The 144179-nt window shown below is 41.8% G+C and overlaps 1 protein-coding gene and 1 non-coding gene across 12 annotated transcripts; both read right to left on the reverse strand.

Moving 5' to 3' along the window:
- Positions 1-5006: 5006 nt before the first annotated feature.
- On the reverse strand, positions 5007-120898 carry LOC148040099 (uncharacterized). Of its 11 annotated transcripts, none has more exons than XM_087696612.1 (8): positions 120375-120898; positions 86871-87089; positions 59008-59094; positions 31467-31524; positions 31231-31377; positions 31076-31102; positions 30728-30823; positions 5394-5529 (listed from the first exon to the last, which is right to left on the reverse strand). In XM_087696612.1, the coding sequence occupies exons 1-7, from the start codon at positions 120783-120785 to the stop codon at positions 30738-30740; spliced, it is 1035 nt and encodes a 344-aa protein (XP_087552738.1). In that variant the 5' UTR covers positions 120786-120898; the 3' UTR covers positions 5394-5529; positions 30728-30737. The 11 variants fall into 11 exon arrangements, with proteins under 11 accessions (XP_087552736.1, XP_087552735.1, XP_087552734.1 ...); XM_087696614.1 differs by lacking the exon at positions 5394-5529 and adding an exon at positions 6901-7560; XM_087696613.1 differs by lacking the exon at positions 5394-5529 and adding an exon at positions 8656-9299.
- On the reverse strand, positions 58686-58785 carry LOC148040100 (U6 spliceosomal RNA). The gene has a single exon (XR_015688736.1). It is a non-coding gene; the product is annotated as a U6 spliceosomal RNA (small nuclear RNA).
- Positions 120899-144179: the final 23281 nt, after the last annotated feature.

Consider the following 144179-nt stretch of genomic DNA (forward strand, 5'->3'; position numbering starts at 1 on the left):
AGAGGGAGAAAACAAAGAGAGAATAGAGAGCCCATCAATTATGCCACACTAGCTTTGTCCTCTAGGTATGGATAAATGCACGTAAGGGCCCACCACATGAACCAATTATTGGTGAGCCCAAAAGGTTCATCATTTTCCAAAGCAAAAAAGAATCCCTCCCTGGTGCATGGTCTCACTCCTTGGACTTGAACCCCTGCCATGTATTGTATGAGACTAAATGTGATCCATCACACTTTTGTGTACATAGTTGGAAAAATAGGATTTTTAAATTTCAATGTAATGCACTTTTTAAGAATGTTTAATATCCACATCTAACTAGATACTTTAGTCAAGATGATCAACACGTAAGAGCTTGCGGTAGGGCCCCTATGTAAACCTATCCACACCCATGTCATCTTCATTGCAAAACATGGTTGAGCTAGAGTGGAAGAGTAGATAATGGGGGAAAGAAGAAGAACAATAGTTGAACCATAGTGGCATGAAAGAGACCTGATTGATTTGGAGGTTGCAAGTACATTGTTCTATAGCTTTTTGGCATAGGTATACACCTCATACTTTGCTTATGGGATTCAATTTGTGCCTCTAGCATCAAATATTAACAAACCCCCCCCCCCCCCCCCCCCCCCTTGGTGCTAGCTTATCGTGGACATAACTACACCTAAGGAGGTAGGTTTTCTCCTTGAATACATGCAAGGCCTTTAGCTCATGCAATGTAAAACAAAGTGTAGGCAATTTTTACAAAATACCTTGAGAACATTCTTCATAAGATAGTCAAGATTCTTGTACAATGCTTGCCTTTTGGTTCCAGCAATCCTTTTTGGTGTGTCCAAACTTCTTGCAGTTTTTGCATCTTGGTTTTCCTTTGTTCCAAAGTCTTGCTCTTTGTATCCATTTCTCTAGTAGATATTGCAAATAATTTTTAAAGAACATTTGCTATAAAGTGTAGTTACTATGAGGCTCAGTGTAGAGTCTTGGGATTTCTCCTTAAGTTTACCTTCTTGCTCATATAAGGTGGCTTTGATTGCATTAAGTTTTCTATTTGGTACATGCCTTATTGTTGCTACCATCTACTTATAACCTTTGTTAGGTTTATCTACACATTTAAGTAGCATGGTAATGGCTTCATCTTCTTCAATATCTTTGCCAATAAAAGAGATTTGCACCTTTAGACATGTGAATTTATTGATGAGAGTGATGTTAGGGAGTCAAAGTTATTTAGGTGCAGTGTGAAAAATTCCATCAAAATTTTAATTTTTGAATTTCTCGCTTGTGAACCAAAGATTTTATCGAGCTCTTCCTATGCTTCTTTTGCCCCCTTTATGCTTGAAAGATGGTGGAGTACATTGTTTGAAAGGCCCCATGCAATAATTCTAAGTGCCTTATTATTTATTCTCCTCCATTGTGGGTCATTGTGATCTTCTGCTTCTTCAAATAATGACCATAAGTCCTTGTGCGTGAGATGATACATAGTTTTCATCTCCCATGTATGACAATAGTCACCATTGAATTTTGCTACTTCTATTTTCGACATTTTTGGAGACAACGAGGTCTTACTGGTGACTCACAAAGTAGTGTTTAATTCTGATTTACAAAAGAGAAACGAGGATATTTTCAGATATTACAAGAGAGTTGATAAATGAGGAAACTTACAAACAAACACCCCTTTATGCTTTTACAATATTTGATTTAACGTTTGTGTGTGAATATAGCCCTTTTACCAATGAAAGTGACTTACAATAAAAAACCAGTTCAGATTATGCAACGTGAACATATCTTAAATTTGAACTAGTATAGGTGTGAATAGGATTGAAGGCAAATCGGAGAGGAGAGGAGGTGTAAACATAGTTTGTTTTTGAACTAGTTCAAAAGAGGGAGTGTGAAAGGGGTTTTTTAGCCTTAAGTTTAGAGTTAAGGTTAAGAAGATAAGAAAAGAGGAGAAATCATGGATCGAGGTGACACATTTTAACAATCTTGTCAGTACTTGTGCGTCATGACTTGTAGAAAAGCCATCCAAAGTGATTGCTTCCTGGCCTCATATTTTCCTCCGAGCTCTAAGCCCTTCTTTTTCCTTATTTGCATGTTCCACATAAATCATGGTGATGTCCTCGGAGGACATCATGTCCTCTTCCCTTGCAACAACACCTCCATGTTGCCCTTCTCGCATCACCATGATGCCTTTTTCTCTCGACTTTGTAAACTTTTCTACCCTTTATATGTTTTCTAGAATATTGCATATCTCCAACTATTTAGAATGCATATGATCTCTAGGTTATATTTCCTCATGTCCTCCCAACTTCATTTCCATAAAATCTTTCTCCAACTCTCACAAGAAGTTTTAAACAAATTCCCACATTGTGAATTATAACATCATGAGCATTTGCAAGGGAGGGGTTACATACTTAGCTAGGTGTGGTTGGGACAAGGGGTCGTAGACCCCTAGCTAGATATGTGGCACCTCTTGAGCATAAGCTCATGATGTTAAACACTATAAGGAAAAGCAAGGGAAAATATCCCCTTTTTTGACATGGGAAACTCTTGAGAACTTGTGCCACGGCCATCCAAGACTATCTTAATGATTGACCACACTTCATGCTTTGTCCCTACCAAAAGCAAGGGTGACCATCTACAAATTACTTCTCTTAAAATGGGTAAGAACGAGAACAATTACCCATTACTTATGGACAAGGATTGGGAGCTCCAATAGAGGAACAAGACAAGATGTATCAAAGCTCTAGGGAAGAAGGTGAAGTATAAGGATTTATAGCATTTGGAGGAGAGAGGTCAAGGCAAGAGGGATGTTGGAGGTAGTTTTGTAGCCATGTACATTAACATGGAGGCCCCTTTTCGACAGTACAATTGCCTCTTTTTGGTACTAAGACAAGCTCTTGCTTAGCACTAGTATGATGGTAGCAGTTTGTAATCCATGGTCAACCTTGACTCATACCAATATATGAGATCATGGATGGCCCATATGATTGTCCTCCTAGTTGCGGGTGGAGGGAGGAGGATGAGATTTGACGCTAACACGCACATCCTAGCTCTATTTATTGTGTTTCTACATCTATCTTTGCATCTCACAATACCCTTTCTCCTTCATGTGCAAAAGATCTTTCAAATCTTTCTCATCATGTCTCCCCTACAATGCATACAAAGGTGGTACTCATGGACAATGAATAGAATTAACCTCTTCCTCTAATGATGAGATGTATCCGAAGTCTTTCTCAACAATTGTAACAACATCACCCAAGACAATTTGAGAATAGAGCCCATGGGCAAAGACCTACATCAACAAGTTTGCAGGTTAGAAGCAAATAATAAGCTTATAAAGAACTCGCTCACCAAAGTTTTTATGTTCTTAGCAAAGCTATATAAAAATTTGGCAAGTGAGGTAGCTAGAGCTAATAAGAAGATTGAAAATGAAGTTGCAAAGATGATATCCAAAATGTAAGAGGTATAGAAGGAAATTGACTAAGCACAAAAGAAAATAAACAATGTATGACACACTATGCTTTCAAGAATTATTAATGCTACACTACAAAAGAAGATTACATTCCATGCATGTATAGGATGCCTCCTTGATGGATGGGATGAAAAGACATAAGAGAAACTAGATTATGATGACCTCTAAACATGCTCAAAGTAACATAGTCTAGAGACTAAATTAAGGCAAATATTGAAAGAAAAAGGGTTTGATTAGATGGTACTAGGGTGTATTTTTAGGAAGGGAAGGATCAAGAAAACATTGGAGTTTGAAATTATAGATGAAGAGCTATTTCAAGGGAACGAAAATATGGATCATCAATGAGCTTACACCAACACAACTTAGAGCACAATCGAGTGAATTTACCAAGGTGAAAACTACTACAAAAAATGATAAATTGACAATTTATTGAGGCAACAAGGCCATCAAAGATAAGTCCAAAAAGGCTAAACTTCGAGTTACTTAAGGGTCATGGTGTACCTAGAGATATTTATAACTTTATTTCGTTTTCTTTCTCTACCACCAATGACACCTTGAAGTGGAGTGTAACTAATTAATATGTATCTCTTTAGGATTATCCTATATACATTTGACACTCCCCCCCTCCTCTCTCTCTATACACATAGATACATAGGCAAATGCACATACACATTATATACACACACAAAGCAACAAAAATTTAGGTGGTTGTCTTCCTATTTTAGATCGAAGATTTGAAGCACAATACAATGATGTATGGATCCTTGAAGGCAACACATAAAGCCCATTACACACTATCAATGCTTTAGTTCTAATTTCATCTTGGATATATTAACAAAAACTTTTTATTTTCTTCTTACACTAAAGTAAATAAGAATCACAATTCCTATGTTGCTTCCTTTCCATAGTGTATGAAGGTTTGAAGATAACATGGAAAGGCCCTCCTGGATCCACAACTTCAATTCTATTACGTAGAGACCTTAGATATGCCCAAGTATTTTATAGCAAATTTTCATGTTTTTCTTGCACCTTGAAAAGTCATTAAAAAAAGATTGATCAAATTGACTCTTGTAACAAGAGGATAAAATGCATTTAACACTTATGATAGATTGAAGCATTGAACTAATGATAAACCATTATAGCCTAACACAAACACATAAAGCTTGTCAAGGCCAATAATGCACACATGTAACTCAACTCAACAAGGTTTATCCACATATGCAATATGCAAGAAGTGTAAACAACACTAACCTACTTGCATCACAATCTTTATGATGAGAGCCTCCTACAAAATTGCATCATGCCTTACCCCTTGGGAGCTAGGTTTTCTTTTGAATGGTTCATAAAAGCACCAAGTATAGCACATGCAAAAATTGAACCCAAGATATGCATTTCGGCATCTCCAACTAAACAATAAGTCATAAACCAAACTTGAAAAAAGGAAAAATAGAACCCCAAAGTCGAATGCTCACATGCACTTGTACACTCTTGTTTCATTACAAAAGCTTCACTCACTATTAAATGGGATCCCTTGGTATGCTTTTCCATATAATCGTTCACATATAAGTGATTGTTTGGGGAGCATTCATGACTTTAATAGAGCATTGTGTGGCATGAAGTCATATTGATGAAATTTGTGCTATGTCACACATAACATGGATGTTGTGACATATTTGGCCACAAGTTTCTCACATATGCACAATGTTATTACATTATCTATATATAGAAAGCCATAGTTTGAGGACGAAAACGAGGTCCTTTGAAAAAATTCCGCACCAATATGTTGAGATAAAATCCACCTTTAATAACTCTTAAAATACAAGTATCTTGCAATTTGTTGCAATTCCAACAAAGTTGCACATAAATCATATTTCAAGTACATTGGCAAGTTCTGTTTCAATCAATTCAATACATTGCCCTATAGATTGATGAGCAATCATGGCCTTGGCAAGATTTGGAATGATTTTCATATGCCTACGTAGAATTGTGATTGTGTTTAAAACTGCCCAACGTACTTGAGAGTCAACTTTCTTTTGCGTGAAATTCAAACTCTTCAAAAGCTTGTCTAACTGCAATTGGAAAAAACCATCTAGTATGAGGCAAGGTAGGACACATACATTGATTGAGAACTTCTTGAGTCAATTTCAATTATTGTGTGAAGCATTTTGAAAGGATCAACTTGCAAAACCTTTAAAAAGTTTATATAATAAGATCCACAAAATAGATTTTCATCCCAACATATAAATTTGCAACACTTTCAAATACTAACCTTTGCATAAAAAATATATTTTGCTATCATTTGAAAGTAATTTCAATCCATTAAAGCCGACATGTAAATCTTTGTGGGATTTAAACAATGGCAGGTTTACATCTTCAAAATCTTTTAAGTAGAAAGGTTATTAAGCTTCTATTGCAAACAACTTTTGAAGCCAAGTTTGTAATGTCTATGGTCTTCCACATTTTGACTAAAATTTAGTTGCCTTTGACATTTCCCATTGAACACATCAATGCCGAAAGAAATATGAATATAATGAAATTCCATTTTGCACCGTTAATGATACATGAACTTTGATCCTGTGATAAATTATTAGTCCTTATTTCAACAAGAGCCAAAAGTTGGAAGTGGTCATTTGCCACATGCAAGTACACATGCACATTCTCATATTTAAACTTCTTGTTATAGACTTTGACAAGCTTGTTGAATTGCCATATTTATTTTTCCACATTTTAACATGCTTACACTAAGTATTGCTATTTGGTTACCCATTTAGCTTTTTGTAACCTTAGGTATGTCCTTTTGGACACCCTAACATTGGGGAATCGAAATTTGGGCAATTCTTATTATTAGGTCTTATTCACTCGATTAATTGGGTGCCCAACATGTGATTAGACAATCACACTTCAAGATCTCATACTTGGACATGCAAATTGTACTTGTACCATTGCACAAGTGAGACTAGCAATGTTCATGCTTATTTTTGCATGAGTCAAGGTATGAGATTACGTCCCAACATGATTTCTAAGAAGAGAGGAGAGCTATTTGAGAAGGCAATAAGGCTACATGCCTCATCTTCAACAATAGGGGAGATCACACCCTCCTCCGTTAGTTGACCCTATTGCAATTGGTACACCGTCAAGCTCTTAAGTATTGCATGCATAATCTATAAATTCAACTAGTCATGCATTCTTTGTTCTAGATGCATACATGATGTACCTATGATCCGATGAGGGAGCAACACACTCTTGAGGTTCTATGGAATCCACAAAAAAAGGAGGAAGTTAATGATGTTTCTGCCAAGTTTTTTTCATGGTCATGTTGTATTCAATGATACACTAATCGGAGCACTTTAAAGCAATGTGCAAACAAATTGGAGAGTCTGAACGACTTATATGTGAAAGTGCCCAACAGAATAGAAACATGAACACAGAGAGAAGCAGACAGAGAAAGAGAGGAAGCACAAGATGAACCCCCTCCCCATACATGATCCCGTAGAATCAAGTTCCTTGTAAATAACGAAGAGCGCACAAGACCACTTTCCAATGCTCCTGAGTGGGAGTTTTCATGAAAGAAGACAACAATGCCACAACAAAGGAAATATATGTGAAATAAGCTAGATGAGGGAGGCAATGAGACACCTATAATGGTTGGCATCAGTAAGCGGAGCTTTGACTACTAAAAGCTTGGACTCTGGGTCCATGGGGAAAGAAATAGGTTGACAATCGACCATATCAAACTCTGAGAGAAGCTTGAAAATGTACTTGTGCTGCGAAGTAAAAATGCCCTATGCTATTTGATGGATCTCCAAGCCAAGGAAGAAATGTAGGATTCCAAGATTTGTCACGTCAAAGTCTTGTCGCAAAATCTCTGGAGTACGATCAACCTCCTGAGTAGAGCTCCTTGTAATGTTCGGATCATCCACACATAAGATGAGCAAAACACACATATCACCCTCAACCTTGAAGTGTAGGTTGGGATCATGAGCTGATCCATGGAAGCCAATCTATAGAAAGAAGTGATCAACCCTCTGGTACCAAGCACGAGGAACTTGCTTTAGGCCATAGAGAGCCTTTCGTAATCTATAGACATGGTCCACCTTTCCCTGTACAAGAAAACCATGAGGTTGTGAAACATAAATCTCCTCCTCAAGGATACCATTCAAGAAGGCAAACTTTACGTCCATTTAATAAACAAGCTAGCAGTAGTGGGCTGCAAGAGCCAAAATAAGCCAAATAGTAGACATCCTAGATGTAGGTGCAAATGTCTAAAAATAGCCAAAACTTGCCCTTCAAAACCCTTGGCAACAAGCCTAGCTTTGTGCTTGTCCCAAGGACCCATCTGCAAGGTACTTGGTCTTATAGATCCACTTTACACCTGCCATCTTCCACTTTGAGGGACATGGAACCAAGTCCCAAGTCTAATTACGCTCGATAGGAATCAAGCGCTTCCTGCATGGCCTAACACCAAGTAACTTGAGCAAGGGCCTCCTCAATTGTAATAGATAGGCTCATAGGTATGAAGAATTTGTGACGTAAGAGTATAGTTCACACGAAGTGAACTATTCTGCTAGGCTTGTGAGTTGATCTGTGTAAACCTGTAGGAGAAGCAAAAATGTGAGAAACACGAGAATCTTGCATGAGCTTTCAATACCAACAAGAAATCCGAATAGGCTCATCTTGCTACAAGGGAGACTAAGTAGCTTCTAGTACCTGTAATGCACATGTTTACCACCAAGGAATCCGAATAGGCTCATCTTACTACAAGGGAGACTAAGTACCTTTAGGTACCTATGATGCCCATGTTTGGGATGAACTCCCCCTCACCAAGGGAATGTGAAACCAACCTTCCTTCCATGGATGGGTGATATATCCTTGATTACAACTTAATTACAACAGCAAACAATTAATGCAAATCTGAAAATACAAATTTACCTACTGATCTTGGACAATGCACACTCGATTGGCCTCAAAATTGGCGCCCCTTCCGATATTTTTTTAGCTTTATTGAAGAAGAAGTTGATTTACAATGGGATTCTCATGATCCCCTTCACAATCCAAACTCCCCTCTCAACTCATTTGGCAAAACCAAACCATAGTATAGTGAAAACCAAGCATAAACCATGGCTAAAACATCAATGGCATCATAAGACATGTTGCTATCCACAAAACCAACTAAATATAGTTGAATATTCATGATCATACGTGAAAATAAACATTCGATAATCAACCCCTGATGATCATTAACTAATGCTACACCAAGCATAACCAATGCCATACCAAGCATAACTCGCTTCAAATACAATCGCTATTTGCCCTTCGTCTTTTTCAGCCGTGCCTTTTCAAATCGCAGCAATACATAATCACCCTTTGCAAAGTGCAAAGCATGCCTATGACGATCAGCTGCTCTCTTAGTAAGTTGAGAGATGATTTTTCATTACTTGAAAATAGCAGAAGCAGATACAACAAGGACAAATTTCCCTTTCAACTTTACATCCAAAGTATGAACTTTGTCTCTATGGAAGAGCGTCACAATCATATCATGATTATCAATCACTGCATACACACGATGACACCAAGGCATACTAAGCAAGACATCACATCCTTCCAATGAAGCAATAAAGAACTCTTTGTTGTCCACAACTTTGAATGTGCAAACGAAGTTTTCCAATGATAGGAGTGACCAGCTCTGCATGTCCCTTGCATGCCATACCAATCTCACCCATGGGCCCCATCTTATCCTCTCCGATGCCTAAACGGGTTGCCATATCAAGAGATGAAATTTGATCATGCCCTTGGATCAAGAAAAATCAATACATGCTGATCTCTGATTTTGCCGCATGTCCTGCAAAGTTCAAAACTATCTTGATTAGGCTGATCTACCACTACATCAAGCACTAAACCGGCAATGGTTTTGCCTTTCTTTCCCTTATGATATCCTTTTTAGCTTGTTGTTTATTAGGACAGATGCATGTCATATGCCCTTCATCTTCACAAATATAGCATTTCTTTGCAACTATCAGCTTCCTATGTCGTGCATCACTTTTACCACTCTATATGATATGTTCCTCTTTCCAGTCCTATTTTCAGATCTGCCCTGATTCTCAACTTTATTTTCAGCTTTACCATTTTTCTCAACCTTTGCCTCTTTGACATGTGACTTGGCATCATCATCGTAGAATCATGCATCCTTTCCACACAGTAATGTATCGACTGTAGTAGCAATTTCTATAAGCTAAGACATGTTGGATGCAATGGACGTAATGCAAAAATTCCAAATACCCTTTGGCAAACCCAAATATACTTCTTCACCTGCTCATGGAGGGCTACTATGCAATAAGAAGTAATTGGCAACAATCCATCCCAAAACTTCTTATTATACTGATCCAAGTTCTTACAATCTTTGGAATTCAACTAATTCCAAGCTCTCATAATGTCTATGTAGAGAGTACTCTACTCATGGAAAAAATGAATCGGTAGAACAATGCATCCAGTAAGTCTTTCAGTGCTTTGCATACTAAAGGCAGATCACAACAGAAAGGCAAATCTGATAGCAAGGGACGCAGTAACTCATGTGGCAAGGATGTTGAATGTCATTATTGTGGCAAGAAGGGTTACTTTAAACGTGACTACTACAAATGGAAGAAAGAAAAAAAAAGGGCAATAAGACAGATCATAGCAAGTAAGAGAAGAAAGAGAGTCAACCTAAGAAGAGCAGAGTCAAAATTGAAGAGGTAAATGTAGTCACTCATGACAATGACAGTGGGAATGACGTACTCTTGGTATCTTCACACTTTAGTACACACACTTTAATTGCAAATACGGATGATGACATACATACCTGGATTCTAGATGCAGGTGCTTCTTTTCATGTCACCCCTCATCGTGAGTGCTTTTCTGACTATACAGAGGGTCCACATGGTGTTGTTCATCTTGGGAACAACTATTGCATGTGACATTGTAGATATTGGCAATCTGCAGTTACAATTTCAACAAGGTTATATCTTCACACTTCAGCATGTATGACATGTACCTTAGCTCAAGAAGAGCTTAATTAGCACAAGGCAGTTAGATGACGATGGATTTCATACCACCTTTGGTGATGGGAAATGAAAGATTTGTAGGGGATCCAGAGTGATTGCCAGAGGTTGTAAAAGTGATATCTTGTATTCTCTCCATGTATCTAGTGTGAGTGATCATGTTGTTGCCGTGACCGAGCAGCTAAGTGTTTCTTTGTGGCATGGCCAGTTAGGACATGTGTCAAATTTGAAAGGTATGGGTTTACCCTATTCGTAGCAAGGATGAAGTGCTTGACAAATTTAAAAAATTATTGGCATTGGTTGAAAATCAAAATTAATAAGACACTTAAGTGTCTTCGCTCTGACAATGGTGGGGAATATGTGTCCAAGGCCTTTCAGGCATTTTGTGACAGCAAAGGGATAAAGATGGAGCTCACTACCTCTCATAATCCACCCCAAAATGAAGTTGCAAAGCGTATGAATCGGACCATACAAGATAAGGTCCGTACAATGTTGTCTCATGCTTCATTATCCCATGGTTTTTGGGCAGAGGCTGTTATGACAGCCATACACTTGATTAATCGATCACCAAATAAGTCTTTAAGGAGGGGAGTTCCCCAAGAGGCGTGGTCGAGCAAGCCACCTTCGTATGCACACTTGAAAGTGTTTGGCTACGAAGCTTTTGTGCACATTCGTAAAGAAAAATGCAACAAACTTGAGCCAAAGTCTTGTAAATGCATTTTCCTAGGATATGGTGAGGAGGGTGAAATGGTGTATAGATTATGGGATCCCGAGAAAAGGAAAGTAGTACGCAACAATGATGTTATCTTCTGGAAAGATCGCATGCATAAACAACCCGAAAAGACTTAGGAGGTCTGTAGAGTTGTATTCCGGGAAGAAATAGCTTTTGTACAATAGCAAATGCCTATTGTAAATGAACCTGCAAATGCAGAAAATAATGCTAGAAATGATCAGTCAGCTATTGTCCATGATAATGAGCCACTACATGTGCAGGAACAGCTAGGACAACAAGCTATTAATGCTAATTTGCAGGCTGAAATGCCAAGATGAAAGCTAAAAATGTTCAACAGCCAGCAAACAATGATCATTGGGTTAGGAGATCGTCTAGGGCTACTAGACAACCTGATAGATTCATTCCTGGTGCAAATAATGTGGCTGACTACGTCATGTTGACACACTGTAGTGAACTGTCTTACTTCAAGGAAGCAATGGATAGGCAAGATGGCAAGAAATGGTATAAAGCCATATTGTCAGAAATGGAATCTCTTGAGAAAAATGGCACTTGTGACTTGGTGCAGTTGCCTAAAGGGCAGAAAACACTTCCATACAAACAGGTTTACAAGATGATGGTCGCTTCTGGTTCCTCACCGAAGTACAAAGCAAAATTGGTAGCGAAGGGATAGAAGCAAGAACATGGAGTTGACTTTAACGAGATCTTCTATCTTGTAGTCAAGATGACTACATTGAGAACCATTTTCGCTTGGTTGCAACTAAAGATATGGAGCTTATACAAATGGATGTAAAGACTGCATTCTTACATGGTGATCTGCATGAAGACATATATATGCAGCAGCCTGAAGGGTTTGTGGCAAAAGGAAAAGATAAGATGGTATGTAAACTTAAAAAGAGTTTGTATGGGCTGAAACAAGCACCAAGAGAATGGTATCATAAGTTTGATACATTTATCCAGTCTTAAGGTTTTTATAGAAGTCAAGTGGATCATTGCTTGTACACCAAGAAGGCAGCACATAACAGCTTGATTATCTTGGTTCTCTATGTAGATGACATGCTGATTGCTAGCAAGGATACTCATGCCTTGGACTCACTGAAGCAAAGTCTTCATGGCAGCTTTGATATGAAGGATCTTGGTGATACAAATCACATTCTTGGCATGCGAATACTCAAAGATAGGTCAAAAGGATTACTCTATCTTAATAGGAGTATATCTCCAAGGTTTTGCAGCGTTTTAATATGGACAGGGGAAAACAATTGGGGTTCCATTGACAGCCCTACATTTGATGATGAGAAGGTTGAAATGGCCAAGATACCATATGCCTCAATTATTGGCAGTTTGATGTATGCTATGGTTGCTACACGTCCTGACACTGCCTTTACAGGGGGAGTGGTTAGCAGATACATGGCAAACCCTAGTAAAAAGCATTGGGAAGCAGTGAAACGTATGAGATACCTCAAAGGCACAAAGAATTTGTGCATCTGCTTTGGAAAGGAGAAGGCATCTGTCATTGGCTTTACAGATGCAAACTATGCTGGTCATGCGGATTGCAGAAAGTCCACTTCTGGATATGTGTTTACCTTCATAGGAGGAGTGGTCTCTTGGATCTCCAGGCTACAAAAGTGTATTGCATTGTCTACTATAGAGGTAGAGTATGTGGCTGCCACTGAGGCTTTATGGCTTTCACATCTGCTGGGAGAGCTTGGCATTACAGAGTTACATATTCTCCATTGTGATAGTCAGAGTTCTATCATGCTAGCACGGAATCCCGTTTTTCATGCAAAGATGAAGCACATACAGGTGAAGTATCACTTCATTAGAGATGTACTTGATAGCAAGAGCATTGAGCTTGTCAAAGTGTATACAGATGATAATCTTACACACCTTCTTGCAAAGGGTCTTCTAGCAGAGCAGTTTGCCCATTGCTGACAGATGATGGGAGTTGGATAGATATATGTATTTCAACTTTGTACATACCTAGACTTAGCTAATTCTTTTCTCCTCTTAAGACACATTGCCTTTAGGTGGGAAGTTGTTGGGAATAAAGGGCTCTCATGCCTTTTATATGTGCTCGAGTGTGAACACACCCTTAGCACACTTGTACACACACACACACACACACACACACACATATATATATATATATATATATATATATATATATATATATATATATATATATATATATATATATAAACCTAAAGAGATACACTCGTCATTATACCCACAAGTAATGTTCACTCTCCTCACTACTCTGCTCTCTCTCTCTCTCTCTCTCTCTCTCTCTCTCTCTCTCTCTCTCTCTCTCTCTCTCTCTAAAAGGTAATTGTATTAATTACGGAAAAAAAGGTACAAGTTTACATGATTACAAGATACACGAGGGCTCTAAGCCAACGTGTGTAAAATCCCAATACTAAGCCACAAAAAAGTTACACAAGTCATGGCAAAGACCCAAAGAAAATTGCCATATGCCAGGGAAGCAAGTCCTCCCGAGGGAGCAAGTCCGAGTGCCGAATGAGATCTATATGCCAATGCAAGAGACCTTTAAGCCGGGCAATGTGTCTCGGTACATTAGAGGCCGAATCAAAAAGAAAGGCATTCTGAATGGTCCAATTGTGCCAGCATCCCCAGTATCTGAAAAAGTGGAATAAGATCTTCATATGCAACTGTGCTGGTGTGGGGTATTTTTACCGCACGTAAACCCAATCGAAAGGGGTTAGAGAGGACCCCACCATTGCATGCCAAACCTGTGACAAGAGTGACCAGATATTCTTGGCGAGCGGGCAAGAAATAAATCGATGTCGGTCTGATTCCACAATAGTGTTTCAGAAGAAACAATTCCCATTCGAGATTCGACGCTTGGAAAGGGCCGAGGCAAGAGGAAGACCACCAATCATCACCCGCCAAAGAAAGACCTTACATTTGAAAGGTGTCTTATTCAACCAGCCCTCCATCATAGTTGCCTTTCACCATGACTGAGATTTCCACAATCCCCATATAGTATTAGCTTTAATACCCAGCCATTGATGATCTTTAATCAAAAGATAATACACCTGATTAGCAAAGGCCTTTTCCAGACCCAATCTTGCCAAGGACGATCCATAGCAAGGGCAAGAAAGGGTTGCCTGCCCTGAAGCACTAACAAAAACTGTTCCCATAAATCATGGTATCCACGCGGGATTCTGAAAAGTCTCCTAGCATTACGAAACGATGCGAAGACATTGCGACTGGCAAGGGTGGCATCCACAACTGAAGTCACACCCAAACGGGCCATGCGGTTAAATTTTGGTCTGAGCTCATGTTTGTCTTCCCATGAAAGTAATCTCGAGACTGCCAACAATTCCAGTTGAAAGGAGTTAGTATGCAAGCGGTCCTCCACTGCATGCCAACGCACCTTTTGGAGCACCACTTTCTAAGAGCCGACCAAATGCAGTAATAGAGAGGAGGAGGGACTAGAAAACCGAGAGTCTGCATTAAGGACATGCCACCAGGAGCCCCGAAGTTGTGTATTACCATGCCGAAGCCCGCTATCCTCAAGAAAATAACGGGCTATAATGGTCCACAGGTGATGATCCACGCACATAGCGTGAAAAAGAGACCAACAAAAAGCCAGCATATGAGTTTCAGCATCCAAACTAGCTCCACCACCCAGGCATTTGGGGGTACATGTAGGTGACCACAAAATCCACGAAATACCTGCGTGCAATGAATCCTTCTTCCATAACATGAAACAAATGGGGTGAGTGAGAGCCTTCAAAGTAGTAGGAGTCCACGGCAGCAATGGCAAGAAACATGTGAGCATTGGCAGCATAATTATCTGAGCCACTTTGAGGCAGACATGGAAGGGCCACGCTTCCGACTTCCAATACATAAACTTAGCTGCCAGTTTCTGTGAAATCCACTCTAGTAGTTGCTTTGGCCGAACATCAACACCCAACGGGTATCCCAGATCCCTGACAATGGAGCCACGGGGAACAACCTAACCCTGCCAACCCAATGACTGTAAATCAAACTTCGTGCAGCTGAGAATGGCTGATTTGAAGACATTGATGCGAAGATCCGAAGCATGACCAAAGAGCGTCTAAACATCTAGTGCCTTGCGAATGTTGTCCTTATCTGCACGCAAAATCATAAAGCTATCATCAGCCAAAGATTGGCTGATGAAGTGTTGTCCCAAAGGAAGAGACAATCGGGCCAACTGAGCAGAAGCTGCCATTGAAGATAACATTGAAAGAACCGGGTGGGTCACCAGGGCAAAGAAGAGAGGACTCAAAGGGCAACCCTATCTCACCGAACGTACAAGGACAAATGGCTCTGTAACCCCACCATTGAGCATAACGCGCGAAGAAGCCACAGCACTAATGGTGTAGATCAATCAGGACATCCGAGTACCAAAACCCATAGCAGACATAAGTTTTGCAATGAAAGACCAGTCTAAATAGTTAAAAGCCTTTTCCAGATCCAATTGAATCAATACCACTTCCTGACTAGAGTGCCTTGCATAGTCAATGGCCATTTGCACATTTAAGATATTATGCAGAATGGTGCAGCCCTTAATGAAACCATATTGAAGAGGATGCACAATAGCTGGAAGGTGCTTGTGGAGCCGGTTCGCCAGCACTTTGGAAAAGATTTTATACATCGAGCCCATCAAAGAAATCGGTCTCCACTGTTGCAACATTGACAGCGAAGGAACATTTGGAAGCAGTTTGATAAGGCCTTCTTTCCATGAGGAAGGCATGACCCCTGTTTCCCAAACCTGCTGAAACATAGCCGCCAATGGCTTCACCAGTTGGGTAGCCGAGCTCTCAAAGAATTCATTGGTGAGACCATCCCTGCCAGGGCTCTTATCCTTAGGCAGGTGTAACAAAACATCCATAACCTCCTCCTCACAAATATCTGCCCCCAAAGTAGCTTGCATATCAAGTGGAACCTGATGGCGGACCAGATCATAGAAGACTGAACATGCATGCGTAACCTCGTCAGAAGGTGCAGAGAAGAACCAAGAAGATCCAGAAAATAATTCATGCACATATTAACAATGGTGTGCGGATCAGTGACCATGCGACCTTTTGAATCCTAGAGTCTGGTCATATTTTCTCGAGCAGGAGAAGCATGCAAGGCGCGAAAGAACTTATGAGTGTGACAAGCGCTATCTTGCAAATTGTCAGTCAAATTGTGCAATTTGGCCTGTTGATAGGATTTCAACTGAAATTCTTTAATAAGATCAGCCAAACGCTACACCAGGGACAGCAAAAATTCATCATCTTGGGTGTCCACCAGTAGCGAACGAACCAAAGCCAGTAAGTCCTCCGCTGCATGTCGACGCCGCCGACAAAGAGAGGCATGATGGATCCCATACTGGCGAGCAACCCGTTGCACATTAGAGAGCAGTCGCCCAAAAGAAACTGTGCCCTCAGAGGCAAAGTCCAATAAAAACCACTCAATCAATTGTTGCATATAGCCTTGAAAGATTGAATGCTTCAAATAAGATGAGTTGAAACGTAAAGGAAGTCTATCCAGCAACTGCATAAAAGGTGCAATGGATTGTGCCAGTATCTCAAGCTGGAGAGGGAAATGGTCTGACAAGGCATATTGCTGCAAGACTTTCATTTCCAGCATCTCAAGAAGAAAACCATCATTGTGCATGATGTACATTTGATCTAACCGCGACCATGTAGATGCATACTGTGCGGAATGGAAAGTAAACCCTGGAGATGAAGGTTGTAACCAAGACCATAGATCTTGCTTAAGTGCCGCAAGAGGAAAGGCATTCCACGCCCGACTTTCCGGAGCATCCATCACCGAATGCCCTGAAGTGGACTGTGAAGACTCAACACATATATTGAAATCCCCCATGAAGAAACCCCTTCTGCCAAGTGACATGGAGCTCTGCAAAGTCTTCAAAAGATCCCGGCGAGATAAAGGGTCATTCGGAGCATAGAGGCCCAACAACCATAAGATCTCTCCTTCAAATAAAATTTCAATTACCACAAAGCGGCCCTGTACATCATTTTTAATAAGAACATGCTAATATTTCTCATGGACAATCATAAGCACACCAGAATAATGCACAGCATGTGTCCCTACATAAAACAAGCGAAACCCATGGCAATCCACAACTTTTCCTGCTTCACCGTGACTCGTGCTCCACCGCACACAAGACATCCCACTGATTCTCATACAAGACAATCCACATGGCATGTTGCTTATGGCGAGAACAAATGCCTCGCACATTCCACGTGGCTATCTTCATATATCTGTAAAAAGAAAATCAGGAACAAGGCACCGCTTGCCTCGATTCAACCTTGTCTGCTAGAATGTCAAGGACACCATAATCCAGAAAATCAGCTAACACTGCAAAAGAATTCTGCCGGCCAGCTTTAGAGGTAGATGGGATATCCATTGTCTTGGGAATGGAACGGGGATACCAACGATCCCAGGGTGTAATCACATTGCCTCTAGAATCAAATGCCAACTTAGCAAGTGGGCCCTTGGGACTGTCTGTATATACTTTCCTCGTAGACTGATTACGGGGAGCAGAAGGAACCATAGTACGCGCAGCATGCTATGAAGAGAACATTTCTTTCCTACACATATACGTGCGCATGGAATACTGACATAGTAGGCCTAGAATCTTGCAGGCCAGCATCCAACTTTTTACCTTTTTTGAGACGTGCCTCTATCCAGTCATTGCTACGGGAATCCAAACCCAAAACCTGTTGTTTACCTTTATCCAAAACACTGGATGGCTGGGTTTCCTCCTGTGACGGAGCATCAAGCACCATGTCATCCATTGGCGGCACAACATGCACATTATCTGAAGACGATTGCCTCTCTAGGCATTCGGCCATAAAGTGCCCCAATTTACCATACGAAAAGTCGTGTTCTGCAAAGTTGCCCCATTTCAAGCGAAAATGCAAAGGATGCATGCCAGAGTAATTAAGGCGCAGCCACGCATGCCTCTTCCTGGCAGAGTCCCATAACATACACAAACGGTTTCTATTCATTGCCCTTAGGCTTGGGGGGACCAGCACCGTTCCCACAACGGCCATGGCATCCTTTAACAATGGCCAATAGACAGCCGAGCAATTTTCCACCTCAACCCACACCGGGTATTCACATTGAAGCATGCGCTGAAAGTCTGCCATAGGGCGCCATGGCACAACATGGACCAAGCTGCGATCAAAGAACAATGGTAGTTCGGATAGGAGCTCAGCCCAATGCTTCTCAGATTTCAACAGCACCTCATAGAAGCCTCGAGGCCCAACAAAAATCTTCTCAACACACTCCCCTTGTAGTAAATGGTGCAGCCGTTGGCGAATATGGAAAAGCACTGGGAGCCTGCCAGTGGAGAAGAGTATAACTGCACGGTCATAAAACACGGAAAAAGAGCGCAGGACAGTTTTCGGATCCACCGTTGCCTCTAGAACCTCTTCAGTTCCTGCATCAGAAAAATCTTCATGATTATGCTGGACATAGTCGCCAAGCAACGTATTGGCAAACTCCAGCAAATGCTCCCAGTCAATCTCCTGCGAATCCACCGAATCAGAGGCCACCTGAGCATAAGAACAATCCTGATGACCGATTGTCTCTTAGGGCGTATGCTTGGAGCGTTTGCCCGCAGGCTGAAAGTCAGGAGCAGGAGGCATCTCCTCTATGCAAGGAACCATATCCTCCGGTTCCTTTGTATCAAAATCTGGACCAAGGGTGGCCACCATTTGGTCAATAAAAGCCATATCCAGGCCAGCCATGCTCCTCTCTAAGCTGAGACAGGACTACGACAAACGTGAAGGGGCAGGTCTAGAATTGGGCTCTCTCTCTCTCTCTCTCTCTCTCTCTCTCTCTCTCTCTCTCTCTCTCTCTCTCTCTCTCTCTCTCTCTCTCTCTCTCTCTCTCTCTCTCTCTCTCTCTCTCTCTCTCTCTCTCTCTCTCTCTCTCTCTCTCTCTCTCTCTCTCTCTCTCTCTCTCTCTCTCTCTCTCTCTCTCTCTCTCTCTGTGCAAGTCCCGCAGACCTGCAAAATCAGGGAACCACCCGGTTGCAGCAACAGAACTGCAACGGGGCTCCTATGGACAACAGGACAAACACGCAGAGATGAACCCCTGACGAACAGGGTGTGTGAAGGCAGGCGAGTAGCTCAGGGCGCAGATCCCAGTGACTGTGCAACGTCCGAGAGGGGGCACAGTCGCACAGCAGAGGCCGAGCGGGTCGCGACCTGATGGCCACGGCAAACGACTCGACGGTAGCAAAAGACAGCAAGCGACCACAGGCGGATCAGGCAGCAGTCGTCAAGCGAGCAAGCAGGCACAGGCGGAACAGGCGGCCACAGGCGGATCTTCAGGCGTCGACGGTGCGAACTGACCGGGCACGCAGGTCTAGGTGACGGTAGGGCGGAACGAACCGGCGGCACCATCTCTCTCTCTCTCTCTCTCTCTCTCTCTCTCTCTCTCTCTCTCTCTCTCTCTCTCTCTCTCTCTCTCTCTCTCTCTCTCTCTCTCTCTCTCTCTCTCTCTGTATGCTGCTAGCAAGCACTGCATGTCTAGATCCGTCCCGCGTCCCGAGTCCCGCGTTCTATACACTTTAGGTTGGTTCTAAAAATCCACTTTATTCTGATGAGTGGATTGTGACTAGGACGATCCACCAATATCCAAGTCTTATTTTGATCAATACTATCCAATTCCTTCTCCATGGCCTCATGCCACAGTGATTCCTAGAGAGATGCTTGTCAATTGTCTCTCAGAATGTGCAATATAATCAGCTATAAACAACGATGCAATATGAAGCCTGAGGAGCGAGCCGAGCAGACCTAGAGCTCTCTAGAGAGAAATCAAGTGAAAGGCTCTTCAAATCTCGCATGGTTTGTTGATACCAACGGGGTAATGGGTCTTGTGGAGGAGGCATGGGAGCTGAAGTATTTGATGGAAGGGCAAGAGCAGTAGACTCAACTCAATAGGCACAATCTCAAATGATGTGAATGGAGGTGAGAACAAAGAGTTCGGTGCAGAAGACTGCACGATGTCTCTCTCATCAAAGACAACATTCCTCCTAATGATCACCTTGTTCATCTAAAGATCAAACAAACGATAGGCTTTCGCTTCAGAAGAACAGCCCACAAAGATCAAGAGATAAGCTCAAGGGGATAGCTTTTCTATGTTGTTATCAGAAGTGTGCGTATAAGCACAACTTCTGAAAGCTCTGAAGTGAGAAATAATAGGCCGAGAGCCAAAAAATGCCTTGTACAGACTCTTTTTAGGGACCGCCGCACTTGGACATTACTTGAGGATGTACACTAACGTGTTAATAGTCTCGACCCAAAGGCGCTCAAGGAGCTCTATTGCAAACAACATAAAGTGTACCATATTCAAGACAATCTGGTTCCTACACTCTATGACTCCATTTTGTACAAGGGAGTTGGTAGAGGTAAGCTGGCGTGCAATGCCTTGCTCCTTTAGAAACCTAGAAAACTCGTGGGAGGTAAACTCACCACCAGAAGCACTCATAGCATAGTTGTCTTTGTACTTTGTATACCGTACGATCCATACTGTACCGTATGGATTCATACGATTAAACAGGCTATTTCTGGCCACCGCGTCTACATGTCCTCCCCAATCTCGCATTCCATTGTCTTTAATCCGGTGTGTTCCGCCTACTTGCCGCGTGGCGAAATGTACTGCAGGAAGCACTATACAAGTGGTGCAACTCGGCTTCTCCAACATCTTTCTAAGACGGGGGGGCAAGTTGCTCCATACAAGGAGATCCCTCAAAACATCACGGAGGAGATTCTCGCCAAGATGAGAGGGGGATCCACAAGAGAAGGAGGAAGTGGCTTATTGGCATCAACTCCTATGCCTACTAACAAGAAACCATTGTTGGTGGAGGCTCCACATCCACATCCGGCTCTGATAAAAGACAAAAAGTGGAGGCTCATGCGGCGCTAGAGAGACAATCCTCTCTCTCTCTCAAGCTCCCAATCATGTGCATGGATCGGTTGCCTTTCTTAGAGAAAGGCAACAACTAGCAGACATTGAAATTGCACGCACAGTGATTGAGTGCAATCTTGCATTCAATGTCCTAAAGCAAGAGCAATGAAAGAAGACGGTAAAAGCCATTGCCAATGTGGGTCCATGTGAAGGATGGACCAGTGTCACATACAACAACATGAGAACGAAAAAGATTGATAAAGAGGAGAGGATTGATAGAGCCCTTGATCCTATTCGGGCCGCATGGATAAAATATGGTTGCTCCATTCTCACCGACAGATGGAATAATTGTAAGAAACAAGGCACCATCAACATACTCGTCTCATGTCCACTCGGCACTTACTTTTTGCGGCCCGTAGATACCAAAAAGAGAGGGAGAAAAATAACGGCCGCATTTATCTACCGCCACATTCGACAAACTATCATTGAGATATACATTGCCTTTTAAATTAGTTTCACTTTCTTTCATTATGATAACTGATTTATGTATAACTATCTATCTCCCTATTCTAATTTCTCTCTAATATTTATCTCAATTGTCTCTTTTGCCCCGAACCCATAGAAACAGGGAATGGTCGTTCCAGCCTAAGGGAACAATTCAACGCGTTCCAGATCCTTGGAGAAGGTGAAATGGCCAGGAATGTTCCCTGCCATTCCCTGGGCCGTTCCCTGTCGTTCCCCCTGCCATTCCCTGTTTGGCACGGCTGTTCTAGGCCTGTTGACCAAAAATTTACATTTTTCCACGTTTTTTCTTTTTGCTTGTATCGCACTCCTACCACATGTTCACCTATCTCCATTGCCTAATGTGCACACACTAATCTCTCTCTCTCTCTCTCACATTGAATATTCAAAGTGTCAAGACAACCCACAAGCCAATTAGAGGTCCATGCAAAGCTCAAATTTGATGCATTATGAACTCTTACAAATCACAATCAAATTTCAGTCTATTCTTAATTCCAAGGTAATCATCCATTTATATTGTCTAATTTCAAGGGAAACTAGAATACTTGGGGCAATTTGGAGTTGTGGGGGATAATCGAGTCAATTTTGGAACATTCAGGTCAATTTGGAGCATTGAGGGGTATTGGGGCAATTAGAGGGACGTTCTTTGGGGCAACTTGGTCATGCAAGGCATATTTGGGGCACTTAAGACATGTTTCGTTCCCCCATGTTCCCATTCCCCCACCTTGGACGTTCCCCCCATTCCAAGGGGTCCCGTTCTTGTTCTCGTTCCCATTCCCCGTTCCAAGTAACTATGCCCGGGCCCCAACCCCCCATCTCTCTTCATTCTTGAATCTTGAAAGTTGAAACTTGAAAGGCTCAACTCTCTTTCTCTCTCTAACCTCCAAGTATTGTTAGTATACTTGTAATTTGTAAATTGTGATTGTAGCTGGGCCCCGCAAATGTGGTGCAAGTTGTTACCAACAATGCATCGAATTGTCAGCACATGGGCCATTTGCTTGAGGCAGAGTTTCCCACAATTGTGTGGACTCCATGTTCAAGTCATTATTTGGATTTGCTCATGGAGGACATTGGGAAGCTTAAGTGGATAAGAGGGTGGTCCACAAAGCTACACCAATTGTCACCTTCTTTTAAGTAAAGGTAAAGGTGCTTGCGATGTATTGTGAGCATAGCACACTCGAGTTGAAGAAGCCTTCTTCAACTCCCTTTGCTTATATGTGGTTATTGCTGGAGCGCCTTCATGAGGTGGGGTCTGACAGTGGGGTCTACTCTATGGAATGAGTGGGATGAACATGAGACAGAGGAGGCCAAAGCCATGCAGCACTTGTGCCTTGATGACTAGTTTTGGCAAAAAGTCTGTCTTGTTGTCATTGTTGTGACTTCCTTTTATAGAGTGTTACGTATGAGTGATTGCGAGGGATCCACCATGGGCCTTCTCATTCACTTCTTTAGAGCGGTATTGATGGAGACAAGTGCTTGTACAGTGATCACAGAGACATAGCATGCACATGTTTTAGAGATAGTAGAGAGAAGATGGGTATGGATGCATAAGCCCATCCATGGTTTTCCTACATTGGTACATTCAGCCTACAAGTCGCTAGAGGTCATGGATGATAGAGAGTTCCATTCAAAATAGCTTGCTTATTTGACTCGTATGGTCCCTATGTGGATGACCATAATGCAATGCTGGAGAAGCTAGGATGCTATGCAGATCAGAGAGGGCATGTGGCTTTTGCTTCTCCCAATTGTTGGAGGAGAGAGTCACTTGTGAAGCCTTTATTTTGGTGGCAAAACTTTGGATACACATTGGAGACCCTTCAGCCCTTAGCCATGAGAGTCCTTGCCCAAGATTGCTCTTCGAGTGCATGTGAGAGAAACTGAAGTGCCTATTCTCTCATTCACACAAAGATTTACAATCAACTTAGCACATGACAATTAAAGCGGCTAGTCTATTGCTGCACTAACTTACACATGATGTGGGCTATGACAAGCATGGGTACTCCGAAGCACGTAAAGTTTAAACACTTAACCATAATATTTAAAATTTATTGTTTTACACTTTAAACTTCGAAGTTTATAGTTTGCAATTTAGACTTTAGCATTTACAATCTTACATGCATCATTGCATTGTGTAGGTGAATATTGATACATTCAAGTTAACGAGTGACACTCTTCCGAGTGTACATCAAGAGGTGGACGAGGAGGAGATGATTTTTGCAGAGCTCTATAGAGAGCTTATGGCAACAGATACTCATAACACTTGCAGTCAGTGTACTCATGGGCAAGGAGTTCCGAGTAGGTGGTAGCAAGGGCATGGTCATTCTACACCCTCCAACATTGAGAAGAGGTGGTTCGAGTGGCTTGCAAACATATGTAAGGCGGGGCTCTAGTAGCTCACATCCTGTGTCTCATGATGACATCCCCCGCTTGCCTACACAGCTCCCACCTAGGGAGCCATCATTTGATGATGATGGTAACCTCATCAATGAGGATGAGTATGAGTGTGTCTCGTCATCTGATGCCAAGGAGTCATCTTCAGACTCTCTTGATAAGCACTCAAATGATTCTCGTGATAATGATGATAGTGATACCTCATCATAGATTCATAGGTCTCTCTCTTTTTTGTATCAGATATCTACTATCATTGTATCCACATGCATGATGCCACTATGATACACTAGACTATAGTTCTATCGAATGTTTTACGCAACCCATGTGACTGCGATGGTCACCCTCATGTATTCATCTTATTTTATAATGAAATGGCTATTTCCACTTTTAAACATGTATTCTATCATTTAATGATTTATGGTTTTTGTTATTTAAACACTCATCTTAAATTTTTTTTCATACTAATATCATACCGTACCTTATAAAATCATAAGGTACCATTTTGTACCGTATATTATCGTACCGTAACATATCGTACCTGACAACTATGGTTTAAGAACCATTGGGACAAGGTGAGCAAGTCATCCTAATTGAGAAATTCACGAAGAACCGTTGGGACAAGGTGAGCAAGTCATCCTAATTGAGAAATTCACAAAGCTTGGGGATATTGCTCATTGTGTTCCACTCTAACTCAAATTGGTTCTTGATCTTAGGACTAAACAATCCCATCGAACCATTTATCCGAAGCATTTGATCAAGTAGAAAAACCACTTGAAGGCAGAGGCTACTTGGGAGTTAGTCCGCTCATTGAAAAGTCATTTTCCTCACTTCATTCTTGAGGATATTGTTGAGACAGCAATCATTCATAAGGGGGGAAGTGTTATGTCCCTAATCATTTGGATGGGTACTAGTAGCATTGGTCACAGTGGTTACAAATCGACTTAGTGCAATACACTAGGATACTTCAAGGTTAGAGCAACAAAGTCCTATAAATAGGACTCGAGGCTCTATTGTGCACATTCATTGTATGATCACCACTCTTGGAATCTTGGCCCATTGGCTAATGCATCCCTACACTGGGATGGTGTGGCTTGGTAGTATGGGATGCCAACCCTTGGGAGAGAGAGAGATACGTTGTTCCTGTTTCCTAACTTTGGGTGTTCCCCTCGTTCCAAGGGGTCTCATTTCCGTTCCCCGTTCCCAGTAACTATGCTCTAGCATATATATATATATATATATATATATATATATATATATATATATATATATATATATATATATATATATATATATATATATATATATATATATATAGAGAGAGAGAGAGAGAGAGAGAGAATCAACAATTAAGTCTTAGAATCTAGAGAGAGAGAGATCACATCAACCATAATTCGTAAAATTAGAGACATAATAATAATCAAGTTTCAACAATAATAAAGATTCAAAACATTGTAATCAACAATGGAACGGGAACGGAACACCCAAAGTTAGGGAATGGGAACGGTATATATATATATATATATATATATATATATATATAGAGAGAGAGAGAGAGAGAGAAAGAGAGAGAGAGAGGGAGAATCAACACTTAAGTCTTAGAATCTAGAGAGAGAGATCATATCAACCATAATTCATGAAATTAGAGACATAATAATCAAGTTTCATCAATAATAAAGATTCAAAACATTGTAATCAGCAATGGATTGTCGCATTCATGATTCAACATTGTAATCAACAATGTTGCGTAAGTCCAACAAGTGTGCATTGCAAAGACACAAAATATGCACTAAACTTTAAAGTCTAAAGATCCAAGTTATAAGAGCTCCAATTTCCAAGTCAAATCTCTAAAGTTCCAAAAGGCTAGCCGCTAAGTGCTTTGATTCATGGAAGATGGCTCCATTGTGCCTAAATGCTCATCCTGTTGAACAACATCCTACCCATCACCATCACCATCATCGTCATCTTTTTCCCAACGTATAAGAGAATCAGCCTTTGCAACTGATGTAAGAGCTAGCAAGCAAAGGTTGAAGCTCGCATAAACTAGGTCATTCGTCTTCATTATACCAAGACAATATCTCTTCTTTGAGTGAATGTGATTGAATGAGCGTCATAGTTGCTCTAAACAAGAAGAGCTAATTGTTTGGCTAAGAATACGAATAGCCAAACTCTGCAACTCCGTAGCTTCTGCCCCATAGTCCTCCCACCATAAAGCAGCCCCAATATTTGTCCTATCCTCTAGTGCATCCTTTGTACCCAACATACCTAATGTTTGCTGATAAAGAGAGAGCTGATTTTTAATTTTACGTTGCATTTAACGGCTAAGATAAAGCCATGCAAGCAATGTGTTCCAAGCCTTGACCACCTCAAGGTCTCTTTCTTGCATCTTTCCTTGAAACTCAAGATCAAGCACATGTGCTGCAGCATGCATAGGAGAGTCATACTCATTCCATCTACTGATACATGACTCCTTGATCTGCTAATACCTGTCTACATTTGGTTCTAAACTCTCCAACTTCTCAATCATGCAATCCATACCTTCATAGATCTTCCCAATGCCCATATCCATGCCATCTGCAAGCCTCAATATGTGCATAATAGGATCAACCATTTGGTTGGTGCAATTCACCTCATCCCAAAAATCTCTATCAAAGACATATGCATTACATAAAACAGCACTAGCAGTGGCAGCCCCAGTCCAATTTTCATACTCATAACTAGCAAATAGCTCCATAATTGCACCTTTGCAATAGTGCAATCGACCAAGCATAAAAAAGTTATATGCAAATCGTGTATCAGAGTATTTGAGAAGTTCTTTGTCACTTCTCTCTTGCAAAACTCAGCATGCAAGTACTGATAATTACATATAAATGTGATAATCTTGTTGCATTTCGCAACAAGAGATGCAATCCATGGCAAGTCCCCAATTCAACAAGTTATTCAAGCAATTGGCCATGCATGGACTAAAAGTGATATGTGGATACATTGCCATTAAAATGTTTCCTACTGCCCTGTTTGTAGGTTCACCATTTGCCACAAACTGCACTACATTTTCTGCCCCAACAGCCTGCATTACCTTGCACCACTCGGATGCCAATACATCTGCATTCTTTCCGGTCTCTGAAGCATCATGACTACCAATGAAATATACATCCCCACGAGAATATGCGACAACACCATGTATGGACCTATGGCGTGTGTCACTCCATCCATCTGCTATCAATGTCACTCCATTTCTTGCCCATTGATTGTAAATATTTGCTATTGCAATCTCTATGGCTGCTTTATCCTTCTGAAGCAATGTAGTCTTGATAGTTTCTGATAAAGGGGGCTTATATGTGGATCCATACTTTGCAATCTTTGTCACCATATTTAAAAAATAAAGTGACCTAGCTGATTTGAATGCAATATGGTCATGGTAAAAAAAGTGTGCCACTACAGCACCTGTTTCCTCTTTTTTCTTTGGTTTCCATGAAGTGTGCAATGAACTATGTCTAACATCATGACCTTCTGCCACTGATGGCCCACGAGCAAGCTGCGTAGCCACTAATCCTGGTGGTCTTCTGCATGAAGCACCATGCCCTATTGGCCTTGGAGTCCATGTTGTTGGATCCACTGTTATATTTGGCGTCCTCCTGGAATGTGAATTCCCCATAGAAGTGGCTATGCGGTCATGTAACTCGTGTCTTTTCTCAATTGATACATTGGTGCAAAAACGCACCTCTTTTACCTCCTCCTCATGTAGAAGACGGGCTCTTACTTTATCAGCCCCACTAGTGCGAGCATAAGAGCAAAGTTTGCATTTCCAAAGGCGAGCCCCTCCACCTCTCAATGGCACCCCTACATCTACCTCATCCCATCATGACCAAGTAGTGCTTCAACTTCGTCCAATTGTTGATGGAGTACCTACTAAGGATGATGAAGATCCCATAGATATCAATGCTACCATCTATATAAAAGTGACAAATAATCAGTAAACTTCAATGAAATTGCAGAAATTTGCAGCCAAAATTTCAACATCCATGTGTCAAAGTTTAATGAAATTGCAGAAATTTCAGCCAAATTTTCAACATGAGATTCCTGAATCCTCGGACCTCACCTAATCGCCGGCGGAAGCCAAGCTAGGCAGACAGGAGAGGCAGGCTGTAGGCCAAGCAGGCGGGAGAGGCAGGCGGGAGAGGCAGGCGGAAGCAGGCAGGGCCAAGTGAGGCAAGTGTGGCAGGCGGGAGAAGTGGGAGCAAGCAAGTGACATAGGCGGGCGGGTGGGCGGGCGACACAGGCGGGAGCAGGCAGGGCAGTCGCGTAAGATAGGCGGCAAAGGCAAGAGGCGCGGGAGAGGCAAGAGAGTCGGGCTAGTGACAAGGGATGTCGGGCCAGCGAATCACAACATCAATCAACCATTTCTTTTTTTTTTTAAGTCAATTGCTTGAACGGCCGTTCCAAACAAGGAACGCCAAGGAACGGGGAGGGAACGAGACAGGGAACGGGTTGGAACATTCCGCCAGCATTTCTTGGGCTCGAACCTCCTGGAACGCATTAATCCATCCCTATGTGCCGAAACAGGCGTTCCCTGTCTCTATGGCCTGGAGTGTTGCTAGTTCCCAGGCTAGGGGGTGAACCCATTTGGCTCTATGACTAGGAGGTGAGTCTGATGTCCAATCCCTTTTGTGTGAGTTTGGCTTGTGTTGTGTCTCATGTGTAGGTTGGTTTCATCTAGTTTATCCTTTGGGGTCAACATTATGCCTAAACAATTGCTTTTATGGATCTCTAATAAGGGGGAATCCAAAATTCTTTATTGGAAATCTCAAGCATAGCCTTTCCATGGATGCCCCAAAGTGACAACAATCATGATCCCCACGCTTGCTTATTATCTGCCTCTCTTGCCTTGTCCAAGAGTAGTTTGCGGGAGATTACTCAAGCTATCCGCTTTATACTTTGGGAAAAGAATTCCTTGCATGCTGGTATTTCTGAGGTTCCCTAGAGCCATGTTTACACTCCTTAAAACATGGGTGATGGTGCTATTTTGGATGTCAAGATTCATATGGTCGCCCTTTGTTGGTTGATTGGTGTTTCAAGCCATGTATGCTGGTCATCAACCTTGGGTCTCTATTGCCCGCTATTTTCTCAAGGACCAGGGTGTTGTGCATGGGAACACTAAAATCCACGCCTCCTAGCAGCATGTGCTGAACATTGATTAGCCGGTTACTATACCATTTTCTCTTCTCTTAACTCATTTGGCATGCTCATGGAAGATTCTACTTCAGAAGGTGGTGGAGGACCAATTGCATGCCAACTCTTGCAAGGTAAATCGTTGGCCATTTCTAGGCTGGTCTCATGGCATCTAGTGGAGGACCAATTGCATACCAACTCTTTGCAAGCTAAATTGTTGGGCCTTTCTAGGCTGGTCTCTTGGGAAGGAAAACTAGATGATCACCCTAGACTAAATCAGATAGCACGACTAGGATTGGTTTCTATTGCTGATGCAACACTATCGGCACAAGGTGTCCTAATGTCCTTTCATACTGTTCGACAGGTTTTTTAGATCCTTGCGAATACCCTGGTTTGTGGGATATGCTTTCCTTGCATTTGCAGGATTGTGGCAACCATTTCTAGCCTTACTCCAGATTATCCCTAGTAGGATTGGAGACTTCTGGGTAGGTTGTGTTTGGAGGATGCTTTTGTTAATTAGATCTATCACCTACTTGTTAGGGATTGGTAGATTAAGCTAATTCTGTCTAGGGCTTTCACAAAAGCAGCTCATGGTGGAAGTTGACTATTATGGAAGGATGGATTAATAAAATTCCATTCCAATGCAAGGTCTTTGTTTGGAGAATTCTAATTGGTGTCTTTCCCCTTGCTTCAGCCCTCTCTAGAAGACATATTTCTAATGGCACCTACTTCTTTTGCATTAAACAGTGTGGAGGTTTCCCAGCACAGGTTTATCTCCTATCCATTGGCTAAAAAGATCTGGTCTCTATTGTCTAAAATTTGGTGAAAAGTGGAAGGACCTCTTGTGCATCCCTTTCATTGGGCATTTGACAAGGTGAAATTTTCTACTCCTATGGAGCTACACATGAAGATAATGTTCCATTTTCTCCGATTCCAGGGTTGTTGGCATAATTGGGTCACCGAAAATACCTTCATTGTTTATTCTAGTTGTGGTATTCAAAGTCATGTTGCCAAATTGAAAGGTCTTCTCCATTGGCAGCTGGATCTTGTTCAGCACACAAATCTTCTCCCTCCAGAGGATTTAGTCTCCTAGCATACAACAGATTCTTCAGCCTTTTTATTGTGTCTTTAGTTCTTTGTGACTCTTTTACTCAAAGTCATGTTGCCAAATTGAAAGGTCTTCTCCACTAGCAGCTGGATCTTGTTCAGAGGATTTAGTCTCCTAGCATACAACAGATTCCTCAGCCTTTTTATTTTCTCTTTAGTTCTTTGTGACTCTTTTACTCAAAGTCATGTTGCCAAATTGAAAGGTCTTCTCCACTAGCAGCTGGATCTTGTTCAGCATGCAAATCTTCTCCCTCCAGAGGATTTAATCTCCTAGCATACAACAGATTCTGCAGCCTTTTTATTGTCTCTTTAGTTCTTTGTGACTCTTTTACTCTTGTACCTTTACAATAATTAATATTTGACTATTTACATGAGAGAGAGAGAGAGATAGACCTGTTGAATGTCAGAGAGACCTCCTTCTGCAAGACCAAAGAGAAGATACTCTGTTGTGACACCAGCCAAAGCAATGCAAGTGTACTTGTTTAGAGTCTGCAGTTTGCATGCACATGCCAAAATCCAAAAAAGAGTTATCATACAGAAATAGCATTGTGTCTAAAAATTATATTAAACCAAGTCATTACTGAAAGTGGAAGCACATGTGTTCCTACATCATGGAACTAATGTTGTGGAAATCTTATAAGTTAGAACAAAGATAAAGGACAATTTAACAATTATGATATAAACAAAAGTGTCTTTGCAAGCACAATAATCTTTAACACAAACATGTCAAGCTGGTCTTACCAATGAAGAAAGTTTCCCACTTTTCACCTATGTACAAATGAAAAAAAAAAAAAAACAGTTAAGACGGTGACCTTTTGAGACATCTGACAATTCCAATACAGACTCAAAAAGAGTCTAGACTATCACATGTCAATAGAACACGAATAATTTCACACCTCCTCCTGAAACTGCACATCCACAAATGCTGTCCCAGCTTGCACATTCCAAGAGCCTTCCTTCTTCAATGCCTCTAAGCTTGACAATGTGTAACCCTTTGGAAGAACTCCCAATAGATAAGCAATCAAGAAATGTCCTGCCTCGTGCTTCAAAGGACAAAAAAGAGGTTAGTATTTCCCTTCCCGTCCCCAAACCAAAAAGCCATCCTCTAAAAAAAAAAGAACCCCGTTTTCACCTATTAATAAGCCAAGGCCTTCACTGCATTCATCTAAGATGAGATGGTTTTTTGAAACCTTTAAAAGCAACGATAGGAGTTTAAAATGTGAGAGAATCACACACACACACGCACTCTCTCTCTCTCTCTCTCTCTCTCTCTCTCTCTCTCTCTCTCTCTTGCGCGCGCACGCAAAGATTGTGTATATTAGTCAAAACAGAAGTACAAAAGGCAAGGCAGGTCACTGAAGAGAGTGCCTGACGCCAAAGAACTAAATTGTCTTTGGTCAAGATATCAGCATGTTGAATAAGATCAAGCTGCCACTGAAGAAGTCCCTTCATCTTCACAACATGACGTTGGATGCCCAAGGCAGCATAAAAAATGAATGCATTACGAGTGACCCAAATATGCCAACAACCCCAGAATCTGAGAAAGCAAAACAAAATCTTCATATGAGGTTGCATTGGACCATGATATTTAGGCTTGCCAAAGACCTAATCAAAAGGACACATCCCAATCCCCACCACAATGTCTCCAAGCAAAAGGACATGAGATAAATTTGTGATGGTAAGACTCAGCCATGGTGGTACAAAAGAAACAATTCCCATTGGAAATACCCTTGTGGTAGAGAGCCAATACAAGGGGAAGACCACACACCGGCATTCTCCAAATGAATACCTTACATTTTCTTGTTGATCCATCCCTCCATCACCGTTAATTTCCACCACGCCTTAGATTTTTGCAATCCCCAAAGAGCATTGATCCATCCCTCCATCATTGTCAATTTCCACCACGCCTTAGATTTTTGCAATCCCCAAAGAGCATTGGCTTTGGTAGTCAACGACGAGCAACCTCTGATCGTGAGATGATAATCTGATTAATCAAAGAAGACTCAAGAGTCAAACACCCTACAAGGTCCCAATCTTGCCAAGTACAATCAAAATCTAGTATAGGAAAAGGTTTCCGGTTTTGCAAAAGCTTGAAGACCTTACCCCAAGGATCATAGTAGCCATGAGGGGTCTGAAAGATCCATCTACCAGTGCGAAAAGACGTCAGTGTCCCTTGAGGCAAGAGACTCACATCAGCCACCAAAACCAATCCAAGGCGAGCCATGCAATTGAACTTAATCTCTCCTCCAATTTGTCCTTCCAAGAAACCAAATGGGACACCACTACAATTTCCATTTGCAATGAATCGGCAGCATAGTTACTTGGAACGGGGAACGGGAACGGGACAGCCTGGAATGGGGGGAACGTCCAAGGTCGGGGAACGGGAACAGGGGGGGAACGGCACATGTCTTAAGTGCCCCAAATATGCCTTGCATGACCCAAATTGCCCCAAAGAATGTCCTTCTAATTGCCCCAATATCCATCAATGCATGAAATTGACCCAAATGTCCCAAAATTGACTCAATTACCCCCATTGCTCCAAATTACCTTGAATTGCCCCAATTATCCCAATTTCCCTTGAAATTAGACAATATAAATGGATGAATACCTTGGAATTGAGGATCGGCTGAAATTAGATTCTGATTTGCAAGAGTTGATAATGCATCAAATTTGAACTTTGCATGGACTTCTAATTAGCTTGTGGGTTGTCTTAACACTTTGAATCTTCAACCCGAGAGAGAGAGAGAGAGAGAGAGAGAGAGAGAGAGAGAGAGATTAGTGTGTGCATATTAGGCAATGGAGATGGGTGAATATATGGTAGAAGAACTGTGACCCAAGCAAAAAAAAAAAGGGAAAAAAACGTCAATTTTCAGTCAACAGGCCTGGAACGGCTGTTTCAAACAGGGAACGGCAGGGGGAATGGCAGGGAACGGCAAGGAACGGTAGGGAACGGCAGGGGGAACGACAGGGAACGTTCCCTAGCCATTTCACCTCCTTGGAGGGTTTGGAACGCGTTAGGCCGTTCCTATAGGCCGGAACGGCCGTTCCCTGTTTCTATGATCGGCAGCCACACTCACTCACTCTCTCTCTTTTTTTTTTTCATAAAAGGTAATTGTATTAATTACGAAAAAAGGTACAAGTTTACATGATTACAAGATACACGATGGCTTACACTATGATCGGCAGCCACACTCACTCTCTCTCTCTCTTTCTTTTTTTTGTAAAAGGTAATTGTATTAATTACGAAAAAAGGGACAAGTTTACATGATTACAAGATACACGATGGTTGTAAGCCATCGTGTGTAAAATCTCAGTACAAAACCACAGAAGAGTAACTCAAGTCATGGCAAAGACGCAGAGGAAATTGCCATATGCCAGGGAAGTAAGTCCTCCCGAGGGAACAAGTCAGAGTGCTGAATGAGATCTATCTGCCAATCAAAGAGACCTTTAAGCCTCGCAATGTGTCCCGGAACATTAGAGGCCGAATCTAAAAGAAAGGCATTCCGAGTGGTCCAATTGTGCCAGCATCCCCAGTATCTAAGAAAGTGGAACAAAATCTTCATATGCAACTATGCCGGTGTGGGGTATTTTGGCCGTACAAAAACCCAATCGAAAGGGCTTAGCGAGAAACCAACCACAGCTCGCCAAACCGCTGACAAAAGCGACCAGATATTCTTAGCGAGAGGGCAAGAAATAAATCGATGACGGGCCGATTCCACAGTAGTGGTGCAAAAGAAACAATTGTTGTTAGAGATTCGACACTTGGAAAGGGCCGAGGCAAGAGGAAGACCACCAATCATCACCCTCCAAAGAAAGACCTTGCATTTGAAAGGTGTCTTGTTCAACCAGCCCTCCATCACAGTTGCCTTCCACCATGACTGAGATTTCCGCAATCCCCATACAGTATTAGCTTTAGTAACCAGCCATTGATGATCTTTAATCAAAAGATGGTACACCTAATTAGCTGAAGCCTTTTCCAAATTCAACCGACCTGCAAGGTCCCATTTCTGCCAAGGACGATCCCAAGCAAGGACAGGAAAGGGTTGCCTGCTCTGGATCACCAACAAAAGTTGTTTCCATAAAGCACGGTATCCACGAGGGATTCTGAAACGCCTCCTGGCTGTACGAAACGATATCAAAACATTACGACTGGCAAGGGTGGCATCTGCAACTAAAGTCAAGCCTAAACGGGCCATGCGGTTAAATTTTAATCTAAGCTCATGTTTGCCTTCCCAAGAAAGTAATCTCGAGGCTGCCAACAATTCCAGTTGAAAAGAGTTAGTATGTAAGCGGTCCTCCGCTAGATGCCAACACGCCTTCTGGAGAACCAATTTCCATGAGCCGACCAAATGAACAAGCAGGGATGAGGAAGGACTAGAAAACCGAGAGTCTGCATTAAGAACATGCCACCAGGAGCTCCGAATTTGCGTATTACCATGCAGGAGCCCACGGTCCTCAAGAAAATAACGGGCTATAACAGCCCACCGGTGATGATCCACGCACATGGCACGAAAAAGAAACCAACGAAGTGCCAGCATATGAGTTTCGGCATCCAAAATAGCCCCACCACCCATGCGTTTCAGGGTACATATATGCGACCAAGAAATCCATGAAATGCCTACATGCAATGAATCCATCTTCCATAACATGAAACGAATGGGCCGAGTAAGAGCATTGAAAGCAGTATTAGTCCAAGGCAACAATGGCAAGAAATATGTGAGCATTGGTAGCATAATTGTCTGAGCCACTTTGAGGCGAACATGGAAGGGCCAAGCTTGCGACTTCCAATACAGAAACTTAGCTGCCAGTTTCTGTGAAATCCACTCTAGTAGTTGCTTCGGCCAAACATCAACACCCAAAGGGTAGCCAAGATGCCTGACAATGGAACCACGAGGAACAACATGTCCCTGCCAGCCCAATGACTGTAAATCGGACTCCGTGTAACTGAGAATGGCTGGTTTGAAAGCATTGATATGAAGACCAGAAGCATGACCAAAGAGCGTCCAAACATCTAATGCCTTGCAAATATTGTCCTTGTCCGCATGCAAAATCATAAGGCTGTCATCAGCCAAAGATTGACTAATGAAGTGCTATCCAAAAGGAAGAGACAATCCAGCCAACTGAGTGAAAGCTGCCATAAAAGATAGCATCGAAAGAACCGGATGAGTCACAAGGGCAAAGAAGAGAGGACTCAAAGGGCAACCCTGTCTCACAGAGCATGCAAGGACAAATGGCTCTATAACACCACCATTTAGCATAACTCGCGAAGAAGCCGCAACACTAATGGCGTAGATCAAGCAGGACATCCGAGTACCAAAGCCCATAGTAGACATAAGTTCTGCAATGAAAGACCAATCTAAATAATCAAAAGCCTTTTCCAACTCCAATTGAATCAATACCACTTCCTGACTAGAGTGCCTTGCATAGTCAATAGCAAGTTGCACATTTAAGATATTATGCAGAATCTTTCAGCCCTCAATAAAACCATATTGAAGGGGATGCACAATGGCCGGAAGATGCTTGTGGAGCCGATTCACCAGCACTTTGGAAATGATTTTATACATCGAACCCATCAAAGAAATTGGTCTCCAATGTTGCAACATTGACAGCGAAGGAACTTTTGGAAGCAATTTGATAAGACCTTTCCACGAGGAAGGCATGATCCCTGTTTCCCAAATCTGCTGAAACATAGTCGTCAATGGTTTCACCAGTTGGGTGGCAGAACTCTCAAAGAATTCATTGGTGAGACCATCCCAACCAGGACTTTTATCCTTAGGCAAGCATAACAAAAAATCCATAACCTCCTCCTCGCAAATATCTGCCTCCAAAGTAGTTTGCATATCAAGTGGAACCTGATGGCGGACTAGATCATAGAAGACTGAGCGTGCATGCGTAACCTAGCCAGAAGGTGAATGCGAAGAACCAAGAAGATCTAGAAAATAATTCTTGCACATATTGACAATAGTCTAAGAATCAGTGACCATTCGACCTTCAGAATCCTAGAGTCCAGTCATATTTTCTCGAGCAGGAGATGCACACAGAGCGAGGAAGAATTTATGAGACTGACAAGCACTATCTTGCAAATTCTCACTCAAATGTTGCAATTTGGCTTGCTGATAGGATTTCAACTGAAACTCTTTAATAAGATCAGCCAAACGCATTGCCAGTGACACCAGAAATACATCATCTGGAGTGTCCAGCAGCAGAGAACGGACCAAAGCCAGTAAGTCCTCCGCTGCTTTTCGACGCCGCCGACAAAGAGAGGCATGATGGATCCCATACTGCCAAGCGACCCGCTGCACATTAGAGAGCAATCGTTCAAAAGAAGGAGTGCCCTCAAAGGCGAAGTCCAATAAGAATCTATCAATCAATAGCTACATATAGCCCTGAAAGATTGAATGCTTCAAATAAGACGAGTTGAAACGCAAAGGAAGTCTATCCAGCAATTGCATAAAAGGTGCAATGGGTTATGCAAGTATCTCAAGCTGTAGAGGGAAATGGTCCAACAAGGCATATTGCTGCAATACCTGCATTTCCAGTAGCTTAGACAGGAAATCATCATCTTGCATCATGTACATGCGGTCCAACCGCGACCATGTAGTTGCATACTGCGCCGAATGGAAAGTAAACCCTGTAGAAGAAGGGTGTAGCCATGACCAGAGATCTTGTTTAAGTAAAGCAAGAGTAAACGCATTCCACAGGCAACTTTCCTGAGCGTCCATCAACGAATGCCCTGATATGGACTGTCAAAAATCAACACACATATTAAAATCCCCCATCAAAAAACCCCGTCTACCAAGTGACAAGGAGGACTGCAAAGTATTCCAAAGATCCCGGCGGGATAAAGGGTCATTCGGAGCATAGAGGCCCAGCAACCATAAGATCTCTCCTTCAAATAAAACTTCGATTACCACAAAGCGGCCATACACATCATTTTTAATAAAAACAGGCTGATATTTCTCATGTACAATCATGAGCACACCAGAATAATGCATGGCATGTGTCCCTGCATAAAACAAGCGAAACCCATGGCGATCCACAACTTTTCCTGCTTCCCCGTGACTCTTGTGCTCAACAGCACACAAGACATCCCACTGATTCTCATGCAATACCGTCCACATGACATGTTGCTTATGGTGAGAACAAATGCCTCCCACATTCCACGTGGCTATCTTCATATGTCTTCAAAAAAGAAAATCAGGAACGAGGCACCGCTTGCCTCGATTTAACCTTTTCCGCTAGAATGTCAAGAACACCCTCATTCAAAAAATCAGCTAACACGGCAAAAGAGTTCTGACGGCCAGCTTTAGAGGTAGACGGAGTATCCACGGTTTTGGGGATGGAACGGGGATAACGACGATCCCACGGTGTAATCACATTACCTCCAGTATCAAAAGCCAACTTAGCGGGTGGGCCCTTTGGACCGTCTGTATATACTTTCCTCGTAGACTGATTACGAGGAGCAGAAGAAACCATAGTACGCGCAGTGTGTGCTGCAGACAACATTTCTTTCTTGCGCATATACGTGCGCATGGAATCTTGAGAAGTATTAGGCCCAGTATCCGCCAAGCCAGCATCAAACTTTTTACCGTTTTTTGGACATGCCTTGACCCAGTCATTGCCACGGAAATCCAAACCCAAAACATGTTGCTTGCCTTTATCCAAAGCTTTAGGTGGCTAGGTTGCATCCTGTGACGGAGTATCAAGCACCATGTCTTCCATAGGAAGCACCACATGCTCATCATCTGAAGACGGTTGCTTTTCTGGGCATTCAGCCATAAAATGCCCCAATTTTCCACACGAAAAGCAGTGTCCTCTAAAGTTTCCCCGTTTCAGACGAAAGTGCAAAGGATGCATGCCAGAGCAATTAAGACGTAGCCACGCAAGCTTTTTCTGAGCAGTGTCCCATAACATACACAAACGGTTACGATTCATGGCCCTTAGGCTCGGGGGGACCAGAACGGTGCCCACAACGGCCATGGCATCCTTTAGCAGTGGCCAATAGACAGTCGGGCAATTTTCCACTTCAACCCACACCAGGCATTCGCGTTGAAGCAGGCGCTGAAAGTCTGCCATAGGGCGCCATGGCACAACATGGGCCAAACGGCGATCAAAGAACAATGGCAGTTTAGACACGAGATCGACACGATGCTTCTCAGATTTCAACAGCACCTCATAGAAGCCTCGGGGCCCCACAAAAATCTCCTCAACACACTCCCCTTGTAGCAAATTGTGCAGCCACTGGCGAATATGGGAAAGCATCGGGATCCTGCCAATGAAGAAGAGTATCACCGCACGGTCATAAAACAGCGAAAATGAGCGCAATACATTTTTCGGATCCACCGTGGCTTCCAGAACATCTTCAATGCCAGAGTTAGAAAAAGCTTCATGGTTATATTGGACATAATCGCCAGGCAAAGTGTTGGCAAACTCCAACAAATGCTCCCAATCAATATCCTGAGAATCCGCAGAATCAAGGGCAACCTGAGCATAAGAACGTTCCTGATGACCCATTGTCTCTTCTGAAGTAAGCTTGAAGCGTTTGCCCGTAGGCTAAAAGTCAGGACCAGGAGGCATCTCCTCCATGCAAGGAACCATATCCTCCGATTCCTCTATATCAGAATCTGGACCAAGGGCTGCCATTGATTGGTCGATAAAAGCCAGATCCAGACCAGCCATGCTTCTCTCTTCTCTCTCTCTCCCTCGCTCTCTCGCTCTCTCGCTCTCTCACACTCTCTCTCGCGCTCGCTGTACAGGGGCAAATTAGCTCTGTGAGATGTGCCTCTCTCTCTCTCTCTCTCTCACTCTCTCTCTCTCTCTCTCTCCCTCTCTCTCTCTCTCTGGGTGTGTGTGAGCGCGCACGGGGCAAATAGCCTGCCCTTCACGCTGCAGGAACAAGCGACAAGAGACCGAGATGCCTATTGGTGGCACACAGGTCCCAGCCCCACAGGAGCACAGGGGGCACAGGGCAAGCAGGAAGCGTTGGGGCACAAACGATTAGGGTTGGGCGCTTTCTCTGCCTCGCTTATGGTCCGTTTGAGTCCGGGTGACCCCTGCTTGCAGTAGGGGCAGAAAAGAGGGTGCACAGGGTAGCGGGTCACGCACAGGTGATGCGTCGACGCAGCTGCCTCAGCCCTGCATGCTGACGTAGAGCAAGCGACCACAAGCGAATCAAGAGTTCAATCGGCCAGGCGTCGACGGGGCAATTTGACAGGGCGTTGCACGTTGACGCACAGCAGGCGACCACAGGCAAATCAGGCGTTCAATCGTCAGGCGTCGACGGGGCAGTCTGACAGGGCGCGCAAGTCTAGGCGACGGCAGGGGCACCTCTCTCTCTCTCTCTCTCTCTCTCTCTCTCTCTCTCTCTCTCTCTCTCTCTCTCTCTCTCTCTCTCTCTCTCTCTCTCTCTCTCTCTCTCTCTCTCTCTCTCTCTCTCTCTCTCTCTCTCTCTCTCTCTCTCTCTCTCTCTCTCTCTCTCTCTCTCTCTCGCAGGGTAATTATATAAATTACCATAAGCAAAAAATTCAAATGTACAATAAGAGGGCAATTACAAACGGCCTATATGGCTGAGAAGAGACCAAAGAAGTTGCAATGTGCCAAGAAAGCAAATCGTGTCTAGGAAGAACATCTACTTATTGAATGATGTCAAGCTGCCAATGAAAAAGACCTCTCAAACAAGCAATATAACTATGCATTCTAGAAGTAAAATCAAAACTAATATAAATTACCATAAGCAAAAAATTCAAATGTATAATAAGAGGGCAATTACAAACGGCCTATATGGCTGAGAAGAGACCAAAGAAGCTGCAATGTGCCAAGAAAGCAAATCGTGTCTAGGAAGAACATCTACTTGTTGAATGATGTCAAGCTGCCAATGAAAAAGACCTCTCAAACAAGCAATATAACTATGCATTCTAGAAGTAAAATCAAAACTGAATGTGTTATGGCTAATTCATATATGCCAATATCTCGAATAGCATAAAAACTAGAAAACAACCTTCATATATGGTTGCATAGAATCTAGCAATTTGGGCTTTCCAAAGACCCAACAGTATGAGCACAAGTAGAGAGAGTATGCACGTTAATCGGGGTGCAGCACGAGTTTAGTGAACAGTGAGTCAATATAAGAGTGAGAGTCGACAGATAGATGTGTAGTAGTGTGGTACACACAAAGAATAAAAGAATGTATTTATACTTAGGGTACGGTACACTTACATCCACAAGGGTGAGTTCACATGTGTTAAGTAATATACACACAAGAGAGCGTAAGGGGCCTTTACACTCAACAACCTTCCACTTAAAGGTCCTAAGTGAACCTTTAACCAACTCTCACAAGTCTAATGCAATACTCATGTTGAGCCTTTGCAAGACTTTTAGTGAGAGCATCTACAGGGTTATCCTGTGATTCGATCTTAGACAATGTGACTAGACCATCATCCAAAACCTGTCTGATAAAATGATACCAACCATCAATATGTTTGGTACGTGCATGAAACATGGCATTCTTAGTCAGATATATAGCACTCTGGCTATCACATCCAAGTACAGGTGTTTTGGTGGGCAGCCCAAAATCCTTAACCAAACGACCAAGCCAAACAACTTCTTTTGAAGCTTCAGTGCCTGAAATATATTCAGCTTCAGTGGTAGAGAGTGCTACTATATTTTGCAATCTAGAGCACCAAGAAATTGCCCCACTAGTCAAGGTAAATATGTACCCACTAGTGGACTTGCGAGTATCCAAGTCACCTGCCATGTCTGCATCACAATACCCCTACAGATCTAACGTACCCTTTCCATAGCAAATACATTTTCTTTGTGTGCCCTTAAGGTATTGTAAGATGCATTTCACTGCTTCCCAATGTGCTTTGCCAGGATTTGACATAAACATATTCACAACTCCCACTGCATGAGCAATGTCAGGTCTAGTGGCAACCATAGCATACACGAGTGAACCACAAGCTGAAGCATAAGGAATACCCTTCATAGAGTTGGTTGCCTTATCCTCTTTTGGGCAATCTGCTTTGCTAAACTTAAGATATGGTGGTAAAGGAACACCAAGGGGCTTAGCATCTCCCATAGAAAAACGATCAAGTACTTTCCTGATGTACTTTTCTTGTGAGAGAAATAAGAGTTGCTGCTCTCTGTCTCTTGTCACATGCGTGCTCAAAATGTGTTCAGCTGCACCCAAATCCTTCATGGAAAAGGCTGAATTCAGCTATCTTTTCAATGCATTAATCTCGCTTTTATGCTTACCAACAATAAGCATATCATCCACATAAAGCACAAGTATAAGAAGGCTTCCATCATTATCCTTCTTAATATATAAGCAGTGATCTATACCATTGTCTAGAAGCCTGTTTCAAACCATACAAGCTTCTCTTAAGCTCCTTTCCTTGTATAACAAAATCTTTGGGCTGTTTCAAATACAGCTCTTCTTCCAGATCACCATGCAGAAATGCAGTTCTAATATCCATCTGATCAAGTTCAAGATCCATAGATGCTACAATGGCAAATAATACTCGAAGAGTGGTCATTTTGACAACATGAGAAAACACTTTCCGAAAATCAATGCCCTCTTTTTGTGTATAGCCCTTCGCCACAAGTCTGGCTTTGTATTTGGGTTTGCCATCCACAAATTTAATTTTATAGACCCATTTGTTAGGAATGGCTTTCCTATCCTTGGGTAATGTAACCAAATCCCAAGTATCATTTTGATACAATGACTTCATTTCTTCCTACATGGCTAGCTCCTACTTTTTCTTTAATTCACATGATAAAGCCTCTTTATATGTAAGAGGCTCACCTTCATCTGTAAGCAAAACACAATCCAAAGAGGGATCAAACCTTTGTATAGGCCTTCTAACGCGTGTAGACCTTCTTACCCAATGATCTAAGTTATCGGGTAATGGATCCACATCCAAAGGAATGTCAATGACCTCATTATTTGGCTACTAAACTACATGTTCAGGTTGCTGTAATACAATTTCAGGCTGCTGTAATTCATTTTCAGTGTGCTGATTTTGTTGCCCTAGCTAATTTACAGCATCCCCTTGCTGCACAATTTCATCTAGCTCAATAATGATACGCTGATTATCATAATCAGCATCAAAAGTAGCTGAATTTTCAATAGTTGGCTGATGACTGTTCAAGTGACTGATCATGCTAAAATTTCACTTTCTTTTTGTCTGATGCTAAAATCCCCACTGCATAGCACCTTTTTTATGCTTGGAACCCAAACTCTATGGCCCATTTCACCCTCATCTCCATAACCCATGAAGATGCCTTTATGAGATTTCATATCAAGTTTGGTTCTGCTATCAATAAGTACGTGTACATAGCATTCATAGCCAAAGACTCTTAAGTGGTTATATGAAGCAGATTTGCCAAACCAAACCTCTTCAAGAATGCCACTTTTAAGTGCACAATGTGGAGATCAGTTGCAGATATGCACCACGGTTTAAGTGCCTCTCCCAAAACAATTGCGGGAGATTAGCTATGGACAACATGCACCGAATCTTCTCACATAACATGTGATTCATTCACTTAGCCACACCATTAGATGACGGATTATAAGGAGTTGTAAGCTCCCTTTTAATCCCATTGGCATCACAAAATTTATTGAATTCTTTAGATACATACTCTCCCCCGTTATTTTGAGTACTAACAAATGCATAAAACCTTTTAAAAGCATCCAATGTCTCACTTTTCTAGTTTAAGTAAACCTATAGCTTTCTAAAATGGTCATCAATAAAAGACACAAAATAACGAAAACCACTATGAGTTTTTATTGACATGGTGCATACATCAGAATGGACTAAATCCAAGATACATGCCTTCCTAGAGGCTCCATGAGAGTATGGCCTCTTTACGTGTTTACCTAGCACATATTTACCCAGAACATAGTCATCATAGAAGTCAAGCTTTGAGTTTTTCACATCAACTCTTCCAAGTGAAGAAAGTGTCTCCAAACCCTTTTGGCTAATGTGTCCAAGACACTTGTGCCATAACTCCATGTGTGACTGCACTTTAGCAACTGCAACAAACTTTCCAGAAAGTGCCTGCAATAGAGATTATATAGTCCCCTTTATACCACCTCTAGTAACTAGCATAAACCCTTTCTATATCTTTCACATTCAACCACCAAAAGTAGTGAAGTAACCTTTGTTGTCTAGCTGCCAAATAGAAAGCAAGCTCTTCTTGATGCCAAGTACATACCTAACATCATGAAGGATCAATTCTTGACCATTTTCAAGAGCCATGTGTATGGCGTCCATTCCTTCAATATCACATGCATGATTGTTGTCAAGGTAGACTTTTCCAAGATTACCTTCTGCATAAGAAGAAAAACACTCCAAAGATGGAGTTACATGAAATGAAGCACCGCTCTCAACAATCCACGATTGTGACAAACCATCATGAGCTAACAACAAAGCATCTATCACATCCGTTTTTGTGATATACATGTCCTCCACTGTCATAACATGTGGATCTGAAAACGCAACCAACAAATCAACGTCTTTATCCTCTTCTATCTCCTCAATAACAACACTAGATGCCACATTTGCTTTTTTTGTCTCTTTAGGGATAGAGCTGCCATCCTTTTCATTCTTTTTGCATTTTGCATTAGCCTACTTCTTATGTTCTTGTTCCCTTTTAAAGTGCTTGCAATCGAGCTTTTTATGCCTTTTGCGACCACATTGATAACAAATTACATCTTCTTGTTTTTCCTTGCTTTTGCTGCATTTTTTGTTTTTATTTGCAATATTAGATCTTTTTTCAATTCTTCCTCTTACATTGTAAGCTAATCCAATGTTTTTCCCACTTGCATTACATCTAATCTCTTCGTTGAGAATAAAAACACCCACACCATCAAATGTCAAGTTGGGGCTATTGCTCAATGACACAACCAATGCTTCCCATCAATCGAGCAAAGTCATGAGCAATAAAATAGCCCTCAATTCAGGATCAAAAGCTGACAAGCCTGCACCATATAACTGACTCAAAATACCAATGAAAGCATTCAAATGCTCTAAGGCAGGCTTAGACTCATCAAGCTTCAAGTTTACCAACTTTCGCATGAGATGTACCTGATTGATAGAAGTTGTATTTTCATAAGTAGCCTTGAGTTTCTCCCAAAGTGCATAGGCAGTATCAAGCCCCTTTATATCCACCAAGTCATCATATGTGACTGCCATTTTAATGTAAGTAATGGCCTTTTTATTCATTTTAGCCCAATCCTCATCTAGCAAAGCAACAGGCTTATGTTCTGCCAAAGCATCATCACAATCCTTAAGGAAGAGTATACCTTGCATACGAACTTTCTAAAGATCAAAGCCATTGCCATCAAATTTATAGAGATTCTTTGTGTCAGATGTAGATGCACTGCTAGCCATCTTCAGCAATAAAAAATTGCACTGAAGTGTTGAATGCTTTCAGCCAATAGCAAGGTTGCTGAAAGTAATAGCAAGTACACACACTTATACTTCCAAGGTGTCCAAGAAGCAGGTGTTTTGCTGCAATTTCAGTCTCAAGTACTAATTATGGCATATATACAAATCAATCTGATACATTTGTATTAATGACAGCTCCCACTTCAATACTATATCACCATAATGCCCAAATGCAATAACCCGAATGTTGTATATACCACTATTTTACTGCATAATGAGCATTCAGCAATACAAACACCAAGAGAAGCTACTCTTTTACAACATTTGAAGCATCCAAAGTTAAAATTTCTCTCACTCAGCAGCGAATCTCCTGCAAATTTCATTGTCAAGCCTCAAATCAACTCAAAATGCATCACCAATGTGAAAGGCCCCAAAATTTTTACAATAAATCTGCCCCAATTGCGTCAATACATCTTTGCGAGCATCAAATGCAGGCAAATGTTGCAGAAATTTACGAATTCTGCAAAAACCCCAAATTTCGAGATCCAAGAGTGCACAAATTTCAAAGAAATTGGCTCAACCGAGCAAAGTTTTACTTACACATGAAAATCCCCCAAATTTTTGAGGCTTGTGCACCCAATGTCTACAATTTATGGGTCAAGAGTCACTGAAGTATGTGTCCGGCACCAAATCTGAAAAGAACCGAATTTTCAGGAGCAAATTTGCACAGATTTATGTTCTGTGCTTATGCGTGTGAACGCGCCCAATAGAGAAGGGATAGAAACAGAAAATTCCTCATTAAAAAAAAGGTCGTTGACCTGCCCGCTGGCCCCCATCAGCCTGACAAGTGATGCCCATCACTCGCCTGCCTGTTGGCCCCCATCAGCCTGACAAGTGATGCCCATCAGCTGCCTGGCCCCCATCAACCTATCGCATTGGTCTGCTGGTCGTGTGTTGGTTAGCCCGTCACACGTATGGCACGTGTCGCTGGCCCCGCCTACCGCTTGCATGTTGCCTATGAATCGCCTAGGCTTATGCTCTGCATGTGTGTCACCTGGGCCTATACACCGCCAGACAACTATTGATGCCCTGTCGACCTAGATCCTGTGGCTGTCGCCTGCAACTGGTGACTACTGCCTGTGGCTGTCGTTGCTGCAACTACCTGTGTGGACCATCATGCTCTGATACCAGTTTGATGAGTATGAGAGGAAGCAGAGAGAGAGTAAGCACATTAATTGAGGTGCAACATGAGTTTATTAAACAGTGAGTGAGTACGAGAGAGAGTCGACAGATAGATGTGTACCAGTGTGGTACACACAAAGAATAAAAGAATGTATTTATACTTAGGGTACGGTACACTTATACCCGCAAGGGTGAGTTCACATGTGTAAAGTAATATACACACAGGAGAGCGTAAGGGGCCTTTACACCCAACAAATAGATGAGGAGAGATTTCTTCACTTGTCACACAAAAGAAGTAACGACCATTTGAAATATGCCTCGCAGAGACAAGGGAAAGACCTCCCACCAACATTCTCCATATAAACACTTTATATTTAAATGGAGTTTTATTGAGCCAGCCCATCACTAAAAATTTCCACCAAGTCTCTATTAAAGTGCAACGAATGCGGAAGTGTATGGACAAGACTGAAAGAAAATGAACATGACAGAAAGGGAGAGAGAAAAGAGACAGAAGAACAAGAAATCTGCAGTCAATGAATGCTGAAATGAAGAGGGTAGATATACAAGGGCTGTAGACGTATTTCCTCAAGCCGAATCTCTCCCACTAACACTTGGAAAACAAGTGTGTGGGCATGCTGCCAAAGTGGGCGTAAATAGGAGAAAAGAATGCAATAAAATAATGCAATTGGCGAACAAAAAACTGGCCGACCTGATCAAAAACTGCGGACTACAACATAGGTGAATAAAATAATTAGTGATCAGTCCTCCAACTGTCACGTGGCGCCATCGCCTGCCTGACAAACTGCCCATACACTATGTCTGCTGAAAATGCCCACTGACTGACAAGAATAATGAATAATGCCCTCCGAGAGTACCTCCGAGAGAATTAACTACACCAATGGTAACCTGAGAAATGCTAGTCCAAGGGATGAATAATCTCTAGCACCCCCTCTCAAATCCTAGATGCGACATAAGGCTCAAGGATTTGGAGTGCTCTCAAAGAAGAAGCTAAGGAAGCACCTTCGTAAACAAATTTGCAGTATTATCCTCTGTCTTGCTTTAAACCACATCAATGGTCTCATCCAAGATGATCTCTTGAATGAAATGGTACCAAATCACAATGTGCTTCGACTGAGCATGAAACAATGGGTTCTGCGCCAAGGCAATGCAACTCTCATTGTCGCAGTGAAGTGTCGTAGGACCATGCTAAGGACAACCAAGCTCTCCTAGCAACCTTCGAAGCCATATCGTCTCACATGTGGCAGAAGACACTGCTCTATACTCTGCCTTTGTGGAGGAAGGGCAACAGTAGGCTACTTCTTGCTACCCCACAAGATAACACCTACACCCACAGTAAAACAATATCTTGTCGTTGACCTCTAATAGTCAACATCTTCAACCCAATTTGAATCCGTCCAGCATGTAAGAACCAAATAGCGATCTCGAGTACCTATTGAATAATGAATACCAAGATCGAGGGTTCTCCTTAGAAACCACAAAATCCGCATAGCAGCCTACCAGTGTACCATCTTGGGTTCACTCATGAACTTGACCAACAGACCTACAAGGAAGCACAAATCAACCCAAGTGTTAAGAAGCCAAATCAAGGACCCAATCAAATGCCTATAGTGGGTAGCATCCACTGCCAAAGGATCTGCACGGATTGTAGCCTTCTAGTTCCAATCCATAGAAGTAAAAATGGCCTTACATCCTTCCATCTCAAATGTGACCTACAAAGGAATAAAGAAGGCCCATGTCCATCATCTCAAACACTTCGTGCAGTGCCGCCTTAGTCTCCTTGACCTTTTGGGCATGGTCACCTATCAAAATAAGGTCATCCACATAAAGCACAAACAATGTGTGTCCTCCAGTTGAGATGTGGACATACAACTGGGGATAGGAAGAGGAACACCAATACCCTAGAACGAGTCTATCTTCTTGTTCCAAGCACGTGAAGCCTGCTTGAGGCCGTAAAGGGCTTTCTTCAACCTGTTCACCTATCCATCTCATGAGGAGAAGCCAGGAGGCTCCTCAACATAGATCCCATTGAGAAAGGCAAACTTCACATCAAGCCGATAAACCAGCAACCTCTTATGGTTGGCTAAGGCAAGAATATCCCTAATGGTAGCCATCCGAGCGGTAGGTGCAAAGGTGCCATGAAAATCCACCCCTAGCCGCTATGTGAAGCCCTTGGCAACAAAAAGCTGCACCTTGTGCTTATTTGGAGTACCATAATTGTGATATTTGGTTTTTAAGACCCATTTTACACCAATCACATTCCTATGAACAGACCAAGGCACAAGATCTCAAGTGCTATTCCGCTCAATAGCGTCCAATTCTTGCTCATAGCCTTCTTCCAATGCTATGACTACAAAGCCTCCTTCATGAAGCTGGGCTCACTATCCAATATGGCACAAGTCATCAAACAATACTTGGTACAAACAAGCTCGGTAGCTTGTGCTTGGTTCCTATGAGACCGTCGTGGTCCATCCTATGGTTGCCACTCTTCAAGGACTCCCTCAATCCCTGAATCATGGAGTGTGTCTCATGCACAACAAGGAGGAGCCTAGATCTCTTCTCTATATGCACCATCTGCTGAAGTCTCTGGTACATCCATCAACAGTGACACATACGGGGAAGGCGATGGGAAAGTAGTATCCTCATCGAAAGATACACCATCCCCACGAGGCTCAAGCTCCAAAGATACTATTGCTTGCACCCAAGTATCTCCTGGATCTCCAACTACAAGGTGCTCCTTACCCCCCTCTAAGGCTAGAACTTCCACGAACCGAATATCTCGACTCATGTAGACATCTTGCTTAACGGGATCATACAAATGGTAACCCTAGGACTATGAGCTATAGCCCACAAATGCCTATCTTCAGGAAGCTGCTTCAAATTTATCATGTTGTGTCTTCAAAATGTGGACATGGGCATCACACTCAAAAATCCCAAAATAAGAAACATCAGGCTTAGACCCAAAATACATCTCGTAGGGTGTTGTACCAACAAAGGCCAAAGTGGGAGATCGATTTAGGATGTGGACTGCAATGGCCATAGTCTCGGCCCAAAGATACTGAGGTGTCTATCTGTACTCCATCATGGTGCGAACCATCTCAATCAATATGCCATTCTCTTGAGATGTATTTGTGTCTGCAAACTCTTGGTGGATACCACAATCTGCACAAAACCTAGCAAGCACATTAGAAACAAATTCTCCACACTTATCCGGTCGTAATGTCCTTAGTTTCCAGCCTAATTGGTACTCCTCAAAGAGCAATCAATCCTTGAAGTGGGAAAACGTCTCTCACTTCAACTGCAAAAAATAAACCCATGTCATCTTGCTAAAATCATCCACAATCAACATGAAACACAAGCTCCCCTTAAGGGACTCTATCCTCAAAGATCCACATAGATCTGTAGATACAAGCTCCAAGGGTGCTCAAGACTGCCTCAAAGCCTTGCTGAGAATGACATCACCACGTTGTTTCTCACGAATGCAAGATACTTACTAGCTCACCACAACGTCCAACAGAACTCAAACAAGCTATCCCCTAGAAGCCTTCTCAAGATAATCATAATTCAGGTGGCCAAACTGAGCATGCCAAAGCTCGAATTGTGTTTAAGAGGTAAGAAGAAGAGAGGTCAAGGTAGAAGGAGACCTTAACTTGTGACTCCATTCTTGTCATAACCAGAAGTAAGCACCTGTCTCGATCCACAACCAAGAATTCGAAAGGAATCCTTGTTAAACTCAACCAAGAGGCCGAGCGTACAAATCTTGTGTACCAAAATCAAATGGTAACCCAAGCCTGGCACATAAAGCACATCTACAATATGAGCAAATCTTGGAGAAATCATGAGCTATAGGACAATCTATAGCCTCGATCACAAGCTCAGCCAAATCATAAGACTCCAAGATCGCAAGCATCATTACATGCTAGATGCGATAATTCTCCTGATCAAGCTTTTGATCTGTAGGAAGAGCCGACAACACACGGACCTTATGATCCATAATAGCATGAAACTCCGCATCAACATTGTAAATAGAATGACCTGCACGAAAACAACGCCAGTCCCCCTCTGACTCCATGCATGGTGCCGCTGGTTGCTAGGGCTTCCTCTCCTCGTCTTCATAGAATTTCACCCACCGGAGGCGATGAAAACTGAAAATCTGCAGCAAAAGGCTGAAAATGCAGCCTTTCCTCCACGAACAATAAGGACCTGCAAAAAATAGCAACTTCGCTTCTTCGCACACAACTTGTTCACCATAGCCTCCAAAAGTTGAAAACGCAAACTTTTGTTGCAAAGAATCCTCCCGATATCAGGTCTGCCCACAATCAATCAGCCCTTCTATGCTACTCTAATACCATGTTAGTGCAGCGAATGCGGAAGCGTATGGACAAGACTAAAAGAAAATGAATGCAAGAGAAAGGGAGAGACAAAAGAGACAAAAGAGCACAGAAATCTGCAGTCAATGAATGCTGAAATGAAGAGGGCAGATATACGAGGGCTGTATATGTATCTCCTCAAGCCGTATCTCTCCCACTAGCACCTAGAAAACAAGTGTGTGGAGCAGGCTGCCAAAGCGGGACTAAATAGGAGAAAAGAAGGCAATAAAATAATACAGTCAGCCTGCAAAAAACTAGTCGACCTCATCAAAACTGCCAACTACAACATAAATGAATAAAATAATCACCAATTAGTCTTCCAACTTCCATGTGGCACTATCACTTGCCTAACAAACTGCCTGTACACACTGTCTGCTGAAAATGCCCACTAACTGACAGGAATAATGAATAGTGCCCTCCCAAAGTACCTCCAAAAGAATTGATTGCACCAATGGTAACCTAAGAAATGCTAACCTAGGGGATGAATAATCTCTAATACTCTTGCCCTTACGGAAGCCCAGGCATGATTACCCTTCAAAGCCATTCAATCCTTGTCTTATATAAGCAAATGATTCACTAACATGCTGCCCAAGCATGACCTACCATTAATCATCCAATCTTACTAGGGGGTATCCAGATTCACTGGGGGGAAAGGGCTACGAGACATGCAAGCATAGTAATAGGGGATGGCCATCTTCTAGCTTCCCATCTCTAACGTGTCCAAGAAGACATGGCTAAGGTTATTAGAAGAAAGAACATGGGAGGTACAATTTTCTAAAGATTCCTAACATTAGAGAAACCCTTGTTGATAGAACATACCTATTCCAGCCTATCAATCTGATCCCCTCCTTCGTATATTTTGCAAGAGTTTGCCAATTTCCTAGACACCTCCTTCATCATCACCACCCACAACTACCTCCATCTCCTCATTAGACTACCGGCCCACTCCCATCCCCATGTTAGAGCCTCCTCTCATGGTAACAAGGGTTGGCTATTCATGCCCCCATTCCCGTTCCCAAAACCCAACCCATGTTACTATACATGCAATGAAGCTGAAATGGTTTCCCATATATAATGATAGCCTTTGGTAACACGAAAAAGTCATCAAAAGACATGAAAATAGGATGCATAGATAGAAGCGCATCAGCAACTGTAATCAGCCCCAACTGTGCCATTCTGTTCAACATGGGCCTCTCTTATTGTCTGCCGTCCCACGAAGGAAACCTTGAAACAGCAAGCAATTCAGCTTGCAAAGAATTATCCTGTTCACGGTCAGCAAGAGGATGTGAAGAAGACTTGGCAAGCACTGTCCTCCAAGATTGGACCAAATGATCCAAAAAACGGAAGATTGGACCAATTGATCACATCCCAACATGAAGATTGCATTCTAGTGTTTCCATGCAAGGTGCCTTGGTCTTCAGGGAAGAACCTGACAATTGAAACACAGGGCTGCTGTCCAACACATAAAGCTTGAAACAGAGATCAAACAAGGATAATCATGTGTGTCTCCACATCTAAAAGAAAACAACCACCCATTCTTTTCACAATACAAATATAATTCCAAGAGATCCAAGAGATGCCCAATCACGTAGAACCCTTCTTCCAAAGCAAGAACAGAAAAGATTTAGTGATCTCCCACAGACTAGACTTAACCAAGGGAGTAATCGCAAGTAATTTGTAACCATCAACATCATGATAGTTTGAGCCACTTTCAAGCATACATGGAAAAGCCATGCTTACGATTTGCAATATACAAACTTGTGTGCAATGCATGGGGACATCCACTCAAGCAACTACTTGGCTAAAACATTTACCCCCAACAGGTAGCCCAAATTCCTGAAAATGGTGCCCTTAGTTAGCACTTGTCCTTGCCAACCCAAGGCCTTGAGATCTCATTCTATGCAACTAATAAGAGCTGACTTGGAGGTATTAATGTGAAGCCTTGAAGGAAGAGCAAACAAGTCCCATCTCTCTCCCTCCATCCCTCTCTCTCTCTCCCCTCGAGATATGGCGATTGCTTTCGTTGTTTGTTTAGAGATGGGTTTGGTCTAGTATCGAGAATCATGGATTATGCAGATCAGTGATGTCTTGGCCTCTTCCTCCTTAAGACACGATCTTGCTCCTCGGGAGTACAGCCCCAAGACATGAAGGACCTACTGACAGGCAACTTACGGGCTTCTTTAGGAGGAAGATCCAAGAGACCTCATCCCAGTCCCAACCCACACATAGGAGGATCACCAAGGAGACCAACACTGCCACAGCCTACATCCATACAAGCGAAACTAATGGATCGAACCATCCAACTTGGCCAATCCCACTACCCCAAGCCCCAACGTAGAGAGCAACATTACATGCATGTACGAATACAAGAGATCATTGCTCAAAATAGAGCTAGGTCCCATGTACCTCCATGATATTCCTAGTAGTGGTTTTTGTACATCAGGAATGTAGTGGATTTTGTACACTGGGGTTTTATCACCTCATGGATTGTAGCAGCTAGGGTTTCTCATTTTACTGTACCTTATAGCCTTAACTATTAGTTGATTTTCTTTTACATTTACTATTCTTCCAAAGAATTCTATCATCACACAATAATTGCAACTTATGGTCTCATAGGTCATTTTGGCTTGCAATCGTTAACATATCATTTCATTTCTCTCTCTCGAACCATAGAGTGAAGCAAGGATGTCCACTCTCCCACTCTTTGGACTTAGGTACATTGATCTCCATTTTGCTTTATGTTGATGACCTTGCCTTAGCCTTCAAGTCACAAGAGGGTCTATAGCAGCATCTACCTATCCTTCGGGATGTCATCAAAGTAGAGTTTACTGGACTCCCCATTATGATAGAAGCTCTTTTTAAGACCATCAATTGTATCCATAGAGTGCATGCCATGCACCCAAATAGACTGCCTAAGAGAACATTTGAGGCTTCCCAGCAACTAGTCCAAGCAAAACATGAGACCTCATGGTATGCACATGTCGTGTAGTGGCTCCTCCCCCTCTTCCATACAACCCTAACTCCCCCTCTATACAACTCTCCCACACAAAGAGGAACTTGATCATGAGACAGGAACTCTATTAGCTCCACATACAACACACATGAATCTTACCTAGGAAGCCCCTTCCCACAAAGATGTCTTACTATAGAGACCACCTCATGAAGACCATAGCAGATGGTTTTATTGTGAGACCTCGATACTTAGATGTCTAAATGCCACATGAGATGCATGTAGCTATTGGCTAGCTCAGGGTTTCATCTCACCAGCTCAAGATCAAGACAAGGATAGCAGTTCATATTCCCCAAGCCAAGTGAATCTATAGACTATGTTGGGAGGAGATGGAGAGTGAGGAGCACTACGTATGCACATGTAGAGCCTATAGTATGGTCCAGACTAAATACCCCACACTCTTTAGGGAGGATGATTCTCTCAAATCAGTCATGGAGTTATCATACCAGCATTGCCTAGGTTAGTTATTGGTTGCAATTCAGAAGCTCCACAAAGGGAGAGAAGGCAATCACAATTCAATGACTTCTTCCACATAGTGACCACACACACAATACCGGCACAAAGAGGGGTGACAATCAAGAGAGCCGAGGAGATCAAAGTAGCATGCCAACCAAGGAAGCAAGGATACCAAACATAGAGGTTACACCAAAGATTGATGAGGGAGATTTGCTAGTGCCACGACCAGTACATCTAGCAAAGCTAGGAGGTTAGACCAAATACTACCCCTATACTATCTCCTCCTTGATGCCTCTCTGTGCAAGACCAGCCGGCATGAACCAACCTCAAACACACACTGTGTTGTTGACAGCTCCTGCATCTGGATGCAAGGTTCGAAGATGGCTCTGATGGATCAGCCCCTTGATGTTTTGGATCTCAACATGGACCAGCAAGAAGCTGAAGTGGAAGAAGAGATGGTGTCTACATGGACCACATGGCTCTGATCTCTCCTAAGGATCAATCATCAATCAAACGCAACAAGCATCTCCATGATCAATTTCCTGTTGTCCCTTGGGCTCTTGACCCGCTGATTCTCCACAACATTCCTATGCCCAAGTGGCTTCACCATTGCAGGATTCACAAGAACTGAATTGGGAGCAATTGCTTGAGTTTGCCAACTCCCTGTTGGAAGAGTATGTTGAGCACAATCATAGAGCAATCCCTACTTGCCGGCAAAGGAGATTTTGGATACTCAAGTGAATACCCAGGAGGTTCTTCAGTGTTTTTTCTACTTTCCATGAGGAGGCATCATTCTTTTCTTTACCTGCCGAATACTTGTCCTCGCTTGGATCCGTCAGTGACTGGCATCTCTTCTTCAGGCTCATCATGTGGAGGAAATTTTTGCTCGTCCATGTGGCTTCTATGAGGTTGTGCTCTGTCCCCCTTCTGCACGAGAATTTCTTCTCGCCCAGTAGCCGTTTTTCTTTGAGAAAAGGTTAGTGCACGTGGCGTCCCATGGGAGACTTTCAATGTTTGCTCAAGTAGGCATGTCCAATATGGGTGGAAGTTGGACATTGCCACGCAGTCCACTAGGCCCTTCCTAAGGATGCTACGGCTGCAGTGGGTCATGTACTGGTGCCCCTCACTCTGAATGCAGCCAATAGGAATCGTCTGTGCATGCTATGGGACAAAGCCAGAAAGAAGCCTAACTGATTGCACCTCAATTGCAATGGTATCAGGCCTCTTTGGTTGCGGCTCAAGTGGGTACTTTTGTTGGCTACTGCTTCTCTTACGGTCAATTAGGTCACTTTGCAACAAAAATCCCAGACCACAAAAGTACTATGGTAGACCAGCCCACAAATAAAGAGCAAAGTGCACCCCCTTGTTCTCTTGAGCAGCAGATTGCTTCACCTAACCAGTCTATGGTGGCCAAGCAACCGGCTCCTCCGTTTGCCTTGGAGACACAAGGATAGACAGGAGCTCGATGGAATAAAGGCAAAGCAAAGGAGGCCCCAATGCCCCCGGTGTCTCCTAATCCTTTCCCATCTCAAGACCCCCTTTGCACTTACTCATGTTGCCAAGATGAGTCTTTTAAGGCCCCTATCGTTTGACTCCCCACTACCCCCAAGGATCCACAACCCTCCAAAATGCAGCAACCACAGCAACATGCTTGCGATTCTCTAGCTCAGCTGGCTTTTGATGCTACTAGCCGAATAATCACACCTTGGGATTGCAAGTACCCAAACTCTACTTCCCACCTTGCAGATGGACCCTCCTCGTAGATAGAGTGGCCTCGATGTACTCTGTAATCTTGTTTTCCTATATTGTTTTTTGTAATTAATACAATTACCCATTATGAAAGAGAGAGAGAGAGAGAGAGGGAGAGAGAGACTTGTGCAACAAGGGAGAAGAGAGTGAGAGAGAGACAGAGGGAGAGATGTCGCCGCCTAAGCGCTCCGCCCTGCCGTTGGTCGTCTGACCTGCGGGTCTTCGTCGCCATCGTTGCCCGTCGGACCTGCCCGCCGTTGGCCGTCTGACCTGCGGGTCTTCGTCGCCGTCGGTGCCCGTCGGTCCTGCCCGCCATTAGACCTGCCCGTCGGACCTGCCCACCATCGCCTATCAGCCGCCTGTCCGCTCGCCCCAGGTAACAACTCGTCTGTGACGGTTTTTCACAGGGCACATAGATCTCTTCTTCGTCCCAGCGAGAGTCAGCATCAACCATTCGAACCTGCGCCCCTAGATTCTGCTACCTGCGTTCATGCCTCGCACCTGCAATCTAGTCCGGCACACGGAGACCGAGCAGCCCTGCCTTTGCACACAGAGAGAGAGAGAGAGAGAGAGAGAGAGAGAGAGGGGGGAGGGAGAGCGGTCTGCGTTCGTTTCTACCACCCATGAGCTCCTGGCTCTGCATCTGACCTGCACAAGTGGTGATTCAACATGGTTGGTCTGGATATGGCTTTTATCGACCAAACGGTGGCAGCCCTTGGTCCGGATTCTGATACAGAGGAACCAGAGGATATGGTTCCTCACACAAAGGAGATGCCCCCTGGTCCTGATTTCCAGCCTGCGGGCAAACATATCAAGCATACTTCGGAAGCGACAATGGATCATCAGGAATGTTCTTAAGCTCAGGTTGCCTCTGATTCTGTGGATTCTCAGGATGTTGACTAGGAGCATTTGCTAGAATTTGCCAACACTCTACTTGGCGATTATGTCCAACATAATCATGAAACTTTTTCTGACTCTGGAACTGAAGATGTGCTGGAAGCCACGGTGGACCCGAAAAATGTCTTGCGCTCATTTTCAGTGTTTTATGACCGTGCTGTTATACTCTTCTTCACTAGCAAGATCCCAATGCTTACCCATATTTGGCAGTGGCTGCACAATCTACTACAAGGGGGGTGTGTTGAGGAGACTTTTGTTGGGCCCCGAGGCTTCTATGAGATGATGTTGAAATCTGAGAAGCACCGTGCTAATCTCCTGTCCAAACTGCCATTGTTCTCTGATCGCCGTTTGGTCCATGTTGTGCCATGGCACCCAATGGCAGATTTTCAGCGCCTGCTTCAACGTGACTGCCCTGTGTGGGTTGAAGTGGAAAATTGTCCGGCTGTCTATTGCCCACTATTAAAGGATGCCATGGCCGTTGTGGGCACTGTTCTAGTCCCCCCAAGCCTAAGGGCCATGAATCGTAACCGTTCGTTATGTTATGGGACACTGCTAGGAAAAGGCCTGCTTGGTTACGTCTTAGTTGCTCTGGCATGCATCCTTTGCACTTTCGTTTGAAATGGGGCAACTTTGCAAGACATTGCTTTTCGTGTGGAAAATTGGGGCATTTTATGGCCAAATGCCCAGAGAAGCAACAGACTTCAGATGTTGAGCATGTTGCGCTGCCCATGGAAGATATGGTGTGTGATGCTCCGTCGCAAGATGCCACCCAACCACCTAAAGTTTTGGATAAAGGTAAACAACAAGTTTCGGGTTTGGATTCCCGTGGCAATGACCGGGTGGATGTACGTGCAAAAGGTTTGATGCTGGCCTAGCGGATACTGGGCCTAATGCTTCACAAGATTCCATGCGCACTTATATGCGCCGGAAAGAGATGTTGTCTTCAGAGCATCCTACTCATCCTATTGTTTCTTTTGCACCTCGTAATCAGTCTACTAGGAAAGTATACTCGGACGGTCCAAAGGGCCCACCTACTAAGTTGGCTTTTGATACTAGAGGTAATGTGATTACCCCATGGGATCGTCATTATCCCCGCTCCACCCCCAAGACAGTGGATATTCCGTCTACCTCTAAAGTCGGCCGTTAGAACTCTTTTACCATGTTAGCTGATTTTTTGGATGAGGGAGTCCTTGACATTCTAGCAGAAAATGTTAAATCGAGGCAAGTTGTGTCTCGTTCCTAATTTTCTTTTGAATACACATGAAGATAGCCACGTGAAATGTACGAGACATTTGTTCTTGCCATAAGAAACATGCCATGTGGATTGTATTGCATGAGAATCAGTGGGATATCTTGTGTGTTGTTGAGCACAAGAGTCACGGTGAAGCAGGAAAAGTTGTGGATTGTCATGGTTTTCGCTTGTTTTACGCAGGGACACATGCCATGCATTATTCTTGTGTGCTTATGATTGTACATGAGAAATATCAGCCTGTTCTTATTAAAAATGATGTACATGGCCGTTTTGTGGTGATTGAAGTTTTATTTGAAGGAGAGATCTTATGGTTGCTAGGCCTCTATGCTCCGAATGACCCGTTATCCTACCGGGAACTTTGAAATACTTTGCAAACCTCCTTGTCACTTGGCAAACGGGGTTTTTTTATGGGGAATTTTAATATGTGTGTTGATTCTTCACAATCCACATCGGAACATTCGGTGATGGACGCTCCGGAAAGTCGTGTGTGGAATGCTTTTGCTCTTGCTGTACTTAAGCAAGAACTCTGATCTTGGCTACACCCTTCTTCTACAGGGTTTACTTTCCATTCTGCGTAGTATGCAACTACATGGTCACGGTTGGACCGCATGTAGATCATGCAGAATGATGATTTTCTTCCTGAGATGTTGGAAATGAAAGTGTTGCAGCAATATGCCTTGTCGGACCATTTCCCTCTACAGCTTGAGATACTTGCACAACCCATTGCACCTTTTAAGCAAATGCCTTTTCAAGATCAAGTTGAAGCATAACAACCTCCTAGCTTGAGGCTTTGGCATAATCTATCCCCGATTGAACGTTCAAAATGTTATGCAATATATTTCGTCCCTTAATGAAACCATATTGCCGTGGATGAACCAACTGTGGGAATACTTTTTGCAATCTATTCGCAATAATTTTGGAGAAGATTTATACAAGGAACCCATAACAAAAATTGGTCTCCATTTTCTCTCTCTCTCTCTCTCTCTCTCTCTCTCTCTCTCTCTCTCTCTCTCTCTCTCTCTCTCTCTCTCTTTTGAACTATTTCTCGTTTGTGTGTGTCATCCTTGCACAGGGGCCATGCTAATCTTCTCTGTATGGTTCCAATTTTATTAGATGTCTCCGAAGACTCTGTGTGTGTGTGTGTGTGTGTGTGTGTGTGTGTGTGTGTGTGTGTGTGCACCAAATGGTCATCAAACAAACTTTGCACTAAAATAACTATGAGTTTTAGCAATCCTACAAGCTCATGACAATATGTATATATAAAGTTCTTGGAGAATTGTTAAGCAGACTACATATAGGTCAAGTTCTGTATAAAAGTAAGTCTAATTGAAATGATGCAAGATGGATACCTGTGCAACTCTACTTCTATATTTGTCGCTGAATACTTGACCAGCTGTATCAACTAGTAATGCCTCTACTCCCCCATTATTTGCCACCTTCAACAAGTAAATCTTAATATAAGCATTAAGATTTTATTTCTAACCCAGAAATTCAAGATTTCAAAAATGCATATTGACATAAATCCACCCTTTGACAATTGTACATGTATGACATTGATCTCTTTCCGTTCTATATAGAAATAAATTAATTTGTGTACTCCTAATTTATCTTAAAGCCATCATTCTTGAAACCTGGTGAAAAAGAACAAAGTATCATCATCAACTACATATGCCATACTAATGTGAATGACCTTTACCATGTAATAGGGCCTTAAAATGAACCACACTACTGGCACCTAAGTTTCATCTTAGACAGCATAAGCAGACACTAATGGCCTCCTTTTTGGACGAGCAGCTTGTGGAACCCATATTAAGAGCAAAAAAGGTGCATCTAACATGAGTCTAACATCTAACACGACACAAGTCTTCTAAGTGCTGACTTCCAACCACGACCCACTTGAAATGTGATATTGATTGAGATGCAATATCTGACTACCACATTGACCCAGAAACATATATTGAGCTAAAATAAGCATTACATGTTGAATTAGCCTCTTAAACAGCCCCAAAAATGCTTAATTAATGAAAACATTAAAATGGTGTGTTCGAGAGGATTTAAAACGGTGTGTGGTACAAGGTCCCAAAACTTTGTATAAATAGGTAGGCTGCCCTCCATTCAACCCAATCTCATTTTTGCAGGTTTCATGCCCTCTAGCTTAGGTGCCCATACCCCGTTCATGGAGGACATCTCAACTGATGGTACCCAACATTATCATTCATTCATTCAAATCTTCGTTGTGTTCATTGTCTCAAAGTTACCCTAAAGCCTAACTATGTTCTATTGAGTTTACTCTTTGTCATATGATTTCATTTATGTTTCTATGTTAAGATATTTCTTCACATGGTATCAAAGTAAGGTTCTCTTCCATGAAACCTCAGTCTTTGATCTAAAAGCCCTTCACAAGGAGCAAAAACAACAAGAGGGAAAGATGACTTTGAACACATCTTCACCACATCATCATGATACTCCCGAGCCTAGCACATCGAGACATGTCACAAAGTGGGCTTCATAGCTTGCTCCTTCTGACTTGGCCAGAGAGTCTTCGGACTACCATGGAGTCCATAGACCATACGAGATCTCATGAGCCGAAAATGATCCCATCCTCCTATATCGGGCACAACAACATATGGAAGGTAAATTTGAGTTTTCCCTTTTAGATACAATGAACCAGTCTAACGATTTTGCAAGGAGGTCAAAAGCTCCATGAAGAACTAGTCGCTTTGACGCGGAAACTAGCATGGAGTACAAAACATTTTCCTCTCTATCACAATCATCTCCATCTCTACCTCTTCCATCTTTTCCATATACTTCTCCACCTTCATTCACTCCTATGTCAGGTACACATACCAATACTTCTCAATCTTTTGAAGTTACTTTCTCTTTTCCATAAGATATTGGTGATGCTCAAGATAAAGAAACTCTACATATCAAGTATGGGTTCATAAGCCCCAAAGAGGATAGATTTTTCCATTTGAAGTCAAGAAAAGGTAAGCAAAAGTTGCAAGAAGCTTTGGTGAGTGCTCCTTCATCTTTTCCTTTAGCTTTTACATCTCATGGTCAATTAAAATTTAGTAAATCATTTTTTCATCATTTGCATTTAGTGGACAAAAGAAACCTAATTCATTTTCCACTACTATACAAATGACAAATCCATTTAGTCTCCCATCCATCCCACCCATTTTTTTCGCTATACCTTCCTTTCAGCCTCCATTAAGTACACTTTTCATGTCCTCACACATCACACCAGGGGATCCTTCACCCTTAGGCATGCCCTTTAGGACCTCATTTTCTCCCTAGCTAGGTGGTCTCCCTGATGGAGGTCCATCCTTCCATCCATGCACTTTTAGGTTTTTCACGGCTTAGGAATGCCACCCAGCCATCACCGAGTTTGGATCAGTTGGTACCACAATTTGTCTCCATCGCATTACCTAGCGGGCCTCCTAGTAATTTTGATGTGTCCTAGCCAACCATTGGACAGGGCTTACATATCCCAATGACTCCACCTCCATTGGTACATTATGGAAGCAACATGTTCCAGTGCCTCCGCATCAATCGAGATTCGATACACATTGGACATTTTCAGCCTATTTCTACCTACCCACCTCCACATTCTACTTTTTCCCATCCACCGCCTCCTTATCCATCTTATTCCACTTACCCGCCAATAAGTACCTTCACCTCTACCGTGAAGAATGTGACAACTTATGCAGCTTTGTGGACCACCCTTTTCACCCACTTGAGCTTCCCAATATCCTCCATAAGCAAGTCCAAACAATAACTTACACATGAAGTACGCACAATCGTGGAGAACTCTGCCTCAAGCAAATGGCCCATGCACTGGCAATTCGATGCATTGTTGCTACCAACTCGCACCACATTTGAGGAATACACCTACAACCACAAATTACAATACTTAGAGAGACAAAGAGAGAGTTGAACCTTGAAAGATTCACCTTTCAAGAATCGAGAGAGAGAGAGAGAGAGAGAGAGAGGAATCGCGATGGCGGGGAGAGGGATCGTAATGGCGCCGCCTGCTCATGCCGCCCTGACGACGGTCGTCTGACCTGTCGGCCCTGCCCATCACGCTTCGCCGTTTCGCCCTCCGCTTCTTCCTGCGCCCGTCTGGCCCGTGGGGCACCTGCTCGTCAGTTGTCGGACCCGTTTCGCTGTCGCCCGCTTACCCTGCGGCCTCTGCGCCTGGTTTGCGCCCGTCCGCCCTGTGCGTCAGGGTTTCTGCCCACGCCCGATTCCTGCCCTGCGCCACTGCTGCCTCTCCCGTCCTGCCGTTGGCCCTGGGCCCCGTTGAACGTCGCCTCCCCTGCCTTGGTTCGTCGCCTGTCCAGCCCTGCTGTCCTCTGCCCCCCCTGTGGTTCGCCCTCTTGCACGTGCACTGTCAGGGTTGTGCCCTGTCGCTCGCGATATTGGGACAGGCTACGACTGAAGCCGCTTCTCCAGTGCATGTCCTGTTTTGCCTGAGAGAGCGAGAGAGAGAGAGCGAGAGAGAGAGAGAGAGAGACGCTGCCCTCACCAGTCAGCCACCGTGGTGGTCGCCCCAGACTTTTAACGCCTGCAACCTGTCCGTGTGACGTCCTGAGGGTCGTCCTCCCCCATATGTGAAACCAGCTTACAGGGGTGCAGATTTCTAACTCAGTCGATAGTGATCTGCCCTGTGCGTCAGTCCTCCTTCGAGATCAGCTCGTCATACACGATGGCTAGTTTGGATCTGGATTTCATAGACCAAACGGTGGCAGCACTTGGCCCGGATTCTGATGCTGAGGAACCGGAGGATATGGTTCCGTGCACTGAAGAATTGCCCCCGGGTCTTGACATCCAGCCTGCGGGTAAACGTACCAAGCATACCTCGGAAGAGATAGGTGTTACTCAGGATCGTTCCTATGCGCAGGTTGCTTCGGATTCTGTGGACTCTCAGGAGGTGGACTAGGAGCATCTACTGGAATTTGCCAACACTCTGCTTGGCGAATATGTTCAACATAATCACGAAGCCTTCTCTGACTCTGCACCAGACGATGTTCTGGAAGCTACCGTCGACCCAAAAACTGTCCTACGCTCCTTTTCAGTATTTTATGATCGCGCTGTGATACTCTTCTTCACTGGTCGCATCCCGCTGCTTTCCCGTATTCGCCAATGGCTGCAGAGTCTGCTACAAGGGGAATGTGTTGAAGAGATTTTTGTTGGGTCCCAAGGTTTTTTTGAGGTCCTCTTGAAAACTGAGACGCACCGTGCTGCTCTTCTGTCTAAACTGCCTTTGTTTTTTGATCGTCGGTTGGTTCATGTGGTTCCATGGCGCCCGATGGCAGATTTTCAGCACCTCCTGCAACGTGAATGCCCTGTGTGGGTAGAAGTGGAAAATTGTTCGGCTGTTTATTGGCCGCTATTGAAGGATGCTATGGCCGCTGTGGGCACGGTTCTGGTCCCTCCCAGTCTCAGGGCTGTGAATCGCAACCGCTTGTGCATGTTATGGGATACTGCAAGGGAACGGCCTGCTTGGTTACGCCTCAATTGCTCTGGCATGCATCCGTTACACTTTCATTTGAAATGGGGCAATTTTGCAGGCCATTGCTTTTCCTGTGGACAGTTGGGGCACTTTATGGCTGAATGCCCAGAGCAACAACACGTTTCAGATGCGGGTCATGTTGCTCTGCCCATGGAAGATATGGTGTGTGATAATCCGTCGCTGGAAACTATCCACCCGCCCCAAGTTCTGGCCAAAGGTAAACAACAGGTTTCGGGTCTGGATTCCCGTGCCACTGATTGGGTTGAAGTACGTGCCAAAAAAGGCAACAGGATTGGTGCTGGCATCGAGAGTACTGTGCCTACTACCTCACAAGATTCCATGCGTAGGAAGGAAATGTTGTCTTCCGAGCGCTCTGCTCCTGCTATGGTTTCCTCAGCTCCCCGTCCTCAGCCCGCCAAGAAAATGTATTCGGATCGTCTAAAGGGTCCACCTGCACAGCTGGCTTTTGATACCAGAGGCAACGTCATTACCTCGTGGGACCGTCGTTACCCACGTTCCAACCCCAAGCAAGCAGATATGCCGTCTACTTCCAAATCTGGTCCTCAGAACTCTTTTGCAGTGTTGGCGGATTTCTTGGATGAGGGAGTCCTGGACATTCTCGCCGACAAAGTCAAATCGAGGCAAGCTGTGCCTCGTATCTGATTGTGTTTTGTATACACATGAAAATAGCCACGTGGAATGTGCGAGGAATTTGTTCTCGACACAAGCAACATGCCATGTGGACTGCATTGTATGAGAATCAGTGGGATGTCCTGTGCGCTGTTGAGCACAAGAGTCATAGTGACGCCGGTAAAGTTGTGGATTGCCATGGCTTTCGTTTGTTCTATGCAGGAACACAGGCCATGCATTATTCGGGTGCTCATGATTGTACATGCCAAATATCAGCCTGTTCTTATTAAAAATGATGTTCATGGCCGCTTTTTGGTGGTTGAAATTTTATTCGAAGGGGAAATCTTATGGTTACTTGGCCTCTATGCTCCGAATGATTCGTTATCTCGCCGGGAGCTTTGGCAGACTTTGCAGACTTCCTTGTCACTTGGCAGACGGGGCTTCTTCATGGGGGATTTCAATATGTGTGTTGATTCTTCCCAGTCTACATCGGAGCACTCGGTCATGGATGCGCCGGAAAGTCGTATGTGGCAAGAGTTGGCTCTTGCTGTTCTTAAGCAAGATCTCTGGTCCTGGCTACACCCGTCTTCTCCAGGCTTTACTGTCCATTCGGCCCAGTATGCAACAACATGGTCGCGGTTGGACCGTATATATATCATGCAGAATGATGATTTTCTGCCTGAGATGCTCGAAATAAAAGTGTTGCAGCAATATGCCTTGTCGGACCATTTCCCTCTGTAGTTCGAGTTGCTTGCACAACCCATTGCACCTTTCAAGCAATTTCTGGAGAGACTCCCTTTGCGTTTCAACTCGTCCTACTTAAAGCATGCAATTTTTCAGGGCTATATGCAGCAATTGCTTGACAGATTCTTCTTGGACTTTTCCTCTCAGGGCACTGCGTCATTTGAAAGATTGCTCTCTAATGTGCAGCGGGTTGCTCGGCAATATGGGATCTATCATGCCTCTCTTTGTCGGCGCCGTCGACAGGCAGCGGAGGACCTGCTGGTTTTGGTTCGCTCCCTGCTGGTGGACACTCCGGATGATGCATTTCTGCTTGCACTGGCCATGCGGGTGGCCGATCTTATTAAAGAATTCCAGTTAAAATCATATCAGCAGGCCAAATTGCAACATCTGACAGAGACTTTGCAAGATAGTGCATGTCAGACCCATAAGTTCTTTCGAGCTCTCCATGCCTCTCCTGCTCGAGAGAATATGACCAGACTCGAGGATGCACAAGGCTACCTTATCCTAGATCCACAGACTATTGTGCATATGTGCAGGAATTATTTCCGTGACCTTCTCGGTTCCGCTTCTCCACCTTCAGCCCAAATTACTCAGGCCCGTTCGGTTTTTTATGACCTGGTCCGCAATCAGCTTCCACAGGACGTGCAAGCTACTCTGGAGTCAGATATTGGTGAAGCAGAGGTTATGGACGTCTTGTTACACTTGCCCAAAGATAAAAGTCCGGGTTGGGATGGTCTCACCAATGAGTTCTTTGAAGCTTTCGCTACCCAACTGGCGAAACCATTGCAGGCTTTGTTTCAGCAGGTGTGGGAAACGGGGATCATGCCTCCCTCATGGAAACAAGGACTTATTAAACTGCTTCCAAAAGTTCCTTCGCCATCTAAGTTGACACAGTGGCGCCCAATTTCTTTGATGGGTTCAATGTACAAAATCTTTTCCAAAGTAATGGCGAATCGGCTCCATAAGCATCTCCCTGCCCTTGTGCATCCTCTCCAGTATGGTTTCATTAAGGGCCGAAATATTCTACACAATGTTTTGAATGCCCAATTGGCCATTGATTATGCCCGGCATTCTAATCAGGAGGTAGTATTGATTCAACTGGACCTGGAAAAGGCTTTTGACTATCTGGACTGGTCTTTCGTTGCTGACCTTATGTCTGCTATGGGCTTTGGTGCTCGGATGTCTCGTCTGATCTACACCATTAGTGTTGCGGCGTCTTCGCGAGTCATGCTGAACAGAGGTGTTACTGAGCCATTTGTCCTTGCCCGTTCTGTCAGACAGGGGTGCCCTTTGAGCCCTTTATTCTTTGCCCTTGCGACACATTCAGTTCTTTTCATGTTATCACATATGGCCGCCTCTTCTCAGTTGGCCAGACTGTCGCTTCCTACAGGACAGCACTTCATTAGCCAATCCCTGGCGGATGATACCTTTATGATTTTGCGTGCGGACAAGGATAACCTTCGAAAAGCATTGGATGTTTGGGGTCTCTTTGGTCAGGCGTCAAGCCTTCGTATCAATGCGCTCAAATCAGCCATTCTAAGCTGCACGGAGTCGGATTTGCAGTCCTTGGACAGGCAGGGTCTGGTTGTTCCTCGTGGTTCCATTGTCAGGCATCTTGGATACCCTTTGGGTGTTGATGTTCCCCCAAAGCAGCTTCTGCAGTGGATTTCTCAGAAAATGGTGGCCAAGTTTATGTATTGGAAGTCTCAAGCCTGGCCCTTTCATGTTCGCCTTAAAGTAGCCCAGATAATTATGTTGCCAATGCTCACATATTTCTTGCCATTGTTGCCCTGGACTCCTACGACTCTGAATGCTCTTACTCAGTCTATTCGCTTCATGCTAAGGAGGAAGGACTCATTGCATGCAGGTATTTTCTGGATCTCTTGGTCGCATGCGTGCACCCCCAAATGCATGGGTGGCGGAGCTATTTTAGATGCCCAAACTCACATGCAGGCACTTCGTTTGTCTCTTTTCCGCGCCATGTGCTCGGATCATCATCCGTGGGTCGCTATCGCCCGTTATTTCCTTGAGGGCCATGGGCTTCGGCATGGCAATACCCAACTCCGGAGTTCTTGGTGGCATGTTCTTAATGCTGATTTGCGGTTCTCCAGTTCTTCTTCATCGCTGCTTACTCCTTTGGTGTGTTCCTGGAAACACGTCCTTCAAAAGGCTCGGTGGCATCCAACGGAGGATCGCTTGGCTACTAACTCTTTTCAATTGGAATTACTGGCAGTCTCGCGTTTACTTTCCTAGGAAGGTAAACATGAGCTTAGACCACAATTCAACCGGATGGCACGTTTGGACTTGTCTTCAGTTGCGGATGCCACCCTTGCCAGTCGCAATGTGCTTATATCGTTTCGTACTGCTAGGAGGCTTTTCAGGATCCCTCGTGGATATAGGCCTTTATGGGAACAGCTTTTGACGGTGCTCCAGAGCAGACAACCCTTTCCTACTCTTGCTTCGGATCATCCCTGGCAGGATTGGGACCTACAAGGCCGGCTGCATTTGAGCAAAGCTTCTGCTAACCAAGTGTATCATCTTCTGATTAAAGATCATCAATGGCTAGTTACTAAAGCGAATGCTTTATGGGGATTGTGTAAATCCCGGTCATGGTGGAGGGCAACTGTGATGGAGGGCTGGTTGAACAAGAAACCCTTTAAATACAAAGTCTTTCTTTGGAGAGTGATGATTGGGGGTCTTCCGCTTGCTTCGGCTCTTTCCAAGCGACGAATCTCCAATGGCACCTATTTCTTTTGCACCATTACTATGGAATCCACCCACCACCGATTTATTTCTTGCCCCGTAGCTAAGAAAGTCTGGTTATTTTTGTCGGCCGTTTGGCAAGGGGTGGTTGGTATCACCCTGCGCCCCTTTGATTGGGTTTTTGGCCAGCCCAAATACCCTACTCCCGCACAGCCACATATGAAGCTCATGTATCACTTTCTTCAATACTGGGGCTGTTGGCATAACTGGACCATTCGGAATGCTTTTCTGTTTGACTCCGCCTATAATGTTCAGCGGCATATTGTGAGGCTTAAGGGCCTCTTGTATTGGCAGTTAGCTCTTCTCCATCCTTCTGATTTGCTCTCTACGGAGGACTTCCGTCCCTGGCATATGGCAATTTCCTCCGCATCCTTGCCATGACATTGTAACTTGTAGTACTTAGCACCTCTTCACATGATGGCTTGGATTGTCGTCATGTATCTTGTAATCAAGTAATCTTGTATTTTTTTCGTAATTAATACAATTACCTTTTACGAAGAAAAAAAGAGAGAGAGAGAGAGAGAGAGGGAGCTTGGGGGAGATGGAGAGAATCGAGATAGGGAGAGAGACTTCAAAGTTCACGAATCATGAACATTCAATTATAATTTATAATATCAAACTCAAAATTATGAATAATGAAAGACATGAGACGAGTATATTGATCAATCCTCTCCTTCTCTTCATCAATCTTTTTCGTCCTCGTGTCATTATATGTGACACTGATCCATTCTTTACATGGACCAACTTCGGCAATGGCTTTTACCATCTTCTTCCATTGCTCTTGCTTTAGAACATAGAATGCAAGATTGCACTCAATGACTGTGTGTGCAATTTCAATGTCTACAAGCCATCGCCTTTATCTAAGAAAGGCAATCAATCCACACACATGACTAGGAGCTTAAGAGAGAGAGGATTGCCTCTTCAATGCCACATGAGCCTTCACTCTGTGTCTTTTGCCAAAGCTGAATGTAGATATGGATCCCCCATCACCAATGGTGGAGGGCTCACCCGCATCGGTTAAAGATATGTCAACATTCAATGCTTCCTCATTAGTAGGCATAGGAGTTGGTACCAATACGTCACTTCCTCCTCCTCCAATGAATCCCCCTCTCATATTCGCGAGAATCTCGTTTGCGATGTTTTGAGGGATTTCCTTGCATGGAGCAACTTGCCCCCCCATCTTGGAAAAATATTGGAGTCAAGTCACACCACTTGTGTAGCACTTCTCCTAATGCTTACACATCCAATGGTCAGAGTCCAAGACTTTATTGTGTCCCTCTCCACATGGATGACATGCAAATTGAAGACCTCGTACTTCCCATGAGCCACGATGCCGATAGAGAGGCCTAAGGGAGAGTGAAAGAGAGAGTATGTGTGAGATGCTTCACTCTTGAAAGTTAAAGGAGAGAGAGGGTTGGGGTAAACTTGAAAGAGCAAGAGTGAGAGAGAGGGCATATGAGAGGCTTGGGCCTTGAGTCTTAATAGATTGATCCTTGAAGAGGGAGGGGGTGTAGAAAAGAGAAGAGAGTGAGACCTTCAAAAATCACCACCAAGAATCAAGATCCAAGAGAGGGAAATGAGAATAGCAAATGCTTTCTGAATTGGTGTAGAAACATGGAGGAGAGGAGCACCTTTTGTAGATGAGAGAAGAGTGTGAAAGGAAAGAGGGATCCAAGAAGGGTCAAATATTCAAAGAGGGTTGGATGAAATCCAAGGGGGCTCTGGGAGGAGTACATAGCTGGAAAAAGAGGGCGGGCTGAAGTATCCAAGGCTTCCCATCCCCCTAAAGTGCCATGTAGGACAACACAGAGCATCCAATGCGAAGCCGGAATACATTTACGCCTCGCAAAAATGCGTCAGACATGGTGGCAAAAGCAAGCATTTTTATCGTACAGATCTGTACAAAAATGTATCAAACAAAATAGTATGAATCGTAAGCTACGAACAATACCATACAACCTACCAAGGCAACTATTAGAAATACATTTCAAGTGCCTTGATTGTGGCCAAAAAACCATGATGAGCCATGTAAGGAGTAGCATGACATTCTTCCATTACTTCAAGCTTGAAATCTTTAGTATACAAAACTTATTCTCCATCAAAAGAAATCCATCTTTGATAACTAGAGTTTACCCTTTTACCAAGTCATTAACTCTCCTAAGAGATTTTAAAGTCTTTGTCACAAGCATAGATGTCCCTCATACTAGCAAAATTTGTATGATGAATCATGGACACTGGATGAATCTGAGGTCTTCTTGATAGGGCATCAGCTATCTTGTTTTGCTATCCAAGAATATGCAATATTTGGAAGTTAAATTGAGCTAAATAATTGGTCCATCGAATATACTTCTCAAAAATCTTTGGTTAGTGAAAAAAATGTCTTAGACTGTCATGGTCTGACTTGATGAAAAATTCTCCACCTAAAAGATAGTGTCTCCAATCTTTTAAATCTTAAATGATGGCTATCAACTCCTTTTCATAGATAATAGTATTCTTTTCAACATTTTGCAACCTTTTACTTGCATAAGCAACTATATGTCCTTCCTAGTTCAAGGTTGCACCAATGTAGTCTCCTAAAGCATCACATTCCACAAAGAAAGAAGTTGACAAATTAGGTATAATCAAAACAGGTCCTTTGTTGATATAGAACTTTAAAGCTTTAATAGCTTCCTTCTCTAGTTTGGTCCACTAGAATGCCACTACTTTCTTGGTCAAATCATGCAATGGTCTAGTTACTATGGCAAACCATTTAATGAATCTCTCATAGTAAAAGCATAATCCCAAGAAACTTTGAACTTTATGAACACTGGTCAATTTTGGCCATTCTACAATAGCCTTGTGACCTTTTCTGGATCCATCCGAATCCCATATTTGGATACAATATGCCCAAGTAACGAATCTCTTCTATGAAAAATTCACTCTTTTTGCCATTCACATAAAGTTTATGTTTACGTTTTTCTTGAAATACTTTTTTCAAGTGTTTCTTATGCTCTTTTTTAATCTTTTGAATGAGTCAAATATCATCAAAGAAAGTACCTATAAACTTCCGATGTGCTCTAAATATTCTTTCAATCATTCTATTAAAGGTTACAAGACTGTTGGTGAGACCAAATGGTAGCACAAGACACTTATACAAAACTAAACCTTGCCCTGAATGCTATTTAATGAATATCTTGAGGAGCAATCATTATTTGATGGTAGCCACTATTCAAGTCAATCGGGCTGGATACTTTGCATCCATCCAATCTATCCAAGATATCATCAATTCTTCGAATAGGAAACATATTTCCAATTGTAATTTTGTTGAGCGCCCTGTAGTCCACACACATGTACCAAGCTCCATCCTTCTTTTGCACTAAGAGGACTCCAAAGTAAAAAGATGAGGAACTAGGTCTTATTAGACCCTTCTCCAAGAGCTTATGAGAGCAACAAATATCGCTCGACTAAGAGTACAATTGACAATGAAGAGAGTGTGAGAGGATAGACATGACTCCCAATGCAATAATCAAAAGAGTATAATGCGCAAGTACAAAGTACAACCCTTAAGCCTAACGTGTGTTCACACCCGAAATGTGTAAAACACGATAAGTGCCCAAACTATGTAACATAAACACATAAAACAAAGGAGAATAAAACTAAGGGAAAATACCTCTCGTAAGGAGAGTAAAAAGTACCCCAGTGTCCTACTGAGGATCACTGATTAGAGGAGATCAAATTTAAGGCATTGCACAATACTTCAAATTTATCTCACAAGGAAGAGATTTGGTGAAGATGTCTGCTACATTACTGGTGGTAGAACAATACACAAGGTTGATATCTCCAACATATAGCCTCTCTCTCACAAAGTGATAGTGGGTCTCTATGTGTTTCGTATATGCATGAAACATTGGGTTCTATGTCACTGCAATGGCACTCTGACTATCAGTAAACAAAGAAGTAGACTCCGTACAGATACATCGAGATCAGTCAACAAACGACTCGACCATACACATTTAACTGTGGTAGTGAAAGCTGCCTTGTATTCAACTTCACAAGATGATGTGGCAACAACGGATTGTTTCTTGCTAAGCCAAGAGATGCAAGATGAGCCAAGATAGAAACAATTTCCACTCGTAGATTGACGTGGATCAAAATCACCAGTCCAATCTAAATCACTATAAGCATGTGGTTGCAATAGTCCCCCCTTGGCATAAAGCAATCCAAGAGTCATAATCCCCTGCAAGTAACAAATAACACGCTTCACGGCTCACCAATGTGACATACATGAGCTGAGCATATATCTACTCAAGGCTGAAATTGCAAACTCAATATCTGGCCTTGCATTGCATAAGTAAATGAGACATCCAAGAAGATTTATGAAAGAATTGATTGGGAGTTTCTAGATGGTAACATGCTAAGGATGGGTTATCCAAAGCGGTGGATCCAAGGTGCAACAACATTCTACTCCTAAGCTCATAGCTAGGTTCTAGGCGGCTAGAGGTGACAAATTTAAAGTTCAATGGTCGGTGAAACAAGGATGCCCCCTTAAGCCTCTTCTTTTCTTATTCATTACAAAGGCCACAAGTTCTTTCCTAAGGGATAAAGCTATAGACATTAGAGACATCAAACTTTCCATCCCAAAGTTTGAGGAGTTCTTAGTTATAGAGTTTGCAAACAAGACAACTATTTAATTAGATGGTGGTGAGAAGCATTTTTAAGCCCTTTGTAGCTCCTATGGAAATCTTTTGCAGAGCTTCAAGAGCTCTTATTAATTGGCACAAATCCTATGTATTTTGGATTTGTGACACTTAGTAGCTAGATTGGAAGTCACATGAGAATTGAACTTGGGTCCTCCATGTGCACTTCAATCAGACACTTAGGCTATCATGTGGACATTGATATTTCTTCAAAGCAATAATTGGCACCCCTATTACAAAGCATAAGGCAAAAGTTATTGTATTGGAGCATATAGCTAGATTATCACTAGCAAGGAGAGTGGAAGTAGCAAACTAGGTTTTGCTAGCCACCATGTGATATATTAATTCTTTTTGGGCCTTCTCTAGGTCATGCATTGACCAAGAAAGTGACTCATAGCAATTTCATTCGGTCAAGTAAAGACGGTAGCCTCGTGAGGGCTAAGGTAGATTGGGATGTAATCATTCAGGCGAGATCTAGGGTGATTTGAGGATCATTGATCCAAACAATCAAAGCAAAGTGCTAATGTGCTATGGAGATTAGACCAATGCTCCTACTCATAGAGAAACATAGCAGCCTAGCATACATTGGATATCTCAGCACAACCAAGCTACAAGGCCAATAAATATTTTTGGAGATAAGAATTGTTACATCTACTATACAAGCATAGAGATTAGTATCTACAGGACTTCGCCAGATTGACTTAGCTAGTATTGAAGAGAAGTTGACCGCCGGCTACTCAGGACTGAGAGAGAGGCCACATCATTGGACAAAGGACTTGCCTAGCTTCGGGGAGTTCCCTTCACATGTAGCTTCTAGAATGGGAGAGTGGTTTGCCTTTCTTGGACTATCAACTCAAATGCAAAGATTGAGACTTCGAGGCATCATGGGGATTTAAGCCATAACGAAAAGCATCAAAGGAAGTGATACCCCTAGAGTGGAGGATTGACATAGATACTCTCTAGACATGGATTGGACTCTTTACCAAAGGAGAGATTCTTTTTGTAGTGGTAGCCATTGTTAACCTAAAAGAAGCACATTACACATTAAGACTTCATTCACTCATTAACCATGCCCAAATCTCAAATGCATTGGTTGTGTTTCAATGTCTCATAAGCAAACACCCCACTTTTCGGTTTGTTCCTCATCTATAAATATAGGTGTGCTAGGTTACTTGCATTCCTTCTTTTGTAGATCACCCCAATTCTACCACCAATTGGTGCCCTCTATACATCGGGCACCTCCTTCCATTGTTGCCGTGGTGATCCTTAGTTGGCACCCATCAGCCTAGTGCCTCATCTAGCTTGCATTTCACTCAAGTTTATTGTCACCTTCATCTCTAGCTTTTGCAATGGCCAGCCCCAGTTATCACCTACATCCTGGAGGCCCACATAGAGTTTGCATTTTTCCTAATTTGCTTATCGTCTTCATCCATCCAACTATCCAAGTTATCTAAATCTTCTTAGTTATGTTTTGTGTTTCTACATTAGTGTTTGAGTTCTTTGTATTTCAATTATAGTCATACATATTGTTCTCTTTTGCAAACCATAGTGTATCTTTACATGGCATCAAAGTCGATACTCTTCTAAAGAGTTACCTAAGGCTATCATGAATTGCTTGGTTTGTTCTTGATTACACTATATGTCACATGCTGACTCACAATGAGTCAAACTGCTCCATCTTTGGATCCTTTGATGTTTTCTAAAGCTACTCCAAGAATGGAGGCTCTATTGAGGCATTATGGTCTTGATTTGGAGAACAACACTCCATCTACTAACCTTTCTTCTAGGGATCATTCATCAAGGCCTAGCTTTTCTTCATCTCATAGTCCTTCACAAGGTGCATCTCAGTTGGGGCACTCCGCTAATGAGATTAATTGAAGTGAGCGATGCGGAGTGACGATACAATGTCCTGCATTGAAAATGTCAAGTAGAGAGCAAAATGTGAGCAAGAGTAGAGAGTGAGAGTCAGAGACAGAGATGCACGATGTTCTTGGATACAATCTTTTTTGTGTGTGTATCTCTTTAGGTTTTAGATAGATATATATGAAAGTATAAATGTACTAAGGGTGTGTTCACACCCGTGCACATATAAAAGGCACGATGGCCCTTTATTCCCAACACTAATCACCACTCGGTTGAGGAAAGACTAACCACTAGATACACAATAGAAAATTCAAATTCTTCACAATGAGTCCCAATAGCAAGTTCATGCATTCCATTTTTATATGTCTGATTATTTCTATAAGGCTTCTTCAATTATGCAAGAACCAACTATAAATCACCATGGAGATCTAGGTCAGGACTAGATTACAAGAAAGCTCTTTGATCAAACATGTTCCACAAGGTAATCCTTTCTCCTCTACTTCATTTGAGTGTGATTTTGGTGCTTCATGTTTGTCTTCAAATTTCCCGCCATTCCTCCCAATATGACTTCATATTTAGGTTCATCTATATGACATCTAGAACCCTGCTTCAGATCTACCACAAGTTATCCACTCTTCGCACGTTTTTTCTTTGATGCACATTCAAGCTCTAGGCCATCATTAGACACTCAAAGGTGTACACTTTACACCCTAGTGCTCTATTGCAAGGAATGAAACCCGGGTACTAAGCATCTTCTCTATATCTACAAGTGTGTCACTCTCTGTCCTTCACTCTTATTCTATGGGGAATCCCCCTCCTGCATACTATACCACCCTCCCTAGTTCCTCAAACACAAGGATCCCCTTTGTGTGCTGATGTGTAGGGAATCTCCCTCTGTACACTATACCACCCTCCTCAATTGCTCAAATGCACCCACTCCCCTCTTGTCCTTGATGAGTCTTTAAGGAATCAAGGAGGAAAATGAGTCACCTAGACAACTAGACCCAATTCCGTCCTCTCAAATTGATCCTAAACGCAGACCATATTCCAATGCTGATGGTCAGTTTTCTTTATTGAAGGAAAAAGGGAATGGTCAAGTCAAGGCATAACAAAGACGCTTTTGGCATTACTTGCCTACAAAGAATAGGTTTTATACATTTTGTAAGAAACTTGGCTATGTATAAAGCACACCATCTACAGCTAAGGGTATTTTACACAAACCAAAGTTGAATGCAATTCCAATTCCCAATCCAACCTCAACTCCTTTTGGTGGTGGTAGTGCCAATCCAAGGAGGTTGACAGGGGGTCTTCCCTAGGAAGGTAACACAATTTATCAACCCCTACTATTCATGCTCATCAATGGCTGACCATACTGTAGTGGATTTTGGTTCTCCCCTTCAGTTAGTATCTTATGGCATATGTGACCGGTTTGATCATTATCTTCCATTAGGCTAGTTTCTTAGGAGTCTGAGGACATCCTAGAAACCTTAGGCTAGCTTCCATTTTCTTTAGGCTACCATAAGCTTAGGTGTACTTTTACATTTTTTTAAGTCTTCCGCTACACACTTAGTCACTCACTTTTTCATTTACTTCCACTACATTCTACACACACTCAAATGCATTTTTTCATTTAGCACAATATTCTGAGCATCTCAATATGAAAGAACTAGTATGCAAGTTTCTTTTCTAACCCTTTCATGCTAGGATTTGTATTTCAGTTCAAGGCTAAGATCGCAAGTATTCATCAGTTCTAATTGAATTGAAGGTTTGTTTTTTCAGTTCTTGCCTTGGTGAATATTACCTCCATCACCATGAAGATAGAGATAGTATCTTCTCTCCTAAGATCGGGCAACCTTTTCCCTTATCTTGGCATCCGTCTTTCTTTCCTTTCAACTGAGGTGTTTTTCTCATTTACCATCATTTACTACACTACTAGCTTGTTCATTATTTTTCATGTCAAGTGGACCACCACCTTGATAATTGTGCCTTCACATTCTTGATTGGCAAACCAACCATCTCCCAAGGTCGAGTTTCAAGCATGCCTATAACACTTGGTCTAGATTGGGGCCATCTCCCAAGATTGAGTACAGGAACATCCTGACTATCTAGATGGCTGACTCTTCCCCCGCTCTTCCGCTAAGGGAATTTCAAGTCTTCCTTCTTCATCCATTAGATCCATATACACAATAGACTGCTATCTTGGCAATTCTTGACTAGCATTGGAGCCTATTGAGCTAGAAAAACGTCAATTAGCAATTCAACAAGGTGATTTACCAGTTAGACCTTCATTAACTCTTTTAAAATGAGTAACTCTTTCAAAACAGCCCCAAAACTCAAAATTACAAAAGCATGTAAGTCCTAGGAGCAAACATCCAAACTTTTGGGAGGATCTAGATCTACACGTAGGAGGCTACCCAGCCACTTGCTCCATTCCTATTTTGCAGATTTACACACAACCTGATCAGCTAGTGCCCTCTTCCATTGTTGTCTACACCCCATGCAGAGGAGGACATCTTAGTTTGTGGACTGTGTATCCAGCCTGCCCTGGCAATGATACACCCCTGGCAGCTGTTGTGCACCATCTGCTCCTACTCTCGTGCAAGACTATGGAATTAGTTATGAAAAATATAAATTGCAAAGTTTGTTCTCTGAACCGATTCCTGAAGAGGACAGATTCCTATATGTTAACACAAGAAGACGTGGTTATAAGAGAGAATCAAGTAACTCTTCTTCCAGTTTTCCTTCATCAAGCTTTCCTTCTTCTAGTAAGTTTGCTGTCAGTGATCATCTTCATACATTCCATCATCTACATATCAATCTCCCACACAAAGCCAAACCATTGCATCTGATTCAATTCCATCTACACCACAATTCCAAATCCCGCCTTTTTCTTCCGCTAAACTTTCATTTCCACCTTCACTTTACCTCTCTATTAGTAGTACCACACACCCCCGAGGGAACCATCAAGCATAGGCACATCTTATTCTTTTAGGCCCTCTACTTTTACACAACCAAGTGGTGGAGGTGCACCAGTGGTAGGGGTTTATCACCTTAAACCAAGCATCAATGGGGACTTACACACAAGGGTATACCACACACACATATCAAGCCCCACCCTACTCTCCCATCTCTCAAGTGGCCACAATTTGTCAACATGTCACTACCGGTAGGGACCGGTTAGGCACGGAGATCGAGACAGACTGTCGCTATGCATAGTGAGAGACAGAGAGAGAGAGAGAGAGAGAGAACAGAGTAGAGAGTGTACCTTTAGGTTTTTAAATAGATATATATGTGTAAGTACAAGTGCTAAGGGTGTGTTCACACCCGAGCACATTTAAAAGGTACGAGGCCTTTATTCCCAACAACCTCCCACCTAAAGGCAATGTGCCTTTAAGAGGAGAAAAGAATCAGCTAAGTCTAGGTATGTACAAAGCTGAAATACATATATCTATCCAACTCCCATCATCTGTCGGCAATGAGCAAACCGCTCTACTGGAAGACCCTTTGTGAGAAGGTCTGTAGGGTTATCACCTGTATACACTTTGATAAGCTCAATGCTTTTGCTGTCAAGTACATCTCTAATGAAGTGGTACTTCACCTGTATGTGCTTTGTCTTTGTATGAAAGACAGGATTTCGTGCTAGCATGATAGCACTCTGACTATCACAATGGAGAACAGGTAACTCTGTGATGCCAAGCTCTCCCACCAGACGTAAAAGCCATAAAGCCTCCTTGCATGCCTTAGTAGCAGCCACACACTCTGCCTCTGTAGTAGACAATGCAACACACTTTTGTAGCCTGGAGATCCAAGAGACTGCTCCTCTTGTGAAAGTAAACACATACCCAGAAAAAAACTTCCTGCAGTCCGCATGACCAACATAGTCTACATCCGTAAAGCTAACAACAGATACCTTCTGCTTTCCAAAGCAGATGCACAACTCCTTTGTGCATTTGAGATATCTCATAATACCTTTCACTACATCCCAAAGCTTCTTGCCAAGGGTTGCTATGTATCTGCTAACCACTCCCACTGCAAAGGCAATGTCAAGACATATAGCAACCATAGCATACATCAAACTGCCAACAACTGAAGCATATGGTATCTTGGCCATTTCAGCCTTCTCATCATCAGATGTAGGGCTGTCCTCTCCACTAAGTTTCACATATGGAGACAATGGAACCCCAATTGTTTCCCCCCCCCCTCCATATTAAAACGCTGCAAAACTTTGGAGATATACTCCTACTGAGATAGATAGAGTGAGCCTTTCGATCTATCTCTGAGTATTCGCATGCCAAGAATGTGATTTGCATCACCAAGATCCTTCATGTCAAAGCTGCCATCAAGACTTTGCTTTAATGAATCCAAGGCATGAGTAACCCTGCCAGCAATCAACATGTCATCAACATACAAAACCAAGATAATCAGGCTTCCATCTGCTGCCTTCTTGGTGTACAAGCAGTGATCCACTTGACTTCTATAAAAGCCTTGGGACTGCATGAATGTATCAAACTTATAATACCATTCTTTTGGTGCTTATTTCAGCCCATACAAACTCCTTTGGAGTTTACATATCATTTTTTCTTTCCCTTGTTCAACAAACCCTTCAAGCTGCTACATATATATGCCTTCATGCAGATCACCATGTAAAAACGTAGTCTTTACATCCATCTGTATGAGCTCCATATCCTCAACTGCAACCAAGCCCAAAATGGTTCTCAATGTAGTCATCTTGACTATAGGAGAGAAAATCTCATCAAAGTCAATTTCATGCTCTTGCTTGTACCCCTTTGCAACCAATCTTGCTTTGTACTTTGGTGAGGAACTAGAAGTGACCATCTTGTAAACCCATTTGTATGGAAGAGCTTTCTGCTCTTTAGGCAACTGCACCAAATCCCAAGTGCCATATTTTTTCAAGAGATTACATCTCTAATAGCATGGCTTTATACCATTTCTTGTTGTCTTGTCTGTCCATTGCTTCCTTCAAGCAAGATGGTTCACCACAGTCTGTCAACATGACATAATCAGCCACATTAATTGCACCAAGAACAAACCTGTCACATTGTCTAGCAGCCCTAGATGATCTCCTAACCGAATGGTCATTGTTTGCTGGCTGTTTCTGCAAATTTCCATTTTCAGCATGCTGTCCTGGCATTTCAGCCTGCAAATCAGCATTAACAACTTGCTGTCCTGGCTGTTCTTGCACATGTAATGGCTCATTTTCATGGGCAATAGCTGGCTGATCATTTCCTGCATTACAAGTTCATTTACAGCAGATATTTGCTGCTATACAGCGGGCACATTTTGCTGTCCAAAAGGTATTTCTTCCCGGAATACAACCCTATGAACCTCCTCAGTCTTTTCGGGCTGTTTGTGCATGCGATCTTCCCAGAAGATAACGTCATTGCTGTGTACTACTTTCCTTTTCTCGAGATCCCACAATCTATACCCCATTTCACCCTCGTCACCATATCCTAGGAAAATGCATTCACAGGACTTTGGCTCAAGTTTGCTGCATTTTTCTTTACGAATGTGCACAAAAGCCTCACAACCAAACACTTTCAAATGAGCATATGAAGGTGGCTTGCCCGACCACACTTCTTGGCGAACTCCCCTCCCCCCAAAGACCTGTTTGGTGACCAATTAATCAAGTGAACGGCTGTCATAACAGCCTCTGCCCAAAAACCATAGGGTAATGCAGCATGAGACAGCATCATATGGACTTTATCCTGTATGGTCAGATTCATACACTCTGCAACTCCATTTTGGGGCGGATTATGAGAGGGCAATGAGCTCCCTCTTTATCCCTTTGCTCTCATAGAATGCCTGAAAGGCCTTGAACACATATTCCCCACCATTGTTAGAGCGAAGACACTTAAGTGTCTTATCTGTCTGATTTTCAGCCAATGCCAATAATTTTTTAAACTTAACAAGCACTTCATCCTTGCGATGAATGGGATAAACCCATACCTTCCGTATAGCATCATTGACAAAGGTGACAAAATATTTCTTTCCCCTAAATATAATCCTAGCATTTGACATATATCCGAATGTATTAAGTCTAGAGGAGAAGATTTCAAAGAGAGAGACTTTTTCTGAGACGATGATCACAATGCTCAAAATCAGTATAACGAAGACAAAGCAAGTAACCCAAACGAGAAAGAACTTTCATTCATATTTGACTCATGTATCCCAACCGGCCATGCCACAAAGAAACGCTTGGCTACTCGATCACGGCAACAATATGGTTACGCACACTAGATACATGAAGTGGATACAAAGTATTACTCTTGCAACCTCTGGCAATAACCCTAGATCCCTTACAGATCTTCCATTTTCCATCACCAAAGGTGGTATGAAAACCAACATCATCTAGCTGCCCTGTGCTAATCAAGCTCTTCTTGAGCTGAGGTATATGCCATACATGTTGAAGTGTAAAGACAGTGCCATGCTGAAACTGTAACTGCACACTGCCAATACCTACAATCTCACATGCATAGTTGTCCCCAAGATGGACAACACCATGTCGAACCCCTATAAAGGCAGAAAACCACTCACGATGAGGGGTGACATGAAAGGAAGCACTTGAATCAAGAATCCAGGTATGCATGTCATCATCTGTACAAGTAAAGCATATGCACCAAAGTGTGAAGAGACAAAGAGTACATCACTCCCACTGTCGCTGTCATGAGTGACTACATTCACCTCTTCAATTTTTACACTGCTCTTCTTAGGCTGACTGTCCTTCTTCTCTTCCTTGCTATCATCTGTCTTCTTGCCTTTTCCTTTCTCTTTCTTCCATTTGTAGCAATCACGTTTAAAGTGACCCTTCTTGCCACAATGATGACATTCAACATCTTTGCCACGTAATTTACTGTGTCCCTTGCCATCATATTTGCTCTTTTGCTGTGATCTACCCCTAGTATGCAAAGCACTGGAAGACTTACTGGATGCAATGTTCTGCCAATTCATCTCTTCCATAAGTAGAGCACTCTCTACATCAATATACAAAAGGATTACATTAGAATTCCTCATAGCAGTCTTGAATGTATCCCAACTCTCTAGTAGAGTGCAAAGCAAGAAAGTAGCCTTAAATTCCTCATCAATCATAAACTTCAAGGCAACCAGCTGGCTGAAAATGGAGTTAAACTCACTCAAGTGACTAGACATTGATGTAACCTCTTTCATACGCAAATCCATAAGCTTTTTCAGCCAATACACTTTGCTTGCAGAACTCTTTTGTGCATACAATTCTTTCAGTCTAGTCCATATAGCATATGCAGAATCCAAACCTTCAATGTTGAAGAGCAAGGCATCAAAAATCGATAGCTCTATGGTTGAGCATGTAAGCTCATTTAACTCATCCCAATCGTCCTGATCCATGTCCGCGGGCTTTGCCCCTTTGATTTTGATCGGCTTTGCCTGCTTCTTTTGTAACAGGATATTGTAGCACTGCTTTTGCCAAACTGCAAAATTGTGTGCGCCTTCAAGCTTCTTTATGTGCATTAGATTACTGTTGTCATGGCTGCCAGCCATGATTTTCAGCCCAAATGTGACCAAAAAACCAGCAAATGCAACCCCAAGTTGTCACCCAAGTGACCAAGGTACAAACAAGTACCAATCAGCAATAAATGACCATGCAGAAGCACAGATTTCAGATCTGTAATTAAATTTTCAGAAGCACCAAACCATGTGCTACAGCATTATCCAACTGATTACAGCTGTTGCAAGGGGATATACATCACATTACATGAGGAATCCCAAAATTTCAACTGGAATTTCTGTTGTACATGTACACACGGGCATAAAATTTGACACGAACAGTCAAAAGCCTCAAAATTTTCTGCTCAAAGCATCAAAACACATATGCATTTTCTCTGTCATGCATAGAACAGTCCAATTTTGCCAAAATAGAGCAATTTCAGCAAAACCCCCAAATTTTACCAAGTGTTGATGTCCAAATTGCGTGGAATTCAACCTGCATGTACATAAAATGACCAAATGCTGAACAAATTTTGCCCAAACTGTAAAAGCCCCAAATTGCACGAGGTCCAATGTGCATCAATGTCGAGAAATTGGGTAAATTTCAGCCCAATTTGCGCATGTACATGAAAGCCCCAAATGTCAAGGACAAAATGTCACAAATTCTTGCAATTTCTAAGACAAATATCACTGTTGCATCTTGCTCGCACCAAATCTGGACAAATCCCCAAATTTTCCAAGTCCTTCGTGCACTAATTTCAGTGAAATTGAAAGAATTTCACCAAAATGTGAAAGCCCCAAAATTCCCAGGTAAATGTGCACCGACTTTGCAATTTCTAAGTCAAATAGTCCAATTTTGTGTTGAGATCCCCAAATTCGAGAAAAGCCCCAAATTTCTAGCTCAATTTTGCACAAAGCTCCACACTGTGCTTGCGCGCACGAATGCCTAGAGGAGAGGAGGAAAAAGCAAAATCAAATGTTTTTGGAAAAAACAAGGGGAGGAAACTTACGGGTCAACGGGCCATTCAGGTCCGTGACCTGTCGTGCTTGCAAAGTTGCCGCCGCCCGCTAGTCGCGCCCGCCCATTGGTCCCGCCCCATTGGAGACATCCGGTCCGCTGCACGTCAGCAGGTCAAATGCCTGGTCCAGTCAACTGCTGCTCCCACTGTCCCCTGGTCTCCAGCAATTATCTAGGCTCGTCGCGACTAACTGCTGTCTACCGCTGCCCACAAGCTACATGTCACGTCAGTGACTCTCCTGCTTGCCTTTCCTATTCAAACTCCAAGAAGCACAAACACCTCAACCGCAACTGTGATACCAGTTTGTAGGGACCACTTAGACACAAAGATCGAGACAGATTGTCGCTACGCTATGCGCAGTGAGAGACAGAGAAAGTGAGAGAGAGCAAAGTAGAGAGTGAGCACGTTTGTAGGTACAATGACGAGTGTGTACCTTTAGGTTTTTAGATAGATATATATGTGTAAGTACAAGTGCTAAGGGTGTGTTCACACCCAAGCACATTTAAAAGGCACGAGGCCTTTATTCCCAACACTACCAAGTGGCCCAACCTACACCTTTCCGGCATATGGACTACATAAAAGTCAATCACCTCCTTTGGGGCACACAGCTAGTCACCATGCGAGGCACTTCGATGCCACATGTAGCACCTAGTCACACACTCCTCTATCCCATGCCACCCACTTATCCTCCACCTCACACACCCATCCATACATTTGCATCAGCCAAGCATGCATTTACAGATAAGACTCCTTCCAATGGGTATAACAGACTACGACTTGGTCTAACTGGATGTTTCATGTCGGATTCCCAAGCCTTGTGGGAACTTGTTCAAGGAGAGGACCCCTAGCTTGTCCCCTATCAATCCCCATATGAGGTAGATCATTCTTGGAAAAGTAGAAATGCCATTGCTATCATCGAGCTCACATAGAAACTCATGCCTAAGGTTCACTCAAAACTGCAACACTTCGACCTTGCATCATTGGTTGCATCCGGTCAATCGTTGCACAACTTGTGATTGTACCCGACATCTCAACCTCAACTTTGAGAGGGATGATTTGACTATCAAGTAATTTGACTTCTACTCATTGAATTCGCCACAACTGGCTTACACAAGTCAATCAACAATTGAGTTACTTCATTCATGAACAAGCAGCCAAACAAACATTCCAATTGAGTTACTTCGTTCATGAACAAGCAGCCAAACAAACATTCCAATTTTATCAAATAAAATTACATACTTTCCTTACATATTAGATTATGAAAGTCTTACTGGAAAGATCCTTCAAGCACTCTATCAGTGGTCTGATGTGCATGCGAGGTTTAATATTCTATGATGATGGACTCTTTTTTTCTAGCAAGTTCTTTTTCTCTAGAGAAAAGAAATTCCTATTAGTGATACTCAAGGAAATTCCCTCGAGGTTAAAAACAAAGTACAAAGAAGGTTGGCCTTGTAAAGAGCAACTGAGTTTTCATAGGTACAATGGTTGTATAAATAACCAATTTAGTGGGGTATACTGCTAGACCATATAAGGAGCTAGGTGAAGTAAGGCACCAGAACTGCGTGTCTGCAAGAAAGAATCTCTCCTCCTTTTTCTCTTAGAACCACTGTACAACCTCTCCCATCTCCTGTGGAGAGTATGGATGATCTTTAAATCCTAGAAAGAGTCTATATAGAGAAAATATTGTGGAGGTCTATAGCATGGCTACACTTTGCAGTTCAAATGTACCGAGCAATGATACTAGCAATTGATGTATCCTGTTGGTGTGGAGGATGATCCCTACTTGGCTTTGGAGGGGCAGAAGTGTCCTCACCTAGTGTGCTTGAGTTCCCAAGTGGGAAAGAGGGTCAGATTGCCCTTGGCCTTTGACTCTTGAGTGACAATCCTCGTCAAAATGACCACTGGCAATGCGGACAATACCTATTTCTCTTGGGGATATTTGCTAACCTAGTTTCAATCCTATAAGGAAGTTATGTTGCTCCTCACTACTTGACTCAGTCTTGATGTTGGTCTTTTCACCTCCTTGCTTTCACTTCTGGAAACCCAAGTCCCCATTTGAATATGTTAAATGGGATTTCTTATGAAATTGATGGAGCAACCTTGCAATATGCAAAAGTTGACATTCAAAATCATAGAAAGTTGATAATTTACTTGATAAAATTGGAATGCTTGTTTGGCTGCTTGTTCATGAACGAAATAACTCAATTGGAATGTTTGTTTGGCTGCTTGTTCATGAATGAAGTAACTCAATTGTCGATTGACTTGTGTAAGCCACTCGTGGCGAATTCAATTAGTAGAAGTCAAATTACTTGATAGTCAAATCATCCCTCTCAGTGATTTTGAACTCTTGAAGTTCGTGGTTGAGGTTGAGATGTGGAGTACAATCACAAGCTGTGCAACGATCGACCAGATGCAACCAATGATGCAAGGTCGAAGTGTTGCAGTTTTGAGTGAACCTTAGGCATGAGTTCCTATGTGAGCTCGATGATAGCAATGGCATTTCTACTTTTCCAAGAACGATCTACCTCATATGGGGACTGATAGGGGCCAAGCTAGGGGTCCTCTCCTTGAACAAGTTCCCACAAGGCTTGGAAATCTGACATAAAACATCCAGTTAGACCAAGTCGTAGCCGGTTATACCCATTGAAAGAAGTCTTATCCGTAAATGCATGCTTGGCTGATGCAAATGCATGGATGGGTGTGTGAGGTGGAGGATAAGTGGGTGGCATGGGATAGAGGAGTGTGTGACTAGGTGCTACATGTGGCATCGAAGTGCCTCGCATGGTGACTAGGTGTGTGCCCCAAAGGATTACAGCCCCAATTACCCACTTTCTATGGTTTTGAATGTCAACTTTTGCATATTGCAAGGTTGCTCCATCAATTTCATAAGAAACCCCATTCAACATATTCAAATGGGGACTTGGGTTTCCAAAAGTGGAAGCAAGGAGGTGGAAAGACCAACATCAAGACTGAGTCGAGTAGTGAGGAGCAACATAACTTCCTTATAGGATTGAAACTAGGTTGGCAAATATCCCCAAGAGAAATAGGTATTGTCCGCATTGCCAGTGGTCATTTTGACGAGGACTGTCACTCAAGAGTCAAAGGCCAAGGGCAATCCGACCCCTTTCCCACTTGGGAACTCAAGCACACTAGGTGAGGACACTTCTGCCTCTCCAAAGCCAAGCAGGGATCATCCTCCACACCAACAGGGTACATCAATTGCTAGTATCATTGCCCGGTACATTTGAACTGCAAAGTGTAGCCATGCTATAGACCTCCACAATGTTTTCTCTATATAGACTCTTTCTAGGATTTAAAGATCACCCATACTCTCCATAGGAGATGGGAGAGGTTGTACAATGGTTCTAAGAGGAAAAGGAGGAGAGATTGTTTCTTGCGAACACGCAGTTCTGGCACCTTACTTCACCTAGCCCCTTATATGGTCTAGCAGTATACCCCACCAAATTGGTTACTTATACAACCATTGTACCTATGAAAACTCAGTTGCTCTTTACAGGGCCAGCCTTCTTTGTATTTTGTTTTTAACCTCGAGGGAATTTCCCTGAGATCACTGATAGGAATTTCTTTTCTCTAGAGAAAAACTTGCCAAAAAAAAAAAGAGTCCAGCATCATAGAATATTAAACCTAGCACGCACATCAGACCACTGATAGAAGGCCTGAAGGATCTTTCCAGTAAGACTTTCATAATCTAATATGTAAGGAAAGAATCTGATTTTCTGAAGCTACAGACAATGCAAGATGGTCTTCTTTTATGGCAGAGACCATGTAGTTGCTGTCAATCGACTCCTCTAACAGGTAATAAAATGGATATGTCCTAAAATTTAGAAACAGTCCAGCATCCTCTCGAAACAACTGTAGAGCTTGCCCAAAAGTATCTTGGTTAATATCATGTATGGGCATCTGGTAACTGTTGTCAGTAATTTTCCAAATGGTGTAGACAAAGGTATCAGACACATTGATGTCACAGAAACACAAAACAGAAATAATTCTACACGAGGGAAAAAGCCAGTAAGTTGGAGTCTTTTCCAAGACTTCAGTATGAGGGAACCAACCTGGACATGGTTGATAGCATTCATTACAGCATTTGAGTACAAATGTCTAAGTCATGTAATTCCAGTTATTGTATTGGCGCCAAAAACTGGATTAAGCAACCCCTTTTACAAGGATTCCACCCCAATGTCATGTAATATATATTTGCCACCACCTCAATGAGAGTGTTATAAAAGCTTGATCTCTAAGTTTGCATGGCCATCACAGTAAATTATGTAGTAGTAGTGCAGCAACGAGACTCGCCATAGGAGCCTGCTCTTTGAGTTTGTATTGTCATTACAGGAAAACACTTCTGAAAAGCACCATGATTGATCATGATCAAATGATTAGCCTCAGCATTGATCTCCACAGTGATATAAATGGCCTTCACTTGATTTATACTTTCAGCATATATTTGCATTATTAACAAATTGATTGCAAATGCAGTTCACTGATCTACTAGCAAATCTGACCAGATCTATGCCCGAGGCCAGAGTAAGGGCAAGTAAGATGCCAAGCACTTGAATTTGATTTAACTGCAATGTCTGCCACATAACCAAGCCACCCAAGGCTGCAGCAATTTGTAGATTCCTTCGAACTTCTCCAAGTGTAGAGTCCACAGGAGACAAAAGACAGTCTGTCTCTATATTATTCAATCGCAAATCTGCAAGAGAGTATAACCTCTGTGGGACCTGCAAGTAATGTTCAATGCAAGTTAACAGTGAAGGACTTGTAACAAACTTAACATCAAACAGTTTGTACTTCATAAAGCTCTTAAGTGTTAACAAATAAAGCAACTTTAGCTTCATTGACAAAACAGCATGCCCATGGGCCATCTGTCACATATTTGAGGAAACACTGGTTCTTAAAGGCAAATATGTCTAAAAAATGTAACAATCAAGGCAGCACGGGAAGAAAGTATTCAGTCCCCAGATTCTCCATCCTACACTTTAAACCAATATCACTCCTTTGTGCCACGCAGCTATTATGATGGCAGGATTGACAGAGCAAGCACAATGCCTGCCTGTCATGTCAGGCATATAATAACGAGATCACAGTGTATCCTAATTCAGAAGGCTGGGTTCAAAAGTTAGTGCCTTAGCTGTCTTTTACTTTGTAGAGTACTTCAACTCTTCTTTCCCACAAAGGTTATTACCACGCATGCCTCTTCAGCAAATCAAGATTCAATGTATTGAGTTGTTTCCTTCTTTTGCTGATTTTCCCTTACCAAGTGTACTAGAATAACTCCAAAGCTAAATTGCTTGACCATAATATGCCCACATCGCACGGTGGATTTCCACCAACTCACCTAACACTTTACCTTAAGATCATGAACAACTGTTAAAAATATGTACTCAATAAAGTGTTTCTAGGACTCCTCTAGGTACACAGTCATGGTCAGTCTTGTCACCTGTTTTCCATGCCACCTCTCTAGAGTCTCATACCAGTTGCATCCTATATAAAAGAACCCTATTTGGCACCCACATGTGATGCAACAGTAATTGTTCACTCACTCTTGGTTAGTGCTTCTCTTGCTTCCAACTTGTTGTGAGTGTGCACTTAGTAGCTCACTTTGGGATAGCTCTTCTGTGATCTTCAATGTTATTCGAGCCTACACACTTCCAACAGCATACCAAGAGTTAAAGCTCTTACAGTCCTAACATATGCAAGACTAGAGTAAAGAGGTAATCGAGTTTTGCTTTATCATTGTTTTATGCACCTTATTTTTGGATATAAGGGCCTTCTTCAACTTTACATATGCTTCTTGGCATTCATCCATCCACAAGAGTACTATAAGCAGCTTGTATAAAGGTCTACCAATGATATTGTAGTTAAGAACAAAGTGCATATAGGAACAGGTGTGTCCTAAGAAACCATTGAATCCCTTCAGGATCAACTGGCCGTAACAGTCAATGATCACTTTAATCTATGTGACGTCCTGGGCTATCCCTTTTCTAGATACTGTGTCCTAGGATGCAACCATGCTTAATCAAAAATGGGCACTTTAAAGGATTACGTGACAGCAATATTCCCTACATCTTAGGAAAACTCATTTAAGCTTGTCAAGGTGTTCTTCCTAATTGGACTTCACACAAAATCACCCTCAGCTCTAGTTTACTGCATCACCATCATCATTGGAGGTTTTGTTGCACTTGGATACATTCTCAAAGGACGACTCGTTCCCTCAATCCACTCCCACGAGAGATAGCAATTGTTGGACAATCTCCATTCCTTGAGCTCCCTCCATCTAGATACATTTTGCTCATTCATTCATATTGCTTCTTTCTTTTTTATTTTTGTGTTTTGTCTGGGTTCATTGTGTGTTAGTCACATTCATGCACTCCGAGTGCTTTCTTGCAGACCCTAGCATACCTTCACACCCTCTGTATCCTCACTTAGCACTCACACTCTGGTTGCTACAGCCAAGAATGCCTCTAGTGACAAGACTTGTTTTAACTGGTCAAATTTCACAACTTGGTCAAACCTCATAAGGTTCCTAATGCCACAGCAAATGTCCACCTAATGCATGAGTGATTACCTCAGTTTCACTCTTAATGGATCCAGAAAACCCATCTGATTGTGCAGAAAGAAATGAGCACGCTATGAGCTGATAGGGTTGCATTTGCAATAGAAACTAGGCCCTAATGCACCATTTGTTTGAGCTTTGAATGGTCTTCTTGTTTCCTTCCCATGAGAGCAAGCGAGACATAGCCAATTCCATCTGCAAGTAATTAGTATGCAATCTATCCTCTGGTGGATGGCAATTCACCTTCTAAAGGATTGTCTTCCATGAGCATACCAAACAAATCAAGAGAACAAAAGACAAAATCAAGAGGCACGTCACTAAAATCCAAGACTCAAACCCTAGCCTGCTAGTCAGGCGAACCCCATTAGGGGAGGCATGGTGGTGGAAACCCTCAACAACGGCAATGGCGAGACCACACCCACATTGCTAACACTAGTCAACCATGACAATCTACATCGTTCTCAATGCCAGAGGGCATGTCAGATTGGTCTACAAAGACCCACGTTGTGTTTGTAGATACATTTGAGGATGCAAGTCTCATCCACATTTGGGAGTTGTCTCTTGACGAGGTAACTATAAAGGCCCACTCATCATAATCGAGTACTTCAACTACTCGTTGGACTGTGGATAGTGGAGCTACTCATCATATGACCCCCGTCTTGAACATTTTCATCTCCCAAGCCCTTGCAACAGGGATAATTTGTGTTGGGTACAACTCCTCGATCAAGATGGAGGCTCCAGTTACATCCTTTTTGCCATAGCATAAAACAAATGTGATTGGTAAGATCCTTCAAGGTAGAGGCAATCCGGGGCAAAAGCAACAAAAAATAAGTGAGTGTAGGTAGCATAATGGATTGAACCACTTTAAGGCACAAATGGAAAGGCCAAGCCTATGATTTCTAGTAAATAAACTTGCTTCCAATCTGTGAGAAACCCATTGCAGCAATTGCTTTGGCTGAACATCAATGCCCAAGGGATAACCCAAATGCCTTGCAACATTACCACAAGGAATCACCATACCTTGTCATTGTAAGGACTACAAATCCAATTTGGTATAGCTAGTGAGGGAGGATTTGGCAGCATTGATATGAAGACCAAAAACCTGCCAAAATTCCAAACGTCCAATGCCTTGTGGAGGTTATCACATTGTCCTTTGAGATTCGTCAAATTGTCATCAGCTCATGATTGGCCAATAAAATGTTGGCCAAAAGGAGAGGAATGTTAGCCTATCACTTTCAGCGTTGTCACTCTCTCATCTCCTAGTTCTGAGCTCCTCTCAGAGTCTAATAGAGACATGAGAACTCTGGCACTTTAGCATGCATTTCTCCTATTTTCTAGGCCCTTTCCCTATGTCTATCTGTCGATTTACACCTCTTGCCAATCACAAACTGTCCGGGATGCCATGACATTATTTGTGGCATTTTTCCATTCAGTCAGACTGCATTTATTGCAGTCCTATGGCCTATTTCAGCAGGTCAGCCATATTTAGGGCCTATTTATGCAGGTCAGCTAGATTTGGGGAACTTCAACTATTTATAGCTGGTTCCTCCCCACTTTGACCATCATCTTTTGCAGGCTGCTCCTCTGACACCTGGCACACTCCTCCATCTGTGGTGCTGCTGCTGCCATCATCATTTCCAGCCAGTTCTAGTGCCCTCACTAATGTCTTGGGCTGCGTGCAGGGACTGATCAGTCCTGTTTGCATTCAACATTTATTTCAGTCAATGCAGATTTCTTTCTTCCCTCATCCTCCTGTTGTCTTCTTCTCTCTGTGTTCGAGTTCCTCCTTCCATTGCGCACTCTGAAATGGTATTTCAGCACCTAAGAGTGGACACAATGCAGTCTATTCGACTAGGAGACCACCCATTCTTCAAAACACGAGTTCCTGACCTTGCATTTGCTGCAAATGCAACATCTGTTGGCCAAGGCAACCTCATCTGGACCCATGCGACCATCTCTAGAGCAAGGCAATTACATATGGAGGGTGGCAACATCACATTCCTTCTAGGTGACGGCTCCCCTAACCAAGCAACAATATTCTGGTTGTCAAACGCAAGGTTTCAGCTGCAAGCGGCAGTCTTACACGATAGGCAACAGAGCTTTTGCTGACAAGTGACAGCACTTCTTGCTTAGGTGGCACATCTACACATCAACTATAGCTCATTTCCTCATGTCTTAGTGCTACTCACTACCAACAATAGCTTTTCTAGTGTTTGCAAGTTTAGAAGATATCTCAACACCAGTTTTTTGGCTTTACTGACTCTAAGGATGAGGTCTCCCATCATTCCTTTAAGAGACAACGAGCTTATTTGAGGTCAGAGTCCCCCATTCAAACTCCTCATTCGGAGCACCACTCTCCTCCTCCCCCCCTTCATGTTTCCCATAAGGCTAAGTCTACCATCCTAAAGATGCCTTACATAGCACCCACTATACAAGTAACCATGCTTTCTTATTTGCCCAAAGAAGACAAGTTGGATGGTTCCAACTATTCTTTATGGTCGTGTAAGTTGGAGTGCATTCTTGACACCTTTGTCCTTTGGGAGTTTCTCTCTCCCTATTCCTCGGCCTATGGAAGACCCCACACATGGGTCATCAATGGATCATGCAGCCCTTTGGGATCGCCTCAGCTCACAATCCTAATCCTTTCTCTTAGTCTACAAGATTCTATCTTGGTTCATGTTTGCAAATTGAAGATTGCAGCAAAGGTGTGGAAGAAGCTTGCGTCTCTTTACCATCAAAAAACGTTTGCCCACAGGATCTCCTTGGAGAAGAAGCTTCGAATGCTCAATGTTGATGACTCTTTCTATGAAGGATCACATCAACAAACTAGAGGATATGCAGGATGAGCTTGCATCACTCAAGAGGATAATATCTACAAAGGATATGGCCATGATTCTACTGACTCAGTTACCATCTCCTAAGTACAATGTTTTCTACACTAGCCTTCTAGCTTGAAGGGCCCGCAATACACTTCTTTGGGAGGAGCTTTCACCGCTTGACTTGGAGCATGATAAGCATCTCAAAGAGTTGGGGACTAGTGGATCCAACTCCATGAAGACTTTTGCTACAAGTTCTAAGGGCAAGAAGAATAAGGGGAAGCCATTGGCTAAGAAACAAGAGGACAAGAAGAATGATTCCAAGGATGAGAAGAAGCCCAAGTGCCCACACTATGGGAGGGGTACTCATTTTGAGGAGAAGTGTTGGCAAAAGTACCCCCATTTGAAGCCTAAAGAGGGGTCCAAGGATTTAAAGGCTACACCCACTACCACTGAGTCTATATTTGTACACTTGTTTGAGGTGCAAGATACAACTCTTGCTTCTTCTTCTGAGGAGAAGTCTTGACTCATGAATAGTGGAGCCTCTTTCTACACGACTTACTGCCAAGATTAGCTTCGAGATATGCAATCCAAAGGAGGATCTGTCACCATTGGTAACAACTCTTCAGTCCCCATGCATGGAGTGGGGACCATTCCCTTGTTGCACAATGGGCATTCTTCTTTGGCCAAAGTCCTCTATGTACCGGATTTGGGCTTTAACCTTCTATCTACTTATGGTCTTATACAATTAGGCACCCAAGTCATCTTTACCCAAGATGCAATTATGGTGGAGGATGCATCTTCAAGAGTTGCTCTTTGGACAAGTACACAGTAGGGTGGACTCTATGCACTCACAGCCCTTGCTACACAGCCTTTACACGAGCTTGGACTACTTTGACATGCTCGTTATGGGCATTTGAATCTTGATGCTATTCGACAGGCTTCAAGGAGGAAGATGATTGAGGAACTTCAAAATTTCCCTCCCATTCACACACTATGCCCTAGCTGCTTGAGGGGCAAGCATCATAGGCAACCTCATCCACAGGTTGCTACTCAGAGAGCAGGTTTCCTCTAGGAGGATTGAACCATAAGAGGGGGAGTCTTCTTCATCAAATGAGGATCCACCTCCCTTCATGAGGGTGAGTCCCTTCCATAGACAGATGCTTTACAAGTACCGGAGGCTTCTCACTCTCCTTCACAGTAGGAGGAGCCTATCATCATTCCTCAATGGTATCAATGGCTCATGCAAGATTCAAGGATCACTCGATTCCCTAAGAAGCCTCTTGGCCCATGCATGTCAACTCTGTTACAAGCCCGGTGGGATAGTTCACTATGCATGAACTATGCCCTTGTGTCTCAGATTCTTTAGGCCCATAAGCCTACTACAATTGATGAGGCTCTTGCACAAGATGTTTTTAGCACAGTGCTATGCATGCTGAGCTCGATTCTATCAAGCGGAACCAAACTTGGGAGTTCTACTCTACCTTGATTGCTTCATGGCTGAAGAAAACCCCTAGGTGGGAGGAGCTAGTTTCTTGGGTCTTGGACCACGAGGAGCAATTGAAGGTTGTTAATCCTCAAAAATCTAAGGCTCTTATAGGTCAAGCTTCCTAAAAGAAGGAGAGGAGAGAGGATAAGGATGAAAAGAACAAGAAGCACAAGGAGTCTACTTGCCACATATATGGTAAGACACATCATTGAAAGAAGTATTGTCCTTACAAGGATAAGAAGGACACCAAGGAGGAGGAGAAGACTCCAACTGAGGCAGCATTGATGGCCCCACAATCTCAAGAGTGGACTGTGGACAATAATGCTTCCCACCACATAACCCCTTCTCCCAATGGTATTGCCCACATGTGTCCGATGCATGGGTACATTTTGACTAGTGATAGTTCTTCACTTCCAATACACGGCAAAGGTGATATGCAAATTATTCCACATGGGCATGGCAATGCCAGCACTTTGGAGGTTCTTTATGTACCAAGCTTGGGCTATCATCTTCTTTCCATCAATAAGATTTGTGGACTTGGCCTTAGGGTCGAGTTTGATGCAAATTCCTTTAGAACTCTTGATGGAAAAACAAGACAGACGTTGTGTCAAGGGCATGAAAGAAATGGCATCTATAAGATGCAGATTTCCATGGTCCTTACTTCCTCAATTTTCTCTTCATAATCTTAGATCAAGTTGTGGCATACTCGGTTCATCCACCTCAACGAGTATCTTCCAAAGGCAGCTCATGACCAACCAGTGTGTGGATTGTTGGAATGAGCATTCCACGGAGAGTAACTTGCATACGCGATAAATAGCATAGAGATGCGATTCCCAGCAAGGCTTCAATACGAACAAGGGAGACCTTGTTTCTACAAGTTCGTGTGGACCTATGTGTTGAGAAACCCTTCACCCGCAGTTTGCGTTTTTGCCGTTCTGCATTTTGCGTTTAGGGTTTGCAGCCCCAAAAATGGGCGCCATCCTGGACTGACTGTGCCTATTTATAAGCCACTCTCATTCATTCCTCACGGCTGATTCATTCAGTACGTCACCTCTTCTCTCCAGCCTCTCCACTACCCTCACACCCCTTCAGGAGGACATTGCGGTTCGTGGTTCGTGGCAGCCTTTATCATCTTCCTTGTGCTACGGCACCCTTATTCCCTTGTATCACATTCACTCCATGATTCAGATCTTCATCATTCCATTCATCAGAGTCTCTTCTCTCTTCTCTTCTATTCTCCATGTTTGCCGAGTTCACTCTGTGTTCCTCCCCGCCAACCCTTCTGTCTCACTGGTACATCATCTTTTGGCACAGTATCAGAGCTGGATCTGCTCACCTAGCAACAAAAATCCTCCACTCCAGCAAAGGCAAAGACCAGTGGCGGGTTCGGCATCCACTTCTCTTCTTCTTCTGTTGCATCAAAATTTCGTTTTTGCAAGTTTCAGGTATTTCAGCTTGCTGCCCACATCCCAAACACGGGGGACATCGTGGTCCAAGCTGGCCATTACTGTCTAGAACAATCTCGCGCCTGTTTCTAGCCTATCACACACTGTTCGGAGCTGATTTCAGCATATTGACTGCTGCTGCTGTTTTTTTTCCTGTGTTTTTAGTCTTTTTCTCTCCTGTAGGCTGTCCTGCCTGCGTTTTTAGTCTTTCTCTCTCCTACAGCCTGTCTTGACTGCGTTTTTAGTCTTTCTCTCACCTCAACCTACGTTTTTAGTCTTTCTCTCTCCTCACCTGCGCTTTTAGTATTTCTCTCTCCTCACCTACGTTTTTCTACTGGTCACATCCTCCCACTGGCAGCTCACTTTCAGCCCTTCCACTACCCTCCCACCCCTTGAGGCGGATATTGCGGTTCATGCTTTACACTGCCCTCACACTCCTTGAGGCGAACATTGTGGTTCGTGGTTCATGGTGGCTAACCTCTTCCTTCTTCAACAAGACACACTGGTATCCATGGCTTCTTTACCAACAGATGTCCAGACTACTAGGTGCTCCTATGGCATCACCAAACACACCACTGATGCTTGCTGACATTGACCTTTGCTCCCCACTCCTCCGGAGTATATGCGTCTTCCACCATGCACTCCTTGTGCCACATCTCCTTTCTGAGCCACAGGGATTGTTCTACATCGGCTATTAGAGTACTATGCTCAAGGCAACAAGACGCATCCAATGCGCACTAAGTCCTTTTGAGCACATGGAGGAACGATTAGCGCTACAACCTCTTGGAGATCGTTGCAATGCCAGCGGCAATGTTCTTCCACCTATTTTCGGGTGCAGTGGCTACCACAGCCCACGGTTCTACAGTCCGCTCCATCGAGAGACAGCAATTGTTTGATACCGTCTCCTCGTCAGTCTGCTCCTTTGAGAGACAATGTCTGCTCAACTCCTTCCTCTTCTTCGGCTTCCCGGTCCACTCCATTGAGAAGTAGCGATTGTTGCCCACTCATTGCTCAGTCTGCGCACCACCTTTCACCCTCGCCTACTCAGGGTCCAGAGACTACCTCTGGGAGCTCTTCGGCACCCCAGATACCTTCTTCAGCATGACCGGTGGCACTTCCTCCGTCATCAAACATTTCGGAGTCCGTGATCCATGAGTTTTTGGATTCCCTATCTACTTCAAAGGGGGATTCAAAGGGGGATATTATTTCTTTGCCCTCAGAGGGGGCATCTACTTCTTCTTTGACTTCAACGGGGGGCCCTCCACCTCCCACCTCAGAGGGGGAACCTACTCCACATGAAATTCTTCACCCATCCTCTACTTTCTTGGGTTGGCTCTCTTCAACCAGTTATCTCTTCTACTAATACCCAGGATCTTCAGGTACCACCTAGATCGGGACCTCTGAGGTTCAGCCGCAACTTGGTGACGAGGCCTTCGTATTCCTTCCAACATGGATGCCTGGAGCTAGTGGCTTCTCTCCCAAGGTTGAGTTTCGGGTTCTCCAGTTCACTCTGTCTACTGTTCTTTACTACAGGCTCTCTTTCCTGTGAAAATCTTGGATCTTAGGGATCCTCTACATCTTCTTCCTCTTCTTCTTTTCTTGCCTTGGTCACTTGATTAGCATGGGGCCACCTCCCGAGATCGAGTACGGGCATATCCTTATGGTTCTAGGCACCACACAAAGTCCGACATTCCTCCTATGCATTGCATGTTTTCATCATCTTTATACTAGGGCACTTGGGCAAGTGAACAATTTCCCCACGAGGGACACTGTCCAAGTGGCACCTGCTGCATGAGCATTCTTCAGCATGTAGCATTGCATCTCCACCTCACTCTTCTCTTGTTTCCCTTTTTGGGCCTAAGAGGGAGTGTTGAGAAACGCTTCACCTGCAGTTTGCGTTTTTGCGTTTCTGCATTTTGCGTTTAGGGTTTGCAGCCCCAAAAAGGGGTGCCATCTTAGACTGACTGTGTCTATTTATAGGCTACTCTCTCATTCATTCCTCACGACTGATTCATTCAGTCCGTCACCTCTTCTCTCCAACCTCTCCACTACCCTCACACCCCTTCAGGAGGACATTGCGGTTCGTGGTTCGTGGCTGTCTTCATCATCTTCCTTGTGCTACGGCACCCTTGTTCCCTTATATCACATTCACTCCATGATTCAGATCTTCATCATTTCATTCATCAAAGTCTCTTCTCTCTTCTCTTCTCTTCTCCATGTTTGCCGAGTTTACTCCATGTTCCTCCTCGCCAACCCTTCTATCTCACTAGTACGTCATCTTTTGACACTATGTGGACGGAGTCAAATGAGGGGACTCTTTACTTTATGTTTATTATGGATGATTACAGTAGGATGACATGGTCGTATTTTCTTGCATTAAAATTTGAAGTTTTCTCTCACTTTAAGGATTGGCTCATCTTCAAGGAGGACCATTCATGATGAAAGCTTAAGATAACAAGATCCGACAAAGGTGGAGAGTTTGTCTCTGATGAATGGGCTCGGTTCTATGTGGGTTGAGGGATTCATCACAAGAGTATGCCACAACCAACACTCCTCATGAGAATGCCATATTGGAGTGAAAGAGCAGGAGTGTGATCAAGATGGCTCAAACAATGATGAAGCACCGGCAGACACCTCAATGTCTATGGGCCAAAGTAGTGGCCACCTCAGCTCATATACTAAATTGGTTACCCACATCCGCTATTGCTCGTAGGGTTCCTTTTGAGACATGTTTTGGACTAAAATCGGATGTTTCTTATTTCAAGGTATTTGGGTGTGATGCTTATGTTTACATCCCAAAGAAGCAATGAGATAAGTTCATGCTCACATCCAAGAAACAAGTGCCCATTGGCTACAAGTCTCAATCACAAGGATACAAGCTTTATGATCCATCTCATGAGATGTCTTCATAAGCCAAGTTATGTAGTTCGTTGAGTTTCCAGCTACTGTAGACGGTAGTGAGGAGCACCCTATTCTTGGAGACCCAAGTGATAGTTGGGCATCGAAGCCAATGCCTATGGAGCCTATGCCTCTTGAGGCTCCACCTACAGATGAGGAATTGCATCACCAGCGGATTCCCCACTAGTGGATTTTCAAGAGACTTTGGCATAGGCAGAGCGATGAGGGTGAGTATCAACTTCCTCCTTGTTTAGCAGTTGGCTCATGAGACACTCCAACATGCAAGGATTGAGGGGCTTCTTAGGGAGTGGCAGCCACAAGATGGCCCATGGTAATGTTCGAGGAACCATGCACACTCCACCACGCTTGTTTGTATTATGTTTTGATGACCCATGCCATGAAGGATAGGGAGCCAACATCAGTAAAGGAGACATTGCACTTTAATCATTGGCAAAAGGCCATGGAGCAAGAGTTAAGAGTCCATTGAGCAAAATGGCACTTGGTTCCTTGTGCCACAATTCCCTCATCGAAATATTACTAGAGCCAAGTAGATCTTTAGGACCAAGTATCTTGGTGATGGCACACTCCATAAGCACGAGGCACGATTTATTACCAAAGGCTTTGCACAGTGGCCAAGTGGCCAGGTGTTGACTTTCATGATACTATTGCCCCAACAACTTGTATGGCCACCATTAAAACAATACTTGCCCTGGCCAACCATAGAAGATGGCAAATTTATCACTTGGATATTAAGTCAATCTTTTTGAATGGTGACTTAAAGGAGGAGATCTATGTTGAGCATGTTAGATATGATCAATGCCCCACCCTCATTAGGTGCTACCAATGATCCATAGTGCTCAAAGTTGTAAGGCCCCCATTATGAGGAGAAGCCAAATGTGAGCCCGGACATTGGTTGAGTCCCGATGATAAAGGGAATATTCCCTGGAATGTTCCCTAGCCGACTAGTTGAGGCTCATATGGTAGGTCGGTCAGCAGGTCAGCAGGCCAACCTAACGACCTTCGCGGGCTATAAAAGCTAAACCCCTTCGCAGCCATCTCTCACTCATCTTTCACCCAGTCAGAGTTGTTGTTCCAACTAGCCTTAAGCTCGTCACCTATCTTCTGTCTAGATCGCCATCTAAGCTTCACACAGTGGAAGCGCACGGGTGGACAGAGCCATCTTTGTATCAGTTATTTGAAGTTAAAGAATTTTCTGATTCTCCTCTTATCTGTTGTGTACTCTCTATCTCTTTCTCAGATTCTGTTCGCTGCGCCGTGTAATATTTTACAGAGCAGCCTCCTGACTTTTCTCCCTGTGATGGTAAGGTTTATACATTAAAGAAGGCCATTTGTGGCCTCAAACAAGCTCCCCATGCATGAAATGAGAAGATAACCTCATTCCTTTGAGAAAGGTTTGTTAGCAGGTCCAGTACCTGCAACTTCGAAAGAATCCTCCATGGATTTGATCTAGATCTCTGCATCAGTTTGGACAGTTCTTTGTATATCCATACATCAACTAGAGGGCATGCGGTGTTTGTGCTTTATGTGGATCATCTCATTCTAACAAGTGACCATGCCTAGATGGTCATGCAAACTAAGGAAGCACTTCATGCAAAGTTAAAGATGACAAATATGGGGCTTCTTCATTTCTTCCTAGTTCATGAGATACAGTAAACTTGCAAAACACTTACAAAGGCAATCAAATCATTAGAATCCAATTTTGGCCATTGAAACAACCATCTAAGGCATTTACATGTCCTGAATTTTGGCTACATCTATACAATGGTCTAAGAACATTTCTGACAAGGTCCTAGCTCATTCAATCGCTCGAATATGTCTATTTAATCACGGAAAATTCTACCACATCCCCAATGCACTACATAGTCATTACCCATTCAACGAGGCCCAAATCACATAGCAAACATGAGTTGCATCATCTGTGACCAGCAGAAACGATCAATGCATTCTAAAGGTCAAGCTAAATAATAACCACTTCTTTTGCAAATGCCCTTGCATAACTGATATCTAAGTGGGTATTAACTATATCATGCAAAATATTTGACCCTTAAAAAAGCCATACTGCACCACATGAATAAGCCTTGGCAAGTGCTTTCGTAACCTAGCTCATCTTCCCTACATCACGCATAATTCCTATTTGCCGAACTTCTTGGAAAATAGTTGACAACGTGTCATTAAACTAATCTGCATTTTCAACGAGGATTTTCTCTGATTCCATACCAACTAGGTCTTTGGTCCTCTTCCAAACAAAGCAATATACCTTTGACTTCTTGCTCCATAATATCCACATCCAACTGACAAGCCCTATACCAAGGTACTCGTTTTGGTAGTTAGGCCAAAGAAATGTTTCCAAACCTAATTTGCATCAATGTGAATTATATGTCATGGCTCAAGATCTTAATAGAATGCGTGGCACACAACACTCACAATTATGAGGGTCGGTAATCAACTCCCCCAAGTCTCGCAATGTTTTCTCTATTATGCCAAGAATGTGAATTATGGAAGAATCTATGTTGCTAAAAGTTGTGATCCAAAAGATTTTTTGTTATAGCTACCTGTAACCAGCCTTCCTTCCATGGATGAGTGGTAAATCCTTGATCACAACTTAATTACAGCAGAAACAATTAATGAAAATCTGAAAAATACAAATTTACCTATTGATCTTGGACAATGCGCATCCGATTGGCCCCAAAATTGGCGCCCTTTTCGGTATTTCTTTAGCTTTATTGAAGAAAAAGTTTATTTACAATGGGATTCTCTCGATCCCTTCGCAATCCAACCTCCCCTTGTCGTCCAAAGTGACCAGTAAGTCTTCAATGTATTTCCCCCCTTGATTCGGCACTTAATTGGCCTTCACCCACTTCATAAATGATGGAAATGCCGCCAAATTCAATGGGCTGGCTAGTCCTCCACCTGAATTTAGCTGAAATTCACCTTCAGCCTTGTTGAATCAAAGTCTTGGAGCTTCCAATTTCTGGCACACTTCCCAAGGCTGCTGCTAAACCCTAATTTCTGTTGTAAATTAGGATTTACAGCAGAGAAATTTGCAATTTCTCAACCTCCAAGGGTCCAAATGTTGAGATCTTCAGAGCAAGGCTGCGAAATGGCTGGGAGATGAGAGAGAAAGCTGTAGAGAGAGAAAATTCAGAGTTTTGTCATGAAGAATGATTGAAAATTAGTCAAATGCAGCAGCTGCCTTGCCACAGCAGCTTGTAGATGCAAAGAACTGAAGAAAATCAATCATTTACTGCTGCTGCCCTATCTCAACAGCCTGTAGATGCTATCACCCTACTGTTGATTGGTCTTCTCCTGCCTAGCTGCCTTAGAAGGTCCTCCAATGGCTGCAAATCAGACCAGCAGCATCTCGTTCCTCTCTCTTACAGGCTGAATACACTAAAAATGCCTCTCTCTAGCCTCTAAAGACGTTTTTCAGTCTTGCATGGGCATTTTTAACATGAAAAGCATTGTGTAACCGCCAATATGGAGGTAATTTTAGTCGATACGCCACATCGCTGATCTTCTCCAACACCTGGAAGGGCCCATAGTATCTCATACTCAACTTCGAATACAATCTTTCTCTTCTTTTCATCTTTTTCAACCTTACCTTTTCAAATTGTAGCAATACATAATCACCCTTTGCAAAGTGCAAACGCCTATGACGATCAGCTGCTCTCTTTTGCTTATGTTGTGATCTTTGAAACGCAATGATGAGAATTTCAACGTGGTACTCATATTCTCAAACAAGCCCTTCCAAAATAAACTGGTCATCCGGGGGTCTCGATTACTAATGATCGACTTTGGCATACCATGATACTTGAAGATGTGCTGCAAAAACAATCGTGCCATATGATCAACCTTTATTTTCTTCCTCATCGGAATGAAATGGGCTTGTTTGCTAAACTAGAAAATGATAGTCCATATCCCATCATTCCCTATAGGTGTCTGAGGAAGCTCAAAATAAAAGTCCATTGCAATGCTCTACCAAGGCCTATCTGGAATAGGCAAGGACTGCAACAAACCCAGCATCTTTTACCTATCATGCTTTACCTTCTAGCATACGATGCATGTCTTAACAAACTGTTCTACATCATCCCTCAAAGCTAGCCAATAAAAGAAATGCTCCACTGCCTTGACCATGGCATCGATACCTCTGTGTCCTGCATACGGAGGAGCATGACTTTTAGTGATAACTCTAGGCCTTAACTGCTTTGTGACACATAGTCGTCCATGCATCATCAAAAATCCATCTCTTAGCACAAAGTGTCCATGCCTTTGGCCATTGCAAAGCTGATCATAAACATTAGCAAAGTCCGAATCAGCAACATATTGCTCTTTCATGGCATCCAACTCAGTGTGATAAATCACACTGAGACAACTGAAATTTATGGGTTGCCTGGCAGTGCATCACTTTTCCCACTCTTTCTCTACAATCTGTTCCTCTTTCCAGCCCTATTTTTCAGATCTGCCCTGATTTTCAGCTTTATTTTCAGATTTACCCTTTTTCTCAACCTTTGACTCTTTGACATGTGACTTGGCATCATCATCGTGGAATCCTAGCAATGTGTCGGTTGTAGTAGCAGTTTCTATAAGCTGAGACATGCTGGAAACAATGGACTTAATGCAAAAATCATGAATACCCTTTGGCAAACCACAAATATAATTCTCCACCTACTCATGGAGGGATACTGTGCGATAAGAAGTAACTAGCAGCAATGCATCCCAAAACTTCTTATTATACTAATCCAAGTTCTTGCAATCTTTGGAATTCAACTGATTCCAAGCTATCATAATGTCTACTACAAAGGTACTTGTCAACCAATTTGAAGCAAACATTTGCTTGAACTGGACCCGAGTAGTAGGTGACTTCCCTTGAATAAGAAGTGTAGATCGGTTAATTAACCCCATATTGCTTAGCACACCCTCTCAGCCCAACACAAGTTAAGAGGGATTGAAAAGCATAGTTCGCCCAAGAGAGCTCACCCCAAAGTAGATAGGGATCATGTTGAGAAACCTCTTCTTCTATGTATCCACTTCAGTTAGGGTTTCGCACTGATAGGCTATCATGAGGACATGTATTTCTGAAACCTCACTCAACATGTGGATTAATTTTAAATCACATGGTTAAGTAAATGTTGCACATGTGAGGTGTAACTGGGGTTAGAGTAAATTTACGAGCTCGGGATCTGAGGAAATCACAGGATGTCAAAGGCAAAAGTTGTTATAAGTTATGCCGCACAAGTGCTTGGTGGTATTTGGTGTGAGTTGTTGGCCTATGTCTTGGTATATGGATTCCATTTCCCAAGCGTACATTTGAGTTCTCATCTATATTGTATTCTCTTTCTTTTCTTTTGTCTTGTGTTTAGCAGTTTATTTCAGCACATGTTTATGCTTCCATTGCTGCATCACTTCTGACAATGTGACCCTCCTGTTCACGAATAGAACATTTATTTGCAGCCATCAATTCCCTACGTTGTGTTAGAGTGCAGCGATGCGGAAGCGTAGGACAAAGATTGAGAGAGAGTGAACACAAAGAGAAGAGAGAGAGAGAAAAGGAGACAATGTAAACGCAGAAAAATCTACGGTGTAGTATGCTGTATAAAAGTGCAGAAATACACAAGGGGGCAGAGGAAATATCTGCGTATGTCTCCGACTTGATGACCTCGATCTCTATCAGCCCGATCACAGTCTGTCTCAGCCAACAGATCAAGATCAGAATCTGAAATCACTAAAGAGTGAATAATAATGTGTGCCACAAGAACCGGCCATAAATAGCCAAGAAAAATAAAAAAACAGTATCAGGTGGCATTTAATGCAGCCGACAGCAGAAATCTGACCGACTGTGCAGTCCAACTGCACTGCTGACGTGGCAATGATGACGTGGCACCTCCTCTGCCGTACTGTCCTGACATGGCACTGACTGTCCAGGAAATGACTGGCTAAACACCCCCTCTCAAAGCCTGGACGGGTGAAAAGACTGAGGGATCTGGAATGCTGCCGAAGAAGAGCCTGGGGAAGCGCCTTCGTAAACAAATCTGCAAGATTATCCTGCACCTTGCAATACTCCACATCAATGATCCCATCCAAAAGTTTCTCCTGAATGAAGTAATACTTGATCTCAATGTGCTTCGTCCGGGCATGAAATACTAGATTCCGTACCAAGCAATGCAACTCTCATTGTCGCACCTCAAAAGAGTAGGACAAGTTTGGGGGCAGCCAAGCTCCTCCAACAATCTCCGAAGCCACACAACCTCACATGTGGTGGAAGACCCAGCCCAATACTCCGCCTCAATAGAAGAAAGGGCTACCGTGGGCTGCTTCTTGCTACTCCAAGAGATAACACCTGTACCCAAGATAAAACAGTAGCTTGTAGTACACCGTTGGTGGTCCACATCTCCAACCCAATCCGAGTGACTCCAATCTGCAAGAACCAGATCGGAAGCATCTATACCTGTGGGATAAGAAATCCCTAAGTCAGAGGTCCCCCTTAAATACTAAAGAATCCTCGGGGCAGCCTACCAATGCACCTGTTTGGATTCTGTCATGGACCCTGCCAAAAGACCCACAGCAAAACAAAGATCAACACAAGTGTTGAGAAGCCAAATCAAGGATCCAATCAACTCATGGTAGCGTGAAGCATCCATCACGGGAGAATTCGAGTGTGAAGTGGCCTTCCAATTCGAATCCATAGGAGTAGTAATGGGTTGACAAGTCTCCATCTCAAAAGTCACCAAGAGCTCCTGAATGTACCGCTGCCAAGAGATGAAAATCCCCCTCTGAAACTGATAAATCTCATGACCCAAGAAGAAATGAAAAAGCCCCAAATTCGTCAACTCGAATGCTTGATGTAAAGTTGTCTTGGTCTCTTGGACCTTCTATGCATGATCCCCTGTCAAAATCAAATCATCAACATACAACACAAACAACACACGACCAACCTCGAAAGTGTGTACATAAAGCTGCGGATCAGCCTTGGAGCGCCAACATCCCAACTTCGACTGAAAAAACGAATCAATCTTCTCATTCCATGCACGCGGAGCCTACTTGAGGCCATACAAGGCCGCCTTCAACCTGTAAACTTTCCCATCCGAGTATCCAAAGCCAAGAGGCTACTCAACATAGATCTCCTCCTGCAAGTCACCATTCAGAAAGGCCGACTTCACATCCAACTGATAAACAAGCCATCTCCTATGGCCAGCCAAGGAAAGAACAGCTCAAATAGTCGCCATATGAGCAATGGAGGCAAAAGTATCATGGGAATCAATGCCTGGGCACTGAGCAAAACCTTTAGCAATAAGGTGAGCCTTGTGCTTGTCCAAAGAACCATCGCTAAGGTACTTGGTCTTGAAGACCCACTTGACACCAATCACCTTCTTGTGAGAGGGACAAGGCACAAGAGACCAAGTGCCATTCCTCTCAATAGCCTCCAACTCGGCTTCCATGGCCTTCCGCCAATGATCAAACTACAAAGCCTCCTTCGCTGAAGTGGGCTCTCGATCCTGCATAACACGGGTCAGCAAACAATAGTTGGAGCAAACAAGCTCCGAAGAATGTGTCTAGTTCCTCCGTGACCTCAGTGGTCCATCTTGCGGTTCCCACTCCTTAGGGATCCCCTCAATCCCTGAATCTCGGAGGGTATCACGGGCCCAACAAGGAGAAGGACAAACCTCTCCCCGTCGCTCTCCATCTGCTGAAGACTCAGGAACATCCACCGGCGGAAGCTCCTCGAGGGTGGCCGATGAAAGAGAAAACTCTGAATCCGAAGAAGAATCTCCATCAAGTGACTCTGGCTCCAAAGAAACTGTCTCGGGAGCTCAACTCTCCCCTAGATCTCCAAGGACGGGGTGCTCCTCACTCCCCTCTGTGGCCGGTACTTCCATGAACCGCACATCTCGACTCGTATAGACATTCCGCTTAACAGGATCAAACAAACGATACCTTGGGATTGGAAGGTATAGCCAACAAAAACCTGTCGTCGGAAAGCCTCCTCGAACTTATCACACTACATCTTCGGAATGTGCACATAAGTGTCACACCCAAAGATCCTGAAATAAGAGACACCAGGCTTAGTCCCGAAGTAAGCCTTAAAAGGTGTCATCCTGTCAACGACCGAAGTGGGAGATTGATTAAGGATATGAACTACGGTAGCCACTGCCTCGGCCCACAAAAACTAAGGTGTTTGTCGCTGCTTCGTCATGGTGCGTGCCATTTCGATCACACTTCGGTTCTTCCGCTCCAAAATGCCATTCTCTTGGGGAGAGTGTTGGTGTTAGCAAACTCTTGGTGAATGCCCCTATCTGCACAAAAACGAGCAAACTCATTAGACATAAATTCATCTCCCTTGTCTGAACCCAAGGTCTTCAATCGTCAGCTAGAACAGTTCTCCTCAAGAAGAAGCCAATCCTTGAAATGAGAGAAAGCCTCGGACTTCAAAGTCAAGAAATAGGCCCAAGTCATCCTACTGTAGTCATTTACAATCAACATAAAGTACAAGCTCCCCTTCAAGGACTCGGTCCTCATCGGGCCACAAAGATCCGTAGATACAAGCTCCATAGGTGAAGTAGACCGCCTAGAAGCTTTGTTGAGAATCACATCCTAATGTAGTTTCCCACGAATGCAAGAGACACATGGCTGATGGCTCGCCACTATGTCCGGCAAGCCTCGAACAAAGGACCCTCATGACGCCTTCCGAAGGTACTCGTAGTTCAAGTGGCCAAACAGAGCATGCCATAGCTTTGACTGTGTCTGAGAAGTAAGAGCTGAAGAAGACTTCAATTTGTAGACTCCATTCTCCTCATACCCTACAGAGAGAACCTTCCTCGATCCACGATCAAGGACTCGAACCGTATCACTATTAAACTCCACCAAGAGGCCAAGAGCACAAATCTTATGAACCGAAAGTAAATGATATCCCAATCTCGGCACATGCAATACCTCAGAGGTGTGGGTACCACCACATCCATCCGGAATAAGCTGTATCTCACCCCGCGCAACAATAGACACAGAAGAGCTGTCTCCAATGAGAATCTGCCCACGTGAAGGTCACAAATAGGCAACACCAACGGAAGAAGTCATGTGCCGTGAGGCACCATTGTTCACAATCCACTTTCAAGCCTGGGGAGCTGTCATCACAGCATCAGAAGTTGTCGGTGTAGAGTCCTTAATGACTGCTAAGTGTAGAAAAGCAGCTGATGAGGATGCAGCCACCACTCCAGAGTCCTTCGTGTCCTTCTTCTTGGTATCCTTCTTGTCTTTGTCGGGGCAATCCTTCTTCCAGTGACCGGTCTTGCCACAAATATGGCAAGTTGATTCCTTCTCCTTGTCCTTCCTGGATTTGTTATCGCCATGTCTTCGGAGGAAATAGGCTTTCCCGCATTTTGAACCTGCATCTAAAGCTGCCGAAGCTTGTTGATGTGTTTCCAAAGCGAAGAAGACTTATTCACGGACAAAGTCTGCATCTACACCTCCAAAGAAACCCTCTTCATCAGGGTCATCCAATTGTACATCTGATTGAGCTCCAGCCATATCTCACAAGCCACTGTCAAGTGCTTGATGTGAGCTATCACGGCGGCGGTGCAAGACAAAAACAGAAAAGATCAAATCCTAGCATTTAGTTTGTCCCAATGAGACTGGGCCTTGGTCAACTCCACACAAGCATTGAAAGAGAGTTTGAACTCATCCCTCACCGAGGGCCTATTAATCTCCTCTGTCACCAGTTTCGCCAAATCATAAGACTCTAAAATGCCCAACATCATCACCCGCCAGATGCGGTAATTGTCACCATCAAGCTTTTAATCCATTGGAAGAGCCGGTAGGACAGGCAACTTCCTGTCCATGATCGCCTGGAACTCCAAATTAGTCTCTCTAGACATGTTAACCTGCAATACCTACATAAACGCAAAAAGCAGTCCCCTCTGACTGAGAAAACGCAGCCTTCTACTAGGATTGATTCCTCTGCTGCCCAAACCTTCTTCACCCGTCGGAGGCGATGAAAAGGTAAAATCTGCAATGGAAGGTTTTAAACGCAGCCTTCCTCCCCTTCGAACAGCAATAACCTGCAACAAATTCACCGATTAGACTCCTTTTCCGTACGCCCACGCTCGCTTCAGCCTTGATCCGATGCGCAGCCCTCCCACTCGCCCTCAAAACACAGCCTTGTGTCACGCTGAAATTTCCTCTTCAAATAGGTTCAACCCTCAATCAGTCCATCTTCACCACTCTGATACCATGTCAGAGTGCAACAATGCGGAAGCCTAGGACCAAGACTAAGAGAGAGTAAATACAAAGAGGAGAGAGAGAGAGGAGACTGTAAACGCAGAAAAATCTGCGGTGTAGTATACTATATAAGAGTGCAGAAATACACAAGGGGGTAGAGAAAATATCTACGTATGTCTCCGACTTGATAACCTCGATCTCCGTCAGCCCAAGCACAGTCTGTCTCAGCCAACAGATCTTCAAGATCAGAATCTGAAATCACTGAAGAGTGAATAATAATGTGTGCCACAAGAACTGGCTATAAATAGCCAAGAAAAATAAAAAAACATCAGGTCGGCTGCATTAAACAGCAGAAATCTGACCGACTGCAGCAGAAATCTAACGGACTGTGCAGTCCAACTGCACTGCTGACGTGGCACCTCATCTGCCGTATTGTGCTGATGTGGCACTGACTGTCCAGGAAATGACTGGCTAACACGTTGTGCCAATGTTTTCAAGCACTTTCTTTGTTGTTTTGGCCTCTTTTCAAGCTGATTTTTCAGATCTGCCCCTTTTCTCAGGCTTAAACAACTTTTCATCCGGCTTCTCCCCACTCTCTAGGAAGTCTGAATCCTTCCCACGCAGCAAAGAATCGGCTGTAGCAACAATCTGTACAAGCTGAGACATGCTAGACACGCTGGATTTAATGCAAAAATTCCTGATTCCTTTGGGCAGCCCACAAACATGTTTTTCCACTTGCTCATAAAGGGGTACGCAGCGATAAGAAGTAACAGGCAGCAATGCATCCCAAAACTTCTTATTATATTGCTCCAAATTCTTACATTCCTTAGCATCCAACTTATTCCAAGCTGTCATGATGTCCAACTCAAAGATATTTGTTAACCAATTCGATGTAAACATTTGCTTGAATTGTACCCACATTGACGGTGCTCTACCTTGCATCAACCGAGTGGACCACCACTGTAATGCATTCCCTTTCAAGAGAGTGGCTGCCTTTCAAATCTTGGAGGACTCCGTGAAGTTCCCCCCTAAATAGGCTGCATCAAATTGTTGAATGTAAGTCAAAGCTTTCAGCCTATCTTGTACACTGAAGGACTCAAACTTCATTGCTTGTCTACCCTCATCAGTCTTTTACTATCCCTGTGGGTGTCAAGTTGTTATACACTCGCTACTGCAAAAAGGGTGCATTTGTTGAATTTACATCAAAACCAACGCCAAATGGAGCATTTGCATAACCATCGTTTATTCCTTGAGCCCCATAAGCATTCAAGGGTGTAGATGCAGTACCAACATGCTGCTTTGTGTCCCAAGCATCAAGCCAATGCTGTGATACATAGGGCTTTGCATATTTCCAGCCATACCCGAATACATTGGGCCTTGCACACCATGCATTTGTTGTTGTATATCATAGGGATTTGTGCCATACATTCCCGTGTGCAATCCTTGTCCAAACATAGCATGAAAAATCGTGCTTCCACCAAAATATCCTCGCTGCCCCATCATAGCATGCATGCCTAGAAATCCATTGGATTGGCACTTCCGTGATGGCCTTGCATTTGCATTCCTTGTCCCGTAGGCACCAACTGTTTTATTTCATTACCATCTTTGGGAGCTTCAAATAAAGGGTTTGGTATTATCCTCAATACATGTCGTTGTCCCAAAGGTGTAAAAGACATCTTTTTCTTCTTGCCTTTGCTGTCCTTTGGAGCATTCAAAAATCACGTAAATTGAGGATCCTTTGCTAATTCAACAAAGAGATTTGATGTTGTCCTCATCCGATTCTTGAACTAGTAATCAAATTCCTCTTCACTTTGCTGGTCATCAGCCTCCTTATGCCCTGAAGGCCGTGCATCTTGCCCAACAGTAACATTTTCAGCTTGTTGTCCATGGTCAGCTTTGTCCAAGGTCACGCATTGCATTTCCTTCATTCCCATGTGAATGTTCATACTGAGAGGTATCATCACCGCTTGAGTCCATCTCACTGTATGAAGACATATTGCTGTAATCTCTCAACTGAGAGTAAAAATTAGCACTAGCACAAAGCTTTCGCTTGCAATCTAGTGCCTCAAGCCCACCGAATCAAGAGATTGAGTGGCAATCCCCGTGATGGAACCATTAAACCAGCCTTCCTTCCGTCGGATGGGTGGTAATTTCCTAATTACAACTTAGTTACACCAATAACATTTATTAAAAAACTAAGAAATGCAAATTAACTTACAATTTTGGAAAATTGACACCTTGTTGGCCCCAAAACGGGCACCCCTTTCGATATTTATTTAACTTAATTGAAGAAGAAGTTGATGCACAATGGGATTCTCCCAATCCCTTTCAATATTCCAACTCCCCTTGCTGTCCAAAATGACCGGCAAGTCTTCAATTTAATTTGCCCCTTGATTCGAGTAGTCAATTGGCCTTCACCTACTTTGATGGAGACGGAAAATACGCCAAATTTATTGATTTGCTGGTCCCTCCACTTGAATTTGACTGAAAACACCTTCAGCTTTGTTGAATCCCAGTCTTTGAGCTTCCAATTTCTAGCATACTCCCGAGGTTGCTGCTAAACCCTGATTTCTATTGTTGTAGATTAGGGTTTACAGCAAAGAAATCTGAAATTTCTTAGCCTCTCGTAATCTCAATGCTCTAATCTTAGAAGCAAGCCTATAGAAAGACTGAGAGATGAGAGAGAATGCTGAGAAGAGAGAAAATTCAGACTTTCTTCCCGAAGAACTGAAGAAAATTAGTCATTTACTGCTATTGCCCTATCTCAATAGCTTGTAGATGCAAAGAACTAAAAAAAATCAATCATTTACTATTGCTGCTCTGTCGCAACAACTTGTAGATGCAAAGAACTGTTGTTGATTGGTCTTCTCCTACCCCTGGCTGTCTCAGAAGGTCCTCCAATAGCTGAAAATTAGACCATCAGTATCTCCTCCCTCTCTCTTGCAAGGGTTGAATACACTAAAATGCCTCTCTCTAGCCTCTAAAGACGTTTTTCAGTCTTACATGGGCATTTTTGACAAGTGGCAACCTTCCCAAGTAGTCTTTTCAATATTATCCACAATTAAATATTACTTTTTAATCTCTCCTCACTCTCTCTTGCAAGGCTTGAATACACTAAAATGCCTCTTTCTAGCCTCTAAAGACGTTTTTCAGTCTTGCATGAGCATTTTTGACAAGTGGCAGCCTTCCCAAGTGGTCTTTCCAGTATTATCTACAATTAAATATTACTTTTCAATCTTTAAACACTTTAAATTAATCGAATAATTATTTCAAAGCCCTAAAAAATAATCTCACTAGCCAATAATTAAATTGGCTAGGCAACTTCCATTTCTGAGTGTCTCCGCACCATCTTTGACCATCACATTGGTACCATTAAACGCCACTTTTCTAGTGTCACCAACAACTGACACTTATGGCCAAATGAATGACCTAGGCTAACAACTGACACTAGATACCACCAGGTACCTATGCGACATAACTTATAGCAACTTTTGCCCTTGACATCCGATGATTTTCTCAGGTCCCAAGCTCGTAAATTTATTATAATCCCTATTACACCTCACATATATAACATTTACTTAACAATGTGATTAAAAATTAATCCACATGTTAAGTGATGTTTCAAAAAATATATATCCTTATGACAGGAGCCCCTTAGAGCGATTACACGTAATGCACATCCCAAGAATATGTGTGACCTATCCCATGTCCTTCATCTCAAAGCTCTTCTTTAGCCAACCTTTCAAGGCATCCAACTCATCATGAGCACTCCCAACAATCAATATATCATCCACAGAGGATCAAAAGCATAAGGCTGCCCTCACGAGCCTTCTTTATACATAAACACGGATTCATATCACTACGGGAATATCCCTGTGAATGCATAAAGGCATCAAACTTATGATACCATTCCCTAGGCGCCTACTTACGATCATAAAGACTCTTTTGTAATCTGCACACTAGGTTTTTCCAGCTATGGTCTACAAACCCCTTAGGCTACTCCATGTAAATCTCATCATATAAGTCCCCATGAAAAAAAGCCATGTTGACATCCATCTGATAAAGATCTAAATCAAGTTGAGCAACCAAAGCTAGTACCAAGTAGCATAGGGTAGTTATCTTCACAACAGGAGAAAAGACTTCATCAAAGTCCACACCATGTTCTTGCTTGAAGCCCTTAGCAACCAATCTAGCCTTGTATACCGGCTTGGGACATCCAAGGATACTTTTCAAGTTGTACACTCACTTGCATAGCAAAGCATGCTTGCCACAAGCAAAAGAAGCCAAATCCCACGTATGATTTTTCTACAGTGAGTCATACTCTGACTACATGGTTCTCTCCCAAGAGTGACTATCACCTCCGAGCATGGTCTCATCAAAAGTTAAAGACTCACCAATATCTATCACCACAACATAATCCATAGAGGACTCAAACCGCGGAGGATGTCATCTATCTCTAGTAGGATACCTTAAAACAGCTGGGAGATCTTAACATCCTGCGGAGCATCAGGTATCCGGGCCATTGGTGCATCAGCTATTGCTCTACAGGCTATCTAGTTGGTTGTACAATAGCAGGAGGTTCCTCCTAAAATATCACTCTGCATACTTCAACGGCAACTCTAACTACTTATTTTTCTCCTCTATGGCAAACAACATCACAGCTGTGGATAACCTTCCGAGCCTGCGGATTCCATAGAGGATAGCCCATTTCACCTACATCTCCATAACCAAGAAAGATACATTTCCTAGACTTAGGATCCAACTTATTGCGCTTGTCCTTGGGGACATGGCAGAAAGCCTTACAACCAAAGACATACAAATGAGCATATGAGGGAGTTTTCCAAACCATACCTCATCTGCAACCTAATAGTCAAGCAGTACATGGAGACCAATTTATCAAGTGTACAACAATAGTAACTGTCTAAGCCCAAAAATGCCATGGTAAGCCTACTTGGCTAAGCATACACTAAACTTGCTCCTGAATTGTCCTATTCATGCGCTCAACTATACCATTCTGGGGTGGGGTGTACAGGGCAATCAACTAACGTTGATACCCCTCTTGTCACAAAATTCTTAAAAGGCTTTAGAGACATACTTGCCCCTATTATCTAACCTTAGGCATTTCAACCTATACCCAAACTAAATCTCAACCATACCAACGCTGAAATGTAGCCAAGACTTCTGATTTCTGCTTCATTAGATATACCAAGACCTTATGCATATAGTCATCAATGAAAGTAATGAAATACTTCGTGCCACGTAACAACTTAAAGGGCATGGGACCACATACATCTGAATCAACAAGATGCAAAGGCTCACCCATGTGTATCATACTAGACTTTTTATGTGTATTGTGTATCTGCCTGCCATATAAACAATGATCACAAGACAAAACATTTATAGTCAAGGGACGAAAGATACTGTAAATAGGTAAGCATTTCCATTCCTTCCAAGGACATGTGCCCAAGGCCACGACGGCACAGAGATCCATATGAAACTGCATCCATTGACAAAATATAGTCAACTAACCCAGATACAAGCAAGGGGTAGAGAGTATTAGACTTGGCACCACGTGCAATGGCAAGATTCCCACGAGTAATCTTCATAAGGAATCGCCAAAAGAAATTATCTAAGAGCCAGTATATGATGTACATCATGAAGAGTAAAATATGCAACCTAAACCAAACTCTAGCTAGACATCACCAATACCAACTATCTCAAGTGCTAGGTCATTACCCAAACGGACAGATCCAGACAAAGTGTGGTAGGAGTGAAACCACTCTCTATGAGGGGTCACATGAAAAGAAGCCTCTAAATCTATCAATCAACACTGAGTATACTCAGATAAAGCATTAGTCAGCTGTGAAGTATCAAGAGAAGAAATTAGAGGTATAAAATCATCAACAGAATCAATCTATACAACATCAATCTCTTCAATCTTAACACTTGACTTGCTAGGGACAATGCTACAATCATCATTTTGGTCATGTACTTCACTCTTGTCCCTTTCTTCGCACTTGTCGTTGCGCATCTTATGGCACGATGGCCGAATATGCCGTGATTTCCAACAATAATGACAAGTCAATGAGGACTTACAGCCATGAGACTTACTGCAAGATTGTCCACATGACTAAGAGCGAGACTGTTGAGATTCTCTCCCACGGCAGTCATTACCACTCCTACCATTATTGTCCCTAACTATCAAAGCATGAGAGATGCGAGAAGTATCGACACTCTTTTTGTTAACCTCTTCAATCAAGAGTGCACCCTCTACATTCTATAATTGTAACCCATCAATGGGTATGTTGATACACATAGCAATGCGAAAGGCATCCCATGATTCCAACAGTATAACTAATAAGAACAACGGTGTTGTATGACAACATACTACCCTATTGGAACAATGAATAGCTGAAGCATTCAAGCTCAAACCAATACTCCAAACTGAGTACCAATACCGGGGAGGGAGACAAACAATGTCTACTTAATGCCAAGGGTCACAAGGGCCACAATAGAGTTGCCAATGTTTGAAGGAGAAGCTTGGAGGAAGACCAGTCCTGGAACAAATGCAAAATCATGCTGATGTTGCTGCTGGTCCTGCTGGTGCTCATGATTGCTACTGAATACTTACCAAGACTCGGGCAATGGTCTTGAAGCTCTAGAACAAGCCTCAAGTGAAGGGAGCAATAAGGAAAAAAGCAGGAGCAAGATTCATACCTCGGGAAGAAGAGGGCTAAACTGCCATGAAACCTTCAAGCTGAAGCTTTTCTCGGGCTAAAGTAAACTGAAGGGAAAGAGCTCCTCAATGGCCGTGCAATGTCTCTGATACCAGTTGAAGGGAGTGAGCCCTGAAGTGGAAGCACAGAGTGGAAGCAAGAGCTATGGTGGAAGGAGCAAGAGCAAGAGAGAGAGACGCACACACAATGTGGGAACTCCAATAGTCACAACGTGTGACTAGCCTTCCCTTTACTCAAATGTCACATTACTCAAATGTCACTGAAAGAATAAAGAATGAAGTGACTGATGGGCGTCTGCCACCTGCAATGTACAGGTGTGCGGGTACGCGGGTACTGTCAATGTAACTAATATACGGACGGCTAGGCATAGGTACCTTTATCCCCAACAATTCGGAGTCCATGATCCATACATTTTTAGATTCCCTCTCTCACAAAGGGAGATTCGGAGGGGGATATTCTCTTTGTCCTCCATAAGGACTCCTCCTCCTTCGGCTTCAAAGGAAAAGAATAAAGAATGAAATGACAGTGATGGGCGTCTGCCACCTGCAATGTACAGATGTGCGGGTATGCGGGTACTATCAATGTAACTAATATACGGACGGCTAGGCATAGGTACCTTTACCCCCAACAATTCGGAGTCCGTGATCCACACATCTGTAGATTCCCTCTCTCACAAAGGTAGATTCGGAGGGGGATGTTCTTTCTTTGCCCTCCATGAGGGCTCCTCCTTCTTCGGCTTCAGAGGGGGTCCTTGCGTCTCCACCAACGGAGGGGGCACCTCATCCTGAAGTTCTTCACCCCTCATTTACTCTTTGGGGATGGCTATTCTCGAGCAATCATTTATCCTCTTGATTCCCAAGATCTTCAAGTAGCACCTAGATTGGGGCCTTGGAGGTTCAATTGTGACTTGGTGACGAGGCCTTTGAATTCCTTTGAGCATAGAGTTACAGAGCTAGTGGCTTTTGTCCCGAGGTGGAGTCAGGTTCTACAATTCATCCTGTCTACTATTCCTTACTACAGGTTACCTTTCACGTGAAAATCTTGGATCTCTGGGATTGTCTACATCTTCTCCTTACCTCTCTTCCCTCCTCTTTCTTCATCCCTTTTTGGACCTAAGAGGGGGTGTTGAGAAACCTCTTCTTCCGTGTATCCACTTCAATTAGGGTTTCGCACTAACTGCCCCAAAAAGGATTGGTGCCCTCATTCTGGGCACTTCTTCAATGGGTACCCACTCAATGGTGCACTACCCTAGACAGCTAGGGCCTATAAATAGGCCATCTCTCCATTCATTCTACACCACCACCCACACTCTTCACGACTCTTCTTCCATCATTAGACACCCTTCCCTTCTCTCTCTAGCCTCTTCCCTACTACTCACACCCCTTCTAAGGAACATTGCAGTTCGAGGTTCATGGCTACCTACTCCATCTTCATCCTTTGCTTCAAGCATCCTATTCCACTCTACCAAAAAGCCTACCAAGACTACAACGAAAATTGCTATCTTCCCTCAACTAAAGAACATTGAATGTTTATGTTTTAGGATAACAGTATTAATATACATCAATAACCATAGAAGTTGGTGAGTTTGGTGGGGAGAGGGATGGTTAGCTCACATGCCTACCAGCAAGGAGAAGTACTTAACCACCTGCAAGGGTGTCAAAGATGAGAAATGTAATGGTGAGGGTAGTGGCAATCAAGTGGTGACAATCCAAGATCAATGGATGTTGCATACGATCTCCACTCGATGGTGCAAATTGGAAAATTATGTTGCACAATGCATGGTGTTTCCTTGAGAAGGGGCTTATAAATACAAGCTTTCAAGTGCACAAGAAACATAAATACAATACGTATACAAAGGGAGCATGCAACTACACACATGATCATTCAACAAGGTCCACTCAAACCCAAAACCAACAAAAGCAAAGAGACGGTATTGATAGATCTGCTATAGCCTATAAACATAAAGGACACAAAGAAACAAAAACACAATGAACTCTGAGAGAACTGACTTGGAAAATGAAGTCCATATATCGAGGCTCAAAAGTGTACACAATGGCACAAGTCGTGGGCAACCGGCAAAGAGCAATAATCTCCCTCTCTCCACCAAGAAGCAAGCACGCTAAATGGATCAATATGGAGGAGAGATTGCCTATAAATGGGCAAAAAGAAATACAACAATAATGACTAGTTGGCCAACAGTAAATGTGGTCCAGAATACCAATCAACCACCATTTAATGTGCCAGGCAAAAAAACCAGAAATGCACTCTGACAATAGACTCTTATCACCCAAGATATGTACTTTGCTAACAAAGAGTGCCAAAAGCTGACCTCAAGAGAGAAGCCAATAGCTCCGTATATGGGGGAGTATGCAAAGGCATGCCTTATCCTGGGCCATGAGAAAGAGGACACTATCCCCATATTTATGCTAGGCAAGATGCAAAGGTGTAATCACCATGAAACATCCACCTAAAATCCAACTTATACACGAGACATGATACAAACCAATCCAATAGTGGTGATCACACAATGGTATGTGCAATAGGGCCTTGAGTCCTATAAATAGGAATGCTATCCTAACCCTAAAGTACCCCCAGTGTGTTCGCACTAGGTCACTCTACGACAATTGTGGCCAATGCTACTAGCATCCATCTAGATATCCAAGGACATAACACATCAAGCAATGGTTGAAACATCCAAGGCTCTAGGGTAGGTAGATCATGTAGATCCTTGGTGTCAATGTCCAAAATAGTAGAGAAGTAGCCCCCTCTATAAGAGAGAGGGAATCTTGAAACTCTGAATCGCGACCTAAAATGTGTTTGATGACAAGTAAAGGATTGTCGATAATACTAAAGAAGATATTCAAGGCTGTGATGTGACGAAGGCTGTGAACGACTCCCAAACATGGCCTCCCAAAACGAAGTAGAAGAGGGATGGGAGTAAGGGATGGCATGGATCCATTAAAAAAGTGAGGGAGGGGTATAACAAATGATCTCCCTGATGCCCTCATCAAAGTTAGTATTCAACCTTCTTTTGATGGAGCTAACTTCGAAGCTAAGGGTTGCCAAGGCTACTAGACCCGAAAGTAGTTAGAAAAGTACATCTCATAGGGTGTCAGAGTCTATGTGATTTCAAATCTTATATTTGAGGCAATTTTATGCTAGCTAACGTGATTTTTGGTAGGTTTTGGTGCAAAAGAAGCAAGTTTAGCCATTGAAATGTAAAGGCATACAACCAAAAGATATAGACATTGATGTTTGAGAAGAGCTTGATGAGTTATGCAAGTCCACTAGTATTTTATCTTTGTCTAAGCATGCATTTTTTAATGGGATTGAGATGACTAGTAGTGCATAGTAGTTATGGGAAAAAATATATGACCTATACGATAAGCAAAGCTCAACTCATAGATATGCTAGCTCAAGAAGTTTGGACCTTTGTATGAAGGAAGGCACTCCTATGTCTACTCATTTGGATAAGTTTCACTCTATTTGCAACCAATTGCATCAAAGAATATCATCTTTGATTATAATTAAGTCTATATTTTTTGTTGTCACTCTTCCTAAGTTGTGGGATACATTTAGTACTACCGTTAGCATTAATGCTCCTGAAGATGGCTTTGAATTCTAAGACATAGAGGGAGCTTTACTCACTAAGAAGGTTCACAAGAAGAATGTTGATGCAGCCTGCACCTCTCATGCCCTCGCAGTTAGAGGCAAGAATGATGCTAGAGGCAATTATGACCACCATAGTAGAGACCCACAGCAGAACAGATCTGAGTCTAGATCTTGTGGATAGGGTCGTAGAAAATCCCACAATCCTAAGTCTTCTCTTACATATCATTTTTATGGACAACAGGGACATATACGGCCACAGTGCCATGAGATGCGCCAAGATAGGCATACAGATTTCAGATCTGTATGGTTGAGTATTTGCCACATTGCAAACATTAAGGGTACCTACATACAGTTTGTAGATTGTATCAATTATTGTGTAGTCCTTGAAACACGCTACATGTTTTGGTTATAGTGCACCTTATATCAGCTTGGTTATAGATTGCACGTTTTGCAAGGTTGCTTGTCTTGTCAAAATGTCTGACCACTTCAATCAAATTATCAATGAGAAACTTGATAAGAATAATTATTCTATGTGGAAGTTCAAGATGAATTTCTTCTTAAAGAACAAACGTGTTTGGGACTATATTGAAGGAGACATGGTAGTGGCACCCAAATTCCCTTCACAAAATGTTGCTGCAGAACGGATAAAGGCGAAGAAGGATTGGGAGCAAACACAAAGTAAAGTAATGTATTGGCGATCTGGGAGTGTCACACATAGTATGATGAGCTATTTGCGCGAATCTGAAACCCCCCGCTATTGCTTGTAAGAATTTGGCAAAATTGTTTGAGATAAACACAAAGGCCAAAAAGGAGCTCAAGTTAGAGTTGAATCGAGTTAAAAGAGGAAATTTGACCATCAAGTACTATGCATTGAAGATCAAGATTATTGTGACCGAGGCCAAGATGGTAGTCATGGTCAAAGTTACGGTACACAGCAAAATAGGAAAGGATAGTCTCGAGAAAGGGGGGCCCAAGAGGGCAAGTTACAAGTTGCAAGTTTTAATCGATAGCAGCAAAGTAGAATTCTCGTGATAATAGGGAATGCTAGCATTGTGGTAGCAAGGCCATATTTTCAATAGATGTTTTACAAAGAAAGCTAAAATTAAAAATGAAAAAAGCAGTAAGAAAATTATACTTTCACTAGCAAAAATAATAATGATAAAAGTGAGTAACTTTTTGTCATGTAGCATTTAATGAACACTATGACTATTGATGGTTCGTCTAAGAATGATGTATGGTGTGTAGACTCAAGTGCCTCTAAGCACATGACTTCTCATGGAGAGTAGTTTAGAGAGATGCACAATCTAGAGTCTCTAGGCTATGTGGAGACAAGGGATGATATAACCCATCCCATTACTCACATTGGAAATGTTTCCTTGAGTATGTAAGATGGTAAAACAAAGTACTCAGCTCATGTGCTGCATGTACCAAATATAACTAAGAACCTAGCTTTTATTGATCAAATGATGAAACAAGAATTGCAGATTCGATGCACATCTAATGGTTGTTATGTAAAGAACCCCAAGAATGATTACAACCTGATTGCAAATAAAAGCATACTAGCAGATTGTTTGTACTTAATGTAGGTCTGCTTATAATGGATGTTGCTATGTTTGCATAAGGTTCAAGTAACTTTCAAGCCAATGATACAACTTCCTTCCTACTTGTTTGACACTGCCCAAGGTGGAGCACAAGAATCAAGCAATGCTTCGCTTACTTTACCTTTGTCATTTTCTTCATGACTTTGCTTAGCAATAGTCATTGGACAACTGTCATACCTTACAACTAAAGCTCGACTAAATACCATTTTCTTTCAAACTCACTTCGACCTTTTACTTTTCAAGCTAAAGCTACAACTTCCTCCCTACTTGCTTAACACTATCCAAGGTGGAACATCGAAATCAAGCAATGATTCGCTTGCTATGCCTTGGTCATTTTCTTCATGACTTCTCACATGACTATTGGATAACACCAACAATTTATGATTACTCTGACCATGTCAAAGGCCTTTCTAAGAGCTTCTCATCCTCTATAGTCTAAATTCCAATGTTGGAATCAACATGTGCACAAGTGAGGGAAGTCAAAAGTGTTTCATCTAGTTCCCTGAAACTTGTAACCTTGGATTGATTCTTTTGTTGCCCCATAATTTCGAGAGCCTCCGCAAGAGATCTCTTAACTAGCTTTAAATGCACTCAAACTTTTGAACGAGAAGCACAAAAACACCTGTCTTGCGAAGCCAAAAGCCCTAACGCCATTGCGAGCGCCTGTAGAAGTAGAGATGATGGCCAGGGCCTTGCTATCGTTCCCAGCCTCGAGTTCCTTGTCCAGACGCCTGAGAATGCTTGCTCTGGTATCCTCTTCTTCTGGCAAACTTAATTGCGGGGCAGAACCAGATGCATTTGAAGTGGAGACGCCTTCTCCATGCGAGGAGTTGTGTTCAGGAGGGATGGAGGCTGGGCGGAAAGGCCTCTTTGTGCGGGCGCACTTCCAGATGCCTGATGACGGCGGGAAAGGAATCAAGGGAGGGACGCCAGCCTCAGAATGACGAGGAGAGTGACTGCAGGCTGTCTTCTGTGTTCCTGAGATTGTCGTCGTCGTCGTTCCGCCAATAATTAAAAGAGCAGAGGTCGTCATGTGAGTTGCGAGAGAAGCTGGAAGCTGCTGCGAGCTGCTAGTGGAATAGCCTGCGATTCATTATTATCCTGCACCTTGGTTTTGCCAGCCTTCCTAACGTGAAAAGTTACCTCGCAACAGCAACTGTGTTATCAGAATAGACTAAGGCCGGATTCACATACACGACAAGGTGGTACTGCTGACGTGTCACCGGTTCAATGCAAAAAAAAAAGTATATATGTATATATTACATGAATATATTCAATCATCAAAATTATTGCCCCATCCTATTATTTCAATTACGAAAAATTCAACTTTTCTTAATAGTGTATGTGCATTTGTGTATGTTTTTAGAGTATGTAAAGATCACATGCACATTTCAACCATTAAAGTATTGTATCGTTTTTTTTTTTTTTTTACATTGAGAGAGAGAGAGAGAGAGAGAGAGAGCCACATACAATTTATCAAGCATTTCCCCTTTCCATCTTTATATCCTATATTTAATTGAGAGAGAGAGAGAGAGATAGAGAGTATGTGTATGTACTCCATGTTCAATTAGGTTCAAAGGGGGGAGGGGGGAGATGGTAGAAAATAAATATAACCCTCGCTTACCCTTCAAGGAAAAGCCATCTTGTTTTCTTGAATACCAAACACCTTCTCTCTGTGTCATATAGGCTTAGGAGCCTTTTGATTGGTTCGAGACCCAAAGGCAAAGCTTTCAATAATAAATAGAATAGATTTTCCTTCTTTGGCACTAAGGCCAAATTTACAAAATCTAAACATCATATAGGCTTAGGAGCCTTTTGATTGGTTCGAGACCCAAAGGCAAAGCTTTCAATAATAAATAGAATAGATTTTCCTTCTTTGGCACTAAGGCCAAATTTACAAAATCTAAACAGACAATGATATCTTTCACTAAAAAAGGCTTTGGCATTTCGCACTTGTCTACTCAATATAAATAAGTAAGGTTTACCATTCCATGTGTCATCCAATCCTTAGATAGTTAGCAAGAAAGTAATCTTCATACTGCGAGGTGATTGGGTCAATACTTCAAAGCTATCATTTTCCATCCACATAATAGTTGGGCAACTTATTCAAGCCGAACGGTTTTCCTATAAAAACGAACATCTTTTTGGATTAATACCCGCATGACAACTTAGTTACATGTGTGTTGGGGGTTAAAGGCTGACTGTGCCTAGCCGCCTACATTTACTTATATACATACCTATACACATGTACACTATAGGGAGCAAACACCCATCATTACCACTTTATTATTTATTCTTTTAGTGACAAATAGCATAAGGAAAGGCAAATCACACATTGTGACTATTGGAGTTATAGCAGCACATTAGTCTCTCTTCTTCTTAAACATCCATACCTCTTACACTTTTCTTACTTCCCCTCATGCTTCCACCTTCCGCTCATCTTTCAACCAACATCAAAGCAAACATTCAAGGAGTTTCATTTGACATTACATTCAACTTGGAAAGAGAATTTGACTTAAAGATTTCATGGCAGCCCCAATTTCAATCCATACGAGGTATGCATTGGCTTCCCTACCTTCAACACTTATTTCATGCTTGTTGAGAAGCTTCCCACGGCTTAGCTCAACCTTCTTGAGTGTTTAGTGAGCTAAGTAGTAGCCATTCTATCTATTTTGAATAGATACAAAGCATGCTGCAAAAGTTGTAGGCAGTTTGGCAGCTTGACAATCACTTTCGTATTTTGGCCATAACTTTTACATACGATATCGCATTGAGGTCTTTTAAAGCTAGAAACGAAGAGTGTGATGAAAACTACAAAAGTGAGTACTTGGAGAGTTCATTCTATACAATTTTCAATACTTTTTTTTTAACATAAAACAAAACAATTCTAGTTTGGACCGCAAGCTTACAGTTTATAGAGCTTTATGTATCACATACTTACCTACTATTTGAGTCTTTCGTATGCTTACATTGATGTCAACATTGATTTTTATACCTATATATGTTTATGGTGACCTTTGAAGCTTGGATTTGAGCTCCATTAGATGTATTTGGGTGTTAGCCATTTGCTTCAATAATTCTTTACTTGCAGGTTGAAATACATATTGGATGTACATGCTCTTGGATGTATCATTGATGTGTTTGGGTTTGTGGATATTATATGCTTAATGTATTGAGCCTTGTTGTGCTCTTGAATATTCCAAAATCACTTCTAGTGGGAGACATTTGTATTTACTTGGTAGAGCTTGGTTCTTTAGAGACAATGGGAGTTTCTTGCTCATGTATATGCCCAATTAATATATACATACACTATTCTTATAGATACTAACTCTTGTGTAGTACCGATCATTATCCGTGGCTATCAATTATGGATACTTGATACGTATTGGTTGTATAAATCTATGTATCTAACATTTCATATGCTTTGATAATTCTTAATACTCAGTTACTACACTGCCAGTTGCATTTTATGGCCATTTATTGTAGTTTTATGGACAGCAATAATGAATATTATTTATGAGCAGTTTCTTTGAGTCCAAACACCTTGTTTGAACACTCTATTGCATACTATTTGTGGACAGTTGTATACTCTTTTATTCTTGCATTTTACGTACCTATTTGACTCAATTTTGGGGCTATTTTGCTTTGATTATAGCAATCCATACTCTTGTACTTTTGAAGTCATTTGTAGTCATAATTGAAGGGAGAAGCCCAAGTGAGAGTAGGAGCAAGTGGAAGCAATGGAAGAGTAAGCTATGGTGGATGGAGCAAGAGAGCGAGAGAGAGAGAGAGAGAGAGAGAGAGAGAGAGAGAGACTCAAGATGTAGAAACTCAAATAGTTACAATGTGTGAACGTCCTTTTCTTATTTAAATGTCATCGAAAGAATAAAGAACGAAGTGACAGTGATGGGCACCTACCACTTGCAATGCACATTTGTGTAGATACTATCAATATAGCAATATACGGGCAATGTAGACATGAGTACCTTTACCCCCAACAACCTCCCACTTAAAGGTGAATGTGCCTCTCGTGAGAGGAGAGAACAAGAAAAAAGTGACAAAGTACAAATATACATAAAGTACAACAAAATGAGGAAAGACATCATCTTATCCAACACCCATAAGCTTCCTAAGAAAGATAAAACGCTCTATTGAAAGACTTCTAGTGAGCAAATATGGAGGATATTGATCAGTTAAGATCTTGATAAGCTCAATTCGAGTTTGTGGATGCTAGAGGCAATAGCCCATTTCAACTGCATCCCCATAACCAAGAAAGATGCATTTCATGGACTTAGGATCCAACTTATTATACTTATCATTGGGAACATGGCAAAAAGCCTTACAATCAAAGACACGCAAATGAGCATGTGATGGAGGTTTTCTAGACTATACCTCCTTTGCAATATGATAGTCAAGAGCAATGCATGAAAATCGATTAATTAAATTTATGGTAGTAGTAATTACCTTAGCTTAAAGTTCTACAGTAAGCCTACATGGCTAAGTATACTACAGACTCTCTCCTAGATTATTTTGTTCATGTGCTCAGCCATACCATTCTAGGGTGGGGTGTAGAGGGCAGTCAACTAACGTTTAATATCCCTCTCATTACAAAACTACTCAAAGGCTTTAGATACATACTCACCCCCATTATCAGATCATAGGTATTTCAATCTATATCTAGACTAATTCTCAATAAAAGCAAGTCAACGTTGAAAGCTAGCCAAGACTTCTAATTTCTGCTTTATGGGATATGCCCAAATCTTATTAGAGTAATCATCGATGAAAGTAATGAAATACTTCATGCCACCTAACGACTTGCAAGGTGGCATAGGTTCACAAACATCAAAAAGAGCCAGAGGCTCACCCATGTGTGTGTAATGTCAATATTCTTATGTGAGCTATGCGTTTGCCTACCATTAAGACAATTATCCCAAGGATCAAAACACTTACAATCAAAGGGTGGAAGAAACTACAAATGAGTAAGTATTTTCATTCTCTTTAATGACATGTGCCCAAGATGACAATGCCATAATGATACATATGGCACTATAGCCACCACTACCAAAACATAGTTGATAGATCCAAATACAAGTATGAGATAAAGAGTGCCAAACTTGGCACCTTGTTCCAGGACAAGATTCCCATGGGTAATCCTCCATGAGGAATCCCCAAAGGATATAACATAACTTGTATCATCCAATCATTTAGCAGAGAAGGTAGGCTTTTAGTCAAAATTGGAACATGGCATACGTCATACAAAGCAAATATACTGCTTGAAGCAAACTGCAATTGGACATCTCCAATACCAACAATATTCAAAACCAAGTCATTAGCCAATCTGACCCCATCATGCTGTGATAGGAGTGGAATCACTTTCAATGAGGAGTAACATGAAATGAAGCCTTTGAATCAATCAGGTAACACTAAGCATAAGTGGACATCGCATCAATCAATTGCAAAACATTAAGAGAAGAAGCTGCAAGTATGTAATCATCATCAAAATCAATCTACATGACATTAATGTCTTCAATCTTAACATTGTATTTACTAGGGGACAATGTTACAATCATCATTTTTTTGCACGCTTTATCCTTTCCCTTTTCCTTGCACTTATCATTATGCATTTTATGGCACTATGGTCGAATACGACCCTACTTCCCACAATAATGATGACAAGTCAATGTGTGCTACTTAATGCGAGATTGTCCATGTGACTAAGAACGAGATTGTTGATTGTCAATCCCACAGCAGTCATTACCACTCTTACCATTATTACATCTAATTGTCAAAGCATGAGAACTACACGAAGCATCAACATTATTTCTATTAACTTTTGCATTCAAGAGTGCACCTTCTACATCTTACAATTTTAGCCCATCAATAGACATATTTGCATACATAGTAGTATGGAATGTGTCCCAAGACTCAAGCAATAGAACCAATAAGAACAAGGGAGGAAGATTCTCCTTAAAGTCGATCCCTTGCAAAGACAAGTTGCTAAAAATAGAATGAAACTCATTCAAGTGGGTGGACATAAAGTCCCCTCCTTCATATGAAGGTCCATGAGTTGCTTTAACCAATACATTTGTGAAGTAGGACATTGCTTGTCATAGATAGTGCGAAACTTCTCCCATACTTGCCAAGAAGTTTGCCCTTCAAAGACATCATTATAGAAAACCTACTTAGAGAGTGACAAAACGATAGTATATTTATACAACTTATCTAGTTCAACCCAATCCTCTACGTCAAAGTTTTCAAGCTTTACATCCTTTTGTCTCGATGGCTTAATTTGCAGTTTTTACACTAGAACCTACCAAATTTGTGCCTTCCAATAGCTATAATTTATGCCATCCAACTTGTCGATGCTGAAGAATGCATTGTAATTCAACCCACCAACCATTATGCAGTGAAAGAAAGCACAATCCAAGACAAACATGCAACTGCAAATGATAACAAAATAGGTCAAATTTGAGACCAAGACAATGTCTAAACAACTGAAATTAGTAAAGATGAGGGCTTCTACTAACTACCAATAAATGATGGTCAAGCCAAAGGATCTTCCCTCATAGATGATGCATAAACCTACAATTACAACAAGTTGAAAATAACGATAGGAGTAAATCCAAAACCAAGTGGGAGCAATCAACTAATAGAATCCAATCTGTAACTGCCATGTATATCCTACAAGAGGCAAAATATGTACCAACCACTAGCAGTCATCGAGCATGCAACCAATACCAAGATTTGTCACACCCAATGTGTCAATGTGATATATCCTTGATATATTCAATAGGAAATTTTGTCATGTATATAGTAGGTCTCAAAGATAACATAAAAGAAAATTGCCAGATACACAACTAGCTAAGCAAGTGTAAAGAGGCTCAATACATAGCGAAGCATGATGAATACATCACTGGCAACAACCTAACAGAGATAGGTACTGGCTCAAAGCATGAATCAAATTAGCCCACTAGGCAACAACTACATCCAAATAGTATTGAGAGAGCATGAACATAACTCAACCAAGTTCCATGGTCTCACTAAAGTAAGCTCAACTACATAAACCTAATGCTCTGCTCAAATGCAAAATATCCAAGTAGCTCAAGTTACTCCCATTAGAATAAAATTGAATGCCAAATGAGCAATGTAAGCTCAAAACATCAAGTACATGGCCATCCAAAATCCTAGATACATCAAGTGTAGAGCTGAGAGCATAAAACCCAATAGAATCTTCAAGCTCGTAATGTCAATGATCACTATAGCACTTGGTCAAAGCTCCAATATGTGTAATCGAGCTCAAATGTGAAGCTCAAGATATTCCATAAGCATATCCAAGTGCATAGCATCAATGTTATACACCAATACATCTACTAGAGTATCCAAAGAGCATCAAATGGCAAAAGACATAGTCTTCCTTGTGTAAAAGTTTGCTACCTTGTTCATTACAATATTGAATATATGTGCATAACCTAAGCTATTTTAGCTCAAAACAACCCTAAAAGCATTCCAAGACATCAACATAACATCCCCAATGATCCAACATCAATATGTTGGCATACAAGCATCGCTAGAGCTCCAAAGAATGAAGTAACGGTTGTCCTTGTGTATATTACATTAAACTATCTTGCATGTACATACAAGGGTTGAAGCTAGGGACCTCAAATGTATGCAAACCCAAATCTAGGAGTGTTGGGGTAGTGCCCAATGTTCATTCAAGTGACACATGAGCTAGAGACCAAGTAGAGTTGTTATGTAGGATAGAGATTTAGCCTAAGAAAACCGGTGCAATCCATGTTGGTTGGGTTGATGGTGATGCTACTATTGCTACCCACGCTGGAGGGTTTGCTAAAGCTCAATGAGCTTTATTTGATGCCTAGAGTAAGCCTCAATAGGCCTTGATAAGTGCTAGAGGAGGGAAGCATTTATGCATACCTTGTAGGAAAGAAACCATGGATGCTGTGAATGAGAGCTTAAGCTTTTCAAACCCAACCTAAAGTAGACCGAATGAGAAGGTCCCTGAACCAATATTCTAATACCAATTTAAGGGAGAAGCCCAAGTGAGAGCGCGAGCAGCAAAAGCAATGGAGGAGTGAGCTATGGAAGATGGAGCAACATAGCAACAAAGAGACATACTCAAGATGTGTGAACTCCAACAGTCACAATGTGTGACTGGCCTTTCCTTATTCAAATGTCACTTAAAGAATAAAGAATGGAGTGACAGTGATGGGCATACACCACCTACAATGTACAAGTATGGGGATACTATTAGTGTAGTAATACACAAGTGGTGTAGACATATGCGCCTTTACCCTCAACAATAATCGTGGGTACTTCCAGTGCATAAACTGATAGTGCTATTTTCAATATTGAAAAATTGGATGGTAACAACTTCCAATAATGGACGATGTAAATATGGTAGGTGTTCGTGTAGAAGAAGCAAGTTAGGCCATTCCAATAAAGGGCATAAAGTAAGAAGGTCGGGATAGAGATGATTGGGATGAGCTTTATATAAGTCCAATATCATACTATCTTTGTCTAAGCATGTGTATTTTTATGTTATCTCTATTGAGGGTAGTGCATACGATTTATGAAATAAGATCATTGATCTTTATGACATGCAAAGTCCTACATCTTAGTTTTATTGGTTGAAGAAGCTTGTGGGTGTTTGCATGAAGGAGGGCACCCCTATATCTACTCATTTGAATGAGTTTCCCTCCAATTTTTAACCACCTTGTTTCATAGAACATCAAGTTTGAGGATAACATATTGTATTGTTATGAATGCTAATCCCCTTGGGTGGGTTTTAAATATAGTGATGTAGTGAGTGCTCTATTGATAGAAGAAGTTAAAAAAAAAAAGAACATTGATGTCGGCCACACTTCTCATACCATGTAAACATGAAGTAGAGTCTTTACCCAGACAATAACTAGCCAAAACCTTGCTATAACCAAGCACTAATCCTCAAGTATTGTCTGTGTACATATGATAAAATGTTATAATATATAGTACACATCAAGTATTTGATTCAATGATGCTTTAGTGATGCTTATGTCTTCAAAGGCTTGTGCTCCAATGATGCTTGACTACTGTGGGATAATTGCTTGGCTCACAAGTGATTTATTTCTCAGGCAATCTCAAAATAGTTCCACATTCACGAGTCCTCTTTAGCATGTTAGTATTCACCAACAAGATTATATTAGGCCACAATACCATAACATGCACAATGATAGATGCAATGAGAAATGCAAGGAGAAAGTACATACAAATGCCAAATCCACTAAGATTATACCTAAGCCCGATGTGAAAATAGAGGAGATAAATGCATTGGAGTACATTTCTGATGATTACATCGTTACAACTTCATCTCTTGAAGTCTTGTAAGATATGCTTGTTACTTAGAATAATAGATGTTTTCCTTACTTGGGAATAGGTTGATTGCCTTACTTGTAGGATTAGAAAAGAGATATTGTCCCCATATGGGTAGATATTTGGATATTCCCTAGGTCTTCCCCAAGGCTATTAGCAAAGCCCTTCACCACAAGGGGCTATATTTGTTCACATTAGGTAGTAGGACCAGCCCTCGGATATGAGAGTTCTCTCCATAGGGAGGACATTAGGCTAGGAGGCAACAAGGGTAATAGCTCATGCTATTAACAAATAAACTGAATAAAGGATATTTCATTTCACTCCAACCTATGCAAAAATTATAGTTTTGAAAGAAAATCTTAAGTGGGATTATGGGAGAGATTTATATAAATGTGCTAAACTAGTTCTTGTGTATCCTAGGGCATTCCATCTATCATTGATCATATCAAACTACAAGAGAAGAAATCCCTTCTCAAGAAGATCAAACCTCCAAAATTCAAGGGGAAATTAAAAGACATGGACATTGACATGAACATTTAGATTGAGTCTATAGAAGACTATTTTTGAGCTGGAAGGATGAGTATACCTAATCGGGCCATGTTGGCCAAACTAGCTAATAGGGAAAGTACACCTCTTGTAGAAAGAGTGATGCAAATATACATAAGTCTCAAAACCTCGTGCTACATGGGAACTCATAAAACAAGCTGTGCGTGGGAGGTATCTTCCAGCTTCCTATCCCACTTGGAAGATGAACAAGCTCTTCAAGCTTTGCTAGCTAGGGTGGGGCTTAGAAGCATATTGCTCCCGATTTGTAACCCTCCTAAAGTATGTTTTGGCTATGGATATCAGCCATCACAAGTAGCCATGTTTTATCAAGGGTTAAATCATCACTTAGACACTCAATTGGAATCTATGAGACCCAAGGATCTTCAAGACGCTCTCCTAAGAACCAAAACTTTGATCGATTCAAATATAGGCCAACATCTTAAAGGTAACTATCTCTCATTGCACTCCAAGGAAGATGCTCATAATCCAAAGAACCATGGGAAGAGGTGCCACAAGTATGAAGAATTAGGAGACAACTCGAGAAGGTGCCCTACTTGCAATGTTTCCATTACAATGAGCTAGGGCATATCCAAGCTAGTTGCCATGCACATTAGATCAAGAATATTAGGACTGAGTAAAGAAGGGAAGCCATAGAAGTTTAGCATTTGGTATACTACAAGATTTAGATAATGATGAAGATCTAGAGCCCACTATACCCTCTAAAGATAAGTAGAAGCCCTAGAAAGATGCAATAAGCCTTATACTTGTAATAGGCCATTCTCAGCCACAATATATTGCAATAAATCTATCTTTAATTCATAAGGTCACATCAAAGTTAAGCTTGAGTGTTATCAAAGTAGTGTAGTGAAAGTGTAGTAAGTCGTAACCCATTGATCCTAAGATATAACTTGCCAGAGAGAAAAGATAGCCCTAGATTCTCTTGAGATAAGAACATCTCGATTCCTCAAAGGGGGAGAGAATGTAACAACATTAATAAATAATAATAATGTTAAAAAGAAAAATTGGCCATCTTCTCCAAAAGCAAAGCCATTGTCATAATCATCATCATCATCATCATGATCATAATCATTGTCATCATCATAGCTTATCATCACCTACGTCATGATTATCCTTGTTAAAAGCCATGGGGGAGACCTTGGCTATATCCAAGAATCCACCCATGTAGGCTACAATATCTCTTTTCTACAATCCACAAATAAGGCAATCAGCCTATTCCCAGCTAGGAAAACATTTCTTTTTCCAAGCAACAAGCATATCTTAGAACATTTCGTCAAAACCAAAACATTTTCCTTTGAATATCTCACAAGAGAATATAGAATCTATAACCAATTTCTCTTGTAGTGCAATTATATCAAGCTATACATAATAGTCCCCTTAGTGTTCAGGATACAATACTTCTCGATCCTCTTTGTATTTTTCAAAGGTCATAATCTTTTCTCCTAGATGATATAACACGTTAGCATGCAACACTTTAACATGTATGAAGAAGACATCTATCTTTACTCCTAGTAGTTCCATCCTCTAAGTAAGTAGTGGAGCCCTTCACCAAGGGGTTAGATTTGTCCACACTAGGTGGTAGGCCCCAGATGACACAAGAGGTCTCTTCATAGGGAGGACATGAGACTAGGAGGTGACAAGGGGGTGAGGGTGTATAGCTGTGTATTCCTTGGGCTTCAAGGACTAGCCTAACCCCTACAGGCCGGAGATCGCTTCTCAAAAGGCTCTAATGCTAGATAAGGGTGGATTGGTGGATTGTGCCCATGCACTAATATCCATGTACTTTGGATATGGGTCCCAATGTAAGGGATAGAATACCAGCACTGCATTGCACCTTAGAGAATGCACGGATAAATATATTACTTGCAAGTATTTTCAAAGATTGTTTGAAACAGTATTTCTGTCCATATATAATTTATGCAAATGAACATTATTTAAAATGCTAATTAAGAAAGTTGATTTCTATATGTCTAACTAAAATGTGCCAAGTTAATTAGATAACTAAAGAAACCTTTTGAGGGAAGAGGGTGGTTACCCGATGGGTCTTTTCAATGGCAAAATAGACTTGGTTAACCAAGAGGCTTCCAAACACAACTTAAAATTTAGACTAGACAAGGCTAGGATGAATCGAACTATGACTGTCCGAGCATGTCATCATTAGAAACCAACTAGTGCCATTTAATAGGATGAAGTTGAGACTTTACCCTATGAGTAGAGGCATTTATGTGCATGGCTCCCACTTGTTTCTCACTCTCTTTGAACCAAATGTAGCAGTGATTTACGTCAGCTTGAGGGATGATAGCAATACAATCACCTTAGAAGCTAAAACCAGATGGGTGATAAGAGACTATGGAATTTAAATTAGATTCCCATTTTTAGGTTCATCTTTGCAGGAATGAGGCATAGTTTTCCCTATGAGGTGGACTCAAGTAGTTCAAGATTATGAATGTCAGGTATTCTAATGATTTCTGGGTGGCACTAGTCTTGATTACTTCTCGATGGGATACTAAAGTATGTGCTATCAATGTTCATTTAGGTGGGCACATCACAATGTAGAAAGGCACAAGTTGTGTCCAAGCAACAAAGTGCTTCCAATCTCCCTCTCTTCAACTGTTGGGCCTATTTTAAAGAGCTAATCAATATGTAATGCATTTTTATCTCAATAGTAGCTACCTCAAATAGAATCTTGCTAGTACAGCTATGAATAATGTTGTTATAAGCAAACTCTAATAGAATAAATTATTCCCATGTGGTCTTATCAAAGACATAACACTTTGAAAGATATAAAATAATAGAGTTTGACTCATGTGACTATCAAATTTTCAATTAATAAAATGAAAGTTCAAACCATCCATCTATCAAAGAAGTAACCACATTCTTGAAAAACCCTCCTCCAAACAAACTAGTCACTCTTCAATCTTGATCACGATTGGTAGACTATGGCTTTGCCATAGCATATGCTTTGCTTTTATCTTCTTTTTCCTCACTAGAACTTGCTTTCAAAACACCTAGATTCTATACAATCTCAAAAATTAGGTACAAGATGTCCTCCCCAACTTTGCCACATAGGTTACATTAGAATGGTCATCTCCAAAACTTGGATATATATTTCTTGGTAGGAAGACTCCATATTGATACACTTCCCAACATGAAATTTAATATGTGAGATGGAGTAGATTTGCAAAGTCTCTTCATCTTATTTCTTCAAGATTTTAAGAAACTAGTAATTTATCAATCTTCCCACTTCTAAGAAAAATGTGGTCTCCCTTCAATAACTTTCCTAGGCATGCAGCTGATCACATGCTTTTGCGAAGGAGCAATGATATATGTAATTAAACCATCCCTAGTAGAAACTATTGAGGTGGAGCAATCATTTATGTTCCTATTTAGGACTAGCACCATGAAATCACTTTCCCTGTAGAACAAATTGAATTTCCTAGGAATTTCTTCATAATCCATAAGCTTAAGATTATGACGATCCCAAATATTAGCAAGTTTTTAATTCCTCTCTATTGAAGGAGTGTAAGACATCGTGAGGTACTCCTTGCATTATAGAACACATTGTTTGAAGGCATCAACTCTAGACCAAAGGGCTCTATCTAAGAAGGGGTCGCTTTTCTTTTCAAGCCATGAGATATTCAGCTTGAATGCTTTTAGATTTGGAGGTTTCCAATTCTAGCTCTCCATTGAACTTAGGAGTGGTAATGACATCTGAAGGGATTGAGTGAGCATTTTTTTTGTTTCCAAATGTCCAAAGAAAGAACCCTAAAATGTTCTCAATTCTAGCCCATTCCATTTTAGAGAAAGGGAAGGAAACTGTGATGAATGTAAGGGCAACTATGAGGATTAATTCGAGGACTATTATGTTTCCAAAGGGGAATGAAAGGGACCTCACACAACTTTTTCACTTGAGTGGATACTTTGTCAATCAACCATTCACATATTTCATCAAAATAATATTAAGGCCAAGCGGAGAATTGAGATATTTGAGCACCTCTTCTTTCAAAATGACTCAGAGACTCACAATTGAGTAAGAATTGTAAAATTTTGGTGCTACTATTACTAAAATTGAAAAGGAAAGTGAATTGACCATAAGTGTCCATTTAAGACTTGAGAGACTCCTTATCTTATTTGAGAACATTAAGGTAATCAATCTATAAACATTTGGCTTGGGAGCACTTTTCCATTAGATAAAGGCATGCCTTTTAATAAAACATCAAGAGACTTCCTTTTAATGAACCATCAAGAGCCTTATTATCCAATTTTGAAGGAGCAGGTCAATGATCAAACAAGAGAGCTGCTAGGGGGTAGCCTTGCCCGATTGACCTTTTAAGCTCAAAGCCTTGCTTGATTGACCTTCTAAGCTCAAAGCCATAAGTGATAAATCCATTAGTGCAAAGCTTCGCTACAACATTGCTAAAAATGGATTTTAATGCATTCAAGGGCTATTGTCCAAAACCCATGTAGTTTCAAACACCATGGTTGCAATAAACATGGTAGCATATAGAATTACACTTGAACCTCCTCTATTCATTGAAATTGTGGCTTAATCTTTGTCATTTCAAGGGGATTTTATCCTCTAATCACTTTAGGGAACCTCTTCTCCATTATACTACTATTGTGCTCCTATTCATGGGGCTTTTGTGCTAAATCACTTTAGGGATATAAGAGGAGGTTTATTCCATTAGCATTATCGATCTATGGAGGATCTTGGAGCATTTCACTCTCTTGAATAGGGACATAATTCAATATTCAAGAATTGCTTCAAAATTTCTAATACTTCATCATCAATAAAGCTTACATAAAATGATTGGGGGCTACAATAACCATTATTGAAGACTCCAAGCAAGATTCAACTCTCTTTAGGTAAAATTGATTAGACTTGATCATTTATAGTAAGAGGCATACATGAATTGATGATTGATCAAGGAGGGATTGCTTATCTCAGGTTCAACAAGCACCTTCATCAAATATCAAGATACCATTAAGTCTTGCACTCTTTAATCTCTCTTTATCCTCCCACTTGGCCTCTTCAATTGAAAGAGAGGTTAGGAGTAATCCTTGATTTATTTTCTTAATCAGACAACATATAGAACTCTCTTAGGGTTGTTTGAAGTAATGCTCAAACTTCCATTATCATGTCCATGGAATATTTGGATCCATTTGATGTAGTACACTTGTGGAATGCTATCATTTTATGCTTAGGTGACTTTTCTTGATTGCAAGTTGATTTCAAATATTCTTAGTACTTCCTTCTTGTTAGCTCTATGGACAAGCTTTTTGTAGATCCATTGGTATAATTGTTAGCTTTCTTTGCTCCTTTGCATTGTGTGGCTGAAATAACTAATATGAGCTTGATAATGGTTTTTCTCCATTCTTTGAGTTGACCATATCGATAGACTACTATATTTCTCAGTAAAACAAAGAATGGATTAGTGCTCCATTTACAATTAAATGATTGAGCTTTATCAAACTTTATGAAAACTACACATATAAAAATATTTATGAATAAGGAAGCTATCAAAGCAATCCTTAAGGATCAAAAGTATCAAAAGCTTACAAAATAAGAGATTGAGGCTTCTTAAAAGGGAACCATCTTAATCCAAGCAATATGCAAGTCTTGTTAGATGAGATGGGTATATCAAGCAAAGGATACACAACTATTGATTAATCTCTTCCATCAAAGATGAAGGAAACTAGGCTCCATGGATCAATATTACCAATTGCATCATCACTTTAAAATAATTTGAAAGGAAGTAAATGAAGAAGTTCTACAAGTCCTAGAAGCTCCATTTCATATAGTAGATCAGTACTATGGAGTAATAGGGGAGGTAGTGATTTATAACAAGGAATATAATATATTTTACAATTTGGAGGCTTTGTAGTCATACTCAAATCAATTATTTGAAGTTACTCTAGATGATTGTGATGGTATCTTGAAATTTATACTCAAGGTTGACAAGTGTCAAATTGTGAAGGATACAAAGCTAGAATGGATTATCACTATCCTGATGAATAGGGCACTTGATCCAACAATTTTTTTGAAGAAAATAAAAATGGTTTAGTATTCAATTCAAGAACAATATATTTTCTCTAGGGTCCTTTAAGGTAAGAAATATATTTGTATTCAAAGTTTCCTTATGCTGATAGTGTGGTTGTGTCAAACTAAGAGTGTTACATGCTTATATAGTATGTGTGCATTCTAGGTCATATCTAAGATTTTGAAACATTGCATTAGAATTTTCATAAAATAAATACCCCAAATCATTAGTGATGAAAGGAACATGAGATTCTTGGAGGTGAAAAGCTTTGGATAATACAAAGTAGAGTGGCATCTAGTAGGTCATCTCAATACCCTAAAATACATGTTCAATGGTTCAAAGGGGACCAATTCAAAGATTCCATGTATATATTACATGTGTAATGCAAAAGAACTTAATAAGAAGAACTAGAAAAAGGTGCATTATGGGCACTTAAAGGGTCCAAATTCTAGACCAATTTTAGATATTTCAATATCAAGAGTCCATATCTATGCAATGAATGGTTTATGTACAATCATTGAGAAATTACTTTTTCTATATATATTTTTTGCCTTAAAAATAAGACTAGATCTATGTAGGTCAAGGCAATTCTGGCACTTAAGAAGGCATTGTCAGACATTGATTTACACGATGGAAATGTAAAGACTAAAAAGGATAAGAAAATGTCAAAGCATGGTCAAGACATGCAAAAGAAACTTTCCATTGGAGGTGTGAAAGTAAGAATATTTCTATTTGCACTAGCCTTAGATAATAATTATTGTCAAGGAGCATAGTTCACTCAAAGGATTCAATACAACAGGTGGAAGTGCATCCATAATACATTTATAACGATGGTGGAGCACAATCACACAAGATCAATGCTTGAAAGTCTTTGAGATATAATCATTAATTTTTATGATATACAAGTATGGAAAACACATAACTATTAGGGCTTTGAAATAGCATTGCATGAGTTCAAAAAGTCAATGATTTAGTGCGTGGAGAGCTCAATGTATTACCCACTATATGGTATGAGAATACATGAAATGTCTCAAAACGTAATATGGCAAGCAAAACTCAAGCATTCACATAGCTTTTTGACTCATTTTTCGATAAAAATAAACTCTACTATTTATCCCAATTAATCTAGAAAGAAGCCATCAAATTCTGAGCATTGAGCAGTCTATTCCAAAAATTGATGTCTACACTCTTATTTAGGACTAATATACAACTTAAAAGCTATGAGATAATTTGTGTATTTTGAAAAAAATTAGAATAATTTTATTTTTTAAATTATTTTGAATTACCTCTCTTTATGCTAAAGTGGAATTTCTTACAAGGTCCAAACTTGAGTCCAAAATTTCCCTAATGGGTACCCCAAGGTACCTTTCATTGCTTTTCAATGACAATTGTAGCATACATGAGAGTTTCCACACATGATGTATGTGGAACCTTGGCCGTTAAAACCCTCTTTGCATTAAATTTGGGACAATCTAGGTAACATTATTCAATTTGAATAATGGGTTTTGTATAGATGATACATAATTATTCAAGGTTTCTCAAATAATGACTGAATGTTCGAATAAAAAACCTTTCTATCAAAAAAAGTTTTTGATCAAAGAATAATATCTATAAATACCATTTTGAAATCATTTTGATAATTCAAAAGCATTTCCATTTGCTAATTCCTTCCTCTTTCCTCTCTTGCTTTCTTCTCACAATTACCTTGGATTTTCATATTAAAGGTAAAATTTTTAGTGTCCTTTTGAAATGTTAAAAAAATGTAATTTTATTTATAATAATGTTAAAATTTAAATTTATTTCAAGTTGTTGAGTACTTTTGTTTTGTTAAAGCTTTGTCTCATACTTCAATAGTATATATTTTATTTTTATTTTCAATTTTTATGTGTGTTAGAGCCTTGCTGACACTACAGAGATGAGTTATTAGGATTAGTCAATTATGTTGTGTTGTATTAGAAGTTTGCACTCACACTCACAACCTAACTTTCAAATTTATGATTTGTTTGAATTTATTATTTCTAGTGTTCAAGACTCACACTCACATTGCGATAGTGAGTTTAAGTAATAAAACTTTCATTCTTACATGTGTCAGAGGCTTGACTTACACTCCATGAATGAATAAAGCCTTGATGATGTTTGTACTTGTGTTGTGTTGTGTCAGAGACTCACACTTACACTGATAGCACAAGCAAAAGACTTAGATTTGTTATTGCTAGCATTTGAAACTTACACTAGCACTATAATAGTAAATCTAAGCAATAAAAAATTCATTTTTGTGTGTGTTACTCACACTCAAAAAGTGAATTTAGATTGTTATACTTATATTTTAATGTTAGAGGCTTGTACAATAGTAAATCTAAGCAATAAAAAATTCTTTTTTGTGTGTGTTACTCACACTCAAAAAGTGAATTTAGATTGTCATACTTATATTTGTATAATGCTAGTTGGATAATGTTAGAGGCTTGTACTCACACTCACAATACAAATGATAGACTCCTAGATTTGCTATTGATAGGGCCATCTAAGATGGCATTAGGTTCTACATTGGCCCTACTACACCTTGAAACACACATTTCAATTATCACACCTTAGTAGCTCGGCAATTGTTATAGTGAGACAAGCATTTGAGTGAAAGGCTTAGTTCACATTTTGTAAGATGAATTTAAGGCTTCAGATTCTTGTACTTGTGTTGTATTTGATTATAGGGTACATTCAAACTTTTAACTAAAAATAAAAAAGAATGTATTTATTCAATTAAATTAATGATTTTATTATAATATACCTATATAAACTTGATCATTGATCTCTTTAGAACATACCTGAAGTTGAAGAACCTACAATGGCACTTGTTGAGAGTATAAGCATATGAACTCTCCTTATGCAGGAGTGGATAAGGGCAGGTAGGTGTGAGTGGTCTTGAGGGGAAGGGGAAACCCTAACCCTGGCCAGTTGGGGCAATATAAACAGCCCAGGGGTCTACATCAATCGTTGAGTGAGAGTGACCCAAGTTGTACTTTCATGAGCAACTGAATAAGTAAGACTTGTTCTTCTACTTTTGAGCTCTTCTCTCCCTCTTTTGCACACTTCAATCTTGGATTCCACTCTAATTATTCACATGGTATCAGAGCCACCTTTGATCCTTTAGCTTCCCTTAGCCTCATTACACCACTAAGTGCACATGAGCCTTCATCTTTTGCTTCTTGCCTCTTGACTCCATAGCCATAGCTTGACCCACCTTTGTTGGAGGACATGGGGAGAGGATTTTAGCTCTAGATCCCTTATGAAGATCTCCTCCCTAGCTCAAGGCGCAACAACGTGGCACGAGAAACCCCAACATTGTGGGCACAGGAGGGCGTCATTGTTGAAATAGCAGAAAAAGCGCAGTTTGGGCAGCATGACATCTTTGAGCATGGCATGATTAGTATAGCAGGCAGTGCAATCTCCCTAGCTACCATAGGGCTTTCATATCTCCCCTAGTGGGCCATCTCCCTCTAAGAGGGTTCGACCTCATTCCCTCTCTATTGCCCACAATCAGCAAAACCCTAACTGTGGGTTCATTGGGAGCCATAGCCAGGAAGCTTCAAGCTTTCTCATTCTCATTTTTTTCAATTTGGGCATTATCAACAGTGATTTTAATAACTGAAAAACCCTTGTCAGGATTTGTCACTCTCCTGTGGAGCTCAAATGTAGAGTTTCCTCTCATTCCATGGGCACTACTAAGTTGGTAAAGATCGACCTTCATTATGAGTAGAAGAATGGAAGTGGGTACAGTGCTTCTTAGCACTATTGATGCATTCAATTGATGTTTCTTACTATTTGTTGCTAGTAAATCAGAGAAATGAGTATTATTGTACTCTCCTCTGATTCATCCCATAGCATAGAGTTGATTAATCAGCCTTGTTCCACCAAGAACTCCTCTAATAGGTCACATTATCAAGAGGAGCCAGAAGTGTAGTCTAAGTTCACTCCTCACTAAAGCCGAGGAAAACAATCAAGCACAGAAAAAGGGTGTAAAAGGCAAGGACCACCTAAGTCCTATTTCGAAATACTTCATATGTATGATTTTCAACCATTCTCAACCTTGAAGCTTTAATTGTAAAATCAAAACTGGTGTCATCCTTTGCACTAGTGGCCCCTTGTAAAGGATTAGACACTGCTACTTGCACTAAGCAAGTAGTAAGACCTTCCTATGGCGTCAACCTATGCTAACCTTCGTCCTCAAATTTGTAAATTTGATGGCAGAGATTTTCACCCCTGACAAGTACTCATTAAGTACAAAATGATGGAGAGAGGTTATTGGCCTCTCATTCAAGGGACTAGAGCTGTTGATCCTACAAATCTTTCTAATGTGGAGGATGATCAATGTGCTCAAGCAATAATCATGTTACACTTAGATGAATCCTTAATTCATCATGTTGATAAGCTCTCCACTACCAAGGAAAAATGGGATAAGCTTGAAAAGCTCTATGGTGTTACAAGTAAAAACACTAAGATTTTCCTTAAGATTGAACTCTTCAGCTTGGAATATAGAGAAGGAGAAGACTTGGAAAAATTTATTTTTCATATGAAAAGCCTCATGACATAGCTTTCTTCAGTGTAAGCACCAATCCATGATGAGGATGCTATTGCCATTCTTTTAAAAGCAGTCAAAAAGGTCTTTCCCACACTTGTAACAACCCTTAATAATATTCCCAATCCTACCTTGGCAAGTACCATTTAATCCTATTTGGATGAAGGAAAAAGAAATCACAAAGAAGGAAGCACCAGTTAAACATCTACTCCAACATCCCATGACCAAGTCTTGGTGCATACAATTGTCACAATAAGTGTACCTTTTGTAAAAAGAAGGGGCATATTGTAAACAAATTTTGGAGAAAATACCTAGAAAAGATGATGTAATAAATGCAAGAAGATAGGACATATTACCAGTAAATGCCCTAACCACCTTGAAGTACCTAGGAATTGGAGACCAATTTTGCCGCCCAATCCACAAATGATCGACTCTTCTAAGTCTGGTAAATCATGTTCTATAAAGGCATCCTAGTTTGGGTTGGGGGGGTAGTCTCTTATGCTTTGTATTCCAATGCCACCTAGCATTAAGGGGGGGCTATTGAGAGTATAAGCATATGAACTCTCCTTATGTAGGAGTGAATAAGGGTAGGCATGTGTGAATGGTCTTGAGGGGAAGGGGAAACCCTAACCCTAGTCAGTTGGGGCTATATAACAACCCAAGGGTCTACATCAACCTTTGAGTGAGAGTGATCCAAGTTGTACTTTCATAAGCAACTGAATAAGCAAGACTTTTTTTGTACTTTTGAGCTCTTCTCTCCCTCTTGTGCACACTTCAATCTTGGCTTTCACTCTGATTCTTCACAACACCTAATGTACAAATTGTTAATCTAGATAATAATGAAGTACAAAAAATTATTCAAGAAGAGCAAGAGAGATTTGGAAACCATGATCTGTCAAGCATAGCACTTACTGAGGAGGAAGATAACTTAGAGGGGAGCCACTTTCTCTTAAGGAGGTTATAAAGCTTTGCCCAAATTGGTTTGTGTATCACACTTTATTTCGCACATCAGGCAAGGCAAAAGTAACCACCTTCCCAAAGATTTCGAATCTCCAATATACAAGATTGGCCAGAGACCTTCTAGTAAGATTCACTTGAGAAGGAAAAATGTTTTTGAATAATAATCAGATAGCCATCCACTTCATCCAACAATGCTATGTGCATTATATTTTGAGAAGATGAGTAGATTGGAATGATAAGCCATTGAATGTAGGTGTGTGCTAGAGAGGCATCACCAACAAGGTGTAAGCGGAAAGAGAGCAAGCTCCCCAATGACCTAGAAAGAGACCAATCATGCTACTTCCCAAAGAGCACAAACAAATCTTAGGGATGGCAATGCAAGGAGCCACATTGGTATCAGAGGGACAAACCATTGAAGAGTTGTTGGCACATATGCAATGTTACAATAAGAAAATGTCGATCTTTGATGTCTTGTCAATGAATTGAGAATGCAAATAGTATAAATGCAACTAGTTGTTATTACTTCTAACAATCCATTGGAGTTAGAGGCCTGAGCAATAGCTCGTTTGAAATATTCAATCTATCAGATTTTGATCAATGAAAACTTGTAAATATAGTGTAATGCTATTATCAAAGAGCATTTTGACAATGAATGAGTGATCTAGATTACTGTAAAGTTTTGTTTTAAATTTTAAAGTATATTAATTACAACTTTTCCAATTGTATTCATCATATGTGATGCACTACATATATTGTGCATTACGTATACAATTGTTTATATGAATTAATTGTAAATTGTGTGATTATCTTTGTTGATATTTTGGAGGAAGTATCTAGTAGAAAAAGATGGTTTGTGTGATGATCTTTGTCAATGGAGTGCACATTTCCATATGACAAATGCATATAGGTATGGAAGTGCAATAAGAGTATGATTCAACCCTTAGGACTGAATTGTATGCATCTCTAATCCATTTAGAAAATACTTCAAAGAGAAAACTTATGAATCATAAAAGATTAAGCACCAAATTCCAAGTCCAATCCATAGTCAAGCTACTAAAACATAAGTGAATTCCAACACATAGATGAGTCATGATAGACTCTGATTCTTCTTAGATATTGGTACATTGAAGTATACAATAATTTAAACATTTAATATTTGAGTGTACACAAATTGTGCTACAAAACAATGGCAATGTATCAAAATATAATCACACAATAAAAAGATGTTTGATCATGATACTCAACAATTATTACAACCAAGATTACATCCTTTGCACATCCAAGAAGTGGCTTGCTTCTACACCTATACATATCCTATTATATAAAAGTTAATATAAGTAGTAAGGCTAACATGCCAAAATGTTCGTATTTAATTCAAAATATTTTTTCTATGCTCCCTATTTTAGCTATCCTCCCTTTTCTCTCTTTGCTCTCTATTATTCTAAAGTGTGAGATACTCTAACACAATGGAACAATAAAAAACTCAAAGTTTTTTGAGTTTATCTTGAAGTGTGACAAAAATTCTAACACAAGAAAATAAACTTACTAATTTAATCATTCTAATATGTGAGGATTTCTCTAGCACAATAAAAGTATTATTTTTATAATTTTTACTAATTAATAAATTTATTAATTTATTAATAAAATATTTATATATTAATTTAGGTTATTTTATTTAATCACTTCAAGTAATGAATTTAACTATCTAAATTTTTTAATCTTAATTAATCAAATTATTTAACTACTTAATCTCTTGAAATATTTTAATTAACTAATTAATTTAAAAATATAATTATTTTAATTAATTAGTTATTTAAAATATCTACACATGAGACTTCCCAAACATGATGAATATAAAACCTTAGCCATTTCAATCATCTCCTCATGAGATATGGGACAATCATTAGCACCAAATTTAAATTTCACATATGGAAGCAATGGAGTACTAATTGACTTTTCTTCCTCCATATTGAAATGTTCCAACTTTTTGTTAATACAATCCTTTTGAGATAGATAGAGAAATCTATTTATTCTATCTATGATTATGCCAAGAATGTGATATGCATGTCCCAAAATCTTCATTTCAAAGGTTTCTATTTATCTTTTCTTTAGGACACTAATCTCATAACTGTTTTTCCTAGCTATAAATTCTTCAAAGATTTCCATTAGCTTTTTTTCAAGGCACCAATCTCTTACTTGTTTTTCCTAACTATCAACATATTGTCTACATAAAAGATCAAGATTATCAAGTTGTCATCTTTAGCCTTTTTAATGTATACTCAGTCATCTATCTCACTTTTCTTATAGCCACGAGATTGTATAAAGGCATCAAGCTTATTGTACCATTTGCATGGGTTCTACTTTAATCCATAAAGACTCTTTTTTAACTTTTAGAATTTTCACAAAACCCTCTACTTACTATATGTAGATTTCATCATGAAGGTCATTGCGCAAAAATGTTGTTTTGATATCCCATTGTACACGGCCCATGTCATGCTTAGATATTAAGACAAGAACAATGCAAAGAGTAGCCAATTTTATGATGTGTGAAATATCTCATCAAAATTCACACCTTTTTCTTGCTTAAAGGCTTTGGCTACTAATACTACCTTGAACTTTGGTTTAATATCACTTGTAACCTTCAAATTATAGGTCTAGTTGTATGGCAAAGTAGTTTTGCACTTTGGTAAAGGATTCTACCCCCAAGATCAATTTTAAATACTATGCTTAGTATCCTTTCATTTAGCATCCTATTCATAAGCTCTACAACACCATTTTAGGTAGGGTTATGAGGTGTAGTGAGTTACCCTTTTTATTCCATGTGCTTCACAAAAGTTTTTAACTCATGAGAGACATATTCTCTGTAATTATTAGTTCTAAGATACTTAAGTCTCTTGCCATATTGATTTTTTGCAAAGTGTCAAAA

The sequence above is a fragment of the Lygodium microphyllum genome, chromosome 2 (assembly GCF_053477565.2).
Source record: "Lygodium microphyllum isolate KBCC chromosome 2, Lygodium_microphyllum_v1.1.10, whole genome shotgun sequence".
NCBI lineage: Eukaryota > Viridiplantae > Streptophyta > Polypodiopsida > Schizaeales > Lygodiaceae > Lygodium > Lygodium microphyllum.

What these genes read in the sequence shown, in the direction of transcription:
- LOC148040099 (XM_087696608.1), bottom strand. Translation starts at nt 120,785, where the DNA reads ATGACGACCTCTGCTCTTTTAATTATTGGCGGAACGACGACGACGACA. An exon ending in TGGCCTCGGGCATAGATCTG is followed by an intron (nt 59,095 to 86,870) that starts GTCAGATTTGCT and finishes TACTTGTTGAAG; the next exon opens with GTGGCAAATAATGGGGGAGT. An exon ending in GTGGGAAACTTTCTTCATTG is followed by an intron (nt 30,824 to 31,075) that starts GTAAGACCAGCT and finishes TGCAAACTGCAG; the next exon opens with ACTCTAAACAAGTACACTTG.